The sequence below is a fragment of the Salmo salar genome, chromosome ssa17 (assembly GCF_905237065.1).
Source record: "Salmo salar chromosome ssa17, Ssal_v3.1, whole genome shotgun sequence".
In the NCBI taxonomy this organism is placed as follows: Eukaryota; Metazoa; Chordata; class Actinopteri; order Salmoniformes; family Salmonidae; genus Salmo; species Salmo salar.
This window is the reverse complement of record NC_059458.1, coordinates 74,806,284-74,950,462: the sequence shown is the minus strand read 5'-3', so window position 1 is coordinate 74,950,462 and position 144,179 is coordinate 74,806,284. Positions and strand designations below refer to the sequence as shown.

At 41.9% G+C, this 144,179-nt stretch overlaps 3 protein-coding genes and 1 long non-coding RNA gene across 8 annotated transcripts; 1 reads left to right on the top strand and 3 right to left on the bottom strand.

The window, feature by feature from the left end:
* Nucleotides 1-11,258: 11,258 nt before the first annotated feature.
* Nucleotides 11,259-17,726, bottom strand: LOC106597166 (N-acylneuraminate cytidylyltransferase-like). The gene is made up of 12 exons (XM_045698659.1): nt 17,416-17,726; nt 16,115-16,270; nt 15,231-15,361; nt 14,781-14,875; nt 14,664-14,696; nt 14,476-14,508; nt 14,098-14,130; nt 13,972-14,004; nt 13,844-13,876; nt 13,580-13,622; nt 11,486-11,566; nt 11,259-11,276 (listed from the first exon to the last, which is right to left on the bottom strand). Exons 2-12 carry the CDS (start codon nt 16,194-16,196, stop codon nt 11,259-11,261), a joined length of 615 nt encoding a protein of 204 aa, XP_045554615.1. The 5' UTR covers nt 16,197-16,270; nt 17,416-17,726.
* Nucleotides 17,727-38,391: 20,665 nt separating this feature from the next.
* Nucleotides 38,392-66,666, bottom strand: LOC123728272 (uncharacterized). Of its 2 annotated transcripts, XR_006760181.1 has the most exons (6): nt 66,311-66,666; nt 50,773-50,876; nt 47,262-47,354; nt 46,935-47,122; nt 46,729-46,807; nt 38,392-40,080 (listed from the first exon to the last, which is right to left on the bottom strand). It is a non-coding gene; the product is annotated as an uncharacterized lncRNA (long non-coding RNA). The 2 variants fall into 2 exon arrangements; XR_006760180.1 differs by having other exon boundaries at nt 46,729-47,122.
* Nucleotides 62,623-64,128, bottom strand: LOC123728269 (GTPase IMAP family member 9). The gene is made up of 2 exons (XM_045700145.1): nt 63,841-64,128; nt 62,623-63,732 (listed from the first exon to the last, which is right to left on the bottom strand). The coding sequence occupies exons 1-2, from the start codon at nt 63,896-63,898 to the stop codon at nt 63,116-63,118; spliced, it is 675 nt and encodes a 224-aa protein (XP_045556101.1). The 5' UTR covers nt 63,899-64,128; the 3' UTR covers nt 62,623-63,115.
* LOC123728268 (GTPase IMAP family member 8) lies at nt 63,922-96,988 on the top strand. Of its 4 annotated transcripts, XM_045700144.1 has the most exons (8): nt 63,922-64,165; nt 64,303-64,353; nt 77,608-77,654; nt 78,979-79,003; nt 79,204-79,245; nt 80,954-81,079; nt 83,000-83,083; nt 95,675-96,988. In XM_045700144.1, the coding sequence occupies exons 2-7, from the start codon at nt 64,344-64,346 to the stop codon at nt 83,035-83,037; spliced, it is 288 nt and encodes a 95-aa protein (XP_045556100.1). In that variant the 5' UTR covers nt 63,922-64,165; nt 64,303-64,343; the 3' UTR covers nt 83,038-83,083; nt 95,675-96,988. The 4 variants fall into 4 exon arrangements, with proteins under 4 accessions (XP_045556100.1, XP_045556097.1, XP_045556099.1 ...); XM_045700141.1 differs by lacking the exon at nt 83,000-83,083 and having other exon boundaries at nt 63,923-64,165; XM_045700142.1 differs by lacking the exon at nt 83,000-83,083 and having other exon boundaries at nt 64,062-64,082.
* Nucleotides 96,989-144,179: the final 47,191 nt, after the last annotated feature.

Below are 144,179 nucleotides of genomic sequence, written 5' to 3'. Positions count from 1 at the left end.
ATTTCAGCGTCTAACACCCAGAGTACATTAAAATCCTCTAATCACTCCCGCCTTTCACTCTCACATCAATCGCTTTTGCCTTTCACTCTCACATCAATCGTTTCATCATTTAATGCTAACATACTGGTGTATCACTCATTTCATCATGTAATGCAGACATACAGGTGTATTGCTCATTTCATCGTGTAATGCAGGCATACAGGTGTATTACTCATTTCACTATGTAATGCAGACATACAGGTGCTATCACTCATTCATCCTTTAATGTAATCATACAGGTGCTATTCCCCAAAACAATGAATAAAGCGCACTGACCTTGTTATTTGCAGCTGAGGTTTTAATGTTGGTAAAATCTCGTCACCGCCTCTGTCGCATACCAGTTTGCCACCGGCCTGTAAAGAACCCTCAGCAAGGGGCCAGGTCTTTGATCTACGGATATTTCATCCGCCCGTGCACGGTTTCAGTGTCTCCCTGGACCGCCAGAGGCAGGTATTGAGATCCGAGCTCGAAGGACCAATTGATAATGGAATTTTGTATCTTACTGATTATAATTAACAATCAATAAGCCTTGACTAATCCCCAGGGTTTGTAAGACACTGGGTTAATAATTAGGCAAGGACTCAGCTTTCTGCAAAAGGTTCATACGGCTTTATTCAGAGAACGTTCTGAGGTCCAAATAACAAAGACGTTCATTTTATCCTCTCTCTCTGCTTACGTACACACTCCACATCAACCGTAGATAACCTATGCACACACATACGCACAGACAGTAGGTGAACAGTATCTCTTCCTTGCCCTCCTACCACTGTTCCAGCACTGCCTGTTCCTTTCCCCATAGATTAGGAGAACCTTGAAGGCTTCTCCCGGTATCTCACACACCCATGTCTAGACTTGATGGGACTAACGTTCAGTACATTGACTTACAGTTTATTATCCATGCTACATAACTACTAATTCATAATGGATTATTGATTCATTTACCTTCATTAGATAATTCTCTTATCATCCATGCCCCAACGAATTGAGGCTATTCTGAGGGCAAAAGGGGGTGTAACTCAATATTTGGAAGGAGTAACTAATGTTTTGTACACTCGGTGCATATTGAATATGAATGACCATATAGAAATGGTAGATTATTTATTTGACAGGGACAATGCACGTCAATCAACATTTCTGTCAATGTGCCAGATTTTGCCAGCTGGATAAAAAAATGTTTTAGTATCAAACAGTTCACAAAAAAAATAGTCCCCAGATGGGCAAAAAAATAAAGTAAAAATAATGAAAAATAATAATTGTGAAAAACACTCAATTTAAACAATCAAATAGAATTTATTCCAAACATTATATTTATCTAAAAATAATAATGTCAGTGACCATGTGTATATTTACATTACCGTTCAAAAATTTGTGGTCACTTAGATACCTCCTTGTTTTTGAAAGAAAAGCTAATTTTTTGCCCATTTAAAATAACATCAAATTGATCAGAAATACAGTGTAGACATTGTTAATGTTGTAAATGACTATTGTAGCTGGAAACGGCTGTCACGTCCTGACCCCTGTAAGATGTCATTTTCTATAGTAGAGTAGGTCAGGGCGTGACAGGGGGTGTTTTGGGTGGTTTTCTATGTTTTCTATTTCTGTGTTTAATTTCTAGTTTTTCTATTTCTATGGGTTTTTTTTTGTTGGTTGATCTCCAGTTGGAGGCAGCTGGTCCTCGTTACCTCTAATTGGAGATCATATTTAAGTAGGGTTTTTTTCCACCTGTGTTTGTGGGCAGTTATTTTCTGTTTAGTCTCTGTACCTGACAGAACTGTATTCTGATCGTTTGCCGTTTGTTATTTTGTCTTTAGTGTTTTTGAGTTAACCTGTCTGGAACACCTGGGACGTCAGCGTCCCACTCTACTCAACAGCCAGTGGCAGTGCGTGGCGCGAGATACAAAACCCTTAAAAATGCTATAACTTAAATTTCTCAAACATATGACTATTTTACACCATTTGAAAGATAAGACTCTCCTTGATGTAACCACGTTGTCCGATTTCAAAAAGGCTTTACAGCGAAAGCAAAACATTAGATTATGTCAGGAGAGTACCCAGCCAGAAATAATCACACAGCCATTTTCAAACCAAGCATTTATGTCACAAAAAGCAAAACCACAGCTAAATGCAGCACTAACCTTTGATCTTCATCAGATGACACTCCTAGGACATTATGTTATACAATACATGCATGTTTTGTTCAATCAAGTTCATATTTATATCAAAAACCAGCTTTTTACATTAGCATGTGATGGTCAGAACTAGCGTTCCCACCGAAAACTTCCGGTGAATTTACTAAATTACTATGCATAAACCGTCTCAAAATACATAACAATTATTTTAAGAATTATAGATACAGACCTCCTTTATGCAACCGCTATGTCAGATTTTAAAATAGCTTTTCGGCAAATGCACATTTTGCAATATTCTGAGTACATAGCTTAGCCATCACGGCTAGCTATTCAAACACCGGGGCTCACAAAACTCATAATTACTATTACAAAAATTGGATTACCTTTGCTGTTCTTCGTCAGAATGCACTCCCAGGACTTCTACTTCAACAACAAATGTTGTTTTGGTCCCAAATAATCCATAGTTATATTCAAATATCCTCCGTTTTCTTCGTGCACACAGGTGACTATCCGAAGGGTGATGCGCGGACGCATTTCGTGACAAAAAAGTTCAAAATGTTCCTTTACCGTACTTAGAAGCATGTCAAACGCTGTTTAAAATCCATTTTTATGCGATTTTCCTCATAAAATAGCGATAATATTCCAACCAGACGATGTTGTGTTCATTCAAACAGGTGAAGAAAAAAATGGAGTACTCGCGTGCCCGCGCATTTCTGTCTCTGAGCCACTAGGCTGACCACTCACAGAGAGAGCTCCTGTGATCTGCCCAGAGACAGCAGACGCTCCATTTCACTTTCTGGCGCCTTCTGAGAGCCAATGGAAGGCTTAGAAAGTGTCACGTAACAGCAGAGATACTGTATTTTCGATAGAGAGGCAAGAGAAGCACCAGGAATTGTCAGACAGGTCACTTCCTGTTTGGAATCTTCTCAGGTTTTTCCCTGCCATATGAGTTCCGTTATACTCACAGACACCATTCAAACAGTTTTAGAAACTTTAGAGTGTTTTCTATCCACATATACTAATTATATGCATATTCTCGTTTCTGGAAAAGAGTAGTAACCAGTTTAAATGGGGTACGTTTTTTATCCGGCCGTGAAAATACTGCCCCCTATCCCAGACAGGTTAATAAATATCATAATGAGCACTCAACACGCTGCGCTTTGGTCCCCTCTCTACAACAGCCGTTACAACGGCAGATTTTTTATGGAATATGTCCATAGGCGTACAGAGGCCCATTATCAGCAACCATCACTCCTGTGTTCCAATGGCACGTTGTGTTAGCTAATCCAAGTTTATAATTTTAAAAGGCTAATTGATCATTAGAAAACCCTTTTGCAGTTATGTTAGCACAGCTGAATGTTAGCACAACTGTTCTGATTAAAGAAGCAATAAAATTGGCCTTCTTTAGGCTAGTTGAATATCTGGAGCGTCAGCATTTGTGGGTTCGACTACAGGCTCAAAATGTCCAGAAACAAATAACTTTCTTCTGAAACTCATCATTCTATTCTTGTTCTGAGAAATAAAGGCTATTCCATGGGAGAAATTGCCAAGAAACTGAAGATCTCGTACAACGCTGTGTACTACTCCCTTCACAGAACAGCGCAATCTGGCTCTAACCAGAATAGAAAGAGGAGTGGGAGGTCCCGGTGCACAACTGAGCAAGAGGACAAGTACATTAGTGTCTAGTTTGAGAATCAGACGCCTCACAAGTCCTGAGCCTGTAATAAAAAAAAGAATTGAATCCACAATTACATAATATGCAATTGACTATTGAATTTGTTATTTATAAATTATTACTATAACACAAATGAAACCTAGAGTTCAGTTTATATAGCCATGGGGTGAATGAAAAATGTTTTATATGTATTAGGTTAAGATCTTGGATTACATGTAAAAAAAAAAAACAACTCAATGCTGTACTAAATCAAAATATGTATTTGTATTATAACCTCTGAAGAACATGTCTACAACTCACAAGTATTATTAAAAATGTGTAAGAAATTGAAATACACATTTTGATAAGTCAATAGTTAATTGCATATTATGTAATTGTGGATTCAATTGTTTTTCATTATTTAGCCTATTTTCTCTTGAAATATATGGTCTATCCACTAGAAACTCATGGACAATATGGATACGTACAGTATATAAAGATTAACAAATAAATATAGAGATTTTTTTTTACGTTTTTCATGTATAAATTACTATTTTCTCTAGATGACCTTTATTTTCTCTCATTTCAAGAACTACAGACAATTACACTAACTTTGTGTCACGGGTACTTAGAGCAGGAGGAAGGAGTAGAGTCAAATGCAGGAGATATCGTCCAGTAGCTCGAAGTTTATTCACACCCAAACACTAGGTGATCAAAAGGCACTGGGAGTGCACAATACCCAAAAGGGAAACAGGTAATCCACAAAGGGAAAATCACGCACCGGGCGCAGCCCGGCGAGAAAATAAATCCTTCAATATAAAAACGATAGAGAAGACACGGCCACAGCGTAAACCCACTGACAAACAAACAATCCCGCACAACACACAACCCCAAAGGAACAAACTAAATACCCCCCCACTAATGACAGAAATGACAACAGGTGCGGACCTAGACAGACAAAACACAATGAACACAGAAACACAGATCGGCGGCAGCTAGTAGACCGGCGACGACGACCGCCGAGCGCCGCCTGGCCGAGGAGGGGCACCATTTTATGTGGATACTGTGACACTTTGGTAAATTGCATGCAAAGTATTTTTATTCTCAGTCGCAGAATGGACCACGTATCATACGTGGTCCATTCTGCGGACTGAGAATAAAAAAATACTTTGCACAACACATGCATTTTAGATTATATTAAAAATGTGTAAGAAATTGAAATACATAATATATGTACCCATTCTCAATTTTCACAAGAGATATATTCTGAACTTTTAAACAAAATTGTAAACTCTTTACACATACTTACTCTACTTTCCCATAACAAAATACAGTGTCAGTGTCAGTGTATGCATCCTTAGATGGTGTGGGGAATGTGTTACAGTGAGGGGAAAAACATATTTGATCCCCTGCTGATTTTGTACATTTGCCCACTGACAAAGAAATGATCAGTCTATAATTTTAATGGTAGGTTTATTTGAACAGTGAGAGACAGAATAACAACAAAATAATCCAGAAAAACGCATGTCAAAAATGTTATAAATTGATTTGCATTTTAATGAGGGAAATAAGTATTTGACCCCCTCTCAATCAGAAAGATTTCTGGCTCCCAGGTGTCTTTTATACAGGTAATGAGCTGAGATTAGGACCACACTCTTCTCAGCTTGTTACCTGTATAAAAGACACCTGTCCACAGAAGCAATCAATCAATCAGATTCCAAACTCTCCACCATGGCCAAGACCAAAGAGCTCTCCAAGGGTGTCAGGGACAAGATTGTAGACCTACACAAGGCTGGAATGGGCTACAAGACCATCGCCAAGCAGCTTGGTGAGAAGGTGACAACAGTTGGTGCGATTATTCGCAAATGGAAGAAACACAAAAGAACTGTCAATCTCCCTCGGCCTGGGGTTCCATGCAAGATCTCACCTCGTGGAGTTGCAATGATCATGAGAACGGTGAGGAATCAGCCCAGAACTACACGGGAGGATCTTGTCAATGATCTCAATGCAGCTGGGACCATAGTCACCAAGAAAACAATTGGTAACACACTACGCCGGGAAGGACTGAAATCCTGTAGCGCCCGCAAGGTCCCCCTGCTCAAGAAAGCACATATACATGCCCGTCTGAAGTTTGCCAATGAACATCTGAATGATTTAGAGGACAACTGGGTGAAAGTGTTGTGGTCAGATGAGACCAAAATGGAGCTCTTTGGCATCAACTCAACTCGCCGTGTTTGGAGGAGGAGGAATGCTGCCTATGACCCCAAGAACACCATCCCCACTGTCAAACATGGAGGTGGAAACATTATGCCTTGGGGGTGTTTTTCTGCTAAGGGGACAGGACAACTTCACAGGGGCGATGGACGGGGCCATGTACCGTCAAATCTTGGGTGAGAACCTCCTTCCCTCAGCCAGGGTATTGAAAATGGGTCGTGGATGGGTATTCCAGCATGACAATGACCCAAAACACACGGCCAAGGCAACAAAGGAGTGGCTCAAGAAGAAGCACATTAACCTGTTATGGCTAGGGGGCAGTATTTTCACGGCCGGATAAAAAACGTACCCGATTTAATCTGATTATTACTCCTGCCCAGAAACTAGAATATGCATATAATTATTAGCTATAGATAGAAAACACTCCAAAGTTTCTAAAACTGTTTGAATGGTGTCTGTGAGTATAACAGAACTCAGTTGGCAGGCCAAAACCTGAGAAGATTCCATGCAGGAAGTGCCCTGTCTGACAATTTCTTGGCCTTCTTGATTATCTCTATCCATTACAGGGGATCTCTGCTGTTACGTGACACTTCCTACGGCTCCCATGGGCTCTCAGAAGGTGGCAAAAAGCTGAATCGTGGCTTTGCAGGCTCTGGCTGAAAAAAAGTAGCGCGTTTGGATAGTGGCTGGTCACAGTACTGTGAGACTCAGGCTCGTGCCCGAGTCGACCCCATGCTTTATTTTCTTTCGTCTGTTTACCTAAACGCAGATTCCCGGTCGGAATATTATCGCTTTTTTACGAGAAAAATGGCATAAAAATGTATTTTAAACAGCGGTTGACATGCTTCGAAGTACGGTAATGGAATATTTAGAAATCTTTTGTCACGAAATGCGCCATGCTCGTGACCCTTATTTACACTTCGGATAGTGTCTTGAACGCACGAACAAAACGCCGCTATTTGGATATAACAATGGATTATTTTGAACCAAACCAACATTTGTTATTGAAGTAGCAGTCCTGGGAGTGCATTCTGACGAAGAACACCAAAGGTAATCAAACTTTTCTAATAGTAAATCTGACTTTGGTCAGGGCTAAACTTGGTGGGTGTCTAAATAGCTAGCCGTGATGGCTGGGCTATCTACTCAGAATATTGCAAAATGTGCTTTCACCGAAAAGCTATTTTAAAATTGGTCACCTCGATTGCACAAAGGAGTTCTGTATCTATACTGCTCAAAATAATAAAGGGAACACTTAAACAACACATCCTAGATCTGAATGAAGTAAATAATCTTATTAAATACTTTTTTCTTTACATAGTTGAATGTGCTGACAACAAAATCACACAAAAATAATCAATGGAAATCCAATTTATCAACCCATGGAGGTCTGGATTTGGAGTCACACTGAAAATTATAGTGGAAAACCACACTACAGGCTAATCCAACTTTGATGTAATGTCCTTAAAACAAGTCAAAATGAGGCTCAGTAGTGTGTGTGGCCTCCACGTGCCTGTATGACCTCCCTACAACGCCTGGGCATGCTCCTGATGAGGTGGCGGATGGTCTCCTGAGGGATCTCCTCCCAGACCTGGACTAAAGCATCCACCAACTCCTGGACAGTCTGTGGTGCAACGTGGCGCTGGTGGATGGAGCGAGACATGATGTCCCAGATGTGCTCAATTGGATTCAGGTCTGGGGAACAGGCGGGCCAGTCCATAGCATCAATGCCTTCCTCTGGCAAGAACTGCTGACACACTCCAGTCGGGCCCTCATACCACCCTCATGGAGTCTGTTTCTGACTGTTTGAGCAGACACATGCACATTTGTGGCCTGCTGGAGGTCATTTTGCAGGGCTCTGGCAGTGCTTCTCCTGCTCCTCCTTGCACAAAGGCGGAGGTAGCGGTCCTGCTGCTGGGTTGGCCTCCTCCATGTCTCCTGATGTACTGGCCTGTCTCCTGGTAGCACCTCCATGCTCTGGACACTACGCTGACAGACACAGCAAACCTTCTTGCCACAGCTCGCATTGATGTGCCATCCTGGATGAGCTGCACTACCTGAGCCACTTGTGTGGGTTGTAGACTCTGTCTCATGCTACCACTAGAGTGAAAGCACCGCCAGCATTCAAAAGTGACCAAAACATCAGCCAGGAAGCATAGGAACTGAGAAGTGGTCTTTGGTCCCCACCTGCAGAACCAGTCCTTTATTGGGGGTGTCTTGCTAATTGCCTATAATTTCCACCTGTTGTCTATTCCATTTGCACAACAGCATGTGAAATTTATTGTCAATCAGTGTTGCTTCCTAAGTGGACAGTTTGATTTCACAGAAGTGTAATTGACTTGGAGTTACATTGTGTTGTTTAAGTGTTCCCTTTATTTTTTTGAGCAGTGTATAATTCTTAAAATAATTGTTATGTTTTTTGTGAACGTTTATCGTGAGTAATTTGTAAATTCACCGGAGGTTTGCTAGTTCTGAACGTCACATGCTAATGTAAAAAGCTGGTTTTTGATATAAATATGAACTTGATTGAACAAAACATGCATGTATTGTATAACATAATGTCCTAGGTGTGTCATCTGATGAAGATCATCAAAGGTTAGTGCTGCATTTAGCTGTGGTTTTGTTTTTTGTGACATTATATGCTAGCTTGAAAAATGGGAGTCTGATTATTTCTGGCTGGGTACTCTGCTGACATAATCTAATGTTTTGCTTTCGCTGTAAAGCCTTTTTGAAATCGGACAGTGTGGTTAGATAAAGGAGAGTCTTGTCTTTAAAATGCTGTGAAATAGTCATATGTTTGAAAAATGGAAGTTTTTGTATTTTTTAGGAATTTGTAATTCGCGCCACGCCTATCATTGGATATTGGAGCAGGTGTTCCGCTAGCGGAACATCTAGATGTAAGAGGTTAAGGTCCAGGAGTGGCCTTGATATGTTCTTTTGACGAACATATCAAGACTGTTTCAAGGGCAGCTTTTTTCCATCTACGTAACATTGCAAAAATCAGAAACTTTCTGTCCACAAACGATGCAGAAAAATTAATCCATGCTTTTGTTACTTCTAGGTTGGACTACTGCAATGCTCTACTTTCCGGCTACCCGGATAAAGCACTAAATAAACTTCAGTTAGTGCTAAATACGGCTGCTAGAATCCTGACTAGAACCCCAAAATTTGATCATATTACTCCAGTGTTAGCCTCCCTACACTGGCTTCCTGTTAAGGCAAGGGCTGATTTCAAGGTTTTACTGCTAACCTACAAAGCATTACATGGGCTTGCTGCTACCTATCTTTCCGATTTGGTCCTGCCGTACATACCTACACGTACGCTACGGTCACAAGACGCAGGCCTCCTAATTGTCCCTAGAATTTCTAAGCAAACAGCTGGAGGCAGGGCTTTCTCCTATAGAGCTCAATTTTTATGGAATAGTCTGCCTACCCATGTGAGAGATGCAGACTCGGTCTCAACCTTTAAGTCTTTACTGAAGACTTATCTCTTCAGTGGGTCCTATGATTGAGTGTAGTCTGGCCAGGAGTGTGAAGGTGAACGGAAAGGCTCTGGAGCAACGAACCGCCCTTGCTGTCTCTGCCTGGCCGGTTCCCCTCTCTCCACTGGGATTATCTGCCTCTAACCCTATTACAGGGGCTGAGTCACTGGCTTATTTGTGTTCTTCCATGCCGTCCCTAGGAGGGGTGCGTCACTTGAGTGGGTTGAGTCACTGACGTGGTCTTCCTGTCTGGGATGGCGCCCCCCCTTGGGTTGTGCCGTGGCGGAGATCTTTGTGGGCTATACTCGGCCTTGTCTCAGGACGGTAAGTTGGTGGTTGAAGATATCCCTCTAGTGGTGTGGGGGCTGTGCTTTGGCAAAGCGGGTGGGGTTATATCCTTCCTGTTTGGCCCTGTCCGGGGGTATCGTCGGATGGGGCCACAGTGTCTCCTGACCCCTCCTGTCTCAGCCTCCAGTATTTATGCTGCATTAGTTTATGTGTTGGGGGGCTAGGGTCAGTCTGTTATATCTGGAGTATTTCTCCTGTCTTATCCGGTGTCCTGTGTGAATTTAAGTATGCTCTCTCTAATTCTCTCCTTCTCTCTCTTGGAGAACCTGAGTCCTAGGACCATGCCTCAGGACTACCTGACATGATGACTCCTTGCTGTCCCCAGTTCACCTGGCCGTGCTGCTGCTCCAGTTTCAACTGTTCTGCCTGCGGCTATGGAACCCTGACCTGTTCACCGGACATGCTACCTGTCCCAGACCTGCTGTTTTCAACTCTCTAGAGACAGCAGGAGCGGTAGAGATACTCTCAATGATCGGCTATGAAAAGCCAACTGACATTTACTCTTGAGGTGCTGACTTGTTACACCCTCGACAGCTGTGAATATTATTATTTGACCATGCTGGTCATTTATGAACATTTGAACATCTTGGCCATGTGCTGTTATAATCTCCACCCGGCACAGCCAGAAGAGGACTGGCCACCCCTCATAGCCTGGTTCCTCTCTAGGTTTCTTCCTAGGTTTTGGCCTTTCTAGGGAGTTTTTCCTAGCCACTGTGCTTCTACACCTGCATTGCTTGCTGTTTGGGGTTTTAGGCTGGGTTTCTGTACAGCACTTTGAGATATCAGCTGATGTAAGAAGGGCTATATAAATAAATGTGATTTTGATTTGGCCTAGCCAGTCTCCAGACCTTAATCCCATAGGAAATCGGTGGAGGGTGCTGAAGGTTCGAGTTGCCAAACGTCAGCCTCGAAACCTTAATGACTTGGAGAAGATCTGCAAAGAGGAGTGGGACAAAATCCCTCCTGAGATGTGTGCAAACCTGGTGGCCAACTACAAGAAACGTCTGACCTCTGTGATTGCCAATAAGGGTTTTGCCACCAAGTACTAAGTCATGTTTTGCAGAGGGGTCAAATACTTATTTCCCTCATTAAAATCCCTTTTTTGCATCAGCAGTTGTCCCAAAGTGTTTTACAGTTACCCAGTCTAAAAATCTAAGACCCATCAATGCATATGCCAAAGCACAGCATCTAGGAAACACTCCCTAGAAGTCAGAAACCTAGGATTAAAACTAGAGAGGAACCATGCTCCAAGGGTTGTGCTGAGTGGACATTTAAGAGTACATGTGCCCCTTATTGTTATTCAAGATGTTCCAACCTTCGTAGATGACCAACAGGGTCATATAATAACCAGGGTGGCTGTAGAGTGGGAAAAAGATCAACAATCAGGAGTCAATGTCATGTCTTTTTCATAGCCTGAGCGAGAAAGAGAGCAAGAGGGGATCTATTACATAAAGTTATCACAGCTATTGTTTACAAACAGTATGAATAAAAACAATGGCTACTGTTCAATGGATAAATAGCCTTCATTTAAAAAAAAAACATACATGTCAAGGAAAACAATTAAGACATATCATTCTTAAATAATATCTATATACATATATCACATTGAATATTCAACTCACCTTCAAAAAGCTCCATGAGGAAGGAAGGATTCCCAGATTATATTTTAGCTGTTCTGTCTTCATGCTGTTCTGGGCTGATGGCTGTTGGAGAGGGGAGCGGCAGTTGAGTGAGCTCAGGCATTTGATGGCCCTGCCTCTGGGAGCCTGTCCGCTTGTGACATAATGAGAGTGAAAGAGGGCCTAGCTGTTAGACTTCTATTTGAAGAGGTTTTTGACCATTCAGGGATCTACAATCAAACAGTCCTGAAATCATAAAAATATTGATGTCTACACTAAAGAATGTGAATTTGGTCATACATTTTTTTTTTTGACAAGTTATATGCATGAAAATAAAAATGCTTAAAAGATGTGACATTTTGTAGAGATCTTTGAACACTATAGGGCCTCCTAGGCCTTGTTATGTATACATGTCTATAAAGATAGGTTGGTATAAGACATCTGCTCCATTTTTGGGTCCCATGTTGACAAGATTTTGGGGAATCACTGGAGGGGAATATTGACCAACTGAGCATCTCAGTGTACATCTCAATAATCACAATAGGCATTTTGTTACACTTCCGTCTTCTGTGATGTATTTAAAGTGGCATATTGGGGTGCAAAATCAACAATGAATACATTTAAACTATATCTGACATGTTACTGTTGTCTTCTTTTTTAAGTCCATAAACATGTGTATGAGGTGTACACTTTTGTTTCACAGCAGATTTGTTGAAGACTACCACTCTGTGTGCCCCTGATTTAGCCCAGTGCGTTAAAAGGTTATTAAAGGGGGTGTAATGGATATGTTTAAGTCATAAGTAAAGGGCCCATCTTAAAGAGTACAATTACCCTTTCAAAAAGAGGATGGCGTGATTGATTGTAATTCCTTTCTTAGAGAAAAAGGCCTTGGGTATTATCTATTGTAAACCAACACCACCATCCGTCTCTAAATCCCCATCGTCAAGATGTCACCGGTTCAGACACTGTCTCTTCCCCCCTTGATCTCCAGCGCCTTCCAGGTTTCGTATGTTTTCTTTTCCATTATATATCAACCTTCTTGCCTTTAGGCCCATGTTATGCCTTGAAGACAGAAGCGCCCATTGACGCAAATGTTCACGATGTTGGAAAAGAGTTTCCACATGTTTCATCATTTCAAGGACTTTAAGGTAATCTCCCCACCTAAAGCTAAAGACAGGCACAAAATAGTTGACATCTGTGCAGGCTTTTGAAAATACATACGAATTAAGTGATTTGGTGGCATTTAAACTATTGAATTCGGCACAACCTAAAATTGCCACTTTGGAGTCCGGACTATATGCCACTGAAGAGGTTCTTATGGCTTTCAAATCATTTCGCCCGCAGACTTCCTCTTCCAATGCGTACCCTGGGAGGGATGTTCCACGGAAGGCCTGTTCGATCTGACATAGAGCCAGCCGTATCTTAAGCCATTCTCTCATCCACAACGCATGAGAAAAACTCCCTGTTTTTGGTTGAAAGGGGTGTTGAGGCAGCCGTTTGTGAAAATCTTCACCGTTGAATCGTCCGGTTGGAGAATGTAACCCATATGTCCATCACTGATATCCACACCATTAAAACAATCAGGGGCCTCACAAAGAATGGCTTCGATGGTTTTGTCATTGTGTTCATGACACGAAGGACACAATACACCGACAATTAGTCTAGGAGACATGTTTTATTTCTTTCTCCTTTAGAGTCTTCTGTGGTTTATCTCTCGAGGTTTCTTGTCTCTCATAGTGTTCACAACTCTTTACTTATACTGACCAATACCTACCCCCCCCCTACCCCCCGGAAATTACTGCTTCATATACAAGATCACTAAACACTAAACAAGCTCACTACAACATTGCCCTACTCTTTCAAATGTTCAAACACATTCCACAGTTCAACAAGGTCACTACACATCAATCACCAGGACAGCTTTATTGCAAACACATGCTTTACCCTAAACAGATGCACTTTCAGGTTACATAAGCACTCACTCGATAGCGTGAGAACATCAGGACCGGATGTACATAAATGGGCATAACCACGTGACACATCAAATAGGTCATCAATCACTTTCTGACACAAACCGTCTACTGTATTCTCTCTCACAGAGAAATACATCTCAGGCTTGTCCAGGCCAAAGTAACCAAACCTGGAGAGAAACAACACACACAGGGAAATACACCTCAGGCTTGTCCAGACCAAAGTAACCAAACCTGGAGAGAAACAACACACAGGGAAATACACCTCAGGCTTGTCCAGACCAAAGTAACCAAACCTGGAGAGAAACAACACACACAGGGAAATACACCTCAGGCTTGTCCAGACCAAAGTAACCAAACCTGGAGAGAAACAACACACACAGGGAAATACATCTCAGGCTTGTCCAGACCAAAGTAACCAAACCTGGAGAGAAACAACACACACAGGGAAATACATCTCAGGCTTGTCCAGACCAAAGTAACCAAACCTGGAGAGAAACAACACACACAGGGAAATACATCTCAGGCTTGTCCAGACCAAAGTAACCAAACCTGGAGAGAAACAACACACAGGGAAATACACCTCAGGCTTGTCCAGACCAAAGTAACCAAACCTGGAGAGGTACAACACACACAGGGAAATACATCTCAGGCTTGTCCAGACCAAAGTAACCAAACCTGGAGAGGTACAACACACACAGGGAAATACACCTCAGGCTTGTCCAGACCAAAGTAACCAAACCTGGAGAGAAACAACACATAGGGAAATACACCTCAGGCTTGTCCAGACCAAAGTAACCAAACCTGGAGAGAAACAACACACAGGGAAATACACCTCAGGCTTGTCCAGACCAAAGTAACCAAACCTGGAGAGAAACAACACACACAGGGAAATACACCTCAGGCTTGTCCAGACCAAAGTAACCAAACCTGGAGAGAAACAACACACACAGGGAAATACACCTCAGGCTTGTCCAGACCAAAGTAACCAAACCTGGAGAGAAACAACACACAGGGAAATACATCTCAGGCTTGTCCAGACCAAAGTAACCAAACCTGGAGAGAAACAACACACAGGGAAATACACCTCAGGCTTGTCCAGACCAAAGTAACCAAACCTGGAGAGGAACAACACACACAGGGAAATACACCTCAGGCTTGTCCAGACCAAAGTAACCAAACCTGGAGAGGAACAACACACAGGGAAATACATCTCAGGCTTGTCCAGACCAAAGTAACCAAACCTGGAGAGGAACAACACACACAGGGAAATACATTTGGACAACCACTCCTCTGTGTTACAGCAGTGGTCAGTGATTTCAGACTACCTCAGTACTCTCTGTTCTGCCACGGGCCAGTCGATATCCACATCAATATCCACACTGTACTCTGGCAGCATCTCATAGTAAGCCCACTTCCCCCCCTGAGAAGGACAACAACACAAAGGGCATTTCTATTAGCAGTCACAACACCAGTTGACAATAGAATATCTAGTAGTATCACAGATCAGTCCATCTCTCAGTGTGTATGTTGTTTCTAGTCAGGCTCAGATCCACTGAATGAATACACTTTATTGATCCCCTGAGGGGAATAGGGTTCACCACCAGCAACAGACATACACATCAGGGCCTGTTAGGGCTGCTGATCTAGGGTCAGGTCCTCCCTGTCCATATAGACGTATTCATAATGATTGAAAAGGGAAACCTGATCCTAGACTAGTACTCCTATCCTGAAACGCTTTGTGACTATGGGCCCTGATGGGGTATTGTGCCAGTTACCTGCAGGCCTCTCTCTGTCGTCGCTCTGGTATAAATGTAGAAAGATCCGTTCTCACACAGCTCTCCATCCCAGTCCTGTCTCCGGGGCCTGTTAGACGGGTCTAAGTTCAGAGGCTGGGTGGCTACACTACCTGAACAGGAGAGAGAACACATAATCAATGTTATAGGTCATAACTAGAAACCAGACTACTTCCTGGTCAGGAGAAAAACTCACCCCTCATCTCTCTATTGTGATACACAGTGATTGGTGGTGGATGGAGTTACGTCCATGTAATGTGCTTGTGAAAGGCACTGTATTCACATTTACATGTTAGTCATTTAGCAGACGCTCTTATAAACACAATTCATTATCATTGAGCATTAGCATCTTACAACAAGGTATGATGGGTAGGAATTTTCAAACACGAAAACATCAAGGGCACTAGAGTTTTCCTGCCTCTGGTCACATGGTCAGGCCAAACTCCTGACCCTACTTATAAAGTGAGGGACAGTTTTTCCTCAGGCAGTGTAGTGGAAAATGTTATATGCTGTACACATTGTGTTCTTTCTCAAGGTTGGCATGTTCTGTAAACTGTCTGACAATGAGAATTGTTGTTTTGTGTCATTAAGTTGTGATGTGCTTATGGTTTGTTCACAGGGTGCGGGTCAAGCAGAAGAGGAACTAGATACAAGATAATAGCCTCTCTCACCCTGATACTCATTCCTTGTATCTGTGTCTGCTTAGTCATGCTTAGGAAACTTGTGCAGCAGTTTAAAGGACAAGTGAAGGGACTGACCCTTCAGATCTCCTGACAGACCTGTACATTAAGTTTGTTGGAACCTCTCCAGTTAACTAACTGATAATAAGTGTACGGTCCTAAACATAACACATGGCTATACCGTACCTCCTTTCTTCACCTCCTGCCAGCGGAAGTGGTGTTGTCGGACCACAGAGAAGACGGACGTGAAGCCCTGCTTAGTGATCATCTCCAGGGCCTCCTTCAGGTGGAAGGGGTGCAGGCAGGGAGACGTGGCCTGGATGTGACAGATCACATCCACCTCTGGAGGAGGACAACACAACACAAAATATATTTGATTTATCCATTATTTAATCAGGTAGCCACATATGATATGACATGAATAAATCTACATGGTTACTGTTGACATCTGTATCTATGGAGTAGGTCCCACTTCATTTGGATAGCCCCCTATTCATGGATTGACTATAGCCGCTCTCACTCTATCAACAATCTACCACCTGAAACTCTGTTAATACCAGACGTGCTTCTACATCTGCATTGCTTACTCTTTTGGGTTTTAGGCTGGGTTTCTGTATAAGCACTTTGTGACATCTGCTGATGTAAAAAGGGCTTTATAAATTAATGTGATTGATTGACTGATTGATATGCAACACTTTCCTAGGGTTGGGATTAGGGTTATGGTATTAGAAATTGAAGTAAAAGAAAACAGCATGTGAGCATTATCATGTGATCATGTGAGCAAGATCAGGGGTGCACAACTCAGGGCCTCCAGCTCCACACTCCAGCTGTTGTTGTTTCTCCCTGCTAGACAATAACTGTCACTGATTGGCTGGAGAGTGGTGAGTCAGACCACACACCTGGTTTCCTAGCCAGGTGTTCTCAGGCTCTGATTAAAAGGCAGGAAGGCAAACCAGCCGCAGGCACTGCAGCCCTGGAGGTCGAATGTTTCAAGTGTCTCACAGTTGGAGTGCTGATTTTGGATTTGTTTTGCCTCATAGATCACAATGAATAAGACTACATGGACAGGGGGGACCTGATCCTAGATCAGTATTCCTACTCTGAGAAGCTTGATACATGCCGTCCCAGAGCCTTAGTCAAGCTAGTGGCTAAACAATTTCTGCATATATTCCATTAACGGCTGACATCTATAACAAAGCGCTGCCAAAGAGTCCTAACAAAGATAGTGAAGCGTCAAAGAGGGTGTGGTTCTGTCACAATAAGTTATAACCAACGTTGATACTTCCCTGTTGCTATGTCATAGAGTGAATCTCAATTTTATTTATTTGATTCTTCATGCCTCTCTCCTTGGCTCCTTCTCAAAGCACATTGGAGCAGAAGATCTGAGGTTCCTCCACTCAGATCTCCTCCTCTAATGTGTTTTGAGAAGAAGGCAAGGAGAGAGGACATGAGGAATCAAGGAAATACAATTGAGATTGTCCCCCTACCTGGGTTTCATCAGGCGAATTCCTGGATGGTGTCGAGCTGGAGCAGTCTTTGGACACCTCTGGGCTCCTGCAGTGAACCTGAGCTCCCCATGCCTTCGCTACCTTCTCAATGTCATCATGGTCAGTTGATACCCACACACTGGGAGAAAGAACGGAAGAAGTTGATTCCTCAGGCTTTGTAACAAGTAGGCTACATCAGTGCAATCCAGTCTTGTGTGGCCAAGCCCAAACCAGGGGGTTCATTCAGAGACAGTACACTAACTTTCAAACATCCTAGCTCTTGACAAACTCTCTCAATAAGAATCTGACATGGGTTTAAATATTTACACAACAAAGAGTTAATAATGAACAGTTATGACCAGGATTGAAAGTAGATGTAATTTCTTCCTGGTATGGAACCTCCTATGTATGAGCCTAACAGGACCGGGTCTGGACGTTCTGCTGCCCTAGGCAAGACAAAAAATTGCCACCCCCATCCTATCCCCGAAACTAAACTCAGCAAGAAAAGAAACGTCCTCTCATTGTCAACTGTGTTTATTTTCAGCAAACTTAACATGTGTAAATATTTGTATGAACATAAGATTCAACAACTGAGACATAAACTGAACAAATTCCACAGACATGTGACTAACAGAAATGTAATAATGTGTCCCTGAACGAAAGGGGGGTCAAAATCAAAAGAAACAGTCAGTATCTGGTGTGGCCACCAGCTGCATTAAGTACTGCAGTGCAACTCCTCCTCATGGACTGCACCAGATTTGCCAGTTCTTGCTGTGCGATGTTACCCCACTCTTCCACCAAGGCACCTGCATGTTCCCGGACATTTCTGGGGGGAATGGCCCTAGCCCTCACCCTCCGATCCAACAGGTCCCAGATGTGCTCAATGGGATAGAGATCTGGGCTGTTCGCTGGCCATGGCAGAAGGCCGACATTCCTGTCTTGCAGGAAATCACGCACAGAACGAGCAGTATGGCTGGTGGCATTGTCATGCTGGAGGGTCATGTCAGGATGAGCCTGCAGGAAGGGTACCACACGAGGGAGGAGGATGTCTTCCCTGTAACGCACAGCGTTGAGATTGCCTGCAATGACAACGAGCTCAGTCCAATGATGCTATGACACACCGCCCCAGACCATGATGGACCCTCCACCTTCAAATCTATCCCGCAACGAGTACAGGCCTCGGTGTAACACTCATTCCTTCGACGATAAACACAAATCCGACCATCACCCCTGGTGAGACAAAACCGCGACTTGTCAGTGAAGAGCACTTTTGCCAGTCCTGTCTGGTCCAGCGACGGTGGGTTTGTGCCCATAGGCGACGTTGTTGCCGGTGATGTCTGGTGAGGACCTGCCTTACAATAGGTCTACAAGCCCTCAGTCGAGCCTCTCTTAGCCTATTGCGGACAGTCTGAGCACTGATGGAGGGATTGTGCGTTCCTGGTGTAACTCGGGCAGTTGTTGTTGCCATCCTGTACCTATCCCGCAGGTGTGATGTTCGGATGCACCGATCCTGTGCAGGTGTTGTTACACGTGGTCTGCCACTGCGAGGACGATCAGCTGTCCGTCCTGTCTCCCTGTAGCGCTGTCTTAGGCATCTCACAGTACGGACATTGCAATTTATTGCCCTGGCCACATCTGCAGTCCTCATACCTCCTTGCAGCATGCCTAAGGCACATTCACGCAGATGAGCAGGGAGCCTAGGAATCTTTCTTTTGGTGTTTTTCAGAGTCAGTAGAAAGGCCTCTTTAGTGTCCTAGGTTTTCATAACTGTGGCCTTAATTGCCTACCATCTGTAAGATGTTAGTGTCTTAAAACCTCTTACATCTAGACGTTCCGCTAGCGGAACACCTACTCCAATATCCAATGATAGGCGTGGCGCGAATTACAAATTCCTCAAAAATCCTAAAACTTCAATTTTTCTAACATATGACTATTTTACACCATTTTAAAGACAAGACTCTCCTTTATCTAACCACACTGTCCGATTTCAAAAAGGCTTTACAGCGAAAGCAAAACATTAGATTATGTCAGCAGAGTACCCAGCCAGAAATAATCAGACACCCATTTTTCAAGCTAGCATATAATGTCACAAAAAACAAAACCACAGCTAAATGCAGCACTAACCTTTGATGATCTTCATCAGATGACACGCCTAGGACATTATGTTATACAATACATGCATGTTTTGTTCAATCAAGTTCATATTTACATCAAAAAACAGCTTTTTACATTAGCATGTGACGTTCAGAACTAGCATTCCCACCGAACACTTCCGGTGAATTTACTAAATTACTCACGATAAACGTTCACAAAAAGCATAACAATTATTTTAAGAATTATAGATACAGAACTCCTTTATGCAATCGAGGTGTCCGATTTTAAAATAGCTTTTCGGTGAAAGCACATTTTGCAATATTCTGAGTAGATAGCACGCCATCACAGGCTAGCTATTTTGACACCCACCAAGTTTGACCCTCACCAAACTCAGATTTACTATAAGAAAAATGTGATTACCTTTGCTGTTCTTCATCAGAATGCACTCCCAGGACCCCTACTTCAATAACAAATGTTGGTTTGGTTCAAAATAATCCATAGTTATATCCAAATAGCGGCGTTTTGTTCGTGCGTTCAAGACACTATCCAAGGGTGACGAAGGGTTACGCGCCCGACGCATTTCGTGACAAAACATTTCTAAATATTCCATTACCCTACTTCGAAGCATGTCAACCGCTGTTTAAAATCAATTTGTATGCTATTTTTCTCGTAAAAAAGCGATAATATTCCGACCGGGAGTCGTTGTTTTCGTTGAAAGACGAAAGAATAAAAAACATGGAGTCGCCTCGTGCACGCGCCTCCAGTCTCTGTTCTCTGATCGACCACTATCAAAATGCGCTAATATTTTTCAGCCAGGGCCTGCAAAGACATCATTCAGCTTTTTGCCGCCTTCTGAGAGCCTATGGGAGCCGTAGGAAGTGTCACGTAACAGCAGAGATCCCCTGTTTTGGATAGAGATGATCAAGAAGGCCAAGAAATGGTCAGACAGGGTACTTCCTGTACAGAATCTTCTCAGGTTTTGGCCTGCCAAATGAGTTCTGTTATACTCACAGACACCATTCAAACAGTTTTAGAAACTTTGGAGTGTTTTCTATCCAAAGCTAATAATTATATGCATATTCTAGTTTCTGGGCAGGAGTAATAATCAGATTAAATCGGGTATGTTTTTTATCCTGCCGTGAAAATACTGCCCCCTATCCATAACAGGTTAACGACCCTTCCACAGGTGCATGTTCATTAATTGTTTATGGTTCATTGAACAAGCATGTTTAAACCCTTTACAATGAAGATCTGTGAAGTTATTTTGATTTTTACGAATTATCTTTGAAAGACAGGGTCCTGAAAAACGGACGTTTATTTTTTTGCTGAGTTTAGAATGGTGTATTTCAGGGGTCGGCAATACGTTTTCTCAGCTAATAGTCGGTAGAATAGAACATAATAGCGGCCCCATTCATGTCTACACTACAAATTAAACAATGTTTAAGACATCTGGTTACTAGGCTAAAAATCAGTTCAATGTCAATAACATACCCTAATATGTTCTAGCTGATTACACTGATGTGCGCTGATTGGGGAAAAACAGCTTCGAAAAGGTTCTGAAAAAGTTTCAAAAGAAAGGTGGATAATAAATATAGAGGTTTCAGGGAAGAATGGACAGAGAAATAGATATTCTTACCATATTTCAATGTCAAATCAGAGGTTCTTGTTTGCAAATCATGAAATATTAGACATCCTTATGAATCTAAGCATGGCAGTTTCAAAAGTTACCTTTCCACCCAGACAGAGGCTCGACCGATGTAGAAAAATGTAAGCTTAAACAGCTGGCTACTCAACATAATTGCTTCCGTAAAAGCTGCCTGGATTTAAACATATTCTCTTTTCAGAAAGTGAAAAGCTCAATTAATAGGAATAGAATAGCAAAGTCAATTTTTTGTATCGTCGAAGGTCTCGGCTCAGCTTAAGGATGTCATAGACTAATCAATATATCCCCCATATGCATCAATCACGTCTTTTGAGGTCATTTTAAAGCTTGTTCTAGCATAAGGCATCACGGAGTTAAGTATTATTATAGAACTTTTATATTATCTGAATACTTTTTATTAATTTATAAAAAATATAAAGCTAACTTTTTGCCATTTTCTTTAACAATGGGTATTGCATACCCTCACTCAATTTGAGCCCTGGTTTTAACCAAATCCAACAAGCCCTTCCCAGACACTGAGGTATTTAAGGAGTGCATGGTGACAGTATTGGAGGATTTGGCTATACCGATAAATCTACGGACAGCATAATTGCGTCTGTCAAACAGATAGGCCTACCTTTTTTTGTGTATATATATATATAAACATAGGCAAGGTTGATCACCGCATCTTGCTCTATAAGGATGACATCATCTTGTTCGTCTCACGCCCTGAAGAGTCACTTCCACCGCTGTTGGAGCTCATCGAATCATTTGGAGAAATCTCTGGGTACACCATAAACTGGGATAAAAGCGAATTCATGCCTCTTAAAGGTGACTTAAACCCAGAGTTCCTTAAACATATACCTTTTAAAGTCACAGGAGTCAAAGGGGTGACAAGAGGTTGGCATCCTCAAGGACCCTAAATTGATTTATAAATTGAACTACCTCAACATGATAGAGAAGTTGAAGCGCAATATTGAGATCTGGAGAGTGTTGCCTCTATCTATGATAGGCCGTGTTATTAAAATGGTTACACTCCCCAGATTCCTGTATCTCTTTCAGAATCTGCCTATATTTTTAAGTAAAGCTTTTTTCAAATCCTTGGATTCTATTAACTTGCCTTTTGTGTGGGAATACAAAGTTCACCGCATCTATAAAAAAAAAAACATAATCAAGCCCAAAGAATTAGGGCCTGCCAAATTTTCAGCATTATTATTGGGCAGCAAATGCTAGAGCACTGGTTTATTGGCAGGATGCATACACTGGCGTGGTGGATCCCTCCACCCCTTCATGGCTCGCTATTGAACAAGATATACACAACACCTCTCTTCCAGCACTTCTCTTTTCATCAACTAAATCCCCTACATGTATTACTGGCAATAACTTTATGCAAAAAAAATCATAAAACATTTGGTATCAAATAAGAAAAACATTTCGTCTCCCGGAGACCTCTGTTTGTACTCCTATTTGCCATAACCATGCTTTCCCACCTCACTAACTGATGTAACCGATGTGAAATGGCTAGTTAGTTAGCGGTGGTGCGCGCTAATAGCATTTCAATCAGTGACGTCACTCGCTCTGAGACTTGAAGTAGGGTTTCCCCTTACGTTGCAAGAGCCACGGTTTTTGTGGCGCGATGGGTAACGATGCTTCGTGGGGTGTCAGTTGTTGATGTGTGCAAGGGTCCCTGGTTCGAGCCCGGGTTGGGCGAAGAGAGGGACGGAACCTACACTGACAACACTTTTTTATGCTGGAAGAGAAAGGGCATTACTACTATTGTAGACCTTTACATCAATAATATTTTTGCCACATTCGCACAGTTGAGGGAAATTTACGATCTCCCCACATCTAACTTGTTCCGATATCTAAAGATAAGAAACTACGTTCGCTTAAATATACCACATTTTGAGGCAATTACACCTGCCCGCGAATTGTATATTTTCATGAACCTCACCCCTGGCTCCAAGAGTTTGATCTCCAGATTTGTAGATCACTTTACAGCATATTACTCTGTATCCACACAACATTTGAAGGAGACCTGGGAGGAAGACCTTGGTATGGAGATTACTGATGACCGTTAAGCTGAGATATTCACTTGTGCTCAATAAACTCCTTACACCAATTTATTCAATACAAAGTGATTCACAGACTAGACTATTCTTGTAACAAATTATACTCGTTCTACCCCAAATTGCAGAGGGTACCCTGGGTCACCTTTTTTGGTCATGCCCCAAATTGGTCATGCCTCAAATTGCACACATTCTGGCAGGATATTTTTAAGTGTTTCTCAGAAGTATACAGCTGTAACCTCAAACCAGCCCCGGACACCGCAGTTTTAGGCAGGTCACAGCATCGAACGACTTTAACCCACTGGGAACAGAAGACTGTACAATATGGCATGGTTATTGCAAAAATAAACATTTTAAGCCTTTGGAATAAGGAGACAGTACCTGTTTTAAAACCACCAGTCACCAGCTTGCTACATATAGAAAGGATTCGGCATGATATCTCTGGCAGATCTAATACATTTGTTAGGATATGGCAGTTCTTTATCGCGTATCTTTCACATGATAATGGGAAACACAACACACAACCAACCCTCATCCACAGTAATTATTTTTATTATTTTAAAAAATTCAGTTGAGGGGTGGGGGGTATTCTCAATGTATTGTTTGCTGTCATTATCTGTACGGTTGTAAAACTGAAAATTCATAAATAATATACACTGCTCAAAAAAATAAAGGGAACACTTAAACAACACAATGTAACTCCAAGTCAATCACACTTCTGTGAAATCAAACTGTCCACTTAGGAAGCAACACTGATTGACAATACATTTCACATGCTGTTGTGCAACTGGAATAGACAACAGGTGGAAATTATAGGCAATTAGCAAGACACCCCCAATAAAGGAGTGGTTCGGCAGGTGGTGACCACAGACCACATCTCAGTTCTTATGCTTCCTGGCTGATGTTTTGGTCACTTTTGAATTCTGGCGGTGCATTCACTCTAGTGGTAGCATGAGACGCAGTCTACAACCCACACAAGTGGCTCAGGTAGTGCAGCTCATCCAGGATGGCACATCAATGCAAGCTGTGGCAAGAAGGTTTGCTGTGTCTGTCAGCGTAGTGTCCAGAGCATGGAGGCGCTACCAGGAGACAGGCCAGTACATCAGGAGATGTGGAGGCCGTAGGAGGGCAACAACCCAGCAGCAGGACCACTACCTCCACCTTTGTGCAAGGAGGAGCAGGAGGAGCACTGCCAGAGCCCTGCAAAATGACCTCCAGCAGGCCACAAATGTGCATGTGTCTGCTCAAACAGTCAGAAACAGACTCCATGAGGGTGGTATGAGGGCCCGACGTCCACAGGTGGGGGTTGTGCTTACAGCCCAACACCGTGCAGGACGTTTGGCATTTGCCAGAGAACACCAAGATTGGCAAATTCGCCACTGGCGCCCTGTGCTCTTCACAGATGAAAGCAGGTTCACACTGAGCACATGTGACAGCCGTGACAGAGTCTGGAGACGCCGTGGAGAACGTTCTGCTGCCTGCAACATCCTCCAGCATGACCGGTTTGGCAGTGGGTCAGTCATGGTGTGGGGTGGCATTTCTTTGGGGGGCCGCACAGCCCTCCATGTGCTCGCCAGAGGTAGCCTGACTGCCATTAGGTACCGAGATGAGATCCTCAGACCCCTTGTGAGACCATATGCTGGTGCGGTTGGCCCTGGGTTCCTCCAAATGCAAACAATGCTAGACCTCATGTGGCTGGAGTGTGTCAGCAGTTCCTGCAAGAGGAAGGCATTGATGCTATGGACTGGCCTGCCCGTTCCCCAGACCTGAATCCAATTGAGCACATCTGGGACATCATGTCTCGCTCCATCCACCAACGCCACGTTGCACCACAGACTGTTCAGGAGTTGGCGGATGCTTTAGTCCAGGTCTGGGAGGAGATCCCTCAGGAGACCATCCGCCACCTCATCAGGAGCATGCCCAGGCGTTGTAGGGAGGTCATACAGGCACGTGGAGGCCACACACACTACTGAGCCTCATTTTGACTTGTTTTAAGGACATTACATCAAAGTTGGATGAGCCTGTAGTGTGGTTTTCCACTTTCATTTTGAGTGACTCCAAATCCAGACCTCCATGGGTTGATAAATTGGATTTCCATTGATTATTTTTGTGTGATTTTGTTGTCAGCACATTCAACTATGTAAAGAAAAAAGTATTTAATAAGATTATTTCATTCATTCAGATCTAGGATGTGTTGTTTTAGTGTTCCCTTTATTTTTTTGAGCAGTATATATATATATATATATATATATATATATAAATAAAATAGCTCCTCTATTAGTAAGGGGAGGCAGGGGGAAACTGTCTGATTAAATAGCTCCTCTATTAGTAAGGAGAGACAGGGGGAAACTGTCTGATTAAATAGCTCCTCTATTAGTAAGGGGAGACAGGGGGAAACTGTCTGATTAAATAGCTCCTCTATTAGTAAGGAGAGACAGGGAGAAACTGTCTGATTAAATAGCTCCTCTATTAGTAAGGGGAGACAGGGGGAAACTGTCTGATTAAATAGAGTATCTATTAGTAAGGAGAGACAGGGAGAAACTGTCTGATTAAATAGCTCCTCTATTAGTAAGGGGAGACAGGGGGAAACTGTCTGATTAAATAGCTCCTCTATTAGTAAGGAGAGACAGGGAGAAACTGTCTGATTAAATAGCTCCTCTATTAGTAAGGAGAGACAGGGAGAAACTGTCTGATTAAATAGAGTATCTATTAGTAAGGAGAGACAGGGAGAAACTGTCTGATTAAATAGAGTATCTATTAGTAAGGAGAGACAAGGAGAAACTGTCTGATTAAATAGAGTATCTATTAGTAAGGAGAGACAGGGGGAAACTGTCTGATTAAATAGAGTATCTATTAGTAAGGAGAGACAGGGAGAAACTGTCTGATTAAATAGAGTATCTATTAGTAAGGGGAGACAATGAGAAACTGTCTGATGAAATAGCTCCTCTATTAGTAAGGAGAGACAGGGGGAAACTGTCTGATTAAATAGCTCCTCTATCAGTAAGGGGAGACAGGGGGAAACTGTCTGATTAAATAGCTCCTCTATTACTAAGGAGAGACAGGGAGAAACTGTCTGATTAAATAGCTCCTCTATTAGTAAGGAGAGACAGGGAGAAACTGTCTGATTAAATAGAGTATCTATTAGTAAGGAGAGACAGGGAGAAACTGTCTGATTAAATAGAGTATCTATTAGTAAGGAGAGACAAGGAGAAACTGTCTGATTAAATAGAGTATCTATTAGTAAGGAGAGACAGGGGGAAACTGTCTGATTAAATAGAGTATCTATTAGTAAGGAGAGACAGGGAGAAACTGTCTGATTAAATAGAGTATCTATTAGTAAGGGGAGACAATGAGAAACTGTCTGATGAAATAGCTCCTCTATTAGTAAGGAGAGACAGGGGGAAACTGTCTGATTAAATAGCTCCTCTATCAGTAAGGGGAGACAGGGGGAAACTGTCTGATTAAATAGCTCCTCTATCAGTAAGGGGAGACAGGGGGAAACTGTCTGATTAAATAGCACAGAATAGTCAACAATATAATTGTATGCTGTAGCATTAAGATTTCCCTTCACTGGAACTAAGGGGCCTAGTCCGAACCATGAAAAACACCCCCAGACCATTATTCCTCCTCCACCAAACTTTACAGTTGGCACTATGCATTCGGGCAGGTAGCAGATTTGTCCGTCGGACTCCCAGTTGGTGAAGCGTGATTCATCACTCCAGAGAATGCGTTTCCACTGCTCCAGAGTCCAATGGCGGCGAGGTTTATACCACTCCAGCTGTCGCTTGGCATTGCTTATGGTGAGCTCAGGCTTGTGTCTGGCTGCTCGGCCATGGAAACCCAATTCATGAAGCTCCCCACTAACAGTTCTTGTGCTGATGTTGCTTCCAGAGACAGTTTGGCACTCAGTAGTAAGTGTTGCAACCAAGGTCAGACGTTTTTACGTGCTACGCGCTTAAGCACTCGGCGGTCCCGTTCCTTGAGCTTGTGTGGCCTACCACTTCGCAGCTGAGCCGTTGTTGCACCTAGATGTTTCCACTTCACAATAACAGCACTTACAGTTGACCGAGGCAGCTCTAGAAGGGCAGAAATTTTATCAACTGACTTGTTGTAAAGGTGGCATCCTATGACGATGCCACGTTGAAAGTGACTGAGCTCTTCAGTAAGGCCATACTACTGCCAATGTTTGTCTGTGGAGATTGCATGGCTGTGTGCTCGAACGGGTGTGGCTGAAATAGCCAAATCCACTCATTTGAATGGGTGTCTAAAAAGGATACACTATTGTTATGTTTCACAATTTTTATGAAATTCACTGAGGAGGATGGTCCTCCAGTTTCCTCCTCTGAGGAGCCTCCACTGACTCTGTTAGTACCATACCATGGTTCATCGCATTCTCTGGGAATAAAATACCATAAAATAGAGTAGAGGCTGGTGGGAGAAGCTATAGGAGGACAGGCTCTTTGTAATGGCTGAAATTGAATAAATGGAACGATATCACACATATTGAAACCATGTTTGACTCCGTTCCATTAATTCCATTCCAGCCATTACAATGTGCCCGTCCTCCTATAGCTCCCCCCACCAGCCTCCACTGATCAAACACCCTCATATGATATCAGTTGAGGAATCTCTTACTTTCAGTTCCTCCTTGCTCATGAATATGCGCATGGGGTCAAGGACACTCAGTCCTCAGTTGATTTCCAAAGTAAAACATTAACATATCTTATGACCGGAAATCTATAAACTGGAGAAATTACACTTCTGACATCACATAAACTCATTGTCTGAGAGTCGTAATTCTCTTTTCATGGCTGCACCGTTCTGACCATTGGGAACAATAAGGGTTGTATTCTGTCACAACTGCGTTGTCATAAACTACAGTATATTGTACTCTTTTCACAGCTCATTGTGTGTGAATGTTGTAGACCAGGGCTGCCCAACCCTCTTCCTGGAGATCTACTGTCCTGTAGGTTTTCAGTCCAACCCTAATTTAGCATATCTGATTCTGCTAGTTAAGGTCTTGTTGAGCAACTAATTAGTAGAATCAGGTGTGTTAACCTCTCTGGTATCATTGGGACGCTAGCGTCCCACCTCGACAACAGCCAGTGAAATTGCAGGGCGCCAAATTCAAACAGAAATCCCATAATTAAAATTCCTCAAACATACAAGTATTATACACCATTTTAAAGATAAACGTCTTGTTAATCCAGCCGCTGTGTCAGATTTCAAAAAGGCTTTACGGCAAAAGCACAGCATGCGATTATGTTAGGACAGAGCCTAGCCACAAAACACCATACAGACATTTTCCAGTCAAGGAGAGGACTCACAAAAGTCAGAAATAGCGATTAAATTAATCACTTACCTTTGATGATCTTCATCCGATGGCACTCCCAGGACTCCATGTTACACAATAAATGTTCATTTTGTTCGATAATGTCCCTCTTCATGTCCAAAAACCTCAGTTTTGTTCGCGCGTTTAGTTCAGTAATCCAAAGGCACAAAGCGCGCTCTCAACATCCAGATGAAAAGTCAAAAAAGTACAATAACAGTTCGTAGAAACATGTCAAACGATGTTTGTCAAACGGCCTCCCTGTTGCTCAGTTGGTAGAGCATGGTGTTTGCAACACCAGGGTTGTGGGTTCGATTCCCACGGGGGGCCAGCACGGGGGAAAAAAAATAAAAAATGTATGAAATGAATTGAAATGTATGCATTCACTACTGTAAGTCGCTCTGGATAAGAGCTAAATGACGTAAATGTAAATGTTTAAAATCAATCCTCAGGTTGTTTTTGTAATAAATAATCAATAATATTCAACCGAACAAAAGCTTCGTCAATAGAAAAGGAGAAACAAGAAAGGCGCGCTCCCGATCACACGCTGGACTCATGTCTGGAAATTTCCACTGTCCACTCATTGAAAGTGCTGTATCTCCCTCATTTTTCAGAGTAAAAGCCTGAAACAATGGCTAAAGACTGGCCACATGTAGAAGAAGCTATAGAGATTGTGAACTGGGTCCTAAGTCTTTGTATGGTGGATAGGCTTTCAATGGAAAAACAGCCTTTCAAAATAATAGTACTTCCAGGATGGATTTTCCTCAGGTTTCCACCTGCCATATCAGTTCTTTTATACTCACAGACATTATTTTAACAGTTTTGGAAACTGTAGAGTGTTTTCTATCCAAATCTACCAATTATATGCATATCCTAGCTTCTGGGCCTGAGTAGCAGGCAGTTTAATTTGGGCACGCTTTTCATCCAAAATTCCGAATGCTGCCCCCTACCCTAGTGAAGTTAAATTAGGGTTGGACTGAAAACCCACAGGACGATAGATCTCCAAGAAGAGGGTTGGGCAGCCCTGTGTAGACTGTGGCCTTCTCTTTGAGGGTTTGCATAAATTAAGGACTGTGGCTTTAAGGGCTCATGTAATAGACTACACAAATCAATACCTTGTGGGTCATCTAATGTTCTAGTCTTAACACAAACATCTAACACCTCACTGTTGTACTTTTCTTTCTGTCGCTAACACTTACATTTGTCTTTTCTTAGCACTGAATTAGCTGATAGCTGTTTTATTGAGGAACATTTGACTTGCAATGACTGTCATATGTGGTTGTCTTACCTATCTTAGTTGAATGCACTGACTTTAATTCGCTTTGGATAGTGTCTGCTAAATTGTGTATGTAAACAAAGTCCCCTCATCAGTTCAGAATGTTCTCCTTAACTTTTAGTCTTTACGTGTGGACAACAACACTTACGTTTCTTTAACGGTGATTGTTAGCCTAAATATGAGCGGTTTTCCCCCATTAAGATTTTGAACGTCTGCCTATCCCAGGCCTTAGTTTCAGTCTCTCCCTGTTGACGAAGACGCACTGGGATCAAACACTCAGTCTCCCGTTGTATTTAGCATTTTGATAAATAACTTAACCATGCCGAAATGGATATTCAGTGTCTGCTTCTTAATTTTGGAGAAACATTTTGTCCTGTTTTTGTTATGGTTATACACCCCTAAAAGCAACAGGAAACAAATGTATTTTCTTTCAGATTTCAAAGCCGGAGGCTTGATGGGGTTATCGTGGAAATTCTTACACAGGGACACTCAAAGTCAATCTTAAATGAATCATTGTTTATTGTCAGCGCGCGAAAGGTTCAAAACAACTCAATGCACGATAAGTCAATCAGGAGCTCCACCTGGGCAAACCCAGCAGTTGTCTTATATACATCTATACACAGACAAGTTATATTTGCATGATTTAGCATAATTAATCAATCATTACCGTTTTATTTCATTCATGTGACCGACCAATACTGGTTCATAACATGTGACAGACCAACACCTCATGAGGCTTCTTTCTATCTAAACTGAGACCTTGAAACTGAGATATCTTTTGTTTGTTCTCAAAACAACGGTCTGGGCGTACAGCGAAATTGGAGATACTGATTGTGAAGATTTGCACAGTCAACCACTTGCATGAACATAGAAATTGGTTATTAGAACAACACATGAATAGACCACAGAAATTATATATAAGAATAGCAAAAACATTAAAATTTCCCTTACAGGGTGTTTTTGGTCTAGGGCTGAGTGCTCTTGTAGCTTTACATTTACATTTTAGTCATTAAGCAGACTCTCTTATCCAGAGTGACTTACAGTTAGTGCAGTCCTCTTAAGGTAGCTAGGTGAGACAACTACATATCACAATCATAGTAAGTAATACTTTCTCAATAAAGCAGTCAGTGCTAGAAAGACAAGATAAGTGTGAGTGTTAGTGCAAGAAAGGCACGAGTGGTTAGTTTGGGCGGGGGGTGATGATGGATTTTCTGACGTTTTCAGAAGATGGGCAGGGACTCCGCTGTCCTGACGTTAGGGGAAGGTTTGTCCCACCGTTGGGGTGCCAGGATAGAGAAGTGCTTTGACTGGGATGAGCGGGAGCTGCCCTCCCGTAGGGGGGCCAGAGGTGGCAGAACGGAGTGCTCGGGTTGGCGTGTAGGGTTTGAGCATAGCCTGAAGATAGGAAGGGGGAGCTCTGATATAATGGAAATAGAGAATATATAATAGAAATATGACAGCATCATGTCAGAGAGTGATTCCGAGGTAACAACAACTAATGTATAACAACAACTAAGGATATGCTTATTGCTTACTCTGAGGCACACAATGTGACCTTACACACTTTTTACATTTCTAAATAAGTAACCCAGCAGCTTCTAATCACATCTAATCAGCTAGTGTTTCCAATCTGATACTCTACACTCACATTGAGATAACCCGGAGTTTACCATGGTTGATTTCATTCTCTGGTCATGAAAGACCCATGTAATCTATTAACAAAGATATGAGCCTTGATTCAAACATTCAAAGTCCAAGGTTATTCAAAGGTCACCGTTGTTATCCTCTATGGGCTAGGCGGGACGAATTCGTCCCACCTACGTAACAGCCAGTTGAAGCCTGTGGCGCGATTTTCAAATACCTTAAAAATCTATTACTTAAATTTCTCAAACATATGACTATTTTACAGCTATTTAAAGACAAGACTCTCGTTAATCTAACCACACTGTCCGATTTCAAAAAGGCTTTACAACGAAAGCAAAACATTAGATTATGTCAGCAGAGTACCAAGCCAGAAATAATCAGACACCCATTTTTCAAGCTAGCATATAATGTCACAAAAACCCAGAAGACAGCTAAATGCAGCACTAACCTTTGATGATCTTCATCAGATGACACACCTAGGACATTATGTTATACAATACATGCATGTTTTGTTCAATCAAGTTCATATTTATATCAAAAAACAGCTTTTTTACATTAGCATGTGACGTTCAGAACTAGCATACCCCCGCAAACTTCCGGCGAATTTACTAACAATTTACTAAATTACTCACGATAAACGTTCACAAAAAGCATAACAATTATTTTAAGAATTATACATACATTACTCCTCTATGCACTCGATATGTCCGATTTTAAAATAGCTTTTCGGTGAAAGCACATTTTGCAATATTCTAAGTACATAGCCCGGCATCACAGGGCTAGCTATTTAGACACCCAGCAGGTTTAGCACTCACCAATATCAGATTTACTATAAGAAAAATGGTCTTACCTTTCCTGTTCTTCGTCAGAATGCACTCCCAGGACTTCTACTTCAATAACAAATGTAGGTTTGGTCCAAAATAATCCATAGTTATGTTCCAACAGCGACGTTTTGTTCGTGCGTCCCAGACACTATCCCAATGGTAAATAACGGTCGTGCGCGTTTCGTGACAAAAGATTTCTAAATATTTCATTACCGTACTTCGAAGCATGTCAACCGCTGTTTAAAATCAATTTTTATGCCATTTTTCTCGTAAAAAAGCGATAATATTCCGATCGGGAATCTGCAATTAGATAAACAGCCGAAGGAAAATATATCACTGGGTCGAATCGGGCACGCGCCTAATTCCATTGTCCTCTGATGGGCCACTTGGCAAAGGCGATTATGTGTTTCAGCCTGAGGCTGCCTCGTCATCATTCAGGTTTTTCCCGGGCTCTGAGAGCCTATTGGAGCCCTAGGAAATGTCACGTTACAGCTAAGATCCTGACTCTTCAATAAACAGAAGCAAGAACAACAACACCTTGTCAGACAGGCCACTTCCTGCATGAAACCTAGTCAGGTTTTTGCCTGCCAAATGAGTTCTGTTATACTCACAGACACCATTCAAACAGTTTTAGAAACTTTAGGGTGTTTTCTATCCATATGTAATAAGTATATGCATATTCTAGTTACTGGGTAGGAGTGGTAACCAGATTAAATCGGGTACGTTTTTTATCCGGACGTGAAAATACTGCCCCCTATCCCAAACAGGTTAAACTTCTATAATGAAGATGAACTATCTATAAACAGGCCTATTATTCAAGAGATATATTAATTTGTTAATATAAACAAGCTTCTTGTCCAGGGGTGTACTTGTACATCAAGCTGCCTCATGCTACTGAAACAGGAGATTCATATGGGCAGTTCTGTCTTGAAGAAGAAAAAAAAATGAAAAAAAAATGGATTTCTTGTTTTTGATGTACCCTTAGAATGTAACCTTAGGATATGGAAAATCCTCTTAGTTCATGAGCCAGACTCCTACATTTATGCCGTCGGGCTCACTTGGGCCGATGATGTCTCAAAGTGATTTTATTTTGGGTCTATGTCCCAAGAGTTGGAAAATGTGTGATAGCAGTGCAGCAATGGTAGCTTTCTATGTGTTATCACTCTTTCTTTAATCCCTTCCTCCCATTCATTTTCCCATTGGAATTTTACTATGACAAACAATGTTAGTATAGAACAAGTTATTTCTCTCTTATACCCTTTAATCATATATTATTGGAAAGCTTAGATTCACAGTTATCAGACATGTTCAGAAAGTTCAGGTCAACAGAACTAGGGTACATATCAGAATTACCTATATAAATGGCTTTAAAATAGAAACACTGACACATTTTAGACTTTGTTGGACAAGTGGTTCTGAAAGGTTATGAAATTACCTTTAAAATAATATATAATATATTCCACTTTGAAAGCATCAGCTACAACTATTGCTTAAAAATCACCCATATTGTGCCATTGACATTAGAAGGTTGGAAGTTCAGCCTTAGAATTCTATGTAATGGGGAAAGCTATGTTTTTGGAATGTGACTTTGTTGATAGAGGCACCAAATTGCACAATCACAGCAAGGCTTAAGAATTCACTCATTAATCCCACAGAAGTCTTTTTCTAATATGGCTGCCAAACAACTCAATGGGTTCTTATTGGACAATTTTGCATGACCATACCTGTATGAAATATAATTGTAGTATGCCAAACAATATCTTAAAGTGTTCAGAGTGATGTAAAATACACAACCACATAAGCCAGGTGTGCCAGATATACAGATATAGACATTATGAACACCTGCTCTTTCCATTACATAGACTGACCAGGTGAAACCAGGTGAAAGCTGTGATCCCTTATTGATGTCACTTGTTAAATCCACTTCAAATCAGTATAGATGAAGAGGAAGAGACAGGTTAAAGAAGGATTTTTAAGCCTTGAGACAATTGAAACATAGATTGTGTATGTGTGCAATTCAGAGGTAAGAATGTGCCCAAACAGCTGTCCGAATCGCTGATTTCTGAAGATAAGATCAATATTTGCAATATTTCATCTTCAAACATGTACATGTGAAAATGCATAGATGTGGCTGATTAAATTTAAATAAAATGTGATCCTATAACATGATGCTGCCACCACAATACTTGAAAATACAAAGGGATCAACAACATTGCATTCACTCCATATTACTGGCCAGTATGACAAAGTGAAAAGAAAGAGGCCTGTGTTAAAACATCCTCTCCAACTCATCCATTCTGTTTGCAACAAGGCTGTTAAGTAATACTGCAAGACAACACAGCAAATAACTTAACTTTTTGGCCAAAATTAAAAACTACAGGGTTGGGTCAAATCCAATACAACACAGTACAGAATGAAACCCTCTCTATTTTCAAGTATTGTGCTGGTAGCATAATGTTATGGGTATGATTGTCATCGTCAGGATCAAAAGAAATATGAAAGGAGTAAAGCCCAGGTAACAAGTTAAAGGAAAACCCACCTCGGTCTTCTGAAAACCTAACTCTGGGATAGGGTTTTATTTTTCTGTGGGACAATTACATATATTTTTATGCAAAAGACACACCAGAATGGCTTTCTAAGAGGTGTTGAGTGTATGGAGGAGTCTGGTCTCAGTCATGACATAAATCTGCTTAAAGAAATCTGAGACAAAGTAAAAAAAAAAAAATCAAAAAGAAATCGCTGTCCATCAATGATCCCCAACCAAATGTACAGAGCCTGAGCACCAAGTATTAACTTAGGGGGGGGTGGAGACTTATCCAATTATGATTTCTTTATTTTTCTTATTTTATAAAACTTCATTTCACTGTGAAAATGTGAAGTAGATTAATCCCTTTTTAGATGTAATTTTAAGGCAGCAAAATTTGAAAAAAGTTCAAGGGGTATAGACTTTCTATAGGCATTGTACTGTATATGGTTAAAGGGTATAAGTGAGCAAGAACTTGTTGTATACTAACATTGTTTGTCATATGGTAGAATCCCAATGGGAAAATGTATGGGATGGAGGGATGAAAGAAAGTGTTAACACATCGCAGTGCAGCAATGGCCACTTTCTATCACACATTTTCCAAATCTAGGGACAACGACCTTCCAAAAAATCACTATGAGGCATCGTTGGTCCAAGTGAGTCCGACCAACCTCCCCTGGCTCATGGACTATATGAACCGTATTTGATGTTATGTTTCCTATTCAATTCAGACCTAAACAGACCTAACACATTTGACCTTCCAAAAGGTGTAATGGCAACCCTTCTTGACCATCAGAAATCAAGAAATCATATGTGAGGCCGTTACAGAAACTACAGTACCAGTCAAAAGTTTGGACACACCTACTTTTTTGGTTACCACATGATTAATGAGGTAGTCACCTTAACTTCTCTAGGGTAGGGGGCAGTATTTTGACGTCCGGATGAAAGGCGTGCCCAAATTAAACTGCCTGCTACTCAGGGTCAGAAGGTAGGATATGCATATTATTAGATATGGATAGAAACACTCTGAAGTTTCTAAAACTGTTTGAATGATGTCTGTGAGTATAACAGAACTCATATGGCAGGCAAAAACCTGAGACAAATCCAACCAGGAAGTGGGAAATCTGAGGGTTGTAGTTTTTTCAAGTGATTGCATATTGCCTATACAGTGACTTAGGGTTCATTTTGCACTGCCTAAGGCTTCCACTAGAAGTCAACAGTCTTTAGAACGTTGTTTCAGGCTTCTACAGTGAACAGAGAGCAAACAAGAGTCAGATGACTGAGAGAATGACATGAGTTCATTCTCTCAGTCATCTGAGAGGTGGCTGAGAGGTGGCTATGTTCCATTACATTTTTGAAGACATTGGAATCGTCCGGTTGGAATATTATTGAAGATTTATGTTAAAAAGGCCCTAAAGATTGATGCTATACATCGTTTGACATGTTTCTACGAACGTAAATATAACTTTTTTTGACTTTTCGTCGTGAAATTTTCGGCGCGCTTCCTACATTTGGAGTAGCTTACTGAACGCGCTAACAAGGAGGTATTTGGACATAAATTATTAACTTTATTGAACAAAACAACATTTATTGTGGACCTGGGATTCCTGGGAGTGCATTCTGATGAAGATCATCAAAGGTAAGTTAATATTTATAATGCTATTTATGATTTTAGATGATTCCAAAATGGCGGGTATCTGTATCGCCTGATGTTGTTTTCTGAGCGCCGTACTCAGATTATTGCAAAGTGTGCTTTCCCCGTGAAGCTTTTTTGAAATCTGTCACAGAGGTTGCATTAAGGAGATGTTTATCTATAATTCTTTGAATAACAGTTTAATATTTTATCAACGTTTATGATGAGTATTTCTATAAATTGATGTGCTCATTCACCGGAAGTTTTTGGAGGAAAAACATTTCTGAACATTACGGGCCAATGTAAAATGGGTTTTTTGGATACAAATATGAACTTTATCGAGCAAAACATACACAATACATGTAACATGAAGTCCTATGAGTGCCATCTGATGAAGATCAAAGGTTAGTGCTTAATTTTAGCGGTATTTCTGGTTTTTGTGACTCCTCTCCTTGCTTGGAAAATGGCTGTGTGGTTTTTCTTGTCAAGGTGATGTGCTAACATAATTTAATGCCATGCTTTCGCCGTAAAGCCTTTTTGAAATCGGACAATGTGGTTGGATTAAGGAGAATCTTATCTTTAAAATGGGATATAATAGTTGTATGTTTGAGAAATTTGAATTATGAGATTTTAGTTGTTTTGAATTTGGCGCCCTGCTATTTCACTGGCTGTTGAATAGTGTGTCCCGCAGGTGGGACGGTCACGTCCCACATACCCCAGAGAGGTTAAATGCATTTCAATTAACAGATGTGCCTTGTTAAAAGTTAATTTGTGGAATTTCTATCCTTCTTAATGCGTTTGAGGTAATCAGTTATGTTGTGACATTGTAGGGGTGGTATACAGATGATAGCCCTATTTGGTAAAAGACCCAAGTCCATATTATGGCAAGAACAGCTCAAATAGAGAAAGAGAAATGACATTCCATCATTACTTTAAGACAATCCAGAAAATGTCAAGAACTTTGAAAGTTTCTTCAAGTGCAGTTGCAAAAACCATCAAGCGCCATGATGAAACTGGCTCTCATGATGACCGCCGCAGGAAAGGAAGACCCAGAGTTACCTCTGATGCAGAGGATAAGTTCCTTAGAGTTAACTGCACCTCAGCTTTCAGCCCAAATAAATGTTTCACGGAGTTCAAGTGACAGACACATCTCAACATCAACTGTTCAGAGGAAACTGCGTGAATCAGGCCTTCATGGTCAAATTACTGCAAAGAAACCACTATTAAAGGACACCAATAAGAAGATACTTTTTTGGGCGAAGAAACACGAGCAATACAAATTTGACCGGTGGAAATCTGTTCTTTGGTCTGATGAGTCCAAATTTGCGATTTTTGGTTCCAACCGCTATGTCTTTGTGACACGCAGAGTAGGTGAACGGATGATCTCTGCATGTGTGGTTCCCACCATGAAGGACGAGGTGTGATGGTGTGGGGTTTCTTTGCTGTGATTTATTTAGAATTCAAGGCACATAACCAGCATGGCTACGACAGCATTCCGCAGCGATGCGCCATCCCATCAGGTTTGCGCTTAGTGGGACTATAATTCGTTTTTCAACAGGACAATGACCCAACACATCTCCAGGCTGTGTAATGGCTATTTGACCAAGAAGGAGAGTGATGGCGCGCTGCATCAGATGACCTGGCCTCCACAATCACCCGACCTCAAACCAATTAAGATGGTTTGGGATGAGTTGGACCGCAGAGTGAAGGAAAAGCAGTCAACAAGTGTTCAGCATATGTGGGAACTCCTTCAAGACTGTTGGAAAAGCATTCCAGATGAAGCTGGTTGAGAGAATGCCAAGAGTGTGCAAAGCTGTCATCAAGGTAAAGGGTGGGTACTTTGAACAATCGCAAATATAAAATATATTTTGATTTGCCTAACACTTTTTTGGTTACTTCATGATTCCATACGTGTTATTTCATAGTTTATGTCTTCACTATTATTCTACAATGTAGAAAATAGCCAAAATAAAGAAAAACCCTTGAATGAGTAAGTGTGTCCAAACATTTGACTGGTACTGTACATAATAGCAGCATTTTGCATAACCAGCAACCTAAAACCTGGATAAATTAGATTGCCTTCTTGAAAATGCATTTTAGAAGTAGTTTAAGCTATAAACAGTTTATTATCTAAGTTGATAACCTATCTCAGAGAATACATTTCACTGTCATCGCAGCAGCTTTACAATCATTGTGATCAGGATAGTTTTAAAAATGTGTATTTTTTTATTTTAACCTTTATTTAACTAGGCTACTGCATTTATATCCTATTGATCGAGATAATATCAAGTGTTTTCTGAACACTGAAAATATAGGGTTATGTTAAAGATATTATTCTGTTATGTCTGTAACTGATAGTTCTTCAGTCATGTCAGCAACGTAACAGTCAACCTATTAACTAGTGTATAATACTGCAATAGGGAAATGGTTAGAGATTCTGTTATCTTTGGGGCATCATCAGTTCTTTAGTCATGGCAGAGACTTTATAATCATTGGGGGAAAAGTAAGGGTTTTGATCAGGTTGCTCTTGTCATGGTCATAACTGTATTGTCCTCATTTTACCTTTTCTATATTGAACTGATTGAGTGTGCACATGCACAGCTATAATATTCCTGTAAGATGCAGTTATATTAATATCATTCTTTATATACAGTTATTTATACTTAAATCTCACCTGTAGGAGATTTGAACCAACCAAATATAAGATCTCCTCTGTCCTTTATAAGGGGTTAAAGTTCTCTGTAACTACGACAGATTTCCATCATATGGAATGCAGATTTTTATTGACCTTTTTTTTTTTTTTTAAAGGACTGGAATTGGTCAAACTCACAGTTTAATACGTGTATAAATTGATTGTCTTTCCCTAAAAGCATGATGGTCATGATTTTTTGTACATGAAAGGGGAGGTTAACTTGGCTCCAGACAATCAATCTGAGATGCTTCCCAACTGAAACAGATTGGTACAGTTCGTGCATATATGATTACAACGTGTGACATTTTTGTTCGCTTTGGAGTTCGGTTAGGGTTTTGTTGCACACCTAATAATGAACAAATACATGTAATCAATTTTAGAATAAGGCTGTCACATAACAAAATGTGGAAAAGGGTAAGGGGTCTGAATACTTTCTGGATGCACTATATATACTGTATAATGAATTTGAAGGGCAGAAGTGATAAAATACTAACGCATTAGAACTCTCACTCAAGACTTCAGTCATAAGTTATACTAAAATCCAAACTGGTTCCCTAGCAGATTGGTAAGAATGTCTCACCCCATGTTCAAAAATGTCCTTTTCCCCTTTATTCAGATTACAACCTCTCACTTTCAGTTATTTGAAAATGAAATCTCCAAAATATCGCTATTTTTAAAACAAGCCATAGAAAGTTGGTTGCTATTTCTGTTTAATCCACCAGAAAAAAGACAGAACAAACACTACAACAAATATTATGGTTAAACTGAAATACACTAAATAATAAAACTAATATTTTTGGTATAATCTTTGTAAATGATACCATAAATCGGACTGGTGGAGTTATATCACACATGCAGCTAACAAATGTAAGTGCATTACCGCAAAAATGGAAGAGGCAAGTGGAAGGGGGAGAAAGTAAGGAACTTGTCTGTCGGCCCTGCAATAAAGACAAAAATTGGTTAAAGAAAATTGTGATGAATAAAAAGTATACCAATTTCATTTAAGGACCAAAAAATGTACAGCTGTGCCATATAGATTGCAAAATGGTTGGGAAGAGATTTTTGGTGCACCAATTCCATGGCACATGGTTTATGAACTGATACACAAAACAACGCTGGATTAAAAAAAATAGAGTTTTTCAATTTAAATGATTATACAAAATTCATCCAGCAAACAGAATGTTCTATTTATGGGGACACAACCATCCCAGCTCTAAAGATTGTGCTACGAAAAGACAAAATCATTAGATGATTTGTTTTGGTACTGTCCATATACAGTGAGGGAAAAAAGTATTTGATCCCCTGCTGATTTTGTACGTTTGCCCACTGACAAAGAAATGATCAGTCTATAATTTTAATGGTAGGTTTATTTGAACAGTGAGAGACAGAATAACAACAACAAAATCCAGAAAAACGCATGTCAAAAATGTTATAAATTGATTTGCATTTTAATGAGGGAAATAAGTATTTGACCCCTCTGCAAAACATGACTTAGTACTTGGTGGCAAAACCCTTGTTGGCAATCACGGAGGTCAGACGTTTCTTGTAGTTGGCCACCAGGTTTGCACATATCTCAGGAGGGATTTTGTCCCACTCCTCTTTGCAGATCTTCTCCAAGTCATTAAGGTTTCGAGGCTGACGTTTGGCAACTCGAACCTTCAGCTCCCTCCACAGATTTTCTATGGGATTAAGGTCTGGAGACTGGCTAGGCCACTCCAGGACCTTAATGTGCTTCTTCTTGAGCCACTCCTTTGTTGCCTTGGCCGTGTGTTTTGGGTAATTGTCATGCTGGAATACCGATCCACGACCCATTTTCAATGCCCTGGATGAGGAAAGGAGGTTCTCACCCAAGATTTGACGGTGCATGGCCCCGTCCATCGTCCCTTGGATGCGGTGAAGTTGTCCTGTCCCCTTAGCAGAAAACCCCCCCCAAAGCATGATGTTTCCACCTCCATGTTTGACGGTGGGGATGGTGTTCTTGGGGTCACAGGCAGCTTTCCTCCTCCTCCAAACACGGCAAGTTGAGTTGATGCCAAAGAGCTCCATTTTGGTCTCATCTGACCACAACACTTTCACCTAGTTGTCCTCTGAATCATTCAGATGTTCATTGGCAAACTTCAGACGGGCATGTATATGTGCTTCTTGAGCAGGGGGACCTTGCAGGCGCTGCAGGATTTCAGTCCTTCACGGCGTAGTGTGTTACCAATTGTTTTCTTGGTGACTATGGTCCCAGCTGCATTGAGATCATTGACAAGATCCTCCCGTGTAGTTCTGGGCTGATTCCTCACCGTTCTCATGATCATTGCAACTCCACGAGGTGAGATCTTGCATGGAGCCCCAGGCCGAGGGAGATTGACAGTTCTTTTGTGTTTCTTCCATTTGCGAATAATCGCACCAACTGTTGTCACCTTCTCACCAAGCTGCTTGGCGATGGTCTTGTAGCCCATTCCAGCCTTGTGTAGGTCTACAATCTTGTCCCTGACATCCTTGGAGAGCTCTTTGGTCTTGGCCATGCTGGAGAGTTTGGAATCTGATTGATTGATTGCTTCTGTGGACAGGTGTCTTTTATACAGGTAACAAACTGAGATTAGGAGCACTCCCTTTAAGAGTGTGCTCCTAATCTCAGCTCGTTACCTGTATAAAAGACACCTGGGAGCCAGAAATCTTTCTGATTGAGAGGGGTCAAATACTTATTTCCCTCATTAAAATGCAAATCAATCTATAACATTTTTGACATGCGTTTAAAAAAAAAAAAAATGAATTCTGTCTCTCACTGTTCAAATAAACCTACCATTAAAATTATAGACTGATAATTTCTTTGTCAGTGGGCAAACGTACAAAATCAGCAGGGGATCAAATACTTATTTCCCTCACTGTATAGCTTGTTTTTGGTCGCAGGTTCAGGAATGGCAGAAGAATTGCAACATTTACCTGGAGTTAACTCTGCAAATAGCACTGCTTGGTAATTTAAAAAGTCATAGTCAATCAATAATATAATAATAAATATATTTATAATATCTTTAATGTATCTTAAATCTACAATCTGCAGAAACTGTGAGACTAGAAAGTGTCACGGATCCCCCTGGTATTGCTGCTCATTCCGTTCACCAGCTCCAGAGGTCTACGTCACGGGTCTCATTACGCACAACTGGTTCCCATTCCCCCTGATTAGTATGTTATATATGTGCCCTCTGTTCACCATTGTCCTTGTCGGTTATTGTTACCATGTCCGTTGGTCCTGTGAGTACCTGTGTTCTTGTATCGGCTTCCATGCTGCGTGTATTTGTGCACTTGTTTTACTCGTCCCGTGTATTATTTACAGGTTTACACCTCGCTCTTTGTTTGGGTGGAGAAAATGAAAATGTAAAATAATGTAAAATAAAACCTGCTATTACGTATTCCTGCGCCTGGAAAGGCCGAGCTGGCGACCATCATAGAGACAGTCCAGCATCACAAGGACTGTCTCTCCAGACTGGACAGCTTGCTGGCAACCATCCTGCACTTGGAGGGGAATGTGCAGTCCCTCCAGTCTCCAGCACCAGCACCAGCCCCCACACCACGACCTGCCTCCGTCCCATCTGAGCCGGCCCGCGGAACACCCCTGTCCCTCCCGGAGCGCTTTGACGGCACACCAGCGAGATGCAAGGGATTCCTTCTGCAATGCGACCTGTACCTCGCTTGCTACGCCAAGGCTGTCTCCGGGAGAGACAGGGTTTCCACCGTCATCTCGGCACTGACCGGATGGGCCCTGGACTGGGGGGGCCGCGGTCTGGGAAACAGGCGGACCCGAGGTCGAGTCCTACGAGCGCTTCACCCTCCCCTTCCGCTCATTGTTTGATCATCCTCTGGAGGGCCGAGAAGGGGTGAGCGCCTACTCCGACTACGCCAGGGATCTAGGACCGCCTCGGAGTTCACCCTGGAGTTCCAGACCATCGGGGCCTCTACCGGATGAAACGAGTCGGCTCTGGTCACCCTGTTCCGCAGCGGACTGCGGGAGGAGGTACAGATGGAGTTAGCCTGCCGTGATGACAACCTGTCACTCGACCACCTCATCAGCATGGCGATTTGTTTGGACAAACTCCTGCGGTCCCAAAGAAGACCTGTGCAGAATCCGGACCCTATGGCTGCACCGGCTCCTTTGCCAGTCGATGGAGGTGGGCTCTGCACGTTTACCCGAAGCAGAGCCTGGGGAAAGGGGCCATTTCTCCCCGACCTGCCCTCTATCCACAAAAAGGAGAGGAGGTGACAAGCCAGGGAATTCTCTTACTCCAACCCAGGTAGGATGCAAGATCTCTCCTCCTTTTCTGTCAACTCAACTAGTATGTTTACCCATTAAATTCCCTGTATACCGTACCCCTCACTCCCGTTAGATTGATTCCGGAGCTTATTGATAGAGCAACCATGTGCACAAAAGTAATGTGCAAACTTCCTACGTTTTTATCACTCAGTAAATAAGATGTTAAAGAAGGTGAAAAGGAGACTGGAGTAAGACTAACTTTTCTGATTATTTCAAACTACAACCAAAGTAAATATATAAAATAATGATTGAGTTTTTTAAATTTTATTTGATATTTAACTCCAACAGGATTTTCTACTTACATTTGTTGTTGTTGTCAGTTTTAAAATGCATATTGGTGTTACAAGCCAAAAAACTGACAGTTAGTATTGATACTTAGCACACTTCTTTATGTCAAAGTGTTTATCATATTAAAAGTTTTTTTATGTTTTCAGTTTTGTTAATGAGTACAGTTCATTTTTTTACCCCCTAGAGTCGATTGACGCACCGGTGTGCCAATCTAAGTTACATAACAAAAAAATCCCCATCAAAATTAGTTGAAACCAGAGATATGCGCAATCTACCGCATTTTCGCATTTGCGGTGAAAGGTGGCAGAGCTAGAGCGGTGTTTTTCCAAACATGAGACTTCCTGAAAATATGTCTTAACAAAAAGGTCTTTAGCATCCGAACGGTTTGACCTACAAACTATAATCTATGGAAAGGTGAGTCTCTCATGAAAACGATAGTGTTCTCCATTTTGCTCTACGGCCCCCACAAGTGCCCAGCACCACATCTGAAGTTAGTACCTTCAATGTGCCAGCTTCTATTTGGTAGCGTCTGAATGGTTTGACCTACAAAACGAATGGGATCCCACTGTGGAAAGGGGTGTCATGGTTCCATCTGTCACCAGAGGGCGGCAGAGACCGTCCTAGAGACATTAACGACACTCAGGTGTGTCCTGTTTACTCATTATGATTTCCATGTTTCTGTTGTCCTTGGCAGAAGCGTGAATTGTTTACTGTGTGCGTTCCTTTCCTGAGTGAGTTTGAGACTTTGTGTTTGTTGTTTTTCTAGTGTACTGTGATCCTGCAGCTACCGTTTCTCAGTAAAGTATTTATGTTTATCCTTAAACACTGATTTATTGTCTGGTCTCTTCTCTGCACCTGGGTCAAACCTCACAGAGTCACAGGTGGAGGTCGATGCCTCGGACGTCGGAGTGGGGTCTGTCCTGTCCCAGCGTTTGGCCCAAGACCAAAAGCTGCATCCCTGCGCTTTTCTCTCCCATCTCAATATCACGGAAAGGAATTACGGCATGGGTAACCGAGAACTACTCGCGGTGAAGATGGCGTTGGAAGAGTGGAGGCACTGGTTAGATGGGGCGGAACACCCATTCACAGTATGGACAGATCACAAGAAGAACCTGGAATATCTCCGCACCGCCAAGCACCTCAACTCCAGGCAAGCTCGATGAGCCCTGCTATTCACTTGATTCAACTTCACCATCTCCTACCGACTGGGGTCCAAGAATGTGAACCCGGACGCGCTTTCACACCTCTATAGCCACGCTGCTACACCATCGGACCCCGAGACCATCCTCCCTACCTCTTGTCTCACGGCTGCACTCATCTGGGGTATAGAGGACCAGGTCTGGAATCTGCCCATTCCCCGGTTCCGGAATGGGCTCATTCCTACCGACTGGCCTGCCATCCTGGCTCCCTTTGTACGATGACATTTTCAGTGGCCCACCTTGGTCCCTGACGGATCCGCGTTCATCGCCGCCTCCACCGTGTGTGCTCAGAATAAGATTCTGCACCCTCATTGGGGCATCGACCAGCCTGTCCTCCGGTTTTCAGCGCCAATCAGGACCTGGAGACGACTCTTCGTTGCCTCATCTCGCCAAACCCACCACCTGGAGCCAGCAACTCATGTGGGTGGAATATGCCTGCCACACCCTTCCCTGCTCTGCCACTGGTGTCTCACCATTTGAGTGTTCCATGGGTTGTCAGTCTCCACTCTTCCCTGAGCAAGAGGTCAGCATACCCTTGGTCCAGGTGTTCCTCTGCCGCTGTTGTCATACCTGGAAGAGCTCAGTCCGCCCTCCTCAAGACCACCTCCAGGTATCGGCGACAGGAGGACCCCTGCTCCCCGCTATCGTCTCAGGCAGAGGGTATGGCGGTCCACTCGGGATCTGCCCCTCCGGGTGGAGTCCTGAAAACTTTCCCCCTGTTTTATCGTCCCTTTCCCCATTTCTAAGGTACTTAGCCCCTCTGCTGTTCACCTCCTGTTCAAATCAAATTGTATTGGTCATATACGCGTGTTTAGCAGATGTTATTGCGGGTGTAGCGAAATGCTTGTGCTTCTAGCTCCGACAGTGCAGAAATATCTAACAAGTAATATCCAAGTTTCACAACATATACCCAAAATACACATAAATCTAAGTAAGGAATGGATTAAGAATATATACATCTACACTACCGTTCAAAAGTTTGGGGTCATTTAGAAATGTCCTTGTTTATGAAAGAAAAGCTATTTTGTTTTGTCCATTAAAATAACATCAAATTGATCAGAAATACAGTGTAGACATTGTTAATGTTGTAAATGACTATTGTAGCTGGAAACGGCAGATTTTTTATGAAATATCTACATAGGCGTACAGAGGCCCATTATCAGCAACCATCACTCCTGTGTTCCAATGGCACGTTGTGTTAGCTAATCCAAGTTTATCATTTTAAATGGTTAATTGATCATTAGAAAACCCTTTTGCAATTGTTAGCACAGCTGAAAACTGTTCTGATTAAAGAAGCAATAAAACTGGCCTTCTTTAGGCTAGTTGAGTATCTGGAGCATCAGCATTTGTGGGTTCGATTACAGGCTTAAAATGTCCATAAACAAAACTTTCTTCTGAAACTCGCCAGTCTATTCTTGTTCTGAGAAATTAAGGCTATTCCATGGGAGAAATTTCCAAGAAACTGAAGATCTCGTACAACACTGTGTACTACTCCCTTCACAGAACAGCGCAATCTGGTTCTAACCAGAATAGAAAGAGGAGTGGGTGCACAACTGAGCAAGAGGACAAGTACATTAGTGTCTAGTTTGACAAACAGACGCCTCACAAGTCCTCAATTGGCAGCTTCATTAAATAGTACCTGCAAACCACCATTCTCAACGTCAACGGTGAAGAGGCAACTCCGGGACGCTGGCCTTCTAGGTAGTGGTGGAAGGGTTAATAATAAAACATTTCAAAAAGTAAAGGTTGCTTTGAACCAAAAAAATTGAAAAAAAAAAAAAAAAGTTTGTTTTGTATGATACCTATCAAGGACGAGACTGGCGAGGCCACCTCCAAGGCGATGAACGACATCTTCAAGACCCACGGTTCTCCTGAGGTAATCTTGAGTGACCGAGTTTGTGAGCGAACAAGGTACGGATGTTGTAGGTTATATTCTGTCACCAATGGTTTGTTTAATTTTTATATATTTTTTTCATGGTACATAAAAATACATATTTCAATATCTTACATTGTCAACAGATATCGCTTTCCTACCCCTTCCTCCGGGTTTGGAGGAACGGACCAACCAGACCCTCAACTGCCATGGGCAAGTCCACTGACGGGTACCAGGAACGGTGGGAGAACAACCTGAAGGTAATTCTCTTTGCACACAACAGCAGCGTCCAGGCCTCCACCGAGTACGGATGTGAGCTGCAGCTGTTGACCGAGGAAAACAATGCAATTCTAAATACAATTCTTCAATATACTGTAGTCTTTCAAATTTGTGATTGACTTAGTGTTGTTGTTTGTCTATTGCTATTTTTGTATAACGTACTTTCAGATCACTGAAACCCACCTGATGTGGTGGAAGTTGTCGAACCAGGTCAGAATGCCTTCAAGGACCACCTCCAGGTAAAAATGATTGTCAGCTGGTAATTTATTTTCTGGCCTTCCAAGAGATATGTAAGAAATGTATTTGTAATCTGAAATATAATTGTATTTATTCCTGTTATCAATCAAGGTGAGACTGAACATCGACAAGGAGCAGAAGAAACAGAAGGAGAGCCACCGGAGCAGAATCAAGAAGGGGATGAAGTGCTTCGACATCTGAAAGGAAGGTAAAGACCTGGGAAACCTCACTGCTCTTTCGCTCCTAACTGAGGTCACCATCTGTTAAGATGAATATAAAAAATATCAGACAATAACTATTTGCATTTGCACACAAAATAAACTGAAGCTAGTTTTAGTTTCCCTTATACTTGATAAAGATGGGCAATAAATACTGTATAAAATAAATAATCCAAATACTGAGCTACCTCTGAACAAAAATATAACATGTAAAGTGTTGGTCCCATGTTTCATGAGCTGAAATAAAAGATCCCAGAAATGTTCCATACTCACAAAAGTATTAATTCTCTCAAATGTGCAAAAAAATGTACAACCCTGTTAGTGAGCATTTCTCCTTTGCCAAGATAATCAATCCACTGGACAGGTGTGGCATATCAAGAAGCTGATTAAACTGCATGATCATTACAAAAGGTGCACCTGGGGACAACAAAAGGCCACTCTAAAATGTGCAGTTGTCACACAACACAATGCCACAGATGTCTCAAGTTTTGGAGGCGCATGCAATTGGCATGCTGACTGCAGGAATGTCCACCAGAGCTATTGCCAGAGAATTTAATGTTCATTTCTCTACCATAAGCCGCCTCCAACGTCATTTTAGAGAATTCGTCAGTACGTCCAATCGGCCTCACAACGCAGACCACGTGTATGGCGTTGTGTGGGCGAGCAGTTTGCTGATGTTAACGTTGTGAACAGAGTGCCCCATGGTGGCGGTGGGGTTATGGTATGAGCAGGCATAAGCTACAGACAACAAACACAATTGCATTTTATCAATGCCAATTTGAAGTCACAGAGATACTGTGAGATCCTGAGGCCCATTGTCGTGCCATTTATCCGCCGCCATCACCTCATGTTACAACATGATAATGCACAGCCCCATGTCTCAAGGATCTGTACACAATTCCTGGAAGCCAAAAATGTCCCAGTTCTTCCATGGACTGCATACTCACCAGACATGTCACCCATTGAGCATTGTTTGGGATGCACTTCATCGACATGTACGACAGTGTGTATCCCACTGGTGAGGCAAATGGTGGTCACGCCAGACACGGGCTGGTTTTCTAATCCACGCCCTTACTTTTTAAGGTAACTGTGACCTACAGATGCATATCTGTATTCCTAGTCATGTGAAATCCATATATTATCAGGACTCACGATAAGACCCAGACAGTTCGAATCACAGATGTTTATTACAAAACAGGGGGCAGGCAAACGACAGGTCAAGGGCAGGAAGAGGTCAGTAAGGTACAGAATGGCAGGCAGGGTCAGGGCAGGAGGAGAGCCACCGGAGTCAGAAATCTATAATGGTCAGAAATCCTGGAAACAGGAGACAAAGGGCTGTGAGACAGGGGTTTAATTCTAGATACATGGTAATTGGGATATATACGGAGAATGCGGTGCAACCCCACCCAAAACCCGTGGATAGATGGGAGCATTCGCGCGAAACAACCGCATTTAACCAGGGCAAAAAGACTGGGATTATGTAAGAATACAAACATTGTAGTTATTCTCTCTGCAAAGCAATCTAGCAGGCTAAACGTCGGTATAGGGACAAAGTTGAGTCCCAGTTCAAAGGCTCAGACACCAGATGTATGTGGCAGGGTCTACAGACAATCACTGATTATAAAAGGAAAACCAGCGGGGGACAAAGTTTTTTTTACAGATTTTTTTGCTACATATACATACATTTTGCATACACATTTGACATACATGGTACTTTTATATAAAGCAGTCACATAACAATAATACTTCACCACATAAGCTCTTTGATCCCAACCCTCAGCCCATCCCACCTATCACCACAGACCACCCTTGTTTGGTTTCCATGTGCCATATATTTTTCAATTGTGCTGTGATGTTTTACATACTTTTTTAACCTTTCTAATCCTATAGTAGCCACAGATTGTGAGCTAAAGATAAATCTTTCCTACAAGTATTATTATATTATTTATTGACTATGGCTTTCCAAATCGCCCAACACTTGCTATTTGTAAGGTTAATTTTAAGTGCATGTTGTGAATATTTTTTTTTAATATATATATTTTTTTTACCATTCCTGAACCTCTGACCAGAAACAAGCTACATAGGGCAATACCAGAACTATTGATTCTCTCTTCGCAGCAAAATCTATAGAGCTGAGATTGTTGTATGTCCCATATATCTAGCATTCTGTTGGTGGAAAGAATTGTATTTAATAATTTTAATTGAAAAACTAAGTGTTGAATCAAGTGTAGTTTTTTTGTACCAGTTCATACACCATATGCCATGGAATTGGTACAAAGCAAATCTATTCCCATTTATTTTGCAACCTGTATGGCGCAGCTGTAAACATTTTTGTCCTCTAATTAAGCTGGTATATTCTATTTATGCCAGTTCCTTTCAGCCAATTTGTATCTTTAATATATGGCAGGTAAACAAGTTCCCTACCTTCTCCCTTTTCCACTTGCCTCCTCAATTTGTGTGGTAGTGCTGCAATCAGTTGGTTGTAAATTTGTATTGAGCCGATATTCCCATATATTTTCAATAACTGCATATGTGACATAACTCCTCCGTTTCTATTTATAATATCATTAACAAATATAATAAAATGTTTAAACATTTTTTCCATAAAGAATGTTTTTTTATTAATCAGTATATTTCAGTTTAAGCATAACATTTGTTCTATCTTTTCTGGAGGATGAAACTGAAATTGTAACCATCTTTGTATGGCTTGTTTAAGAAAGGGCGATACTATAAACAAAATTAAATTTTCAGTTAGTCGGAAATGAGAAGTTGTAATCTGTATAAAGGCAATTTTTGAACAAAGGATGAGCCTTTCTTAATAATCTACTGGAGAACCATTTTGGGTTTAAAGTATAACTTATGTATGAGTGAAGCTTTTAGAGAGAGGTTTAAAGCTGTAATATTTAATAATTTTAGCCCCCCAAACTCATATTCATTATATAAATAGGCATGTTTAATTTTGTCTGGCTTAGCATTCCAAATAAAATAATATTTTTGCTCATATGATTTTAAAAAACGAGTCATCAGGAGTATGAAGTGCCATTAGGAAGTAAACTGTGATAGATCTTCAATGAGACTGTGCAAGAATCCAGATTGCGGACTTAAGAAAAAAAACTAGAGTCATCGGCATACATTGACACTTGTTTTTATCCACAGGATTTCTAACCCCTTAATGTTCTTGTTGGATCTAATTTTAATAGTTAGCACTTCAATGGCCATAATAAATAGATATTACTTACCTTAATGGGTATTGCCTCCACCCACTTGGTAAAGTGATCGGTCGCCGCCAGACACCAGCTGTTGCCATTCCTGGATTTCATGAAGGGTTCGATGAGGTCCACCCCTAACATTTAAAGTGTTAGAGAATATTACTTTATTCTTACCCGTATATCTGTGTCATACATTATGCTGATTTTCATATTTGTAAGGATACTGACACACACATTCTATAATATTGAACTCTGCTTTTTCTCAATTGTCGAAAAAGCTGAAAAATCCTTCTTTAACCTGTCTCCTCCTCTTAATCTACACTGATTGAATTGGATTTAACAAATGACATTGTGATGGAAAAGGGAGACTCGGTAATCTTCCTTATTTCCCCATGTGCATCTTCAACGATTCTCTTGTCGTTACTTCCTATGCACCATATGTATCTCCTACACATATATAATAACACGTGTTATTGTTAGTGGCTGCAGACCATGTAAACACTACTTATAAATGCCTACAGACAGCTGTCAGCGGGGCTTTCCATGGTGCCGTCACACCCTCACTCTAGTCTTCTCATAAGAATAGCCTTCTCTATATAAGACTATAGGTACCTTTTTTATGCGTTACGTGCCTTAATTGTATTTTTATCTTTTATTTTTATACAGATTCATTTAAAATTGACTCAATGAAATTCAGTTGTCGTCCCTCAATTGTTTGCGGATGATGTGTCTCCTCCTGGGCAGCTCACAGTAAGGGTCTGGGTGGGTCTCGTTGTCTTTTGGTCAGACAGGAATTTCCCTCACTCTACATAAAATGCACGACCGGTTTTCCTCACAGACACCCACTGGAAAGCTCTGCAGGCAAAATTCAGTCCCATTAATAGAAGTATAATCTTTATTATGATAGTACAACCTAGAATGAAGGGTTTGAAATTATGAAGTGTTGATTTCCCTTACTTTAACCTCACTAGGGTAGGGGGCACTATTTTCACCTCCGGATGAAAAGCGTGCCCAAAGTAAACTGCCTGCTACTCAGGCCCAGAAGCTAGGATATACATATAATTAGTAGATTTGGATAGAAAACACTCCAAAGCTTCTAAAACTGTTAAAATAATGTCTGAGTATAACAGAACTGAAATGGCAGGTGAAAACCTGAGGAAAATCCATCCAGGAAGTGCCATTATTTTGAAATGGCTGTTTTTCCAAAGAAAGCCTATCCACCATTTAAAGGGATCGGACCCAGATTCCGTTCCCTATGGCTTCCACTAGTTGTTGTTTCAGGCTTTTATTCTGAAAAATTAGGGAGAATGACAACTTTGAGTGAGTGGATAGTGGGATGTCCCCAGAGCTGTTTTCTGCGCACGACCGAGAGCTCGCCTTTCTTGTTTTTATTTTATATTGACGACGCTATTGTCTGGTTGAAATATTATCGATTATTTAGGCTAAAAACAACCTGAGGATTGATTATAAACATTGTTTGACATGTTTCTACGAACTTTACGGATACTATTTGGAATTTTCGTCTGCCTGTTGTGACCGCATTTGAGCCATTGGATTACTGAACAAAACGCGCCAGGTTTTTGGATATAAAGAGGGACTTTATCGAACAAAACTAACATTTATTGTGTAACTGGGAGTCTTGTGAGTGCAACCATACGAAGATCAAAGGTAAGTGATTAATTTTATTGCCATTTCTGACTTTCGTGACTAATCTACTTGGCTGGTAACTGTATGTAATGTTTTGTGTCCTGAGCGCTGTCCTCAGAAAATCGCATGGTTTGCTTTCGCCGTAAAGCCTTTTTGAAATCTGAAATGGCGGCTGGATTAACAAGTTAAGCTTTATTTTGATGTATAATACTTGTGATTTCATGAAAGTTAAATATTTATAGTAATTGAATTTGAATTTGGCGCTCTGCAATTTCACCGGTTGTGAATTCTCTTCAATTATAATCACTGTCGTGTATATCCCCCCCCAAGCAGACACATCAACGGCCCTGAAAGAACTTCATTGGACTCCATGTAAACTGGAAACCACATATCCTGAGGCTGCATTTATTGTAGCCGGGGATTTTAACAAGGCTAATCTGAAAACAAGGCTCCCCAAATTCTATCAGCATATCGGTTGTGCTACCAGGGCGGGCAAAACCCTAGACCACTGTTATTCTAACTTCCGCAACGCATATAAGGCCCTCCCCCGCCCTCCCTTTGGAAAAGCTGACCACGACTCCATTTTGTTGCTCCCAGCCTATAGACAGAAGCTAAAACAGGAAGCTCCCGCCCTCAGGTCTGTTCAACGCTGGTCCGACCAATCGGATTCCGCAAGCGTCCCACCCCTGGTACACCCTATCAACAACAGGTGAAATATCAAGAGCGCCAAATTTGAAAACAATTAAATGTCATAATTCAAATTTCTCAAACATACAACTATCTTACACCCTTTGAAAGATAAACATCTCCTTAATCTAACCACGTTGTCCGATTTCAAAAAGGCTTTACGGCGAAAGCATAAAGTTAGATTATGTTAGGACAGTACATTGAAAATAGCTGTGTGTAATGTTTTGTCAATGCAAAGACACGGGTCACCAAAAGCAGAAAACCAGCTAAAATTATGCACTAACCTTTGACAATCTCCATCAGATGACACTCCTAGGACATTATGTTAGACAATACATGCATTTTTTGTTCTATCAAGTTCATATTTATATCCAAAAACAGCGTTTTACTATGGCGTTGATGTTGAGGAAATCTTTTCCCTCCAATACCGCCAGTCAAATCAGCACAACAAATTAAATAATTACTATTCGAAAACATTGGTAAAATATTGTCATTCAAAGAATTGTAGATTTACATCTCTTGAACGCAACCGGATTGCCAGATTTAAAAATAACCTTACTGGGAAATCACACTTTGCAATAATCTGAGCACTGCGCCCAGAAAAATACGCTTTGCGATACAGACTAACCACCATGTTGGAGAGATCTAAAATACTATGTAAATAATCCAATAATCCATCCTTTGATTCTCTTCATCAGATGTCACTTCCAGGAATCCCAGGTCCATAACAAATGTAGTTTTGTTCGAAAAAGCTCATAATATATGTCCAAAAAGCTCCGTGTTGTTAGCACATGATCTAAGCCCGCCGGACTTGTCTTCATGAAAGAGGGGAGAAAAAATATTTACGTTCGTTCAAACATGTCAAACGTTGTATAGCATAAATCATTAGGGCCTTTTTCAACCAGAACATGAATAATATTCAAGGCGGACGATTGCATTCTCTTTTAAAACGTATTGGAACGAGAGTACCCAACATGAACTCGCGCGCCAGAGTCTTATCGGCCACCACCATTCCAAGGCTCTTGTTCGTTCAGTTCTCACAGTAGAAGACTCAAACCACTTTGTAAAGACTGGTGACATCTAGTGGAAGCCATAGGAAGTGCTCAACGATTAATAAGCCCCTGTGTGTTTCAATGGCATAGGCTTAAAGGTAATTCAACACATCAGGTATCCACTTCCTGTCAGAATTTGTCTCAGGGTTTTGACTGCCATATGAGTTCTGTTATACTTACAGACACCATTCAAACAGTTTTAGAAAATTCAGAGTGTTTTCTATCCAAACCTGAACAATAATATGCATATCCTAGCTTCTGAGTTGGTGTAGGAGGCAGTTAAAAATGGGCACATATTTTTTTCAAAATTCTCAATACTGCCCCCTATCCCCAACAGGTTTTAACAAGTGCATCAGTGATGTCGTACCAACAGCGTCTATTAAAACATTCCCCAACCAGAAACTGTGGATTGATGGCAGCATTCGCGCAAAACTGAATGAGCGAACCACTGCTTTTAATCAGGGCAAAGTGACCGGAAACATGACCGAATACAAACAGTGTAGCTATTCCCTCCGCAAGGCAATCAAACAAGCTAAGCATCAGTACAGAGAAAAAGCGGAGTCGCAACTCAACGGCTCAGACACGAGAGGTATGTGGCAGGGTCTACAGTCAATCACGGACTACAAAAGAAAAATCAGCCCCGTCGCGGATCACGATGCCTTGCTCCCAGACAGACTAAACAACTTTTTTGCTCGCTTTGAGGACAATACAGTGCCACTAACACGTCCCACTACCAAAACTTGCGGGCTCTCCTTCACTGCAGCCAACGTGAGTAAAACATTTAAACGTGTTAACCCCCGCAAGACTGCAGGCCCAGACGGCATCCCCGGCCACGTCCTCAGAGCATGCGCAGACCAGCTGGCTGGTGTGTTTACAGACATATTCAATCAATCCTTATCCCAGTCTGTTGTCCCCACATGCTTCAAGAGGGCCACCATTGTTCCTGTTCCCAAGAAAGTAAGGTAACTGAGCTAAATGACTACCGCCCTGTAGCACTCACTTTCGTCATCATGAAGTGCTTTGAGAGACTAGTCAAGGACCATATCACCTCCACCCTACCTGACACCCTAGACCCACTCCAATTCGCTTACCGACCCAATAGGTCCACAGACGACGCAATCGCCATCACACTGCACACTGCCCTAACCCATCTGGACAAGAGGAATACCTATGTAAGAATGCTGTTCATCGATTACAGCTCAGCATTTAACACCATAGTACCCTCCAAACTTGTCATTAAGTTTGAGACCCTGGGTCTCGACCCCGCCCTGTGCAACTGGGTCCTGGACTTCCTGACGGGCCGCCCCCCGGTGGTGAGGGTAGGTAACAACATCTCCACCCCGCTGATCCTCAACACTGGGTCCCCACAAGGGTGCGTTCTCAGCCCTCTCCTGTACTCCCTGTTCACCCACGACTGTGTGGCCATGCACGCATCCAACTCAATCATCAAGTTTGCAGACGACACTACAGTGGTAGGCTTGATTACCAACAACGACGAGACGGCCTACAGGGAGGAGGTGAGGGCCCTCGGAGTGTGGTGTCAGGAAAATAACCTCGCACTCAATGTCAACAAAACAAAGAGATGATCGTGGACTTCAGGAAACAGCAGAGGGAGCAGTCCCCTATCTACATTGACGAGACAGTAGTGGAGAGGGTGGAGAGTTAAGTTCCTTGGCGTACACATCACGGACAAACTGAAATGGTCCACCCACACAGACAGCGTGGTGAAGAAGGCGCAGCAGCGCCTCTTCAACCTCAGGAGGCTGAAGAAATTCGGCTTGTCACCAAAAACACTCACAAACTTTTACAGATGCACAATCGAGAGCATCCTGTCAGGCTGTATCACCGCCTGGTACGGCAGCTGCTCCGCCCATAACCGGAAGGCTCTCCAGAGGGTAGTGAGGTCTTCACAACGCATCACCAGGTGCAAACTACCTGCCCTCCAGGACACCTACACCACCCGATGTCACAGGAAGGCCAAAAAGATCATCAAGGACAGCAACCACCCGAGCCACTGCCTGTTCAACCCGCTAACATCCAGAAGGCGAGGTCAGTACAGATGCATCAAAGCTGGAACCGAGAGACTGAAAAACAGCTTCTATCTCAAGGCCATCAGACTGTTAACCTCTTACATCTAGACGTTCCGCTAGCGGAACACCTGCTCCAATATCCAATGATAGGCGTGGCGCGAATTACAAATTCCTCAAAAATACAAAAACTTCAATTTTTCAAACATATGACTATTTCACAGCATTTTAAAGACAAGACTCTTCTTTATCTAACCACACTGTGCGATTTCAAAAAGGCTTTACAGCGAAAGCAAAACATTAGATTATGTCAGCAGAGTACCAAGCCAGAAATAATCAGACACCCATTTTTCAAGCTAGCATATAATGTCACAAAAACCCAGAAGTCAGCTAAATGCAGCACTAACCTTTGATGATCTTCATCAGATGACACACCTAGGACATTATGTTATACAATACATGCATGTTTTGTTCAATCAAGTTCATATTTATATCAAAAAACAGCTTTTTACATTAGCATGTGACGTTCAGAACTAGCATACCCCCCGCAAACTTCCGGGGAATTTACTAACAATTTACTAAATTACTCACGATAAACGTTCACAAAAAGCATAACAATTATTTTAAGAATTATAGATACAGAACTCCTCTATGCACTCGATATGTCCGATTTTAAAATAGCTTTTTGGTGAAAGCACATTTTGCAATATTCTAAGTACATAGCCCAGCCATCACGGGCTAGCTATTTAGACACCCGGCAAGTTTAGCCTTCACCAAAATCAGATTTACTATTATAAAAGTTTGATTACCTTTTGTTGTCTTCGTCAGAATGCACTCCCAGGACTGCTACTTCAATAACAAATGTTGGTTTGGTCCAAAATAATCCATCGTTATATCCGAATAGCGGCGTTTTGTTCGTGCGTCCCAGACACTATCCGAAATGGTAAATCAGGGTCGTGCGCATGGCGCAATTCGTGACAAAAAATGTCTAAATATTCCATTACCGTACTTCGAAGCATGTCAACCGCTGTTTAAAATCAATTTTTATGCAATTTATCTCGTAAAAAAGCGATAATATTCCGACCGGGAATCTCCTTTTCGGCAAACAGAGGAAAAATCACAAAGACGGGGGCGGCCAGGGCACGCGCCTAAGCCCACAGTCCCTTGATCGGCCACTTGAGAAAGGCGATAATGTGTTTCAGCCTGGGGCTGGGATGACGACATTCAGGTTTTTCCCGGGCTCTGAGCGCCCATGGAAGACGTAGGAAGTGTCACGTTAGAGCAGAGATCCTTTGTAAAAGATAGAGATGGCAAAGAAGTTCAAGAAATGGTCAGACAGGCCACTTCCTGTAAAGGAATCTCTCAGGTTTTGACCTGCCATTTGAGTTCTGTTATACTCACAGACACCATTCAAACAGTTTTAGAAATGTTGGAGTGTTTTCTATCCAAAGCCAATAATTATATGAATATTCTAGTTACTGGGCAGGAGTAGTAACCAGATTAAATCGGGTACGTTTTTTATCCAGCCGTGAAAATACTGCCCCCTAGCCATAACAGGTTAAACAGCCATCACTAACATTGAGTGGCTGCTGCCAACATACTGACTCAACTCAAGACACTTTAATAATGGGAAAATTGATGTAATCAATTTACCACTTGCCACTTTAGATTATTTATATTAGATAATGTTTACATAACCTACATTATTCATCTCATATGTATATACTGTACGCTATACCATCTACTGCATCTTGCCATCTTGATGTATTAGATGTATCACTGGCCACTTTAAACAATGCCACTTTATATGTTTTCATAACCTACATTACTCATCTCATATGTATATACTGTACTCTATGCCATCCTGATGTAATGTATCACTAGCCACCTTAAACAATGCCGCTTTATATGTTTTCATACCCTACAATACTCATCTCATATGTATATACTGTACTCCATACCATCTATTACATCTTATCTACGCCGTTCGGCCATCACTCATTTATATATTTTTATCTACATACTCGTATTCATTCCTTTACACTTGTGTGTACAAGGTAGTTGTTGTGGAATTGGTAGATTACTTGTTAGATATTACTGCATGGTCGGAACTAGAAGCACAAGCATTTCGCTACACTTGCATTAACACCTGCTAACCATGTGTATGTGACAAATAAATTTGATTTGAACGTTTTAACATATTGAAGAATGCTCTAGCCTTAATGGCCATGTACTCTTATCTCCACTGGCACAGCCAGAAGAGGACTGGCCACCCCTCAGAGCCTGGTTCCTCTCTAGGTTTCTTCCTAGGTTCCGGGCTTTCTAGGGAGTTTTTCCTAGCCACCGTGACTCTCTATCTGCATTGCTTGCTCTTTTGGGGTTTTAGGCTTGATTTCTGTATAAGCACTTTGTGACATCTGCTGATGTAAAAAGGGCTTTATAACTATATTGAACAAATATATAAACACAACAATTTTTTTTTAAAGATTTCTTTGAGTTACAGTTCATATAAGGAAATCAGTCAATTTAAATAAATTCATTATGCCCTAGTCTGTAGATTTCACATGACTGGGAAGGGGTGCAGCCATGGGTGGTCCTTGGAGAGCATAGGCCCACCCACTGGGGTGCCAGGCCCAGCCAATCAGAATGATTGTTTTCCCCCACAAAAGGTCTTTATTACAGACAAATACTTATCTCTAAGTGCTTGTGATATAACTTAATACACAGCTATTTTCTTTAGAAGCTATTGATCCTCTGTAGATAAATTATGCTCTCTGGTGTAGAATGTAGAACAATTCTATTTATATCCATTCAGACAGGAGTAATATCATTTTTGGGGAAATCATTTTTTATAGCCTTATTTTGGTTAAATTATTTCAATTTCTCAGGGGAAGCTGCACCACCTCCAGCACCCCTACTTCCCATGGCTCTGCTTTATTAATAAATTGACCATGCCCAAAGGAATATAGTGTCTGCTTCTTAACTGTATTTACCCATTAACCAATTAGTTCCCTTTATGAACCATTAGAAAAGCTCATTTCTGGTTGAATCTGTGATTGAAGTGCACTACTCAGCAGAGTGACCTTACATATACGGCATGTTTATGAGGCACAAAGTTGGGGTAGCAAAAACGAATGGGGAAAAAAGCCCTATTGCGTCATGCCCAAGAACCTCCCTTAGCATATTGGCCATATTCAAAACATGGATGGTGTTAGAGGGGAAGGGTTGAGTGGAGCTGAAGGGTGGGACTGAAAACAACAAGAAGTAGAAGCCTAAGTGTTGCTGTCCATTAGTTTACTCCAATTAGGGGAGGGGTGGTGGGGTTAGGGGAAAATATTTAAGGAATATCCATATTTTTAAAAAGATATACAGTGCATTCGGAAAGTATTCAGACCTCTTCCCTTTTTCCCCATTTTGTTATGTTACAGCCTTGTTCTAAAATTGATTAAATAAAATGAATCTACACACAATACCCAATAATGACAAAGCGAAAACAGGGTTGTAGAAATTTTTGCAAATGTATTAAAAATAAAAACTGAAATGCTTTATTCACATAACTAGTCAGACCCTTTGCTATGAGATTCGGAATTGAGCTCAGGCGCACCCTGTTTCCATTGATCATCCTTGAGATGTTTCTACAACTTCATTGGAGTCCAATTCAATTCATTGCACATGATTTGGAAAGGCACACCTGTCTATATAAAGGTCCCACATGTGACAGTACATATCAGAGCAAAAACCAAGCCAGGATTGTGTCGAGGCACAGATCTGTTGAAGGGTACCAACACATTTCTGCAGCATTAAAGGTCTCCAAGAACACAGTGGCCTCCATCATTCTTAACTTCTATACGCAAGCGTCCCACCTACTCAACAGCCAGTGTAATCCCGTGGCGCGATATTCAAATACCTCAAAAATGCAAAAACTTCAATTTTTCAAACATATGACTATTTTACACCATTTTAAAGACAAGACTCTCGTTAATCTAACCACACTGTCTGATTTCAAAAAGGCTTTACAACGAAAGCAAAACATTAGATTATGTCAGCAGAGTACCAAGCCAGAAATAATCAGACACCCATTTTTCAAGCTAGCATATAATGTCACATAAACCCAAACCACAGCTAAATGCAGCACTAACCTTTGATGATCTTCATCAGATGACAACCCTAGGACATTATGTTATACAATACATGCATGTTTTGTTCAATCAAGTTCATATTTATATCAAAAAACAGCTTTTTACATTAGCATGTGACTAGCATTCCCACCGAACACTGCCGGTGAATTTACTAAATTACTCACGATAAACGTTCACAAAAAACATACATTATTTTAAGAATTATAGATACAGAACTCCTCTATGCACTCGATATGTCCGATTTTAAAATAGCTTTTCGGTGAAAGCACATTTTGCAATATTCTCAGTAGATAGCCCGGCATCACAGGGCTAGCTATTTAGACACCCAGCAAGTTTAGCACTCACCAAAGTCAGATTTACTATAAGAAAAATGTTATTACCTTTGCTGTTCTTCGTCAGAATGCACTCCCAGGACTTCTACTTCAATAACAAATGTTGGTTTGGTCCCAAATAATCCATTGTTATATCCAAATAGTGGCGTTTTGTTCGTGCGTTGAAGACACTATACAAAAGGGTAAATAAGGGTGACGAGCATGGCGCATTTCGTGACAAAATTCTAAATATTCCATTACCGTACTTCGAAGCATATCAACCGCTGTTTAAAATCAATTTTTATGCAATTTTTCTCGTAAAAAAGCGATAATATTCCGACCGGGAAAGCCTGTATACGTACAAAGAGAGAGAAAATAAATACATCTCGTGCCCTCGTGCACGAGCGTGAGTCTCAGAGTACTCTGACCAGCCACTATCCAAACGCGATAATGTGTTTCAGCCAGAGGCTGCCTCGATATCATTCAGCTTTTTCCCGGGTTCTGAGAGCCTATGGGAGCCGTAGGAAGTGTCACGTTACGGCAAAGATCCTCCGTCTTCAATAAAAAGAGCCAAGATGAACAACAACTTGTCAGAGAGGGCGCTTCCTGTTTGGAATCTTCTCAGGTTTGCGCCTGCCATATGAGTTCTGTTATACTCACAGACACCATTCAAACAGTTTTAGAAACTTTAGGGTGTTTTCTATCCAAAGCCAATAATTATATGCATATTCTAGTTACTGGGCAGGAGTAGTAACCAGATTAAATAGGGTAAGTTTTTTATCCGGCAATGTCAATACTGCCCCCTAGCCCTAACAGGTTAAATAGAAGTTTGGAACCACCAAAAATCTTCCTAGAGCTGGCCGCCCGATCAAACTGCGCAATTGGGGGAGAAGGACCTTGATCAGGGAGGTGACCAAGAACCTGAAGGTCACTCTGACAGAGTTCCAGAGTTCCTCTGTGGAGATGGGAGAACCTTCCAGAAGGACAACCATCCTCTGTGGAGATGGGAGAACCTTCCAGAAGGATAACCATCTCTGCAGCACTCCACAAATCAGACCTTTATGGTAGAGTGGCCAGACGGAAGCCACTCCTTAGTAAAAGGCCCATGACAGCCCGCTTGGAGTTTGCCAAAAGGCACCTAAATTACTCTCAGACCATGAGAAATAAATTCTCTGGTCTGATGAAACCAAGATTGAACTCTTTGGCCTGAATGCCAAGTGTCACATCTGGTGGAAACCTGGTACCATCCCTATGGTGAAGCATTGTGGTGGCAGCATCATGCTATGCAGATGTTTTTTAGCGGCAGGGACTGGGAGACGAGTCAGGATCGAGGGAAGGATTATTGAGCAAAGTACAGATAGAACCTTGATGAAAATCTGCTCCAGAGTGCTCAGGACCTTAGACTGGGGAGAAGGTTAACCTTCCAACAGGACAACGACCCTAAGCACACAGCCAAGACAACGCAGGAGTGGCTTCGGGACAAGTCTCTGAATGTCCTTGAGTGGCCCAGCCAGAGCCCGGACGTGAACATCTCTGGAGAGACCTGAAAATAGCTGTGCGACAATGCTCCACATCCAACCTGACAGAGCTTGAGAGGACCTGCAGAGAAGAATGGGAGAAACTCAGCAAATACAGGTGCACTAAGCTTGTAGCGTCATACCCAAGAAGACTCGAGGCTGTAATCGCTGCCAAAGGTACTTCAATAAAGTACTGATTAAAGGGTCTAATTATATTTTATGAATTTGCAAACATTTCTAAACCTGTTTTTCCTTTCACATTATGGGGTATTGTGTGTAGATTGAGGAGAAAAAACAACAGCAATTTAATCAATTTTAGAATAAGGCTGTAACGTAACAAAATGTGGGGGGAAGAAGAAAAAAAAAAATCGAGGGGTCTGAATACTTTCCGAATGCACTGAATACCAATTTGTCAATGCAATTCAGCATCGGAAAACAAGTAATCCTATCTTATACTATTAGGATAATGTGTCGCCTAAATATTAATCAACAAACCATAATAGTGATTGTCAAGCTTTATTGTTTTTCATCAGAATTTACAATCCTCACTATCAATTTCAAAAAATGTGTTGACAGGATTTCTTACAATAGATCAACATGTATTATGCAAAACAATGTTTTTCTTATACATTTTGTAGTTATGCTCCAATTCTATATGTTTATTCCTAACATACTTTGAATATTACTGCAACCTAAGAGCTCTATTAGTGAACATGTATGTCAGCAGATAATTTTTGTATCTTGTTTTGCTTGAATCCAATGCCTGGATGTCTTCAAATCTTATTTTTGTAAATGTCTGAAATACCCATAGTAGTAAAATGACTAAATTCAAGTCAACTATGGCATAATGGTTGGACTGGCAGCCATTGCGAGTGTACCCATAGCAGGAAGTAAAAGCAAGAAGTGCACCCTTCAATATGTGCTGTGATTTGTTGAGTCAACTTGTGTGATTTGTTGAGCCTTCCCCTCCCCCGGCTAAGTGTACCCATGAGTTTAACAGAGTGTACAAGCCCATTCTACTCTATGTTTTCTATGAAAGTACCCTCCTCCAGCTACTGCCACCATTTTATCAATCATAGTGACCAGATCAACAACTTGATTTCTATCAAACCTGCTTTTTGCATTGTCAAAAACAAGGAATCGGCCAGAACAGCGTTCTAGAATTGCTCGAACTTGCAGATTACCATCACGTACAAAGGTTTCAATTGTTTGACCCCCAAGTTTATCACCGTGAGTAAAGAGCACAATCATGAACTTGAAGACCTCTGGTCCAAAGAGCCTCTCCAGATCGTCCACAGTATTCTGATCCTCCTCTCTCCATGTCGTTGCCTCCACAACCAGCAAGAAAGCATGAGGACCAGGGGCTGACTCTTGAAGACACCTCACTATCTCTCTTTCGATATACTCTGGAGTCTTCCCAGTGTCTAACACTCCTGGTGTGTCCACCACATATATCCATCTATTATCATGAACTCTTTCTTTAACACAACTCTCAGTCACTGAGCTACCTATTGGAAGAGATGTAAAAAGTTTTTTTCCCAGAATGGTGTTTCCAGTGGCACTTTTACCCGCTCCAGTTTTTCCAATCATCACAATTCTAATGTCACGGCCTGCAAAATATAATACATTGTTATTGATCCAATCACTCAAAACCAGTAAACATATTTCCAGGATTGAAAAACTCAAATGTAAAGTTGGCGAAATCAATCAATTCTCACCTGCAGGCACAGCTCGAGGAGGAGGAGGAGGAGTTGCGGTAGATTTTTCAGCACCCATTTAGTCTTGATAAATTTGAAAATAAATTTGAAGAAAAACTCAAATGAATTTAGAGAAAATATTTTACGATTTTATATCCACCGAGCTCTCTAAGAACCGCCCACACAGCTGGTCTTACGTCTATAAAGTATATATAAGGAAGACGTAAAACGACTTTCCCTTTCAGATTTACACTGACCACATGGTAAGGACCTCCCTATGGACCTGAAAGCTACGGCCGTGATCATTTGAAAAGCGGAAGTGCTCCATTGACGTCTATAGAAAAAAGTACTAAAAATGTTCCTGACCTGTCAACGAATTGATGGACAGACCATTCAAAAAGTCATGATTTGAATGTTGGTGTGAGATGTATAACATTGTTGAACACCCAGTGTGAATAAGGTACATTTATTTTCTCCTTTCAGGTTTTCATATCTGTGGCATTTGCCAAAGCAAGAAGAGGAACATGTCAGAAAGTAAGTGTTACATTTTAAATGATTAAACCCAGGGTTGCTAAGGAAGGGAATATTCCCAGTAACTTTGAAAATAGTCATATTTTGGGCATTTTCTTAACATGTAAAAGACAGTTATACAATAGGATATTTTGAATATGAAAAATAGAATCACAAAGCTGTAAACATTATTATGAATATATTCCATTATTTTAATGAATACATTTGCTGTTAAAAATATTTTTAATAATGTTTTGGGGCCAAAGTGGTGTCAGTTGTAGAAAAAAGTTATGCTTTCTAATTACGTAGTTTTTTCATTAATTAGGCTATTTTCTCTTGAACCATATGGTCTATCCACTAGAAACTCATGGAAAATATGAACACAAGAATCTGAAAAAAATGGTCTTTGCCTATAATGTAAAATAAATAAATAAATAACATATATATATATATATATATATATATATATATATATATATATATACACACACACACACACCCACACACAGTATATGTATATGTATACGTATACATTCTCAAAGTTACTATAGATTTCTACCTTTTTTAAATTACTGGATGCAGAGACTAAAAATGGTATCCACAAGTTCATCTGACTGATTGACGAAATCTCGAACTATACCTGTAATATATATAATTAGGCCATAGTTCACTACATTGTCTGGAAATACATATTGATAACCAATTTCTTTGTCTCCCAAAATGTGTATGCAAAATGTTGCTCAAGTCAAGTGAAAGTGTCTGCTCTCGCTCCAACTTAGGCTAGACGTAGTTTGAAAGAGCCAATCAGCTAATATAGCCCAATAATACCGATAACCTGCCTGCAAATGATGGGGAATAACCAATAGCGCACTTCAGACAACCATAGTGAATGTACATCAAATGTTGCAATGTCAAAACGTTTTATATAATTTTGGCCTGACACAATCACTTTGCCTACTCTTAATTATTGCCTAATATGTTGTCATGCATAATCCTTTTTTTAAACAAATTATATCATTTTGATGAATGTGATTGGCATACACTGAGTGTACGAAACATTAAAGTGGAACTGAAATGCTCAAATCAACCTACAACATTGTTTACATGTCGATGTTAGGTAACCTTGTTGAACTTGATGTTATGAAAAATGCTTTTAGACTACATATGTTTTTTGAGCACCTAACACCAGCTTGGAGATACGTGGCTGCAGTCATACATTTTTACATTTTAGTCATTTCGCCGACGCTCTTATCCAGAGCGATTTACAGTAGAGTGCATACATTTTTATTACATTTTTACATACTGGCCCCCCGTGGGAAACGAACACGCAACCCTGGCGTTGCAAGCACCATGCTCAACCAACTGTGCTACAGTGGGACTGAAACAACGTCATGGTAATGGAAAGCGTCCGCATGCCTACTTTGATGAAGACTGAAGTGAATAAGCTAAAACTACCACTTTGAGATGGAACAACAATAAAATAGTAAGCAAAATGCATGATGTCCAAATAACAAAGCAGTTAACTAGCATCGAATAAGCCTGTATAGTCCATTCAAAAACCCACATGCTTTTGTGTTCATTCAGCGAGCAAGGTCTAGCTGTGTTAGGTTAAACATTATAGTCGTTTTGTGATGGGCATCGGATCGTACTCTCTGTGTTAGCCGAAGTAAGCAACCTAGCTAACAGCAAACAAGGTCAGTATGCTAACTGAGTGGTAGCATTAAAGTCACTTTCGCAGGCAGATCATGTACACTATGCATAAAACGGTATTCAATTTGGTTTGCAGTGAGGGATTTCAGATGTGCCAAACCTAGGAAAGGCTAATAGTTAGCTAGCTAGGCTAGAAACAGTTGGGTAGAAAAAGTTAGCTAGTTAATGTTCGGTGGCTGTTCTAAAAGTTAGCTACATAACGTTACATGTAGGGTTGTTTACAGTGTCCTCCAATCCTATTAAATACATTTCAGCTAGTTGTGAGACTTACCAAATGATGCTGCCAATATCCATACTGAAATTAATAATCCATATTAAAATCCTGCACTGTAGAAAGCTGTTATGCTAACATCACTTACTAGCAAAATGTCCACAAATGATAGCTGAGTTTGCAGTGATTGTGGGCTAGCTATGAAAGCCCATCTGGCATAATTTTTTTTTTGTCAATTTATCATTCATGCTATGTTACCTGGCTAACCGAATAGACTTTTTTTTTTTTTAAAACACTTATTTTCAAATGTTTCTATTGTTGTCGAAATGAAAACATTCTCAATGAGGCTACTAACATGCATTGTAATCTGGGCTGCCTGTCAAACGAACCATCAAGTGATGCCATTGACGACACGTTATCAACAGGGCGGCATGCAGTAGTAAAACGAGTCCAGCGCGCTAACGACTATGCCGCAAAAGCATGCTCGTGCGGCAGAGTCGATTTCCGCTCTTATAAACCTAGGGTCGTTACAATATCTAACCATGCAATGTAGCTATTTTGAATAATTTTGTAATTAATCAAACCATTGAAATATATTTTTGACGATTTCCAACGAACAAGCTAGCAATCGAAAAGTTTCAGCGTGTGTAGTTAAGTTAGCCTGCTAACGTCTTCATAGCTAGTAGCATGGAATCAGGATATTTTATTTCTTTTTCCAGGTAAATTGACTGAGAACACGTTCTCATTTGCAGCAACGACCTGGGGAATAGTTACAGGGGAGAGGAGGGGGATGAATGAGCCAATTGGAAACTGGGGATTATTAGGTGACCATGATGGTTTTGAGGGTCAGATTGGGAATTTAGCCAGGACACCTGGGTTAACACCCCTACTCTTACGATAAGTGACATGGGATCTTTAATGACCTCAGAGAGTCAGGACACCCGTTTAACGTCCCATCCAAAAGACAGCACCCTACACAGCGGCTTTGGGATATTTAGATTTTTAGACCAGAGGAAAGAGTGCCTCCTACTGTCCCTCCAACACCACTTCCAGCAGCATCTGGTCTCCCATCCAGGGACTGACCAGGACCAACCCTGCTTAGCTTCAGAAGCAAGCCAGTAGTGGGATGCAGAGTGGTATGCTGCTGGCAATGACCCAACTGTTGCTGAGATAATGGATGTTGAAACTTCCAAGGAGAAAAGAGGCATTGTTGAAACTCACTCATATGCTTGCAGTGTAAAAAAGGGGGGTGAATGCGATTCCTACCTGAATACCCCAACCAAGGAGCAACTTCCAAAGAAGCTGAGAAGTGAACCATCAATGAGCCAACTACAGGACAACATCGTCCGCATCCTCACGGCTAAAATCAAAGAGAGCGCAGATGACATCATGAATTTGGTGAAAAAGAACACTCTGAAGAAATCGATTGATTTCAATGCTGAGGAAGTAAAAACTCTGAAGCAGCAGAACGCAACATTGAAAATTCAGGTTGCAAAGCAGAAGAAACTCACTGAAATGGAGTCAAAGGTAAACGAGAATGACCGGTATAGTCGGAGATGGAATCTTCGAATTTATGGAATAGCAGAAAAATCTGACGAGAACATCAAAGCAAGAGTGAAGGACATTTGCAGGGCAATAGTCCTGGAGGAGGAGCGAAATGTTGTTGCAGGTTCTCTGGATGTAGTGCACGGCCTGAGTAGGCTGAGAGATGGGGAAAATAACCAGCCACCACGACCAGTGATCATGAGATTCATCTCCAGGACAGCGAGGGATATGACATGGAAAAGTGCAAAGAAAAATGACTTTAAAGAAGAACAACCTGAGGATCTGGCAGCATTTGACAAAGAAGCTCGGAATCGTCTGTGGCCGATGATTGAGAGAGCAAGTTAGGAAGGGAAAAGTGCATACTTTGCGGGAGCTAAGGCTTTTGTTAATGGAAGGTAAATTCAGGCTGACATCTAGCTTGTTGACTGCTGGACTTATCAAGTGAGTTGTGCAGGACTGAGTTTTATTTGCATCTGATAAAACTTTATATTTCTTGAGGAATGAGCATTGTTTGTGTGAGCCAAACTTTTTATATATATATATATATATATATTTATTTTTTTATGGCAGGGAAATTCGCACTGACACTTAATGTTAGCTTGATGGCTATTCGTTTTTACCAATCTATGGTACAATATTATTTGCAATTGTATATAAAAATACACTGCTCAAAAAAATAAAGGGAACTCTAAAATAACACATCCTAGATCTGAATGAATTAAATAATCTTATTAAATACTTTTTTCTTTACATAGTTGAATGTGCTGACAACAAAATCACACAAAAATAATCAATGGAAATCCAATTTATCAACCCATGGAGGTCTGGATTTGGAGTCACACTCAAAATTAAAGTGGAAAACCACACTACAGCCTGATCCAACTTTGATGTAATGTCCTTAAAACAAGTCAAAATGAGGCTCAGTAGTGTGTGTGGCCTCCACATGCCTGTATGACCTCCCTACAACGCCTGGGCATGCTCCTGATGAGGTGGCGGATGGTCTCCTGAGGGATCTCCTCCCAGACCTGGACTAAAGCATCCGCCAACTCCTGGACAGTCTGTGGTGCAACGTGGCGTTGGTGGATGGAGCGAGACATGATGTCCCAGATGTGCTCAATTGGATTCAGGTCTGGGGAACGGGCGGGCCAGTCCATAGCATCAATGCCTTCCTCTTGCAGGAACTGCTGACACACTCCAGCCACATGAGGTCTAGCATTGTCTTGCATTAGGAGGAACCCAGGGCCAACTGCACCAGCATGTGGTCTCACAAGGGGTCTGAGGATCTCATCTCGGTACCTAATGGCAGTCAGGCTGCACATGGAGGGCTGTGCGGCCCCCCAAAGAAATGCCACCCCACACCATGACTGACCCACCGCCAAACCGGTCATGCTGGAGGATGTTGCAGGCAGCAGAACGTTCTCCACGGCGTCTCCAGACTCTGTCACGTCTGTCACATGTGCTCAGTGTGAACCTGCTTTCATCTGTGAAGAGCACAGGGCGCCAGTGGCGATTTTGCCAATCTTGGTGTTCTCTGGCAAATGCCAAACGTCCTGCACGGTGTTGGGCTGTAAGCACAACCCCCACCTGTGGACGTCGGGCCCTCATACCACCCTCATGGAGTCTGTTTCTGACCGTTTGAGCAGACACATGCACATTTGTGGCCTGCTGGAGGTCATTTTGCAGGGCTCTGGCAGTGCTCCTCCTGCTCCTCCTTGCACAAAGGCGGAGGTAGCGGTCCTGCTGCTGGGTTCTTGCCCTCCTACGGCCTCCTCCACATCTCCTGATGTACTGGCCTGTCTCCTGGTAGCGCCTCCATGCTCTGGACACTACGCTGACAGACACAGCAAACCTTCTTGCCACAGCTCGCATTGATGTGCCATCCTGGATGAGCTGCACTACCTGAGCCACTTGTGTGGGTTTTAAGACTCTTGTCTCATGCTACCACTAGAGTGAAAGCACCGCCAGCATTCAAAAGTGACCAAAACATCAGCCAGGAAGCATAGGAACTGAGAAGTGGTCTGTGGTCCCCACCTGCAGAACCACTCCTTTATTGGGGGTGTCTTGCTAATTGCCTATAGTTTCCACCTGTTGTCTATTCCATTTCCACAACAGCATGTGAAATTTATTGTCAATCAGTGTTGCTTCCTAAGTGGACAGTTTGATTTCACAGAAGTGTGATTGACTTGGAGTTACATTGTGTTGTTTAAGTGTTTCCTTTATTTTTTTGAGCAGTATATATATATATATATATATATAATTTATATATAATTTAGGTCAACCACTTGCGTGGTGCAAAGGACTGTTTTTATTTGCAACTAGTAAGAACTTTTCTTTTTGTGAGAACCCGATTCATGTGAACGTATACAAGTTTAATATTCTTCACATAGTCACTGATAGTAAATGTCCATTTCTGTTTTTTCTATTAATACTTTTTAATATTTTGAAAAGGAAATGTTTATTTTTGTATTGTAAGGGTAAGAGTGCCGACTTTTATTTCATTCAAGAAACTCATGCCTGTTCCACAGATACTGCGTTCTGGAAGTGTCAATGGGGGAATGATATTTGGTTTTCATTTGGTACTAATCGGTCAGCAGGTGTCGATATTTTAAAAGGCAACTTTAAGGGTCATATATTGAGTCATGAAGCAGATAATACAGGGAGATGGATTATACTATTGGTAGATGTCAACCACTTTCAATTCATTGTTGTAAATACTTATGCTTCCAATAAGTCAGAGACATTGAGAGGAAAATAAGGAAAATGATGTCTACATTTCCATTGGCTAAAGTAATATGGGGTGGCGATTTTAATACAGTATTACATGATAATCTAGATAGATGGCCTCCTAAGGATAGCAATTCAGTTTGTGAGATAAGGAATATATGTCTAAGGTTAGGTGTTCTAGATATTTGGAGACATAAGAACCCAGATAAGATTATGTTTACATGGAGTACCAAAGATTTATCTATACAATCCCGTATTGATTTCTGGCTGATATCTGAAGATATGGCTGACAAGGTTGATACAGTCTCAATTGAACCATCGGTTTTAACAGACCACAAAGGGATCTCAATAAAGATAAATATGCATGGTTTGTCAACAAAAAAGTTTGTAAAGGTTACTGGAAAATGAACAAGACTTTACTAGAGAATGAAGTATTTAAGAAGGAAGTAGCAGAAATTATTGATAAATACTGGAATTGTGCCTGTGTTATGAATACATTTGGAAGTTACTGGGAGCTAATGAAATTTGATATAAGGCTTTTGGCTATTTCAATGGGGAAAGAAATTACTCGTGCCAAGAGAGAAAGAATATGACATCATAAAGGGAATAATGGATTATACTAAAAAAACTGATCTAACTAATCAGGAATTACTGGAGCTATCATCATTGCAAATGCAGTTAGACTGTATCTACAAGGAAAAGGGCGGGGGAGCGTTTGTAAGATCAAGACGAAAATGGATGGGAGAGAAAAATACAAAATATTTCTTTAATTTAGAAAAAAGGGCAGGCGAAAAGACTTCCATATGTAAATTAATGATTAATAATACTCCCAATGAAAATCTAAAAGAAATCTCTCAGCATGTTGCCCAGTTTTATCAGAATCTGTATACATCAGCCCAGCCAACTTCCAATATGGATATTTTCTTAGACAATGTAGCAACCATTGCTAAGAAGATAGATAATGATTTCAGGGATTTTTGTGATGATGAGTTATCTGAAATTGAGATAAAAGACTATTAAAAACCTTAAGGACAATTGGGTCCTCAATTCTAGCGTGTTATGGATTGTAATAATACAATAAAATATATATATAGCTTTTCCATGACGCCAGATCATGTCTGTGCTCATAGGGGCGTACCGCTGACTAGTTAAACTTTAGAGGGAATACAATTATCTCAAAATTAAAGGTTAACATCACATTACATCATTTCCCAAATAATTTAATCTTTACTCATTCATTTTATACAAGAATTAGATGCAAACCCCATAATTGAGACATTTACACATTCAGAGATATAGTTCTGTGTGTTTCGTGTCCTTCATGAGGTCACAAAATGAAACACACTCAACATAACTGTCCCTTAAGTGTCCACGGACCATTCCCACACTCTCAAAAGTGGACATATTGTTTAAAACTCCCACTTTGGGGATTTAGGAGTTTGGCCAAGTGAAATCCCTTGTTCACTCTGTGGTTACTCTCTCTGCATGGAAAGGGGGAGAGAGTTTCCGCCAGAAATTTACGACCTGAGATAACAGAACCTGGGTGTAGGAGAGAGTGAGAGAGGGGGAAGCCACGATCTACACCCAGAAAGGGCCATGTCATGACACTGCCCATTTTTTGCTCAGTTTTGCAGGCCTTCTCATACAGCTGCAACTGTATATGCATTCGTAAATCAAGACCTTTCTTGAGTTGGGCTCTGGGATGGTGCAGCTGAGAATCTGAGTCCATGGTTGTTGTGGGGGAAAGGGGTTGAGTGTGTATGAGTGTGTGTATGTGTGTGTATCCCACAACCGTTGCGAGGGAGTAAAAGATGTTAGGGACAATATAGGATGAATCACAATAATTGTTTGCTAAAATAACAATTGATTGCCATAATGTAATTTTGGTAATGTCGAGACTGGTGAGAGGTAAAAATCCTTTGCATAAACTGATCAAGGTAGATGGATTATGTTAAATATGTTATTGGACCATAAACAGATATAGCTTATTAACCTATACGGTCCAAATAATGATGATCCAAGCTTCTTTGAAAATACACTGCTCAAAAAAATAAAGGGAACACTTAAACAACACAATGTAACTCCAAGTCAATCACACTTCTGTGAAATCAAACTGTCCACTTAGGAAGCAACACTGATTGACAATAAATTTCACATGCTGTTGTGCAAATGGAATAGACAACAGGTGGAAATTATAGGCAATTAGCAAGACACCCCCAATAAAGGAGTGGTTCTGCAGGTGGTGACCACAGACCACTTCTCAGTTCCTATGCTTCCTGGCTGATGTTTTGGTCACTTTTGAATGCTGGCGGTGCTTTCACTCTAGTGGTAGCATGAGACGGAGTCTACAACCCACACAAGTGGCTCAGGTAGTGCAGCTCATCCAGGATGGCACATCAATGCGAGCTGTGGCAAGAAGGTTTGCTGTGTCTGTCAGCGTAGTGTCCAGAGCATGGAGGCGCTACCAGGAGACAGGCCAGTACATCAGGAGACGTGGAGGAGGCCGTAGGAGGGCAACAACCCAGCAGCAGGACCGCTACCTCCGCCTTTGTGCAAGGAGGAGCAGGAGGAGCACTGCCAGAGCCCTGCAAAATGACCTCCAGCAGGCCACAAATGTGCATGTGTCTGCTCAAACGGTCAGAAACAGACTCCATGAGGGTGGTATGAGGGCCCGACCATCCACAGGTGGGGGTTGTGCTTACAGCCCAACACCGTGCAGGACGTTTGGCATTTGCCAGAGAACACCAAGATTGGCAAATTCGCCACTGGCGCCCTGTGCTCTTCAACAGATGAAAGCAGGTTCACACTGAGCACATGTGACAGACGTGACAGAGTCTGGAGACGCCGTAGAGAACGTTCTGCTGCCTGCAACATCCTCCAGCATGACCGGTTTGGCGGTGGGTCAGTCATGGTGTGGGGTGGCATTTTTTTGGGGGGCCGCACAGCCCTCCATGTGCTCGCCAGAGGTAGCCTGACTGCCATTAGGTACCGAGATGAGATCCTCAGACCCCTTGTGAGACCATATGCTGGTGCGGTTGGCCCTGGGTTCCTCCTAATGCAAGACAATGCTAGACCTCATGTGGCTGGAGTGTGTCAGCAGTTCCTGCAAGAGGAAGGCATTGATGCTATGGACTGGCCCGTTCCCCATTCCCCAGACCTGAATCCAATTGAGCATATCTGGGACATCATGTCTCGCTCCATCCACCAACGCCACGTTGCACCACAGACTGTCCAGGAGTTGGCGGATGCTTTAGTCCAGGTCTGGGAGGAGATCCCTCAGGAGACCATCCGCCACCTCATCAGGAGCATGCCCAGGCGTTGTAGGGAGGTCATACAGGCACGTGGAGGCCACACACACTACTGAGCCTCATTTTGACTTGTTTTAAGGACATTACATCAAAGTTGGATCAGCCTGTATTGTGGTTTTCCACTTTAATTTTGAGTGTGACTCCAAATCCAGACCTCCATGGGTTGATACATTGGATTTCCATTGATTATTTTTGTGTGATTTTGTTGTCAGCACATTCAACTATGTAAAGAAAAAAAGTATTTAATAAGATTATTTCATTCATTCAGATCTAGGATGTGTTATTTTAGTGTACATTAGAGTCTCTAGTTTGAGAAACAGACGCTTCACAAGTCCTCAACTGGCAGCTTCATTAAATAGTACCTGCAAAACACCAGTCTCAACGTTAACAGTGAAGAGGCAACTCCGGGATGCTGGCCTTCTAGGACTTCAAGACACCTGCTGGGAAGTCTTAACTGGTTAGGACAGCTCATGAGGTGTCCTAAATATGTCGAATAGGTGTGAATCTTATGACTAGAGAGGCTTCATGCATAGCTTAACCAATTTGAGATCTGAGACGTTTTGTGGGGGATACAGCCCTAGTTCTTGCGCGAATGGGTGGGAGGGGAGTAAGACAATAATCCAGCGCTGAGCAGACAGGTGGGGTATGAAAAGCTGCAGGACAGGGATGAAGAAATCAGTCCCGCGAGACACAGATCTCTAAATCAGAGTTAGATTATTAGTTGAATCCCCAAAAAGATTTGGGGTCCGTTTGGTTTCATATTGCCAAATGTCAATGAACTACAATGACTAAAGAAAACCACAAGTTCATGCAAGGAATTTGTGGTCGGACAAAAATGCTCACTTTACTTCCATCTACAGTGGTTCGTCTTTTAAATGTTGCAGCGTACTGCGGCACAGCTTGCATGGTGCCAAAGAATTCTATGGCACGTTATTTAACCTCTTGGGGCTAGGTGGGACGCTAGCGTGCCACCCGTGGTGCACTCCATCAACAGCAGGTGCATTTCAAGAGCGGCAAATTTGAATCCAAATAAATGTCAAAATTCAAATTTTTCAAAAATACAACTATGTTACACCATTTGAAAGATAAACATCTCCTTAATCTAACCACGTTTTACGATTTCAAAAAGGTTTTACGGCGAAAGCATAAATTTAGAGTATGTTAGGACAGTACATTTACAAGAGTTGTGTGTAATGTTTTGTCAAGTCAAAGACAGGGTCACCAAAACCATAAAACCAGCTAAAATGATACACTAACCTTGAACAATCTCCATCAGATGACACTCCTAGGACATTATGTTAGACAATGCATGCATTTTTAGTTCTATCAAGTTGATATTTATATCCAAAAACAGCGTTTTACTATGGCATTGATGTTGAGGAAATCGTTTCCCTCCAATAACCGGCAGTCAAGTCAGCGTCACAAATTAAATAATTAAAATTAGAAAACATTGGTAAAATATTATATTGTCATTTAAAGAATTATAGATTTACATCTTTTGAACGCAATCAACTTGCCAGATTTAAAAATAACCTTACTGGGAAATCACACTTTGCAATAATCTGAGCACTGTGCCCAGAAAAATACGCGTTGCGATACAGACTAGACGTCATGTTGGGGAGATCTAAAATCGAAAATACTATGTAAATAATCCATTACCTTTGATTCTCTTCATCAGATGTCACTTCCAGGTATCACAGGTCCATAACGAATGTAGTTTTGTTCAAAAAAGCTCATCATTTATGTCCAAAAATCTCCGTCTCGTTAGCACATGATGTAAGCCAGCCGGACTTCTCGTCATGAACGAGGGGAAAAAATATATTTCCGTTCGTTCAAACATGTCAAACGTTGTATAGCATAAATCATTAGGGCCTTTTTTAACCAGAACATGAATAATATTCAAGGTGGACGAATGCATAGTCTTTTATAACGTATTGGAACGAGGGTACCCAACATGAAGTAGCGCGCCAGGTGTCTAATGGGACATCACCGTTCCATGGCTCTTGTTCGGTCAGATCTCCCTCCAGAAGACTCAAAACACTTTGTAAAGGCTGGTGACATCTAGTGGAAGCAATAGGAAGTGCCAAAATATTCCTAAACCCCTGTGTTTTTCAATGGGATAGGTTTAAAGTCAATACAACACATCAGGTATCCACTTCCTGTCAGAAAATGTCTCAGGGTTTTGCCTGCCAAATGAGTTCTGTTATACTCACAGACACCATTCAAACAGTTTTGGAAACTTTAGAGTGTTTTCTATCCATATATAATAAGTATATGCATATTCTAGTTACTGGGTAGGATTAGTAACCAGATTAAATCGGGTACATTTTTTTTATCCAGACGTGCAAATGCTGCCCCCTAGACCCAACAGGTTAAGTGCCAACCACTGATACCATTAATGCTATTTAGTGCTGGTTTGACCACCAGAGGGCATCTTTGAGAAGCATTTGATAGCCTTCAATAGTGGCTGTACTAGAGAATTTAAAACCTTTTTTTGTAAGAACATAGTATATGGGACTGATTTTAAGAAATGTTGCTGAATTACTTTGAATCATATTAGGGTGTTTCTATTCCAAGAAGTCCTAACGGAAACAAAGAGGGTTTTTCATTTGGAAAATATGGTGCTGTACAACGTGACGGTCGGGAGAAGGCTACAGTACTGGGCTATTTAGCGAAAGAATCCCCGTGTAGTGCGGGCACGCAGGAGACCGGGGTTCAATTCCCCGACGAGGAGGAAGGAGTAGGCTGTCCTTGTAAATAACAATTTGTTCTTAACTGACTTGCCTAGTTAAATAAAGGTTACACTAAGAACATAACATTTATACACCCTAATTGTATAATTGTAGTCTAACCAATACCATAACGGAGATTCAGTGAGAAAAAATAAATCTCATTGATTTATCAAGACCAGTCCCCATGCTTGTCTCAGAGCAGCGCGAAACGGTGCTAAAATAGTTGTAGGCTATTGCTTCTAACTTGAGTATGCTCTTTAAATAAATAAGACCGCCACCACCTTTAACAGCACATTACTCAACACTAGTGAGACTCATGTCGCCTACGGTAGGCCTACAGTATATCGAAAAATATGACGTGACTCTCCACCAGTAATTACATATAGAGGATTGGAGGATTCCAAATTAAAACCAAAAGCTGCCTCGTGGGTCTCCTGGTGGTGGTCGGCACGGGTATCAACCCTGCATCTTTATTTGGTCCGTTTGGTTTCATGTCGCCAAATGTCATTTAACTACAATGACTAAAGAAAACCACGTGTTCATGCAAGGAATTTGTGATTGGACAAAAATGCTCACTTTACATCCATCTATGATCATCATGGAGCAACACTTGTGTGTCTTCCAACAACATGAAAGAGGAAACAATGCAATAGGCTCTGTAATAACTGTGTGCATTGAATAGTGGAGACTGGAGCGGCTGTCTCATCATGGGTTGGTTGTCACAGTACTTATCACAATAGAAGGTGCTGTTGTAATTTTCAGATTCAAATGTGTGACTTCTTTGCAAGAGGTCATCCCCCTGGTATATTCATGTCAGCATCTCAAAACATTGAGGTGAGGGAAATGTGTTTTTATAAGAAGTGATGGTAAAAAAAATATATGTTTTAATTATGGTAGTAGGCTATCATGAACAATTATGTTAGTTGAAAAGAGCTTAATTTCAAACTTATTTCTGAGTTGCTAGGTCTAGCCATGTGGAAATTAGCATCATAGTCAGTCTGTATGTGTCAAAGGTTTAATTACTAAACTTATTTCTTCCCCTTAACAGGTTCAAAGACCCCGGGCCTGACCAAAAGAGACACCAGAAAGCCAGAGGTAAGCACAAACTTGTATAATGTTTAATGTTTATAATGTTTATTTTAAATGGAAATGGGCAAAAAAGTGTGATGGGTCCGCACTCCTTGTTTCTTTAAAGAAAAGCATTTTTTTTGTCCATTAAAATAACATCAAATTGATCAGAAATACAGTGTAGACATTGTTAATGTTGTAAATGACTATCGTAGCTGGAAACGGCTAATTTTTAATGGAATATCTACATAGGCGTACAGAGGCCCATTATCAGCAACCATCACTCCTGTGTTCCAATTGCACATTGTGTTAGCTAATCCAAGTTTATAATTTTAAAAGGCTAATTGATCATTAGAAAACCATTTTGCAGTTATGTTAGCACAGCTGAAAACTGTTGTTCTGATTAAAGAAGCAATAAAACTGGCCTTCTTTAGACTAGTTGAGTATCTGGAGCATCAGCATTTGTGGGTTCGATTACAGGCTCAAAATGGCCAGAAACAAAGACCTTTCTTCAGAAACTCGTCACTCTATTCTTGTTCTGAGAAATGAAGGCTATTCTATGCAAGAAATTGCCAAGAAACTGAAGATCTCGTACAACGCTGTGTACTCCTCCCTTCACAGAACAGCGCAAACTGCCTCTAACCAGAATAGAAAGAGGAGTGGGAGGCCCCGGTGCACAACTGAGCAAGAGGACAAGTACATTAGAGTGTCTAGTTTGAGAAACAGATGCCTCACAAGTCCTCAACTGGCAGCTTCATTAAATAGTACCTGCAAAACACCAGTCTGAACGTCAACAGTGAAGAGGCAACTCCGGGATGCTGGCCTTCTAGACAGAGTTGCAAAGAAAAAGCCATATCTCAGACTGGCCAATAAAAATAAAAGATTAAGGTGGGCAAAAGAACACAGACACTGGATAGAGGAACTCTGCCTAGAAGGCCAGCACTGTTGACGTTGAGACTGGTGTTTCCATCTGGATTTGTATGCAACAAAAGTTCAACTTTCACCTTCTGCTAATATTTCTGTCAAGCCGTCTATGCATACAGTTTGATGCATACGTTCGGTAAATCCAACGTATGCACCACCTCTCGACCGCACTGCAACTGCCTCTGCAACGCAATGCTGCAAGGCAAATGCAGCTTTTCGTTGGAAATTAATGTAATTCTGGTGTACCAAAATGCAATGACGCTCTCGGTGTCATCGAAGCGTTAGGTGTCCGCTCGCTTGGGTAGGCTCAACATTATATCAATTTATGAGATATCTTGCCACAAAGGACATCAGGCTCGGTTGTCCATAAATGTTTTCATTTTAAATGAAAATATGACTTTAAAATAGTATTTTTACTTCTCTTTAGAAGGAAGATGATCTGCCTTGCACAGGTAAGTTCAAAATGACTTTGTGTCGTTGAAGTGGAAATTAGCAGAAAAGGGTGATCAACTGAATGTTCTAGGCTACTCAATGCGTTGTTATTGGTGCTGATGAATATTTAATCAAAAAGCATTAGTTTAGAATAGTAGTATGTAACTGGTACTATAGATTTCTCAAGGCTTACATGTGTTTTCTGACACACTGGTTTTAGATCCAACGCCAGAAGAAGCTGAGACGTGTGACCCTGACCCTAGTAAGTTGTAACTAACTAGTTGTACAGTACAGTATAATGTATAGATGTCTCAAGCCTTGTCATATGTTCTAATGTTTAGGTTTACCTCTAGGGGCCATACTTGTGAACATAAGCAATTATTTAAAGCTAAATTGGTTCTCCACCTTAAAATCAGCCACTGAAAAGCATCAATTTACTTGCATGTGACAGAACGCTAAATTGTAGATGGTTCCATCAGATAACATAGCACACGCAGTGGCGACCCATCATTCAGGGCAGAGCCCCACCTGTTTTGATCCCCAACTGTTTAGCCCAAAAATATTGTGAATGTTATTTTGGCATTAATTTGGGTCACATGTCAGTTTGCAAACAATGTCAAAAATACAAATCATTGAGTTAATAAACCTGCATACAAACACGTTCTCTTTTTTGCTTTCTTGAGTAAGGCAGCTTCAAAATGCAGTTGTTTCAGCCCAGCTCAGTGCTTTAGGTGGTGGTGCTACAGCCACTGGAAAATACGGAGCATAGGGGTTGGTAATGTTCTCTAGTTGTGCTGTGATGGCTCAGTGTTCTGTCACTCATCGGGACACTATGTCACCGCAAAAGCTATGGGGAGATCTCAAAAATTCAAGCCCCTTGGGTGCTGCCATAGAGTTGCATTAGAAGTGCCCATCAAAGAATGCTCAAGGTCATTGGCCATAGATAAAATGATGTAAAATCACGTTATGTCTACCGTAGCTTTGATTGGACTGAGCAGTTATCATCATGAATCACATTGACAATCATCATGAATCACATCGACAATCTACTGGCAAATCTTTTTCAACTCTTGTAATATGATGAGAAATTATAGATAAAACGTGTCAGTGCTCATTGGCCATTGGACATAAACATTACACAACAAGTTGGAAATGGCAAACTCAACAATGAGTGGTTTTAAAGGAATCAGTGGCTATCTGCAAGCGTTGCAAAGCAATCACTAGCCTGCTATTCAGTGGAGTGGGTGTGTGGTCCAAGTCTGGGTTTAAAGGGTCTCTTTTCCAAGATTTAAAGGATAAATATTCAACACCATGGGCCAGAAAAGGTTGAATACATTGGCCATGCTGTCAATCCAGCATGACTTCTGTTGCTGTCACGTCCTGACCATAGAAGCTTTTATTTTCTATGGTAGAGTAGGTCAGGGCGTGACGGGGTTGTGTCTAGTTTAGATTTTCTATGTTGTCATGTTCTTGTTTCTGTATTTCTATGTTGTTGTTTTTTGGGATGATCTCCAATTAGAGGCAGCTGGTCATCGTTGTCTCTAATTGGAGATCATACTTAAGTAGTTGTTTTTCCCACCTGGGTTTGTGGGAGATTGTATTTTGAGTTAGTGTATGTTGCACCTCTTCGTCACGGTTTGTTATTTTGTTTAGTAGTTTATTTGTATGTCTTGCATAGTTTCACAGTTTAATAAAGAAAATGTGGAATGATACACACGCTGCGCTTTGGTCCCATTCATCTTCAGACAGCCGTGACACTTGCGTTCAAAACAACTGGAAACTCGGAACTGGGAATTCTCAGACTTCAGTGAGTTCAAGACAACTGGGAACTCTTGGGGGGAAAAAATAGCTCCAACTGGGAAAATACGTTTTGAAGGGTGATCCAATTCCAAGTCAGGAACTCTGGCCTCTTTCTAGAGCTCCGACCTGAAGATCACTGATGTCATGATTCTACCTTGTTTTTTTCTGAGTTCCCAGTTGTCTTGAAAGCACCATAAATCCAGAGAATGCCAGACTGATGACAAAGTTTGATGACAAAACGTGCCCACAAGGACCGCCGCGCCACCTTCCTGTTCAATTGAGCACAGCACAACAAGGTGAGTCCAAAAATGATTTGTATGCTGCTGCATAAATGATGCAATATGCCAGGGAGATATGTATATTGTAGCTAAGAAAGTAATACTAAGTGTATGTTGTATAGTAAGCTGATAGTAGCCAATATGCCTCACCCTAATAATTTGGTCCCTTTCCCCCCTCATAACTTAACCTACTGTTCTGACTTGGTGGTGCACATGTAGCCTATTTTAGAGAAATGTAATCGAATATTGTAAGAGCTTTCATTCTCTGCTTATAAACCCCTTTTATTTATCCTATTGTTTTTGTTATATTAATGTGTTAACATACTGAATTGCAATTGGTTGCACTCTACCGTCATATCATACTGCGCTATGATTGGTTAAGACCAATCCAGGTCATGAGGTCATATTCAGTGGATCCTGGCCGGAGACACATGAACATGCCAGTTATAGCTAGCTAATAAAGAGCTGCGTTTTATAAAGATCCTGTCGTACTGCATTGGATTATTTTGTACATCTGAACATCAAATCAAATGGCAATACATGGTGTCAGAGTAAAAGGACTAAAAGATGGATTTTGCTGGAGTTCCTTCACCTCGAATGGACTGTTGGTCTACAAACGCACCCGATGCATGGCGTAAGTTCAACAGTATGGGGAGCTGATGTTCATGGATCCTCTGAAGGAAAGATGAGAGGACAAGTGCAGCTTCCTGCTCTTGTGGATAGGTGAAATATGGAGAGACATTTACAACATATGGACGCTTTCCAAGGCTGAATCAAAATGACTGAAAACATACTACGATCGTTTTGAATTATATGTTGTGCCAAAGACCAATACAATTTTCGCTAGGTACAAATTCCATGAGAAATTAAGGGGAGCTAGCGAATCATTTGAACAGTTTGTGACTGAGCTGCGTCTGCTTGTGAAAGACTGTGATTATGCAAACAAGGATGAGATGGTTAGGGGCCGTATTGTATTTGGAATACACTCACCGCGAGTGAGAAACTTTTGAATGTTGAGTCTGAGCTAACGCTGGACAAAGCTATCGACATAGCCAAATCACGCAACCTAGCACAAGCTCAGATGAAAACCATTTTGGGGGCGGCAGCATGAGTGCATCACGTGAACAAGCAGTCAGGCAGATATCTGTTTATTGATTCAGTTTCACAGAATAGTCAGATATCAGAGAGAGCAAGCCTTTGCTGACATTGAGATAGGAACACAAGGCACAGAGCTAAAGTTCAAACTAGACAATGGTGCAAAAGTAAACATTATTCCTCTGAATAAGTACAACAGCTTGGCGTCTGCGTGCGAGCTACAGCCCGCCACGCGCAGACTGACTGGTTATGGTGGTGAACAGCTCCCAGTAAAAGGCACATGCACTTTCAAATGCAAATACAAACAAAGTGACATTGTTGACACTCGAGCACCTGCAGTGCTAGGTCTTAAAGCATGTTTAGACATGGACCTCATAAAGCTAGTTTTATCAGTGACAGATCCCGTAGAGACAGAGAATGTCATGGAGGGGTTTACTGATGTTTTTACAGGAATAGGACTATTCCCATGAGAATGTACCATTCATCTTGACCCGGACGGAACCCCTGTGGTCTACCCACCGCCCGTCTGATGAAAGAGTTGGAGAGCATGGAGCAATCTGACATTGTCACCAAGGTTACAGAACTGACAGATTGGGTCAATGCGTTAGTGGGGGTGGAGAAACCACGCACAGGCAAGCTCAGAGTATGCCTCGACCCAAGATACTTGAACAAGGCTATCAAATGCCCCCATTATCCCTTACCTATCACGGTTCAAGCTAAGAACCAGATGTAGACATAGTAGGCAGAGAGGGGTAGTCCAAACGGCATCACCAGGTACTCATAGCGCCAGCTAGCCGTGTTAAAGGCTGTCTTCCACTCGTTTCCTTCCCGTATCCAAACCAGATGGTCGGCGTTCCGAAGGTCCAACTAGGAGAACATGACCGCCCCCTGGAGAGGCTCGGAAGCCGAGGAGATGATATGTAGCAGGTAATATTTTTTTAACAGTAATGTCATTAAAACCCAGGTAGTTGATACATGGATGCAGGGTCTTGTCCTTCTTCTCCACAAAGAAGAACCCTGCGCTGGCGGGAGAGGCAGGTGGATGCATAATCCCTGCAGCGAGAAAGTCCTCAATGTAACCTTCCATCACTTTGGTCTCTGGACCCGACAGGGAATAAAGTCGACCCCCGAGGCGGTGCAGTGCCCGGGAGAAAGTCGATAGCACAGTCGTAGGGATGTGGCGGTGGCAGAGTTGAAAACCTCCCGTACGTTCTGGTACTCCGTGGGAACAGCGGAGAGATCCGAGGCTTTACCCAAGCCCGCAGGGAGACGTCCTGGGGCAGGCTGCGCCAACCTCAAACATTGTGCATGGCAAAACTCCAAACCCATGATGGAACCCATAGCCCAGTCAATAAGGGGGTTGTGCCTCTGGAGCCATGAAAACCCAAAAACCATGGGTACATTAGGAGACTCCAGGAACAGAAACTGCACAGACTCACTGTGGTTGCCTGACACTCGCAGGTTGATATGAACCGTATTGTGGGAGACTCTGCCAATGGAGCGCCCATCCAGCGCTCTGACGTCCATCGGGATGGAAAGGGGTTGAGTGGAGATACCCAGCTCCGACACCAGGGTAGTGTCCATAAAGCTCTCGTCGGCCCCAGAGTCAATGAGCACCTGGATGGTTTTGGACTGGTCTCCACAGAATCTAGCCCTGCCCAGTTGCATGGGCTCCATACGAGGTGAGTCGACAGCCCTCAGTGATTTCCGAGGGAACTTAGGTGACACCGGATTCTCTCGGAAATGTAGACTTCGGGATTTCCGTGATTCCTCGGGGGCGAGGTGGAATTTGTGGACGGCAACAGGGAACAGACCCCAATTCCCTCCTACGTTCTGGTAGCCACCCATCGATCCAGATGGTCAATGCTATGAGGGGGGTTGAGGTCCATGGGTAGCTCCCGGACTGCGAGCTCATCTTTAATCACCTCCGATAATCCGTGAAGGAACCTGTCAAAAAGGGCTTCCGGGTTCCAGGCACTCTCATCCGCCAACGTGCGAAAATCCACCGCGTAGTCTGCCACACTACGGGAGTCTTGATGTAGTTGGAACAGCTTACAAGCAGCCTCTCTCCTGGACAATGGAGACTCAAACACTTTTCGTACCTCTGTCACAAACTCCTCCAGACTGAGGCAAACGGTGGACTGTTGCTCCCAGTCTATGTGATCAAAGCAATCCTGAAGCGTGGAAACAGATTGGTCGGACCAGCATTGAACAGACCTGAGCACGGGCGTTTCCTGTTTTAGTTTCTGTCTATAGGCTGGGAGAAACAAAATGGAGTCCTTGTCAGATTTGCCGAAAGGAGGGCGAAGGAGGGGTTTGTATGCGTCGCAGAAATTAGAGTAGCAATGGTCCAGGGTTTTACCAGCCCGGGTCGCGCATTCGATATGCTGATAACATTTAAGGAGCCTTGTTTTTAGATTAGCCTTGTTAAAATCCCCAGCTACAATAAATGCAGCCTCAGGATATGTGGTTTCCAGTTTACATAGAGTCCAATGAAGTTCTTTCAGGGCCGTCGAGGTGTCTGCTTGGGGGGGATATATACGACTGTGATTATAATCGAAGAGAATTCTCTTGGTAGATAATGCAGCGGCATTTGATCGTAAGGAATTTTCTAGGTCAGGTGAACAAAAGGACTTGAGTTCCTGTATGTTGTTATGATCACACCACGACTCGTTAATCATAAGGCATACAACCCCGCCCTTCTTCTTACCAGAGAGATGTTTGTTTCTGTCGGTGCGATGCATGAAGAAACCGGGTGGCTGTACCGACTCTGATAACATATCCCGAGTGAGCCATGTTTCCGTGAAACAAAGAATGTTACAATCTCTGATGTCTCTCTGGAAGGCAACCCTTGCTCGAATTTCATCTACCTTGTTGTCAAGAGACTGGACATTGGCGAGTAGTATACTCGGGAGCGGTAGACGATGTGCCCGTCTACGGAGCCTGACCAGAAGACCGCTCCGTCTGCCCCTTCTGCGGCGCCGTTGTTTTGGGTCGCCTACGGGGATCCAATCCATTGTCCTGGGTGGTGGTCCAAACAGAGGATCCGCTTCGGGAAGTCATATTCCTGGTCGTAATGTTGGTAAGTTGACGTTGCTCTTATATCCAAAAGTTCTTCCTGGCTGTATGCAATAAGACTTAAGATTTCCTGGGGTAACAGTGTAAGAAATAATACGTAAAAAAACAAAATACTGCATAGTTTCCTAAGAACGCGAAGCGTGCAGTAATATCTAACAAGTAATCTAACAATTCCCCGACAACTACCTAACACACAAATCTAAAGGGGTGAATGAGAATATGTACATATAAGTATATGGATGAGCAATGGCCGAGCGGCATAGGCAAGGTACAATAGATACAGTATATTTAAAATACAGTATATACACATGTGATATGAGGAATGTAAGATATGTAAACATTATTAAAGTGGCATTATTTAGAGTGGCATTGTATAAAGTGACTAGTGATCCATTTATTAAAGTGGCCAGTGATTAGGTCTCAATGTAGGCAGCAGCCTCTCTGAGTTGGTGATTGCTGTTTAGCAGTCTAATGGTCCCAGCTTTGATGCACCTGTACTGACCTCGCCTTCTGGATGATAGTGGGGTGAACAGGCAGTGGCTCGCTTGGTTGATGTCCTTGATGATCTTTTTGGCCTTCCTATGGCATCGGGTGTTGTAGGTGTCCAGGAGGGCGGGAAGTTTGCCCCCGGTAATGCTTTGGGAAGACCGCACCACCCTCTGGAGAGGTTTGCGGTTGTGGGCGGTGCAGTTTCCGTACCAGGCGGTGATACAGCCTGACAGGATGCTCTCGATTGTGCTTCTGTAAAAGTTTGTCAGAGTTTTGGGTGACAAGCCAAATTTCTTCAGCCTCCTGAGGTTGAAGAGGCTCTGTTGCACCTTCTTCACCACACTGTTTGTGTGGGTGGACCATTTCAGTTTGTCTGTGATGTGTACACCGAGAAACAAAAAACGTTCCACCTTCTCCACTGCTGTTCCTTCGATGTGGAAATGGGGGAGTGCTCCCTCTTCTGTTTCCTGAAGTCCACGATCATCTCCTTTATTTTGTTGATGTTGAGTGAGATGTTGTTTTCCTGACACCACACTCCGAGTGCCCTCACCTCCTCCCTGTAGGCTGTCTCGTCATTGTTGGTAATCAAGCCCACTACTGTTGTGTCGTCTGCAAACTTGATGATTGAGTTGGAGGTGTGCATGGCCACTCAGTCGTGGGTGAACAGGGAGTACAGGAGGGGGCTGAGCACGCACCCTTGTGGGGCCCCAGTGTTGAGTGTCAGCGAAGTGGAGATCTTGTTTCCTACCTTCACCACCTGGGGGGCGGCCCGTCAGAAAGTCCAGGACCCAAATGCACAGGGCAGGGATGAGACCCAGGGCCTCCAGCTTGATGATGAGCTTGGAGGATACTATGGTATTAACCTCTATGTGACCGGCGGGACGAATTCGTCCCACCTACGTAACATCCACTGCCAGCCTGTGGCGCGATTTTCAAAATCTTCAAAATCCTATTACTTCAATTTCTCAAACATATGACTATTTTACAGCCATTTAAAGATAAGACTCTCGTTAATCTAACCACACTGTCCGATTTCAAAAAGGCTTTACAACGAAAGCAAAACATTAGATTATGTCAGCAGAGTACCAAGCCAGAAATAATCAGACACCCATTTTTCAAGCCAGCATATAATGTCACCAAAACCCAGAAGACAGCTAAATGCAGCACTCACCTTTGATGATCTTCATCAGATGACAACCCTAGGACATTATGTTATACAATACATGCATGTTTTGTTCAATCAAGTTCATATTTATATCAAAAACCAGCTTTTTACATTAGCATGTGACGTTCAGAACTAGCATACCCCCGCAAACTTACGGGGAATTCGCTAACATTTTACTAAATTACTCACGATAAACGTTCACAAAAAGCATAACAATTATTTTAAGAATTATAGATACAGACCTCCTCTATGCACTCGATATGTCCGATTTTAAAATAGCTTTTTGGTGAAAGCACATTTTGCAATATTCTAAGTATATAGCCCAGGCATCACGGGCTCGCTTATTTAGACACCCGGCAAGTTTAGCACTCACCATAATCATATTTACTATTATAAAAATGTCATTACCTTTTGTTGTCTTCGTCAGAATGCACACCCAGGACGTCTACTTCAATAACAAATGTTGGTTTGGTCCAAAATAATCCATCGTTATATCCGAATAGCGGCGTTTTGTTCGTATGCGTTCCAGACACTATCCGAAATAGTAAAGAAGTGTCGCGCGCTTGGCGCAATTCCCGACAATAAAATTCAAAGTATTCAATTGCCGTACGTCGAAGCATGTCAACCGCTGTTTAAAATCAATTTTTACGTCATTTTTCTCGTAGAAAAGCGGTAAAATTCCGACAGGGAATCTCCTTTTCGGCAAACAGAGGAAAAAATCCCAAAGGCGGGGGCGGTCGGGGTCACGCGCATAAGCTAGTGTCTCTTGATGGGCCACTTGAGAAAGGCGATAATGTGTTTCAGCCTGGGGCTGGAATGACGACATTCTGTTTTTTCCCGGGCTATGAGCGCCTATGGACGACGTGGGAAGTGTCACGTTAGAGCAGAGATCCTTAGTAAATGATAGAGATGGCAAAGAAGTTCCAGAAATGGTCAGACAGGCCACTTCCTGTAAAGGAATCTCTCAGGTTTTGACCTGCCATTTGAGTTCTGTTATACTCACAGACACCATTCAAACAGTTTTAGAAAATTTAGGGTGTTTTCTATCCATATGTAATAAGTATATGCATATTCTAGTTACTGAGTAGGAGTGGTAACCAGATTAAATCGGGTATGTTTTTTATCCAGCCGTGTCAATGCTGCCCCCTAGCCCTAACAGGTTAAATGCTGAGCCGTAGTCAATGAACAGTATTCCTACTTAGGTATTCCTTTTGTCCAGATGGGATAGGGCAGTATGCAGTGTCATGGCGATTGCGTCGTCTGTGGACCTGTTGGGGCGGTATGCAAACTGAAGTGGGTCCTGATTTCCTGTAGACCCTACCACATACGTCTCGTGTCTGAGATGTTGAATTGCGACTCCACTTTGTCCCTGTACTGTCGTTTCGCTTGTTTGATTGCCATGCGAAGGGAATAACTACACTGTTTATATTCAGTCATATTCCCAGTCCTCTTTCCATGTTTAAATGCGGTGGATCGCGCTTTCAGTTTTGCGCGAATGCCACCATCCATCCACGGTATCTGGTTAGGGTAGGTTTTAATAATCACAGTGGGTACAGCATCTCCAATGCACTTCTTTATAAACGCACTCACCGAGTCAGCGTATAGGTCGATGTTGTTCTCTGAGGCTGACTGGAACATATTCCAGTCCGCGTGATCAAAACAATCTTGAAGCATGGCTTCCGATTGGTCGGACCAGCGTTGAATGGTTCTCGTCGGAGCATGATGATGTCGTGGTCGGATTTGCCGAAGGGAATGTACACAGCTGTGACTATAACTGACGAGAATTCTCTTGGTAGGTAAAATGGCTGGCAATTGATTGTAATTCTAGGTCGGGTGAGCAGAATGACTTGAGTTCCTGTATGTTATGATTACACCATGAGTCGTTAATCATGAAGCATACACCCCCGCCCTTCCTCTTCCCAGAGAGGTGTTTATTTCTGTCGGCGCGATGCATGGAGAAGCCCGGTGGCTGAACCGATTCAGACAACATATCCCGAGAGAGCCATGTTTCTGTGAAACAGAGAATGTTACAATCTCTGATCTCTCTCTGGAAGGCAAACCTTGCTCGAATTTCATCTACCTTGTTGTCAAGAGACAAGACATTGGCTAGTAGTATACTCGGGAGCTGTGGGCGATGTGTACGTCTACGGAGCCTGACCAGGTGGCCACTATCAGTTTCACACACATCCATGTGTTTTATGGGAAAAACCATAGCCTATATATCAGGGATGTCCCCCCCCCCCCCCTTTTGAAAGCCCTCAGTGTAACGGTCGTCGTAAGGAGTGGACCAAAATGCAGCGGGTATATTGATCATCTTCTTTATTTTATTAACCTGTTATGGATAGGGGGCAGTATTTTCACGGCCGGATAAAAAACGTACCCGATTTAATCTGATTATTACTCCTGCCCAGAAACTAGAATATGCATATAATTATTAGCTTTAGATAGAAAACACTCCAAAGTTTCTAAAACTGTCCAGTGTCTGTGAGTATAACAGAGACACAGTCCCGAGACTGTGAGTATAACAGAACTCATTTGGCAGGCCAAAACCTGAGAAGATTCCTTACAGGAAGTGCCGTCTCTGACCATTTCTTGGGCTTCTACACTCTCTTTATTGAAAACTGAGGATCTCTGCTGTAACGTGACACTTCCTACGGCTCCCATAGGCTCTCAGAAGGCGGCAAAAAGCTGAATGATGTCTTTGCAGGCCCTGGCTGAAAAACACTAGCACATTTAGATAGTGGTCGAACAGAGACTGGAGGCGCGTGCACGAGGCGACACCATGTTTTTATTATTTCGTCTTAGAGCGAAAACAACGACTCCCGGTCGGAATATTATCGCTTTTTTTACGAGAAAAATAGCATAAAAATTGATTTTAAACAGCGGTTGACATGCTTCGAAGTACGGTAATGGAATATTTAGAATTTTTTTGTCACGAAACGCGTCGGGCGCGTCACCCTTCGGATAGTGTCTTGAACGCACAAACAAAACGCCGCTATTTGGATATAACTATTGATTATTTTGAACCAAACCAACATTTGTTATTGAAGTAGAAGTCCTGGGAGTGCATTCTGACGAAGAACAGCAAAGGTAATCCAATTTTTCTTATAGTAAATCTTAGTTTGGTGAGGGTCAAACTTGGTGGGTGTCAAAATAGCTAGCCTGTGATGGCGAGCTATCTACTCAGAATATTGCGAAATGTGCTTTCACCGAAAAGCTATTTTAAAATCGGACACCTCGATTGCATAAAGGAGTTCTGTATCTATAATTCTTAAAATAATTGTTATGTTTTTTGTGAACGTTTATCGTGAGTAATTTAGTAAATTCACCGGAAGTGTTCGGTGGGAATGCTAGTTCTGAACGTCACATGCTAATGTAAAAAGCTGTTTTTTGATATAAATATGAACTTGATTGAACAAAACATGCATGTATTGTATAACATAATGTCCTAGGCATGTCATCTGATGAAGATCATCAAAGGTTAGTGCTGCATTTAGCTGTGGTTTTGTTTTTTGTGACATTATATGCTAGCTTGAAAAATGGGTGTCTGATTATTTCTGGCTGGGTACTCTGCTGACATAATCTAATGTTTTGCTTTCGCTGTAAAGCCTTTTTGAAATCGGACAGTGTGGTTAGATAAAGGAGAGTCTTGTCTTTAAAATGGTGTAAAATAGTCATATGTTTGAAAAATTGACGTTTTGGGATTTTTGAGGAATTTGTAATTCGCGCCACGCCTATCATTGGATAGTGGAGCAGGTGTTCCGCTAGCGGAACGTCTAGATGTAAGAGGTTAAAGAAAAACACTTTAAACAAAACAAACGACGAAAACAGTCCCGTAAGGTGCACAGACTATACAGGAAACAACCACCCACAAACACAAGTGAAAAACGAACACACTAAAATATGGCCTCCAATTAGAGACAACGACAACCAGCTGCCTCTAATTGGAGGTCATTGACAAAACTAACATAGAAATAGAAAACTAGAATAAACATAGAAATAGAACATAAATCAAAACCCCGAAACACACAAAACAAACACGCCCTGACCAAACTACAATAACAAATAACCCCTTTTACTGGTCAGGACGTGACACTCAGATCAATTCCTTGTTTTTCTGTCAGTGTTTCAACTTACTGTTGATAGTTACAATAGTAGAATACACAAGGTGCAATTTCAAACTTTGGTTGTGCATCAACAGATTTTCTCTTATGTCAGTCACTGATAGTCAGTCAATTACAGTAACATTTTGTCGTGTCTTTGGCTATGCCGGATTAAGTGATATGACATGCTAACCTATAAAATCCTTTCTCTGTAATTAATATTACCTGATTAAGCTAATCATGTAAATGTAATTAACTAGAAAGTTGGGGCACCACGGAAGAACGTTTATAGAGCCGTTATCTTCCGAATAAACTCTTAAAATACTTAGTAATACTTTACATCGGTAGCAGTCAATATTAACCCTTATCTTATTTTCAGTCTCATAATGAAAGTTGTAAATTCTTGGCTATCTTCACGAACCCTGGCTAACAAGTTGAATCAGCAATACCAAATTGGGTTTAATTATTTATTTACTAAATACCTAATCACACAGAATTACATATACACAGAATACAAATGATGTCATACAGAAAACGTCCTGGTGGACGGCACCTGTATGAAAGCTGGTTACACAAAGGAAAGGGGGTTGGGCTTGAATGAAAGAGCGGGAAGACTTAGGAACGAAGAAACAGCAGCTATGCTATCGTAAATACATTATCTTATGCATTCTAAATTACCGCCCATTTGTAAAAGGAAAATGCAATAAATATTTACTCTGAGCTGCGCTTCGGTAGATTGGTCGTAGATGCTGGCCGGGTTGGCCAACAGATCTTCCTGTCCTCGGAAGAATGTCTCTGGTGGTAAATTGGATACGTGGTGGTATCTTCGTCCGTCTGTTAGACTGGATCTGTCGTCCGTCCTTTCCTAGCCCCCGTCTACAGCGGCCGCTGCTAACTCAACGGCTAGGAAGTATCACTTCTGTAGTGAATAAGCTCAAAGTTCATACCATTCGCCACCAAAGCTCACGCCGAGGTTGGCTTAGTTCTGTACTTGACGTGTGTCCTTCTAACGTAGAGGCTGCAGACCTCACGTACTGGAACAACATGGTTATCTTTTCATCAAAGGCTTATATAGTGGAGAGGGGGAAGGAGGTGTTTCATCGTTTATAACCCCTGTCTCTTCACAGGGGTGGACCACTGATCAAGCTGGGCACTTTCCTTATGAAAACCCAATTCTCTCATTTGGAAGCTAAAATTACATTTAATCTCCTACCAAACAATTTCAATATCAAACATTTCAATTGCATAACAATTCCATGTTACTCTGATAACTAGAGGGTGTATACTTTCTCAGGTACAGTTTATGTCGTCCTGTCATCAGTCATAATGTCTCAGATGACAACCGAACTGACATACATACTCATTACGTTCCAAAGCATATTTCCAACTGGTTTTATTACCAAAATATGGTTCCTTTTCCCCATTTGTTTGATGTTCCCAGACTCTCTATATTTAACACAGGCTATTCAAGTCCTTCAGTAGGGTCAGAGAGGGGAAGGGAGAAAGGTATTTATGGGGGGGGGGGTCATAAACCTTACCCACAGGCCAACGTCATGACAATTTTTATATTACTTAGTTAGTTTAGCAATCTAAACTTATTATCATGGTCGAATTACCCCCCATTTGATTTTGTTAGTCAGTCTCACTCAGATATCATATAAGAAAACTGCCAACAATTCTCTCCACACTATGGCTAAATGTGTAGAATTGCACAAATTTAACAAAAACAATTGAAATGTCTCTTCACTGTCAAGAGGGGGGCCACTAAAATGTTTTGCTCGCTGTGTGTGTGTGTGTGTGTGTGTGTGTGTGTGTGTGTTTGTGTGTGGTTATGGATGTGGGTAAGCAGACCCGCGAGCCACTGCGGCCCCTCATGATGAGATCAGATTTTTGTGGCCTCGTAGTTGTGTAGAAATTATCCAACCATTATGTAGAAATTATGTTAAATAATATTAAACTATATTCATCAATCTGACTCCATTATTATATGAATGCTATAGGCCCATAATCGTATCCAGTTGGTATAGCCAAGGTTGTGGGCCTTGCGTCACCACTTGGAATACTATAAGATGCATGTGTCTAGGTTTATCGTTAAGCAATTATTAAGATGCTAAGGAACAAGGAGCTAATATCTTGCAATCAATGTCCTAGTATTAAATGATTGAGTTAACCTTAGCTCAGACATGCACAGAGACCAAGAATATGAATATTGTGTAATTAACAACTACCAATAGACCTAAGTTATGGGCATATAGTCAATCAAATAATTATTCTGTAAAACGAGGAATGCATTTGCTCAATTAATTAATATAATTTATTTGTCACAAAAGAATTGACACTCAAAACAATTCAAGTGTACATGAAATACATGATACATAACAGAATAACACACAGTAAATTACTATCCCGAATAGGCTAAGACTTAACGTGGTTACCTGTGTCTGATACACACAGGAGCTTGGTAGCAAGTTCTCAAAGTGTGAGCGAGTTCACTGCCCTTTTAACCTACTTCAAGCAGGAGAACACCCCGAACCTGAATTAACATCTCTTAGCACTGTGCTAGGGAAAAATAAAGACAGGTAAACACACCCAGATTCTAATCTGATCCTCTCAATTTGAATGTTCTGACCAGACAGGGATGTGCCTGATAACCAGTCAACCCAACATACAATTTCAATCCACTCACTTTAAAATACATCAACCAGAAAACATACAATGCAATAAGACATCAAAATATGCAGATCTTTACCAGTTCTTGAAACAAACCAAGCACAACAATTTAATTCACACAGTAACATTAATTTAGTCAATTCAAGTTTTCATCAGTCATCACACCTCTCCAGGCTTCAGTGACCCCAAGACTTCTCTTCCCCCAGACTGCCACGGCGAAAGTGTGACTCTCTCCTGTGAGATGCAAATAAAGCCATCCATTCAGACAACGCTAAATTGAATCAACACACTAGGCTGGCATCAGCAAGTCATCTTCTCTCATTCTTTCACTACAGCCTCACCCCCTTCCAAGTTTGCCACCCCTGCTATACATGGTCCATATTATCAGGCAGGTGTGCTATTAGCAATAAGCACTGGATATCATAAGGTGAATGCACCAATTTGTAAGTCGCTCTGGATAAGAGCGTCTGCTAAATGACTAAAATGTAAAATGTAAAATGCATTATCATCTGTAGCACAACTGATACAGCATAATGGCTAAATAAATAGGCAGATTAGCTAGATCCCAAACTTTAAACATGATTAGCAACATATTGATGACTTGAATATCCCCAAAAACTTGTAGGCCTACATGTTACAATTGACCTGTGTTACATTTAGCCATGGTCTCCCCTATGCAGTCACAGCAAATTACGCACTTAACTAAGCTGATGTAATCCGTTTTAGTATAATTAAATGAGGTAGCGATGGAAAGCTGGAATCCCCCTCTTTTTAACACAGGCCATCAAAACTGCTTTCAAAAGTGTTTTTCCCGCGATTGCTTTAAGAAATGTTATGCATTGACTGCTAATTAGAACGCATGGTTCTCTCCCTGTTGCACTCACAACGTGAATGCGTCTCGAAAGGAATATTTATTTCTCAAATGGAACGCACAATGACAAGCTGGCTAGGTAAATAGGTAAATTATTCTACAATGGGGTTGTCTGATTTTGCTGTGTAAGAAGCCTTATATACAGTGGGGTCTGAAATTGACATCCTTGATAAAGATGAGACATAATTATAGTTTAAAAAAAAAACTTTATTTAACTAGGCAAGTCACTTAAGAACAAATTCTTATTTACAATGATGGCCTACGACCTAACCCTACCCCGGCCGACGCTGGGCCAATTGTGCGCAGCCCTATGGGACTCCCAATCACGGGCGGTTGTGACACAGCCTTGAATCGGACCAAGGTCTGTAGTGACGCATCTACCACTGAGATGCAGTGCCTTAGACCGCTGCGCCACTCAGGAGCAATGACTGTATAAAATAAATAATTCAAATACTGAGCTATATTGTATGAAAGAAAATGGGAAATTATATAATTTTATATTAACACAATTTCTCAGAGAAAGCGATTTTGTTTAACAAGTAATAAAAAAAAATCCCCAAAAGGTATGATTCAAAATTATTGACACCTCTAAAGATTCTTGTAAATAAAGTCAAAAGTTTAGTATTTGGTCCCATATTCTTAGCACACAATGACTACATCAAGTTTTTGGCATTTGCAGTTAGTTTTGGTTGTGTTTCAGATTGTTTTGTGCCCAATAGAAATGAATGGTAAATAATGTATTATCATTTTGCTGTTACTTTTATTGTAAATAGGAATATAACATGTTTCTAAACCCCTCTACATTAATGTGGATAATCCTAAACCTCATGATTACGGATAATCCTGAATGCATTGTGAATAATCATTAGTGAGAAAGTTGCAGAGGGTCAAAGATCAAACCCCCAAGACATGCTAACCTCCCCTGTCATTGGTAATGGCGAGAGGTTAGCATGACTTGGGGGTATGATCTTTGACCATCTAACTTTCTCACTCATCATTTTTCACGATTCATTCACAGTGATCCTTAATCATTCATTACACTGCCAAAGTTGATGTAAAGAAGTAACATTTGATGTGAATGGGTCTATATACTGTATGAATTTTATGTAAGATGTAGCCTAAGTTGTACCACTGTTTTATAGATGCGATGGTGCTGGATGAACCGCAGGACAGCCAAGGACCAAGACAGAAGAACCATCAAATCAGCCGCAGCAAAACTTTGAACATTGTGTTACTGGGACAGGCAGGCGCTGGGAAGAGCGCAAGTGGAAACACAATCATGGAGGGAAATCCTGTTTTTAAATCATATCGAAGTTCTGTACCTGTTACAAACAAGTATCAGGCAGAACAGAGGCAGATGTCAGGGACAGATGTGAGGGTCATTGATACCCCAGACTTCTTCTATCACAATGTTGACACACAATCAGACGCACATTTTACAAAATGCAAAGATTACTTGAGTGATGAGTATGTGTGCTTGTTGGTGATTAAAATTGGCAGATTCACGAAGGGTAAGAGAGAGATATTAAACCAGTTGGAAGATGCCTTTGATAGTAAAATCAGAGAGAAAACTATTGTCCTCTTTACTCATGGAGAGGACCTGAAAAATATGAACATAGAGATGTTTATCCAGTCAGACCATCATCTTGAACAGATAGTTGAGCTCTGTGGGAACAGGTACCATGTGTTCAGAAACACTGACCCAGACGGTCATCAGGTGATGGAGCTGATGGAGAAGATCTGCAAAGTTAAAGGCCTTGAGCAGTGTTTCCCAGAGTTAAATGAGGCTGGGAGAAAACAATCTAATAAGACCCAAGACTCCCAACCAAAGGTAAATGAATCTAAAAGTTGCATATTACAGTAACTTTGATTATGTTAACAAAGATGAATTACATGTCACCAATGATTGTTTTAGGTCACTTTTGTGTGTCCTTGTGACTAAAAGCTCCAAGTTTGAATATTTCCAAAGTTTTGTATTGGTGATACATTTTTACTGTGCTGTGTATTATACTGTCTTTCCATTTATTGAATATACATCACCATGCATTTCTAGTGTTGTATAACGCTACTGACAGACATACAGATTTAATTTTCAGGGTTCCGAGGTAAAACAGATTAACATTATCCTGCCAAGATCATTTAAAAAAATGTAATTTCATGTAATGTAATGCATATACTGTAATGCAAATAGGCAAATTTTAATCAATAGCTCAATCTTTACTTGTTTTTTTAAAATGAGGTTTGCTTATCATATGAATTATGCTTTTTGACTACAGGAATTCATTCATATTGACATCTTTAGTCACACAAGAATTCCAGTACATTTATTTACGTAAGTAAATGTGTTAATTCATATTAAGTTGTTTGTTGATGATCAGGTTTGATAACCCTGAGAACTTGGAAGCACTGACCTTGATCTCTACACATAAGCATGCAAATAAAATTATCTGAAAATATACTGTTAATGTTTATGCATTTGCTTTGTGTAATAGCAGCAGTCTTGGAAGCTAAGAAGTAACATTGTCTATATAATAATAATAATAATAATAATAATAATAATAATAATGGAGGGGATTCATACAGCGATTTTCCAGGTGCTCCAAATGTTTCTGCTGGGGGAACTGCATCTCACCAACCTTGGTCTAGGAAGGGTTATATTTATATTTATATATTTCAGGGAAAACAAACTCCTTGAACAATTTATTCATCAAATCAATAGAAAATCAAACCACAGGTTTCAGTGCAGTGCTCAGGTTGTGGTGGTGCTCATCCATCTTACATGAGGAGTACCAGCATCTAAATATAAAAAGTACCGGCACCCAAAAAAACCTACCAGCACCTTTTTCAATCCCCTTCAAGCACTGGTTCATGCCATATTCAAATGCTAGTCAGAACTAGGAATCCCTGAAATTTCCGACATGCCAACTGGTTGAATGCGGCACGTGTATAACTACAACCAGTTAGAAAGTTGAGTTTCCTAGTTCAGGTAGTGAGGTCAGTACCGGTGCATCAACGCTGGAACCGAGAGACTGAAAAACACGTATCTCAAGGCCATCAGACTGTTAAACAGCCATCACTAGCCAGCCTCCACCCAGTAACCTGCCCTGAAAATAGTCACTGTCACTAGCCGACTACCACCTGGTTACTCATCACAGCACCTTAGAGGCTGCTGCCCTATGTACATAGACATGAAATCTCTGGTCACTTTAATAATGGAACACTGGTCACTTTAATAATGTTTACATACTGTTTTATCAATTTCATATGTACAGTTGAAGTCGGAAGTTAACATACACTTAGGTTGGAGTCATTAAAACTCATTTTTCAACCAACCAATTTCTTGTTAACAAACTACAGTTTTGGCAAGTCGGTTAGGACATCTACTTTGTCCATGACACAAGTAATTTTTCAAACAATTGTTTACAGACAGATTATTTAACTTGAACTCACTGTATCACAATTCCAGTGGGTCAGAAGTTTACATACACTAAGTTGACTGTGCCTTTAAACAGCTTGGAAAATTCCAGAAAATGACGTAATGGCTTTAGAAGCTCCTGATAGGCTAATTGACATCATTTGAGTCAATTGGAGGTGTACCTATGGATGAATTTCAAGGCCTACCTTTAAACTCAGTGCCTCTTTGCTTGAAATCATGGGAAAATCAAAATAAATAAATCTGGTTTATCCTTGGGAGCAATTTCCAAACGCCTGAAGGTATCACGTTCATCTGTACAAACAATAGTACGCAAGTATAAACACCATGGGACCACGCAGCCATCACACCGCTCAGGAAAGAGACGCGTTCTTTCTCCTAAAGATGAACATACTTTGTGCCGAAAAGTGCAAATCAATCCCAGAATAACAGCAAAGGACCTTGTGAAGATGCTGGAGGAAACAGGTACAAAAGTATCTATATCCACAGTAAAACGAGTCCTGCTGCAGCAGGGACTGGTGCACTTCACAAAATAGCTGGCATCATGAGGCAGGAAAATTATGTGGATATATTGAAGCAACATCTCAAGACATCAGTCAGGAAGTTAAAGCTTGGTTACAAATGGGTCTTCCAAATGGACAATGGCCCAAAGCATACTTTCAAAGTTGTGGCAAAATGGCTTAAGGACAACAAAGTCAGGGTATTGGAGTGGCCATCACAAAGCCCTGACCTCAATTCCATAGAAAATTTGTGGGCAGAACTGAAAAAGCGTGTGCGAGCAAGGAGGCCTACAAACCTGATTCAGTTACACCAGCTCTGTCAGGAGGAATGGGCCAACATTCACCCAACTTATTGTGGGAAGCTTTTGGAAGGCTACTGAAACATTTGACCCAAGTTAAACAATTTAAAGGCAATGCTACCAAATACTAATTGAGTGTATGTAAACTTCTGACCCACTGGGAATGTGATGAAAGAAATAAAAACTGAAATAAATCATTCTCTCTACTATTATTCTGACATTTCACATTCTTCAAATAAAGTGGTAATCCTAACGGACCTAAAACAGGGAATTTTTACTAGGATTAAATGTCAGGAACTGTCAAAAACTGAGTTTAAATGTATTTGGCTAAGGTGTATGTAAACTGCCAACTTCAACTGTATATTGTCATGGCTTTCGTAAGGATCGGACCAATACGCAGCGTGATCGTAGTTCCACATCTTTCATTAAATAGTGAAACTAATGCTATAAACAATAAACTTGGAATACAAAATAAGAAAGCTGTGACGCAGAGCAGGCATACACTATTCACAAAATGTATCACTCAACTTAAATATGGCCTCCAATTAGAGACAAAGACAACCAGCTGTCTCTAATTGGAGGTCATGCCAAACAAAACTAATCTAGAAATACAAAAACAGACAAACGCCCCCTGTCACGCCCTGACCTACTCTACCATAGAAAATAACAACTACTATGGTCAGGACGTGACAGTACCCCCCCCCAAAGGTGCGGACTCTGACCGCACCTACAAAAAAATTAAAATAAACAACAACCCCCCCCCCCACAAAAAAACACAACACAAAGGGAGGGTAGGGTGGGTGACAAATGTCTATGGCGGCGGCTCTGGTTCCGGGCGTAGTATCCCCACCGCCCGCTGATCCCTCTGCTTCTGTATGTCCGGAGGAACCAGACCATGCATCATCGTCGGAAGCTTCGGACCGCCAACCGCCGCTGAAGACTCTGGGCTAAAGGCCGCCGCTGAAGGCTCTGGGCTGCAGACTGCCGCTGAAGGCTCTGGGCTGCAGACCGCCGCTGAAGGCTCTGGGCTAGGGATGCGCACTGGAGGTTCGATGCGTGGGACTGGCATAGGTGGCGCCAGACTGGTAACACGCACCTCAGGTTGAGTGCGGGGAGCAGGAACAGGACACCCCGGACTGGGCAGGCGCACTGGAGGCCTGATGTGTGGGACTGGCATAGGAGGCGCCAGACTAGTAACACGCACCTCAGGGCGAGTGCGGGGATCAGGCACAGGACGTACAGGGCTATGGAGGTGCACTGGAGGGAGAGTGCGAGGAGCAGGCACAGGACGTACTGGGCTATGGAGGCGCACTGGAGGGAGAGTGCGAGGAGCAGGAATCGGTCTCACCGGACTGGGGAGACGCACTAAGGGTCGAGTGCTCACTGCAGGCACTGGCTGTACCGGGTTATGGCTGCGCACTGAAAGGAGAGTGCGAGGAGCAGGCACAGTACGTACTGGACTATGGAGGCGCACTGGAGGGAGAGTGCGAGGAGCAGGCACAGGACGTACTGGACCGCGGATGCGCACTGGAGGCGCATCCGCAGACCACGTGTATGGCGTTGCTTGGGCGAGCGGTTTGCTGATGTCATCGTGGTGAACAGAGTGCCCCATGGTGGCGGTGGTATTATGGTATGGGCAGGCATAAGCTACGAACAACAAACACAATTGCATTTTATTGATGGCAATTTGAATGCACAAAAATACCGTGACGAGATCTTGAGGCCCATTGTGAGGCCCATTTTTTTACGGTATCTGTGACTAACAGATGCATATCTGTACTCTCAGTCATGTGAAATCCATAGATTAGGGCCTAATGAATTTATTTCAACTAAGTGATTTCCTCATATCAACGGTAACTTAGTAAAATCAATGAAATAGTTGCATGTTGGGTTTATATTTTTGTTCAGTATATATATATATATATATATATATATATATAGTACCAGTCAAAAGTTTGGACACACTTCAAGGGTTTTTCTTTATTTTTACTATTTTCTACATTGTAGAATAATAGTGAAGACATCAAAACTATGAAATAACACATATGGAATCATTTAGTAACCAAAAAGGTTTAAACAAATCAAAATATATTTGATTTTAGATTATTCAAAGTAGCCACCCTTTGCCTTGATGACAGCTTTCCACACTCTTGGCATTCTCTCAACAAGCTTCACCTGGAATGCTTTTCCAACAGTCTTGGAGTTCCCACATATGCTGAGCACTTGTTGGCTGCTTTTCCTTCACTCTGCGGTCCAACTCATCCCAAACCATCTCAATTGGGTTGAGGTCGGGTGATTGTGGAGGCCAGGTCATCTGATGCCGCACTCCATCACTCTCCTTCTTGGTCATGTAGTCCTTTCATAGCCCGGAGGTGTGTTGGGTCATTGTCCTGTTGAAAAAAAAATGATAGTCAGACTAAGCGCAAACCAGATGGGATGGCGTATCGCTGCAGAATGCTGTGGTAGCCATGCTGGTTAAGTGTGCCTTGAATTCTAAATAAATCACAGACAGCGTCACCAGCAGAGCACCATCACACCTCCTCCTCCATTCTTCACAGTGGGAACCACACAGGCGGAGATCATCCGTTCACCTACTCTGCGTCTCACAAAGACACAGCGGTTGGAACCAACATTTTTCTATTTGGACTCATCAGACCAAAGAAAAGATTTCCACCGATCTAATGTCCATTGCTCATGTTTCTTGGCCCAAGCAAGTCTCTTATTCTTATTGGTGTCCTTTAGTAGTGGTTTCTTTGCAACAATTCGACCATGAAGGCCTGATTCACGCAGTCTCCTCTGAACAGTTGATGTTGAGATGTGTCTGTTACTTGAACTCTGTGAAGCATTTATTTGGGCTGCAATCTGAGTTGCAGTTAACTCTAATGAACGTATCCTCTGCAGCAGAGGTAACTCTGGGTCTTCCTTTCTTGTGGCTTTCCTCATGATAGCCAGTTTTGTCATAGCGCTTGATGGTTTTTGCAACTGCACTTGAAGAATTTTGAAGTATTGTCTATAAATCTTTTTGAATGTAGCAGGACATTGATTTGAGTTGCTAAGATATTTTTTTGGGTTGTGTTGTTTACTACTGTACTGTATTGTCCTGCAGTTTGTTTTTTAAATGGTATATAATGTACTCCTAAATGAAAATAAAACAACAATGATACTGTTGCATGGCGTCATATCCTGATGGGAACAGTTGACATACACCCTACCACCAGAGGACAGCCTAACGCCTCAAATAACAGTTGAAGGGCCTTGGTTTGTAGGGACCCCTGAATCCCTCCCAAATAACACCTTATTCCCTATATAGTGCACTACTTTTGACCTGGGCCCATAAAGCTCTGGTCAGAAGTAGTGCATTATGTAGGGAATATGGTGGAATTTGGAACGTCGTACTTGAGTATGTTCATTAGATCAGGCATTATGCATTATGAATGCAGTAGTCATTTTCCAGGAACAGACAGCAAAGGGCGGTAGAGACAACAAAATAAAGTTAGACTAAGGAAGAGAAAGGTGAGAGGGAAAGACAGGTCAGGATTTCATAGCCTTACCCAAACTCAGAGAAGGACTCAATTAGACATGATTGACTCAGTCAGGTCATATTTATCAACATATGAGTTGTACTAGATTTGATAGATGGTGAAAGGCAAGGCGTGTTCATTATACTGCTGAATAGAGTATAACTTATGAAGTCAGGTAGGACTGGTTAAGTGGAGGCCTAGATGTACTTCTTAGCATTAGGAGCCTTTCAACTGTTCTAGCTATGGATGCGCTATTGACTGTGTTCAGAAACATTCACTTTGTTCTGGTTGTAACTAGGTAAGTATTTTATGACTGTAGACTGTCACCATGGTAACCCAGTTTCATCTTAAATAGATTATATATTTGTTGTTGATTTATTAAGGACTCAGTTGTGTGATTGTGAGGGCTCATATATTAAATAATCAGAAGGACTGATAATGTAACACAAAATTACTTTTTGTCTGTGATTGATTAGTGTTTGTTATGTCGTATGAGGCTCCAATGACATCCCTGTAATTCATGTTTGTCCTGCCACAGTGGGGACAGGGAAGTGACAGTGAAGTGTTGTCAATGAGTTGCCATGATGGTCCATCTGTCATTTATAACACTGGTCCCAGATCAGAACAGCAGAACAGCATGGGGCTTGGGTTGATATTTTAGTTTATTTGGGGAGAGGAGGGGTGGGAATAACAAAAATATGATATTGCCATATGTAAAGTGTAATAACTTAGTCTGACTATACCAGTTCACACCCTAAAAGAAGACAATGTTCACATGTAGTCAGTCCATGAAGAGGTATTACGATTATGTGGACAGCTATTCTGCTGTACAATTACAAACTGCAGCAACTACACACTTGGTAAACATTGAGTTAACCTCTATGGGATCTGTATCCCCCCGCGGAACAGTTGAGCTAACGTAGGCTAATGTGATTAGCATGAGGTTGTAAGTACAAACAAAAAAAATCCCAGGACATAGACATATCTGATATGGGCTTAAATTCTTGTTAATCTAACTGCACTGTCCAATTTACAGTAGCTATTACAGTGAAAGAATACCATGCTATTGTTTGAGGAGAGTGCACAATTCTGAACTTGAAAATGTATTAATCAACCAATTAGGCACATTTGGGCAGTCTTGATACAACCTTTGGAACAGATATGCAACGGTTCATTGGATCAGTCTAAAACTTTGCACATACACTGCTGCCATCTAGTGGCCAAAATCTAAATTGCGCCTGGGGTGGAATAATACATTATCGTCTTTCTCTTGCATTTCAAAGATGATGGTCCAACAAAAACAAAAACAAAAATCTAAGTTTTTTTCTTTGTATTATCTTTTACCAGATCTAATGTGTTGTATTCTCCTACATTAATTTCACATTTCCACAAACTTCAAAGTGTTTCCTTTCAAATGGTATCAAGAATATGCATATCCTTGTTTCAGGTCCTGAGCTACAGGCGGTTAGATTTGGGTATGTCATATTAGGCGAAAATTGAAAAAAAGGGTCGGATCCTTGACTGAAATCAGGCTTTATTGTATCTGCTTTATCTTGTGTCAAAATGTCCTGGTTCAATTATCTTCCGTTTCAGAGAAAATTTTGCGTCAAATTTGCAGTAACTACAAAATCCAAGGAAAAACCAAGGCAAACAGCAGTAAGTGAAGTTACCAAGTCAAGTTATCAAGTGAAGTTACTGGACTCTGGCTTTGTTCCATCGTGTTTGACCGAAGTTAAAGCAGTTTTCCCTGGTATTCTCTCGGGTTCCGAGTTCAAGCCATCCCGATCAAGACACACACCCTCACACACACACCATGAGACAGCCAGGGATCCAGTTATCACCACAATAATCATGGCACAATCCTGCAGGAAAAATTATGGTTGAACTCACGTTGAACAACAAATACCCAGATGACGGTAAGAAAGATAACAAATGACAGCATTTTAATGATAGTTATACAAAGTAAAATATTTCTTTATAGTATTAACACTCTCTGTGATGAAATAGATCTTACCGTATGGTGAACAAATGCTTGAAAGTTACTACAATACAACATTCAAAACATGAAAACATGAAACACAGGTAGAACTCTCAAATTGTTTCCATCAAACCAGAAAAACAACAAGAAAGTTTGACCAACACATTTAGATTTTAAATAGTGCACTTCGCTTTTGCATTACCCATATAGTTGTTTAAGGTCATACAAAAGGCACAGGGCAGTTTCAGCATTTTAGGGTTCATAGGGCAGATCAGTGGTCATGGTTGATATGCAAAAAACATGACTTCATAATGAGATAAAACAATGCATTATCACTTATCAACCTACAACATATTTGGCTGGACAACAAAATAATCTTTATTTCACTTTTCTAAAATTCACTGTTTGTGTTCACTGCTCTTTGTCTTTGTAGGGCAGTTCAGGTGGCTGCCCTGCCCTTAGTCTGCCTCCTGTCCCTCATATCAACATGTTTACACCGTCCTGAAACCAATGGCACTATACGTTGCTTAAACCTGTTCTGCCAGTTCATGTCCTTAAAGAAAACGTTCCAATGTGGATAGCCAAAAAGATAAGATACACTACATGACCAAAAGTATGTGGACACCTGCTAGTCGAACATCTCATTCCAAAAACATGGGTATTAATATGGAGTTGGTCACCCCTTTGCTGCTATAACAGCCTTTCCACTAGATGTTGGTACATTGCAGTGGGGACTTGCGTCCACTTAGCCACAAGAGCATTAGTGAGGTCGGGCACTGATGTTGGGTGATTAGGTCTGGCTCGCAGTCAGCGTTCCAATTCATCCCAAAGGTGTTTGATGGGGTTGAGGACAGGGTTCTGTACAGGCCAGTCAAGTTCTTCTGCACCAATCTATACAAACCATTTCTGTATGGGCCTCGCATTCTGCATGGAGGCATTGTCATGCTGGAACAGGAAAGGGCCTTCCCCAAACTGTTGCCACATAGTTGGAAGCAGAGAATCGTTTATAATATCATTGTATGCTGTAGCGCTAAGATTTCCCTTCACTGGAACTAAGGGGACTAGCCCGAACCATGAAAAACAGCCCCAGATCATCTTTCCTCCTCCACCAAACTTTACAGTTGGCACTATGTATTGGGACAGGTAGTGTTCTCCTGGCATCTGCAAAACCCAGATTTGTCCGTCGGACTGCCAGATGTTGAAGCATCATTCATCACTACAGAGAACGCGTTTTCACTGCTCCATAGTCCAATGGTGGCTAGCTTTACACCCCTCCAGCCGACGCTTGACATTATGCATGGTGATCTAAGGCTTGTATGCTGCTGCTCGGCCATGGAAACCCACTTCATGAAGCAGCCGATGATTCTTGTGCTGACGTTGCTTCCAGAGACAGTTTGGAACTCAGTAATGAGTGTTGCAACTGAGGACATACGATGTTTATGCACTACACGCTTCAGCACTCGGCGGTCCCGTTCTGTGAATTTATGTGGCATACCACTTCGCGGCTGAGCCGTTGTTGCTCTTAGACGTTTCCTCTTCAGAATAACAGCACTTACAGTTGACCTGGGCAGCTCTAACAGGGCAGAAATTTGACGATCTGACTTGTTGGAAAGGTGGCATCCTATGACGTTGCCACATTGAAAGTCACTGGGCTCTTCAGTATGGCCATTCTACTGCCAATGTTTGTCTGTGGAGATTGCATGTCTGTGTGCTCGATTTTATACACCTGTCAGCAACGAGTGTGGCTGAAATAGCCAAATCCACTAATATGAAGGGGTGTATATATAATTTAAGTCGGAAATCTACATACACTTATGTTGGAGTCATTAAAACTTGTTTTTCAACCACTCCACAAATTTCGTGTTAACAAACTATAGTTTTGGCAAGTCAGTGAGGACATCTACTTTGAGCATGACACAAGTAATTTTTCCAGCAATTGCTTACAGACAGATGATTTAACTTATAATTCACTGTATCACAATTCCAGTGGGTCAGAAGTTTACATACACTAAGTTGACTGTGCCTTTAAACAGCTTGGAAAATTCCAGAAAATGATGTCATGGCTTTAGAAGCTTCTGTTAGGATAATTTACATAATTTGAGTCAATTGGAGGTGTACCTGCGGATGTATTTCAAGGCCTACATTCAAACTCAGTAACTCTTTGCTTGACATCATGGGAAAATCAAAAGAAATCAGCCAAGACCTAAAAAAAAAAAATGGTAGACCTCCACCAGTCTGGTTCATCCTTGGGAGCAATTTCCAAACGCCTGAAGGTACCACGTTCATTTGTACAAACAATAGTACGCAAGTATAAACACAACAGGACCACACAGCCGTCATACCGCTCAGGAAGGAGATGCGTTCTGTCTCCTAGAGATAAACTTACTTTGGTGTGAAAGTGCAAATCAATTCCAGAACAACAGCAAAGGACCTTGTGAAGATGCTGTAGGAAACAGGTACAAAAGTATCTACATCCACAGTAAAACGAGTCCTATATCGACATAACCTGAAAGGCCGCTCAGCAAGGAAGAAGCCACTGCTCCAAAACCGCCATAAAAAAAAGCCAGACTATGGTTTGCGACTGCACATGGGGACAAAGATCGTACTTTTTGGAGAAATGTCCTCTGGTCTGATGAAACAGAAATGCAACTGTTTGGCCATAATGACCATCGTTATGTTTGGAGGGAAAAGGGGGAGGCTTGCAAGCCAAAGAACACCATCCCAACCGTGAAGCACGGGGGTGGCAGCATCATGTTGTGGGGATGCTTTGCTGCATGAGGGACTGGTGCACTTCACAAAATAGATGGCATCATGAGGCAGGAAAATTATGTGGATATATTGAAGCAACATCTCAAGACATCAGTCAGGAAGTTAAAGCTTGGTCGCAAATGGGTCTTCCAAATGGACAATGGCCCCAAGCATACTTCCAAAGTTGTGGCAAAATGTCTTAAGGACAACAAAGTCAAGGTATTGGAATGGCCATCACAAAGCCCTGACCCCCATCCTGTAGAAAATTTGTGGGCAGAACTGAAAAAGCGTGTGCGAGCAGGGAGGCCTGCAAACCTGACTCAGTTACACCAGCTCTGTCAGGAGGAATGGGCCAACATTCACCCAATTTATTGTGGGAAGCTTGTGGAAGGCTACCCGAAACGTTTGACCCAAGTTAAACAATTTAAAGGCAATGCTTCCAAATACTAATTGAGTGTATGTTAACTTCTGACCCACTGGGAATGTGATGAAAGAAATAAAAGCTGAAATGAATCATTCTCTCTACTATTATTCAGACATTTCACATTCTTCAAATAAAGTGGTGATCCTAACTGACCTAAAACAGGGAATTTTTATGAGTATTAAATGTCAGGAATTGTGAAAAACGTAGTTTAAATGTATTTGGCTAAGGTGCATGTAAACTTCCGACTTCAACTGTATAATTTAGTTTACACATTCATTATTCAGGACAGGGTTACTATCAAAGAGATATGTCATATATCTGGTTAGTCCATAACTTGTTTCCTACTTGTAGCAGGGCACATTTACAGGAATGCTTTTCTCTAACCACAAGTCACATGATTTCATGAGAAAATGTTTTTGCAGTGGGGTGTGTAACACAAGTCAAGGTGTCCTTGGATGAATGTCAACAAGGGCATAACAGGCAATTTTAAAATAACAGTTTTAATAAAATCTGATCACACCAATTCATGCCCTTACTAAGTGAAGTTACAGTACTCTGGCTTCATGTTATTATGTTGTGACTGCGGTTTGCCTTGGTATTCTATCGGGCTCTGAGTTCAAGCCATCCTGATCATGACACACACCCTCACACACACACCATGAGACAGCCAGTGATCCAGTTATCATCACAATAAACACGGCACAATCCTGCAGGAAAAATTATGGTTGAACTCACATTGAACCACAAATACCCAGATGATGGTAAGAAAGATAACAAATAAAATACTGTTGGAATGTAGTTAGAACTCTTAAACTGTCTCCGTCAGACAAACAACAGGAAGTTGTTGGATCAACACTTTTTGATTTTAAATAGCGCACTATGCTTTGGCATTACCCATACACAGTACCAGTCAAAAGTTGTTAAACAAATCAAAATATATTCATATTTGAGATTCTTCAAAGTAGCCACCCTTTGCCTTGATGACAGCTTTGCACACTCTTGGCATTCTCTCAACCAGCTTCACCTGGAATGCTTTTCCAACAATCTTGAAGGAGTTCTCGCATATGCTGAGCAGTTGTTGGCTGCTTTTCCTTCACTCTGCTGTGAACTCATCCCAAACCTCATTTGGGTTGAGGTCGGGTGATTGTAGAGGCTAGGTCATCTGATGCAGCACTCCATCCATCTCCTTCTTGGTCAAATAGCCCTTACACAGCCTGGAGGTGTGTTGGGTCATTGTCCTGTGGAAAAACAAATGATAGTCCCACTAAGCGCAAACCAGATAGTATGACGTATCGCTGCAGAATGCCAGCAAAGCAACCCCACACCATCACACCTCCTCCTCCATGCTTCATGGTGGAAACTGCACATGCAGAGATCATCCATTCACCTATTCTGCATCTCACAAAGACACAGCGGTTGGAACCAAAACTCTCAAATTTGGACTTATTAGACCAAAGGACAGATTTCCACCGGTCTAATGTCCATTGCTCGTGTTTTTTGGCCCAAGCAAGTCTTCTTCTTATTGGGGTCCTTTAGTAGTGGTGTCGTTGCAGCAATTCGATCTCCTCTGAACAGTTGATGTTGAGATGTGTCTGTTACTTGAACTCTGTGAAGCATATTTGGGCTGCAATTTCTGAGGCTGGTAACTCTAATGAACTTATCCTCTGCAGCAGAGGTAACTCTTGGTCTTCCTTTCCTGTGGCGGTCCTTATGAGAGCCAGTTTCATCATAGCTTGATGGTTTTTGCGACTCCACTTATGAAGAAAATTTTCCAGATTGACTGACCTTCATGTCTTAAAGTAACAATGGACAGTCATTTCTCTTTGCTTATTTGAGCTGTTCTTGCCATAATATGGACTTGGTCTTTTGCCAAATAGGGCTATTTTCTGTATACCATCCCTACCTTGTCACAACACAACTGATTGGCTCAAACGCATTAAGAAGTAATGACATTCCACAAATTAACTTTTAAGAAGCCACACCTGTTAATTGAAATGCATTCCAGGTGACTACCTCATGAAGCTGGTTGAGAGAATGCCAAGAGCGTGCAAAGCTGTCAAGGCAAAGGGTGGCTACTTTGAAAAATCTCAAATATATTTTGATTTGCTTAACAGTTTTTTGATAACTACATGATTCCATATATGTTTTTTCATGGTGTTGATGTCTTCAATAGTATTCTACAATGTAGAAAATAGTAAAAAATAAAGCAAAACCCTGGAATGAGTAGGTGTGTCCAAACTTTTGACTGGTACTATAGTTGTTTAAGGTCATACAAAGGCTGAGTGCAGTATCAACATTTTACGGGTCATAGGACATGTCGGTGGTCATGGTTGATATGCATAAAACATGACTTCATAATAAGATACAACGCATTATCACTTATCTACCTACAACATATTTGGCTGGACAGCAAAATAAACTTTAAAGACATTTTTCTCAGATTCACTGTATGTGTAAACTGTTCTTTGCCTTTGTAGGTTAGGTCAGGTGGCTGCCCTGCCGTTCCCTTTAGTCTGCCTCCTGTCCCTCATATCAACATGTGTACTCCTTCCTGATAACAATGGCACTGTACTTTGCCTAAACCTGTTGTGCCAGTTCATGTCTTTAAAGATTATAAAAAAATAAAAGGATGGAAAATGACATCGTTATGATAGTTATACAAACCCTTACCCAAAAAACAGGCTTCTGGCAAACAGGAAGTGGATGGCTGCAAACTTTCTACTTTTAAACTCGGACAAAACAGAGATGCTTGTTCTAGGTCCCAAGAAACAAAGAGATCTTCTGTTGAATCTGACAATTAATCTGGATGGTTGTACAGTCGTCTCAAATAAAACTGTGAAGGACCTCGGCGTTACTCTGGACCCTGATCTCTCTTTTGAAGAACATATCAAGACTGTTTCAAGGACAGCTTTTTTCCATCTACGTAACATTACAAAAATCAGAAACTTTCTGTCCAAAAATGACGCAGAAAAATGAATCCATGCTTTTGTTACTTCTAGGCTGGACTACTGCAATGCTCTACTTTCCGGCTACCCGGATAAAGCACTAAACAGACTTCAGTTAGTGCTAAATACGGCTGCTAGAATCCTGACTAGAACCCAAAAAATTTATCATATTACTCCAGTGCTAGCCTCCCTACATTGGCTTCCTGTTAAGGCAAGGGCTGATTTCAAGGTTTTACTGCTAACCTACAAAGCATTACATGGGCTTGCTCCTACCTATCTTTCCGATTTGGTCCTGCCGTACATACCTACACGTACGCTACGGTCACAAGACGCAGGCCTCCTAATTGTCCCTAGAATTTCTAAGCAAACGGCTGGAGGTAGGGCTTTCTCCTATAGAGCTCCATTTTTATGGAATGGTCTGCCTACCCATGTGAGAGAAGCAGACTCAGTCTCAACCTTTAAGTCTTTACTGAAGACTTATCTCTTCAGTAGGTCCTATGATTAAGTATAGTCTGGCCCAGGAGTGTGAAGGTGAACGGAAAGGCTGGAGCAACGAACCGCCCTTGCTGTCTCTGCCTTGCCGGTTCCCCTCTTTCCACTGGGATTCTCTGTCTCTAACCCTTTTACAGGGGCTAAGTCACTGACTTACTGGTGTTCTTCCATGCCGTCCATGGGAGAGGTGCGTCACTTGAGTGGGTTGAGTCACTGACGTGGTCTTCCTGTCTGGGTTGGCGCCCCCCCCTTGGGTTGTGCCATGGCGGAGATCTTTGTGGGCTATACTCGGCCTTGTCTTCGGACGGTAAGTTGGTGGTTGTAGACATCCCTCTAGTGGTGTGGGGGCTGTACTTTGGCAAAGTGGGTGGGGTTATATCCTGCCTGTTTGGCCCTGTCCGGGGGTATCATCGGATGGGGCCACAGTGTCTTCTGATCCCTCCTGTCTCAGCCTCCAGTACTTATGCTGCAGTAGTTTATGTGTCGGGGGGCTAGGGTCAGTCTGTTACATCTGGAGCATTCTCTTGTCTTATCCGATGTCCTGTGTGAATGTAAATATACTCTCTCTAATTCTCTCTTTCTTTCTTTCTCTCGGAGGACCTGAGCCCTAGGACCATGCCTCAGGACTACCTGGCATGATGACTCCTTGCTGTCCCCAGTCCACCTGGCCATGCTGCTGCTCCAGTTTCAACTGTTCTGCCTGCGGCTACGGAACCCTGACCTGTTCACCGGACGTGCTTGTTGCACCCTCGACAACTACTATGATTATTATTATTTGACCATGCTGGTCATTTATGAACATTTTAACATCTTGACCATGTTCTGTTATAATATCCACCCGGCACAGCCAGAAGAGGACTGGCCACCCCTCATAGCCTGGTTCCTCTCTAGGTTTCTTCCTAGGTTTTTGGCCTTTCTAGGGAGTTTTTCCTAGGGAGTTTTTCCTAGCCACCGTGCTTCTTTCACATGCATTGCTTGCTGTTTGGGGTTTTAGGCTGGGTTTCTGTACAGCACTTTGAGATTTCAGCTGATGTACAAAGGGTTATATAAATACATTTGATTTGATTTGATTTGATTTGAAACAGTTGTGGCAAACGTTTGGCCAATTCGTCACAAATTTGCCGCTAGCTCATATTTTCACATACATACGATTGTGAAAAATTGTTGCAGGTTAATTTGCAGCAACTTGTGAACTTCTGGCAAACAATTCTAGGAAACTTGTGGTTTACGTTCTGTTCGCTGCAAACTCAGTATGAATATGCAAATTAGATCAGGTTTTTGGATAATGTTGGTTAAACATTGAAATGTATCTACATAAACCAAATCATATAACTTTAAATTAACTTACTTCAGAGAAAAAAACTAAACATAAATGTAGAAAAATACTAAACATCATGTAGGCCTATTCAATGTCTTTAATAGATAAAAATACATCCAGTACAACTTGAAATCATCATGGTAATGAAGAAAATAGCAAAGACTGGATATTTCACAAATGAATTGTTTAATCTTTTTATGTAGCTACAACGTTTACATGAGAGAAATGTGAACACTATTGGAATGTTGACCTTATGATGTTTAAAGGGACATGTGATAACTGAGCAATAGATTAACCAATTGTAGTTTAAAAGATAACACAATTTTAATAATTACAACAAACTCAAATTAAACCCAGTTCAGAACTATTGCCTTTTTGAGTGAACTTTGGAAATGGAGGCCCCGTGGAAGTCCTTCATCCAAAATTGTTTGAATCCATGCACAGACAAATCAGAAAACAAAATTAAAATGAGCAAACTATATTTTGGTATCTTAAAAAGATAGAAATTGTGTTATGCCTAATAAGGCAATACATATTATTTTTCCAAAATGAATTATTGCTACTCTAAAAAAAATGCTGGGTTAAAAACAACTCAATTTGGGTAATTGACAGCCCAGCGCTGCGTCAATATTAGACAAACACAGCATTGGGTTAATTCAACCCATTGGGTTTGGGTTGTGCTTCTAACCCAGCACTGTGGGTTGAGCGCTTAACCCAACTGTTGGGTAAATCAGACTATATTGCTGAGTTAAAACAACCCAGTGTGTTGGGTTGTGACAAACTCAGCACTTTGGATTGAGGGGTTGACCCAGCAGCTGGGTAATTTATGTTATCCTTGGGTTATTTTCAGGGTCATCCTAATTTCAATTTTGCTTGCATATTTTTTCCTTCTCTACAATCCCACACCCTCCTACATACAATCAAGATACAATGTTGAATTCCAAAAAATGTGGTTTGTCTTAAGTGGTATTAACACCGATCTGTCTATCGGACAGTGCTAGAGATAATCAATAGATATTCACATTCACTGACACACTTTGGCTATCTTAGCTGATAGCACACACACACCATGCTGTTTTGCTATACAATAATGGTCTACATTTGGGTCGAGATAAAACATTACACAGAACATGTGTAAAATATTACATTTGAAAGTCACTCTACTAAGGACATGGAGTAATTACATTTTACTTAACTGCATTTCATTCACAAAGCACTTTACAAAATTCCCAAAATGTAACATTTGTATTTAAAATAAATTGTGATAGAATATAAGCGTACCAGAACACACTTCAGTAGTTGAACTAAAGGCAGACGAGCCACATATAGTGCAGTCGCAAAGTATTTTCCACATTTTGTTATGTTACAGCCTTATTCTGAAAAACATAAATTCTTTCTTTCTTTTTTTCTCATCAATCTACACACAATACCCCATAATGAAAAAGGAAACACAGGATTAGGTATTTTTTCAAATGTATTAAAAATAAAAACAGAAATATCACATTTACATAAGTATTCAGACCCTTTACTCAGTACTTTGTTGAAGCACCTTTGGCAGTGATTACAGCATCGAGTCATCTTGGGTATGATGCTACAAGCTTGGCAGACTTGTATATGGGGAGTTTCTCCCATTTTTCTCTGCAGATCCTCTCAAGCTCTGTCAGGTTGTATGGGGAGCGTGGCTGCACAGTTTTTTTCAGGTCTCTCCAGAGATGTTCGATTGGGTTCAAGTCTGGTCTCTGGCTGGTCTACTGAGACTTGTCCCGAAGCCACTCCAGCATTGTTGTAGCTCTGTGCTTATGGTCATTCTCCTGTTGGAAGGTGAACCTTCACCCCAGTCTGAAGTCCTGAGTGCTCTGGAGCAGGTTTTCATCAAGGATCTCTGTATGTCGTCTTTCCCTCGATCCTAAATAGTCACCCTGTCCCTGCCGCTGAAAAACATCCCCAAAGCATGATGCTGTCACCACCATGCTTCACTGTTGGGATGGTGCCAGGTTTCCTCCAGACGTGATGCTTGCATTCAGGCCAAAGAGCTCAATCTTGGTTTCATCAGACCAGAGCATCTTGTTTCTCATGGTCTGAGAGTCTTTAGGTGCTTTTTGGCAAACTGCAAGTGGGCTGTCATGTGCCTTTTACTGAGGAGTGGCTTCCGTCTGTCCACTCTACCGTAAAGGCCTGATTGGTAGAGTGCTGCCCCGCCTGCTCAGTTTGGCTGGGCGGCCAGCTCTCGGAAGAGTCTTGGTGGTTCCAATCTTCATTTAAGAATGATGGAGGCCTCTGTGTTCTTGGGGAGCTTCAATGCTGCAGACATTTTTTGGTACTCTTTCACAGATCTGTGCCTCGACATAATCCTGTCTCGGAGCTCTATGAACAATTCCGTCGACCTCATGGCTTGGTTTTGCTCTGACATGCAGTGTCAACTGTGGCACCTTATATAGACAGCTGTGTGCCTTTACAAATCATCTCCAATCAATTCAATTTACCGCAGGTGGACTCCAATCAAGTTGTAGAAACATATAAAGGATGATCAATGGAACAGGATGTACCTGAGCTCAATTTCGAGTCTCATAGCAAAGGGTCTGAATACTTATGTAAATAAGGTATCTGTTTTTTTATTTAATACATTTGCAAGAATTTCTAAAAACTTGGTTTTTGCTTTGTCATTATGGGGTATTGTGTGTAGATTGCTGAGGATTTTTTTTATTTTATCCATTTTAGAATAAGGCTGCAACGTAACAAAATGTGAAAAAAGTCAAGGGGTCTGAATTTGTTTCGAAGGCACTGCTTCTGCTCTGTAGGCAAGCAGCAGGCCCGAATGCATAAAAAACTAACTAAAAGTAAATTTAACAGAGCTATAAATAGTGCCTTAAGAACATATTAGCATTAAAATAAGACGCTCATGGCTCATCAACCCATCTATTGATCTATTATTTCACAGGAAAACATCTTCCTGTTCTTCTTCCTGTCACTTCTCACGCTACATACAAGAACAGATACTAATCCACTATTCTTCATTGGAAAAAAGACATGCTCGCAACGGTCTTACTGCAGGGGATTCTGTTCCTAGCAGCTGATACAGTGGTCTGTAGGAATTCCCATACTGGGGCACAGTGAAAAGGTTGATATCAAACACATAACAGGACTTGAAGCATACATCAGTGCCCCAAGCAGTATACCTTGTTCCAATGCTTGTCCACTAATGAGTGTAAACAACAGTGAGCAGTCCCCAAGAGCCAACACAAATGGGTGGGGTCTGGTCACCTTCGCTTGGTGCAGGTACTCAGCATTGTTGGTCCCAACCGGTTAGAGAAATAATTCGATTTTAGAATATGAGGACTTGTGTAAAGCATGAAGGCACATTGACAATGCATCACACAATTTATTTTGTATATATTTTATAGCCATTTACATCAATCAACACACAATCCCTGTTTGAAGCCAACATCTTCCGTTTTTAGGGCTGGTGCTCATTTACACAACACTAACCACATTTCTAGCCAACCAGTACATGCGGATGAATTACCTGCTGCATGAAAAAAGTCATGACCAGGTTGATGGAAAGATGAAATGCTGGTACAGTTTTATAAATGCCTATGGACAATGTTCATCCAACATGGTGGGATCTTTTTGTGTCATTAAAATTAATTATGTGAGAAACAGCGGTGGAAACTCCTTCATGTGTAAATATTGGTATAATAACCGTCATATCGAAGTAAACTTGGAGTCACACAATGATATGTTGTGTGGTCCTCCCACTATGACTCAGGAAAGAATGCAGTTTATTAGGCTACAGGTTAAATAAATGATGATATACGAATTTGTTCTGAACTGACTTGCCGAGTTAAATAAAGGTTACATTTTAAAAAATTCGAACATTTAAAAATATACTTATACACAGGATGGTGAATGTGCAAGGTGATGGCCAATAAATATTGAGGGTTGTCACGTCCTGACCATAGAGAGCTCTTATTTTTCTACGGTAGAGTTGGTCAGGGCGTGACCGGGGGGTTTTGTCTAGTTTAAATTTTCTGTTGTGTTCTAGTTTCTTTTTTCTATGTTTTTGTATGATTCCCAATTAGAGGCAGCTGGTCATCATTGTCTCTAATTGGGGATCATATTTAAGTAGTTGTTTTTCCCACCTGTGGTTGTGGGAGATTATTTTGAGTTAGTGCATGTTGCACCGCTGTCGTCACGGTGTTGTTTTTGTTTATAGTATGTCTTGCATAGTTTCACATATTAATAAAGATGTGGAACAACACGCACGCTGCGCTTTGGTCTCCTTCCTACGACAAACGTGACAAGGGTCTTATTCTGATGAAATGATCGATGCTTGGCTGCCGTTTGAAAAATAGTATCACTCTTATCCATTATAATCTCAATGTAGATAGCCTACCCCCACTGAATGTGTGGGCACATGTGCCAAGACCAGAGTGGGCACATTTGCTATAACGCAATAGTTTGTGACAAAATCAGTAGAGTTGAAAACACATTCAATCTTTTTTTTTCTGTGGGGTCATCAATGCACTTATTGATGAAGCCATGACTGATGTGGTGTACTCCTCAATGCCATCAGAAGAATCCCGGAACATATTCCAGTCTGTGTTAGCAAAACAGTCCTGTAGCTTAGCATCTGCTTCATCTGACCACTTTTTGTATCGACCGAGTCACTGGTGCTTCCTGCTTTAGTTTTTGCTTGTCAGTAGGAATCAGGAGGATAGAGTTATGGTCAGATTTGCCAAATGGAGGACAAAGGAGAGCTTTGTACACATCTCTGTGTGTGCAGTAAAGGTGGTCTAGAGTTTTTTCCCTCTGGCTGCACATTTAACATGCTGGTAGAAATGAGGTAAAATGGATTTAAGTTTCCCTGCATTAAAGTCTCCGGCCACCACGAGTGGCGCTTCTGGATGAAGGTTTTCCTGTTTGCTTATTGCTGTATGCAGCTATTGAGTGTGGTCTTAGTGCCAGTATCGGTTTGTGGTAATAAATAAACAGCTACGAAGAATATACAGTTGAAGTCGGAACTTTAATACACTTAGGTTGGAGTCATTAAAACTCGTTTTTCAACCACTCCACAAATTTCTTGTTAACAAACTATACTTTTGGCAAGTCGGTTAGGACATCTACTTTGTGCATGACACAAGTAATTTTTCCAACAATTGTTAACAGACAGATTATTTCACTTATAATTCACTGTATCACAATTCCAGTGGGTCAGACGTTTACATACACTAAGTTGACTGTGCCTTTAAACAGCTTGGAAAAATCAAGAAAATGATATCATGGCTTTAGAAGCTTCTGAAAGGCTAATTGACATAATTTGTGTCAATTGGAGGTGTACCTGTGGAAGTATTTCAAGGCCTACCTTCAAACTCAGTAACTCTTTGCTTGACATCATGGGGAAATCAAAAGAAATCAGCCAAGACCTCAGAAAAAAATTGTAGACCTCCACAAGTCTGGTTCATCCTCCGGAGAAATTTCCAAACGCGTGAAGGTACCACGTTCATCTGTACAAACAGTAGTACACAAGTATAAACAGCCGTCATACCGCTCAGGAAGGAGATGCATTCTGTCTCCTAGACTTAATGTGAAAAGTGCAAATCCATCCCAGAACAACAGCAAAGGACCTTGTGAAGATGCTGGAGGAAACAGGTACAAAAGTATCTACACTGCTCAAAAAAATAAAGGGAACCCTAAAATAACACATCCTAGATCTGAATGAATGAAATAATCTTATTAAATACTTTTTTCTTTACATAGTTGAATGTGCTGACAACAAAATCACACAAAAATAATAAATGGAAATCCAATTTATCAACCCATGGAGGTCTGGATTTGGAGTCACACTCAAAATTAAAGTGGAAAACCACACTACAGGCTGATCCAACTTTGATGTAATGTCCTTAAAACAAGTCAAAATGAGGCTCAGTAGTGTGTGTGGCCTCCACGTGCCTGTATGACCTCCCTACAACGCATGGGCATGCTCCTGATGAGGTGGCGGACAGTCTGTGGTGCAACGTGGCGTTGGTGGATGGAGCGAGACATGATGACCCAGATGTCCCAGATGTGCTCAACTGGATTCAGGTCTGGGGAACGGGCGGGCCAGTCCATAGCATCAATGCCTTCCTCTTGCAGGAACTGCTGACACACTCCAGCCACATGAGGTCTAGCATTGTCTTGCATTAGGAGGAACCCAGGGCCAACAGCACCAGCATATGGTCTCACAAGGGGTCTGAGGATCTCATCTCGGTACCTAATGGCAGTCAGGCTACCTCTGGCGAGCACATGGAGGGCTGTGCGGCCCCCCAAAGAAATGCCACCCCACACCATGACTGACCCACCGCCAAACCGGTCATGCTGGAGGATGTTGCAGGCAGCAGAACGTTCTCCACGGCGTCTCCAGACTCTGTCACGTCTGTCACATGTGCTCAGTGTGAACCTGCTTTCATCTGTGAAGAGCACAGGGCGCCAGTGGCGATTTTGCCAATCTTGGTGTTCTCTGGCAAATGCCAAACGTCCTGCACGGTGTTGGGCTGTAAGCACAACCCCCACCTGTGGACGTCGGGCCCTCATACCACCCTCATGGAGTCTGTTTCTGACCATTTGAGCAGACACATGCACATTTGTGGCCTGCTGGAGGTCATTTTGCAGGGCTCTGGCAATGCTCCTCCTGCTCCTCCTTGCACAAAGGCAGAGTTAGCGGTCCTGCTGCTGGGTTGTTGCCCTCCTACGGCCTCCTCCACGTCTCCTGATGTACTGGCCTGTCTCCTGGTAGCGCCTCCATGCTCTGGACACTACGCTGACAGACACAGCAAACCTTCTTGCCACAGCTCGCATTGATGTGCCATCCTGGATGAGCTGCACTACCTGAGCCACTTGTGTGGGTTGTAGACTCCGTCTCATGCTACCACTAGAGTGAAAGCACCGCCAGCATTCAAAAGTGACCAAAACATCAGTCAGGAAGCATAGGAACTGAGAAGTGGTCTGTGGTCACCACCTGCAGAACCACTCCTTTATTGGGGGTGTCTTGCTAATTTCCTATAATTTCCACCTGTTGTCTATTCCATTTGCACAACAGCATGTGAAATGTATTGTCAATCAGTGTTGCTTCCTAAGTGGACAGTTTGATTTCACAGAAGTGTGATTGACTTGGAGTTACATTGTGTTGTTTAAGTGTTCCCTTTATTTTTTTGAGCAGGGTATATCCACAGTAAAACGAGTCCTATATCGACATAACCTGAAAGGCTGCTCAGCAATGAAGAAGCCACTGCTCCAAAACCGCCATAAAAAAAAGCCAGACTATGGTGTGCAACTGCACATGGGGACAAAGTTCGTACTTTTTGGAGAATTGTCCTCTGGTCTGATGGAACAAAAATATAACTATTTGGCCATAATGACCATCGTTATGTTTTGATGAAGAAGGGGGAGGCTTGCAAGCCGAAGAACACCATCCCTATCGTGATGCACGGAGGTGGCAGCATCATGTTTTGGGGGTGCTTTGCTGCAGGAGGGACTGCTGCACTTCACAAAATAGATTGCATCATGAGGTAGGAAAAGTATGTGGATATATTGAAGCAACATCTCAAGACATCAGTCAGGAAGTTAAAACTTGGTTGCAAATGTGTCTTCCAAATGGACAATGACCCCAAGCATACTTCCAAAGTTGTGGCAAAATGGCTTCATGACAACAAAGTCAAGGTATTGGAGTGGCCATCACAAAGCCCTGATCTTTATCCTACAGAAAATGTGTGGGCAGAACTGAAAAAGTGTTTGCGAGCAAGGAGGCCTGCAAACCTGACTTGGTTACACCAGCTCTGTCAGGAGGAATGGCCCAAAATTCACACAACTTACTGTGGGAAGCTTGTGGAAGGCTACCCGAAACATTTGACGCAAGTTAAACAATTTAAAGGCGATGCTACTTTATACTACTGGAGTGTATGTAAACTTCTGACCCACTGGGAATGTGATGAAATAAATAAAAGCTGAAATGAATCATTCTCTCTAATATTATTCTGATATTTCACATTCTTAAAATAAAGTGGTGATCCTAACTGACCCAAGACAGGGAATTCTTACTAGGATTAAATGTCAGGAATTGTGAAAAACTGAGTTTAAATGTATTTGGTTAAGGTGTATGTAAACTTTTGACTTCGACTGTATGTGCCCTCTCTTCACCATTGTCTTTTCGATAATTGTTCCATTGTCCGTTGGTCGTGTGAGTACCTGTGCTGTGTTTGTTTTGGCTATCGTGCTGCGTGTTGTGCGCATGTGTTTTCGGGTCTCGTCCCTCGTCCCGTAATTTGCTTTCTAATGATCATGATCTTTTCCTCAAAGAAGTTCATAAATTTATTACTGCTGAAGTGATAGTCATCCTCTCTTGGGGAATGCTGCTTTTTAGTTAGCTTTGCGACAGTATCAAAAATAATTTTCGGATTGTTCTTATTTTCCTCAATTAAGTTGGAAAAATAGGATGATCGAGCAGCAGTGAGGGCTCTTCGATACTGCACGGTACTGTCTTTCCAAGCTAGTCGGAAGACTTCCAGTTTGGTGTGGCGCCATTTCCGTTCCAATTGTCTAGAAGCTTGCTTCAGATCTCGTGTATTTTCTGTATACCAGGGAGCTAGTTTCTTATGAAAAATGTTTTTAGTTTTTAGGGGTGGAACAGCATCTAGGGTATTGCGCAAAGTTAAATTGAGTTCCTCAGTTAGGTGGTTAACTGATTTTTGTCCTTTGATGTCCTTGGGTAGGCAGAGGGAGTCTGGAAGGGCATCAAGGAATCTTTGGGTTGTCTGAGAATTTATAGCACGACTTTTGATGCTCCTTGGTTGGGGTCTGAGCAGATTATTTGTTGCGATTGCAAACGTAATAAAATGGTGGTCCGATAGTCCAGGATTATGAGGAAAAACATTAAGATCCAGAACATTTATTACACGGAACAAAACTAGGTCCAGAGTATGTCTGTGGAAGTGAGTAGGTCCAGAGACATGTTGGACAAAACCCACTGAGTCGATGATGGCTCCGAAAGCCTTTTGGAGTGGGTCTGTGGACTTTTCCATGTGAATATTAAAGTCACCAAAAATTAGAATATTATCTGCTGTGACTACAATGTCCGATAGGAATTCAGGGAACTCGGTGAGGAACGCTGTATATGGCCCAGGAGGCCTGTATACAGTAGCTATAAAAAGTGATTGAGTAGGCTGCATAGATTTCATGACTAGAAGCTCAAAAGACGAAAAAGTCTTTTTTTTTTTTGTAAATTGAAATTTGCTATCGTAAATGTTAGCAACACCTCCGCCTTTGCGGGATGCACGAGGGATATGGTCACTAGTGTAACCAGGAGGTGAGGCCTCATTTAACACAGTAAATTCATCAGGCTTAAGCCATGTTTCAGTCAGGCCAATCACATCAAGATTATGATCAGTGATTAGTTCATTGACTATAACTGCCTTTGAAGTGAGGGATCTAACATTAAGTAGCCCTATTTTGAGATGTGAGATATCACAATCTTTTTCAATAATGGCAGGAATGGAGGAGGTCTTTATTCAAGTGAGATTGCTAAGGCGAACACCGCCATGTTTAGTTTTGCCCAACCTAGGTCGAGGCACAGACACGGTCTCAATGGGGATAGCTGAGCTGACTACAATGACTGTGCTAGTGGCAGACTCCACTAAGCTGGCAGGCTGGCTAACAGCCTGCTGCCTGGCCTGCACCTTATTTAATTGTGGAGCTAGATGAGTTAGAGCCCTGTTTATGTTTGTAGATAAGATGAGAGCACCCCTCCAGCTAGGATGGAGTCCGTCACTCCTCAACAGGCCAGGCTTGGTCCTGTTTCTGGGTGAGTCCCAGAAAGAGGGCCAATTATCTACAAATTCTATCTTTTGGGAGGGGCAGAAAACAGTTTTCAACCAGCGATTGAGTTGTGAGACTCTGCTGTAGAGCTCATCACTCCCCCTAACTGGGAGGGGGCCAGAGACAATTACTTGATGCCAACACATCTTTCTATCTGATTTACATGCTGAAGCTATGTTGCGCTTGGTGACCTCTGACTGTTTCATCCTAACATCGTTGGTGCCGACGTGGATAACAATATCTCTATACTCTCTACACTCGCCAGTTTTAGCTTTAGCCGGCACCATCTTCAGATTAGCCTTAACGTCGGTAGCCCTGCCCCCTGGTAAACAGTGTATGATCGCTGGATGATTCGTTTTAAGTCCAATACTGCGGGTAATGGAGTCGCCAATGACTTGGGTTTTCAATTTGTCAGAGCTAACTGTGGGAAGCTTCGGCGTCTCAGACCCCGGAACGGGAGGAGTAGAGACCAGAGAAGACTCGGCCTCTGACTCCGACTCGCTGCTTAATGGGGAGAACCGGTTGAAAGTTTGTCGGCTGAATGAGCGACACTGGTTGAGCATTCCTACAGCATTTCCCTCCAGAAGCCATGAGAAAGTTGTCCGGCTGCGGGGACCGTGCGAGGGGATTTATACTAATGTTACTATCTGTACTTACTGGTGGCACAGACGCTGTTTCATCCTTTCCTACACTGAAATTACTCTTGCCTAACGATTGCGTCTGAAGCTGGGCTTGCAGCCTTAAGGCGATCGTTCTCCTGTATATTATGAGTACAACGACTGCAATTAGAAGGCATCATGTTAATGTTACTTAGCTTCGGCTGTTGGAGGTCCTGACGAACCATGTCCAGATAAAACATCCGGAGAGAAAAAGTTGAATGAAAAAGAGTTGAGTGAGGGAAAAACAAAAAATATAAACAGTAATTAAAAAGTTCAAAAACCGTAAAGTTGTCAGGTAGCAAAGTAAGGTTGGCAACAAAATCGCACAGCAGCACTTAAACAAGTCTGCAAGTTGTGACCGGAAAGTTGACCCTTCTTTTTCAAGACCTCTGCAATCCGCCCTGGCATGCTGTCAATTAACTTCTGGGCCACATCCTGACTGATGGCAGCCCATTGTTGCATAATCAATGCTTGGAGTTTGTCAGAATTTGTGGGTTTTTGTTTGTCCACCCGCCTCTTGAGGATTGACCACAAGTTCTCAATAGGATTAAGGTCTGGGGAGTTTCCTGGCCATGGACACAAAATATTTATGTTTTGTTCCCCGAGCAACTTAGTTATCACTTTTGCCTTATGGCAAGGTGCTCCATCATGCTGGAAAAGGCATTGTTCGTCACCAAACTGTTCCTGGATAGTTGGGAGAAGTTGCTCTCGGAGGATGTGTTGGTACCATTCTTTATTCATGGCTGTGTTCTTAGGCAAAATTGTGAGTGAGCCCACTCCCTTGGCTGAGAAGCAACCCCACACATGAATGGTCTCAGGATGCTTTACTGTTGGCATGACACAGGACTGATGGTAGCGCTCCCCTTGTCTTCTCCGGACAAGCTTTTTTCCGGATGCCCCAAACAATCGGAAAAGGGATTCATCAGAGAAAATGACTTTACCCCAGTCCTCAGCAGTCCAATCCCTGTACCTTTTGCAGAATGTCAGTCTGTCCCTGATGTTTTTCATGGAGAGAAGTGGCTTCTTTGCTGCCCTTCTTGACACCAGGCCATCCTCCAAAAGTCTTTGCCTCACTGTGTGTGCTGATGCACTATCACCTGCCTACTGCCATTCCTGAGCAAGCTCTGTACTGGTGGTGCCCCGATCCCGCAGCTGAATCAACTTTAGGAGATGATCCTGGCGCTTGCTGGACTTTCTTGGGCGCCCTGAAGCCTTCTTCACAACAATTGAACCGCTCTCCTTGAAGTTCTTGATGATCCGATAAATTATTGATTTAGGTGCAGTCTTACTGGCAGCAATATCCTTGCCTGTGAAGCCCTTTTTGTGCAAAGCAATAATGACGGCACGTGTTTTCATGGTTACCATGGTTGACAGAGGAAGAACAATGATTCCAAGCACCACCCTCCTTTTGAAGCTGCCAGTCTGTTATTCGAACTCAATCAGCATGACAGAGTGATCTCCAGCCTTGTCCTCGTCAACACTCACACCTGTGTTAACGAGAGAATCACTGACATGATGTCAGCTGGTCCTTTTGTGACAGGGCTGAAATGCAGTGGAAATGAATTTTGGGGATTCAGTTCATTTGCATGGCAAAGAGGGACTTTGCAATTAATTGCAATTCATCTGATCACTCTTCATAACATTCTGGAGTATATGCAAATTGCCATCATACAAACTGAGGCAGCAGACTTTGTGAAAATTAATATTTGTGTCATTCTCAAAACCTTTGGCCACGAACCTTTGGCCACATGATATAGAAGGCGGATCATCATACATGATAGAGAGACCTGAGTCATACATGATAGAGAGAGCTGAGTCATACATGATAGATAGAGCTGGGTCATATATGATAGAGACAGCTGGTCATATATGATAGAGAGAGCTGAGTCATACATGATAGAGAGAGCTGGTTCATACATGATAGAGAGCTGATTCAGGATTTTCTCCTTTACTTTTTATTTTTATTTTACCTTATTTTACTAGGTCAGTTGACTGAGAACACATTCTCCTTACAGCAACAACCGGGGGAATAGTTACAGTGGAGAGGAGAGGAGGAGGGATCAATGAGACAATTGGAAGATGTTTTAGTCTCTGTTGACAAAGATGCATCTAGAGTCAAACATTCAAAGTCAAAGATCACTTTGGGTTTCTTTACATGCTGTCTAACATCATGTACATAATAGACTGGCACCGGAGGAGATGGCTGCCGTTTTAAGGGTCCCTAACTAATTGTGCTATTGTGTGTGTTTTTTCACGTTATTTGTAACTTATTTTGTACATAATGTTTCTGCCACCGTCACTTATGACCGAAAAGAGCTTCTGGAAATCAGGAAAGCGATTACTCACCACTTAATGTACAAAGATTTTTTCTTTAACGAGTCGGACGCAAAGGATATTCTTCAGACACACGAAAAGTGAGTAATCTGCCTTTACCATCAGTCCTATTAGCCAACATACAGTCATTGGATAATAAATTAGACGAAGCACGTTCAAGAATATATTACCACCGGGACATTAAAAACGAATATCTTACGTTTCACAGAGTCGTGGCTGAACGGCAACATGGATAACATACAGCTGGCGGGATATACGCTGCACCGGCAGGATAGAACAGCGGACTCTGGTAAGACAAGTGGGAACGGTCTGTGTATATTTATAAACAACAGCTTGTGCACGAAATCTAATATTAAGGAAGTCTAGAGATTTTGCTTGACTGAAGCAGAGTATCTCATGATAAACTGTAGATCACACTATTTACCAAGAGAGTTTTCAACTACACTGCTCAAAAAAAAGGGAACACTAAAATAATACATCCTAGATCTGAATGAATGAAATAATTTTATTAAGTACTTTTTTCTTTACATAGTTGAATGTGCTGACAACAAAATCACACAAAAATAATCAATGGAAATCCAATTTATCAACCCATGGAGGTCTGGATTTGGAGTCACACTCAAAATTAAAGTGGAAAACCACACTACAGGCTGATCCAACTTTGATGTAATGTCCTTAAAACAAGTCAAAATGAGGCTCAGTAGTGTTTGTGGCCTCCACGTGCCTGTATGACCTCCCTACAATGCCTCGGCATGCTCCTGATGAGGTGGCGGATGGTCTCCTGAGGGATCTCCTCCCAGACCTGGACTAAAGCATCCGCCAACTTCTGGACAGTCTGTGGTGCAACGTGGCGTTGGTGGATGGAGCGAGACATGATGTCCCAGATGTGCTCAATTGGATTCAGGTCTGGGGAACGGGGGGCCAGTCCATAGCATCAATGCCTTCCTTTTGCAGGAACTGCTGACACACTCCAGCCACATGAGGTCTAGCATTGTCTTGCATTAGGAGGAACCCAGGGCCAACCGCACCAGCATATGGTCTCACAAGGGGTCTGAGGATCTCATCTCGGTACCTAATGGCAGTCAGGCTACCTCTGGCGAGTACATGGAGGGCTGTGCGGCCCCCCAAAGACATGCCACCCCACACTATGACTGACCCACCGCCAAACCGGTCATGCTGGAGGATGTTGCAGGCAGCAGAACGTTCTCCACGGCGTCTCCAGACTGTCACGTCTGTCACATGTGCTCAGTGTGAACCTGCTTTCATCTATGAAGAGCACAGGGCGCCAGTGGCGAATTTGCCAATCTTGGTGTTCTCTGGCAAATGCCAAACGTCCTGCACCGTGTTGGGCTGTAAGCACAACCCCCACCTGTGGACGTCGGCCCTCATACCACCCTCATGGAGTCTGTTTCTGACCGTTTGAGCAGACACATGCACATTTGTGGCCTGCTGGAGGTCATTTTGCAGGGCTCTGGCAGTGCTCCTCCTGCTCCTCCTTGCACAAAGGCGGAGGTAGCGGTCCTGCTGCTGGGTTCTTGCCCTCCTACGGCCTCCTCCACGTCTCCTGATGTACTGGCCTGTCTCCTGGTAGCGCCTCCATGCTCTGGACACTACGCTAACAGACACAGCAAACCTTCTTGCCACAGCTCGCATTGATGTGCCATCCTGGATGAGCTGCTCTACCTGAGCCACTTGTGTGGGTTGTAGACTCCGTCTCATGCTACCACTAGAGTGAAAGCACCGCCAGCATTCAAAAGTGACCAAAACATCAGCCAGGAAGCATAGGAACTGAGAAGTGGTCTGTGGTCCCCACCTGCAGAACCACTCCTTTATTGGGGGTTTCTTGCTAATTGTCTATAATTTCCACCTGTTGTCTATTCCATTTGCACAACAGCATGTGAAATTGATTGACAATCAGTGTTGCTTCCTAAGTGGACAGTTTGATTTCACAGAAGTGTGATTGACTTGGAGTTTCATTGTGTTGTTTAACCTCTTACATCTAGACGTTCCGCTAGCGGAACACCTGCTCCAATATCCAATGATAGGCGTGGCGCGAATTACAAATTTCATTCAAGCCCAACCCCCTTTCCTTTGTGTAACCAGCTTTCATACAGGTGCCGTCCACCAGGACGTTTTCTGTATGACATCATTTGTATTCTGTGTATATGTAATTCTGTGTGATTAGGTATTTAGTAAATAAATAATTAAACCCAATTTGGTATTGCTGATTCAACTTGTTAGCCAGGGTTCGTGAAGATAGCCAAGAATTTACAACTTTCATTATGAGACTGAAAATAAGATAAGGGTTAATATTGACTGCTACCGATGTAAAGTATTACTAAGTATTTTAAGAGTTTATTCGGAAGATAACGGCTCTATAAACGTTCTTCCGTGGTGCCCCAACTTTCTAGTTAATTACATTTACATGATTAGCTTAATCAGGTAATATTAATTACAGAGAAAGGATTTTATAGGTTAGCATGTCATATCACTTAATCCGGCATAGCCAAAGACACGACAAAATGTTACTGTAATTGACTGACTATCAGTGACTGACATAAGAGAAAATCTGTTGATGCACAACCAAAGTTTGAAATTGCACCTTGTGTATTCTACTATTGTAACTATCAACAGTAAGTTGAAACACTGACAGAAAAACAAGGAATTGATCTGAGTGTCACGTCCTGACCAGTAAAAGGGGTTATTTGTTATTGTAGTTTGGTCAGGGCGTGTTTGTTTTGTGTGTTTCGGGGTTTTGATTTATGTTCTATTTCTATGTTTATTCTAGTTTTCTATTTCTATGTTAGTTTTGTCAATGACCTCCAATTAGAGGCAGCTGGTTGTCGTTGTCTCTAATTGGAGGCCATATTTTAGTGTGTTCGTTTTTCACTTGTGTTTGTGGGTGGTTGTTTCCTGTATAGTCTGTGCACCTTACGGGACTGTTTTCGTCGTTTGTTTTGTTTAAAGTGTTTTTCTTTAACCTCTTACATCTAGACGTTCCGCTAGCGGAACACCTGCTCCACTATCCAATGATAGGCGTGGCGCGAATTACAAATTCCTCAAAAATCCCAAAACGTCAATTTTTCAAACATATGACTATTTTCCAGCATTTTAAAGACAAGACTCTCCTTTATCTAACCACACTGTCCGATTTCAAAAAGGCTTTACAGCGAAAGCAAAACATTAGATTATGTCAGCAGAGTACCCAGCCAGAAATAATCAGACACCCATTTTTCAAGCTAGCATATAATGTCACAAAAAACAAAACCACAGCTAAATGCAGCACTAACCTTTGATGATCTTCATTAGATGACACACCTAGGACATTATGTTATACAATACATGCATGTTTTGTTCAATCAAGTTCATATTTATATCAAAAACCAGCTTTTTACATTAGCATGTGACGTTCAGAACTAGCATACCCCCCGCAAACCTCCGGTGAATTTACTAAATTACTCACGATAAACGTTCACAAAAAACATAACAATTATTTTAAGAATTATAGATACAGAACTCCTTTGTGCAATCGAGGTGTCCGATTTTAAAATAGCTTTTCGGTGAAAGCACATTTTGCAATATTCTGAGTAGATAGCCCAGCCATCACGGCTAGCTATTTAGACACCCACCAAGGTTAGCCCTGACCAAACTCCGATTTACTATTAGAAAAGTTTGATTACCTTTGGTGTTCTTCGTCAGAATGCACTCCCAGGACTGCTACTTCAATAACAAATGTTGGTTTGGTTCAAAATAATCCATTGTTATATCCACATAGCTGCGTTTTGTTTGTGCGTTCAAGACACTATCCGAAGTGTAAATAAGGGTCACGAGCATGGCGCATTTCGTGACAAAAGATTTCTAAATATTCCATTACCGTACTTCGAAGCATGTCAACCGCTGTTTAAAATCAATTTTTATGCCATTTTTCTCGTAAAAAAGCAATAATATTCCGACCGGGAATCTGGTTTAGGTAAAAAGACGAAAGAAAATAAAGCATGGGGTCGACTCGGGCACGAGCCTGAGTCTCACAGTACTTTGACCAGCCACTATCCAAACGCGCTACTTTTTTTCAGCCAGAGCCTGCAAAGCCACGATTCAGCTTTTTGCCGCCTTCTGAGAGCCCATGGGAGCCGTAGGAAGTGTCACGTAACAGCAGAGGTCCCCTGTAATGGATAGAGATAATCAAGAAGGGCAAGAAATTGTCAGACAGGGAACTTCCTGCATGGAATCTTCTCAGGTTTTGGCCTGCCAAATGAGTTCTGTTATACTCACTGACACCATTCAAACAGTTTTAGAAACTTTGGAGTGTTTTCTATCCAAAGCTAATAATTATATGCATATTCTAGTTTCTGGGCAGGAGTAATAATCAGATTAAATCGGGTACGTTTTTTATCCGGACGTGAAAATACTGCCCCCTAGCCATAACAGGTTAATCATTAGCGTATCAAAATAACTGTCATATGTTGAATGAACTGACATTAATTTGTATTACATTGTTTGTATTCATTATGCAATGAAATGAAACCTGTTATTGTGAACATACAGTATTTTAGGCTAGCCAACTTTATACACTATACTGCATGTTTATAAACATGAAACTATTCATAGTATAGAGAGTGTAATTGCTTATCCAACAATTGAAAAACATTGTCTGGACAAACTCATATCAGTAAGTCATAATTGATGTTTAATTCCCCCCTCCCCCCCAAAAAAATTATACAGCAATCAATATGTTCAGAGCCCACATTTCAAATGTCTTGATCGTTCCTCTTATTTTTTCATCTGGTAGAGGACATCACAATCCAATGAATCATCAAATCAATCCCTGCAATGTTGTGAACATCGTGCTACTGGGACAGACATGCACTGGGAAGAATGCTAGTGGCAGCACAATCCTGGGAAAACAAATTTTTCAATCAGAAACAAGTTTTGTACCAGTTACTAGAGAGTGTCAAGTAGAGGAGAAGCAGATGTCAGGGACAGAGGTTAGGGTCATTGATACCCCTGTCTTCTATGATGAAGATGTTGATGAATCAGTTAGGGAAGAACAGATTAACTTCTGCAAAGACCTGTCAGTCTGGGTCTTGTGTGAACTTACTGGTTATTCAGGTTGGCCGATTCACAGACAGTGACAGAGAGGTATTCGATCAATTGAAAAGTACTTTTGGCAGTGACATCCTAGAGAAAAGTATTGTTTTCTTTACTCATGGAGAGTACCTACAAAATCTGAGTATAGGAACATACCTCAAACAGGCCGTTCGTCCTCTTCAACAGATAATTATGCTTTGTGAGAACAGGTACATTGTGTTTAATAAATACTAGCACAGACCGTCAGCAAGTGATAGAGCTGATGGAAAAAATCTGCTTAATTCCAGGTTATAATCGAATGTTCCCTGATTTACAGGAGATGGAACAAAAGAAAGAAAGTTCAAGATGGTCATCTGTTTTTTTGTTCAGGTGATAGCTCGTAGTCATGGTAGGTCTCCAGTAGCTGATCTTGGTTTGTCACTTGACATGAGTCCACTCTGAGGTTGGTTCCTGGCAACAGTTAATCCACGTGTCTCCTCCAGATGATGTTTTCCAGTGTGTGAACTGTGTAGGACACATGCCATGTTTGTCCAACCACTGTGGCTGGTATCCACTTTGGACCTTTGCAGTAGTTCCGAGCAAGAACTCTCTCTCCAGCTATGAAGCTTCTGTCTTTTGCTTTGCTCCGTCTCTCCACCTGTGCTCTCTGTTGTGTCTGTACAACCTGTTTCGTGTTTGGAGGTCTCAGGAGGTCGAGTCGGGTGCGAAGCTGTCTTTTCATCATGGCTGACGCGGGTGCCACTTTGGTTGTAGCGTGGGGAGTGTTTCTGTAGGTTAACAGGAAGGTGTTTAGACACCTATTGAGGGGGCCGTTCCCTTGTGATGATTTTAAAGCTTGCTTCATCGTTTGGACAAACCTTTCAGCGAGGCCGTTCGTTGCAGGGTGATACGGCGCTGACTTGATGTGCTGAATTCCATTTGCTTCCATGAATGACCGGAACTCTTCAGACACCAGTTGGGGGCCATTATCACTAACGAGTTGCGATGGCAAGCCGAAGCGACTGAAGATTGACCGTAGCTCTTCGATGGTTCTCTCCGCTGAGGCGCTCTTCATCACTGTGACCTCAGGCCATTTGCTGTGTGCGTCAACTACGACTAAGAACATACGATCCTCCAGTGGGCCTGCATAGTCTATGTGAACTCGCTGCCAGGGCTCCTCTGGGAAGTCCCATGGGTGTAGTGGCGCAGCTGAGGCATGTTCCTCATCTTTTGACATGCAGAACATGACTTGACCTTGTCTTCGATAGCTGCGTCCAGACCTGGCCACCAAAAGTAGCTGCGTGCCATCTCCTTCATTCGCACCATGCCACAGTGCCCTGAATGGAGTTCTTCAAGCACCTGCCTTCTCAGTGACGGCGGTATGATGACTCAAAAAACGCATAGCAAGCATCCAAACTGAACTGTGAGCTTGTTTCTCCTCACTAGGTAAGGTTGTAGGCTGTCCGACATCTCTCCTTCTTTTCCACGAGTGACAATGTCCACGACCTCAGACATCAATGGATCAGTGTGGGTGAACTTTTTCACTTGGACAGATGTAACTGGGGTGTTCGTCACTTCGTTGAAGTAGAAGATTTCAGCCTGGGAGTGCTCAGTGTGTGCGACAGGTAAGGGAAGCCTTGAGAGGCCGTCTGCATTGCACTGCTGCTCAGACCTTCTGTACTTGATATCGTACTGGTGAGCAGATAACAATAACGCCCATCGCTGCATGCGGCTGGCTGCAAGCGACGGAATGCCGGTGTGGGGACCAAAGATGGAGGTGAGGGGTCTATGGTCCGTCAGCAGTGTGAATTGTCAGCCAAACAGAAACTGATGAAATTTCTTAACTCCAAACACAATGGCGAGTGCTTCACGCTCTATCTGTGCATAATTGCTCTCGGCTTTACTTAAGGTCCGTGATGCGAAAGCAATTGGCCTTTCTTCACCTGATGGCATGACATGTGAGACAACTGCACCAACGCCATAAGGCGATGCATCACATGTCAACTGTAATGGCAAGTTGGGGTTGAAGTGGGTTAGGGCCTCTGACTGAGCTAAGCCTGTTTTCGCTTTCTTGAAGGCCTCCTCACATCTGTCTGTTGTCATGACGTTGGCCTCTTTTGGTACAGGGAGGACAGTTGACCCCTCCCTTTTGCACACAATCCACCCTGTGTGTAAAGGGTCGTAAAAACTCTAAAATTCCAGGAGAGTCTCTGGCCACATGGCCCATCGAAAGACACAGGAAATTCTTCCAACTCATAGAATTGGAGAGCCAAGCGACATTTTGTGTTCTGGAGAAGGTATGGAAGATTGGTGAAGAATCCAGCTACGAACTGTTCCGCTTGGTACCATTTTGTGATACTCAGAAGAGACAATATAGCCATATTACCATAAAACTGTTTATATAATAGACTTAGTTTAAGACTTGCCTCATATGGGTGTATGGAATGTATTAATAAGGATAAAGCTTTTGTAAGACATTGAGATGCTATGTACTGATGTAATGTGATAGAATTGTATTTCTGTAACCAAATCTAACTCAGTCATAAGCACGCCCCAGGGACACATACAGGACCAGGCGTCATTTGACCAGCCTGTTCGATGGGCACTATAAAACACTCCCTGATTTACATTTCTCCAGACCCGGCCTACACTCCGTTGGCACATAGGTTCTACCATCTAATTCCTCTACTGAAAGTGAACCATACCACGTGGTTAACTTTTAGACTATTGATACCGACAGAATAAGAACAAGTCTTTGATATTAATTATTAGTCTGCAACTAAGTAAATTATATCATCGAACGCGAAGACCAACGAATCCACCATTCTATGACGACATTAATGAATGTCGCTCTGAAAGATTCATTCTAACCGAGAGAGAGAGAGAGAGAACGCGGACAAAACTTCCCAACAGAACCAAACTCTCCAACAAAGAACGACGACACACTGAGCGTAAATATATATTGATTGCAATTGTTCCCGAATGAGTGAGCCTTCAATTGTCAATTGTAATATTAATGAACTCTGTGTAACTTCTGAGCCTGACCGTTTATGATCCATTGTTCAACAGGCCGACCTGCCTGTTTAGCCAGTAGGGCACATTCCGATACCAATCCTTTGTGACGATAATTACTGTTTGTATGTTTTTCTGTTAATTACTTAGGGTAGTAAATAAATGATTTTAAGACAATTGATGTATGGATGATTTTAGTAAAGACTGGGTTCGTGCAGATACAACAATTTACAACGTTTTGGAATTAGACTGGACTAGAGGTAAATACACCATTTGAACTAGAAGATAATCGACCTATACTATAATAGAATATAATATTATAGTACAGGAAAGTTATATTAGGAAAAGTATAGCTTTGTAATCTGAATATTCTCCTTGGTGCCCCGATCTCCTAGTTAATTACAATTAAATGATTAATCAGTTTAATCGCGTGATAATAATTACAGGGAGCTAATTGATAAACATATCTTCCGGTTAATGGTACCCCCAAAGACGCGATATTGGTGCCCCCGTGTGAGGACTCAAACTAAAACGCACGTTGGGCCATTTTGATAATACATTTGGAGCCCCCGTGCGAGGAATCTAAGATAGAATTGGACTTTGCTGTGAAATTCTATATATCAATTGTGCAAACAGAATTGTACAAACAGCCTGCTATGTAAACAAAGTGATTGTGCATTTTCCATTGAGAGAAGCTATTTAGAGTAGCTCCGGTCTTATGTCGATAGCAGGGAGGGATAAATTCCAGATTTAGTCCGTTAGGCCAAACGGTACTATTTCTGTCGGTAAATATTAACTTCTAGAGTAAGGTTAGAAATTAGAAGTTAACTGTCCGGGAACCGAGCCGAATAATTTGCCTACCGCACTAAGACTGTTGCCAGACCATATGCGTATTTGTAGTTAAGTACCGTGTCGCTCCGGTCAACATAAACGCTAGCAGAATATGCTGAATGGGGTTAAGGTGAGACGTCACTAGAAAACCCACCCTTTCCATAAGTGAAAGGATCCTATTTGGGTGCTTGGAAGGATCCTCCTGAACCAAGTAGCAATAGCTTAGCATTACGGGTAAGCTAACAGAGAGGGAACATTTTACCCTCCACCGTAACACGTTTAAAATTTCTCCGCTAGCGCGACGGAAGTCCGACCTTTGTACTTCCGTTTAATGTCAGCATTCTGCACCCTGGTGGTGAAGAATTGCCAGTACATCTCTAGGGGAAATTCAAACATGGAGCACGGTAACATATCCAGACAATCACAATTGACTGGATATGACGTCTCATTCAATTTAACTAACAAGTGAAATTGCCAGATTTACCTTTTCAAGTGGATCTTTCAAATAATATCCAAAATTGATTGGGCGTCTACAATGAGACATGATTAACTTTTTCCAAACTTAACTTAGATGAAGCAATGCTCTCAGGTTAATTGAAAGTTAATTCCCAGATAGCCTATACAGGTTTGATATATCATAAATAGATTAATCAGTAAAATCTGCTTTAGCAAAGCACATTCACCAAACCCACTACTGACAATGGAGATTGTATGGATTATCGTCTCATTCAATTTATTTAGTTAAATTGTCGAACATACCTTTCTAGGTTCTTCCAATTAAATGAGACAACTTGAACTTTGCATATTAACCTTGATGAAGCAACCTCTCAGGTAATTCAAAGTTAATTCCCAGATAGCCTATACAGGTTTGATATATCATAAATAGATTAATCAGTAAAATCTGCTTTAGCAAAGCACATTCACCAAACCCATTACTGACGGGGGTGAATCCCATGTGGCTTCAGCCCCAGGGAGGAGCGTACCCTAGTGGTGAAGGGTCCCAACATTTGAACTACGGTTTACACTTATGATATCCAATCAATGGAGATTGTATGGATTATCGTCTCATTCAATTTAATAAGTTAAATTGTCGAACATACCTTTCTAGGTTCTTCCAATTGAATGAGACAACTTAAACTTTGCATATTAACCTGGATGAAGCAACCTCTCAGGTAATTCAAGTTTAATACCCAGATAGCCTACCCAGGTAGGACTAATCATTGGCATTGATTAATTCAATTTGCTTTTGCAAATTCATTCACGTCCAACTTCCACAGTACTGTACAGTACTGATGGTTCATTAACGTCTATAAATAGATTAAAATCGTCTTTGCAGTTTTCCACATTCCAAAACCACATTTTGGAAAATTAGGAAAAACAATTTTTTCCTTTCAAATGTTCTAATAATGTGCAGGCTATCAGAGGGGGTGGTCCCCACTCGCCCGCTAATTAGTGAACCTCCACCCGTAAATGGATTGATCTCTGACCTCAGCAGCGATAACAACCCTAATTATGCCATTAGTGGAAAAGCAGACAACAATGTTTTCCAAAATCAACCATCGGGCACAGGCCTCGTAAAGGTTCTCTCCAGTCTAGCTCTGATGTCTTGCCATCTGAGATTGCCATCTGTCCAATAGCGCAGTGCACAGCTGAAGCACGAGCAGGTAACGGTAGACATAAAGGGACAGGTGGAGAGAACCGGGAAACCAATCACAAATGCAGAAAAGGGAAAAATTCTGCTAGCTATGGAACTGCGTTCGAAAACTGAACAATTAAATGTAATTGCAAAAACGTACGACGATGAACAAGCACAAGCTCTTCAACAAAATCGTTTTCTACAGGAACAAAATCATATGCTACAGGAACAACTCGATTTAGCCAAAACTAAATACGATGATGTCCACGCCAAACTAGATAAATCTGAAGAGTTATCTACAAACAGGAGCGCTCAACTTGACAACATGCATGCTGTTTTGTTGAATGTTACTCAAAATAACACGGTGTTCCTCAAAGCGCTGCAGACCAAAGACGATCAGTTAATGAACTTAATGACAAAGTTGGATGATAAATCAGCAGAACTTATTGAAGTTGCTGACCAAATGAATGATGAGAGAACTCAGGTGATGAGGTTGGAAATATTGATTTCTAAGCAGCAGAGGAAATCTCATCACTGAATCTCTCGCTCCGTACTCAAGACCTCTATCTGCAAACCATGACAGATAAGTTTGAGACCGAAAGGAGCAGGTGTGACACTCACGTGTCCAAAATCAGTACTCTAAGCGCTCAAGTGGACTCTGCAATGCAGCAGAATTCCACCCTTAGGTACCATCTGGAGGAAATCCAGAATGGTCACGCTCTACAGCGCGACTTCCCATCCAAGCAACCGGAGCCCTGTACTCACAGGAGTGAAGACAATAGGTTTCAGACCTTGCCTCCCTCATGTGTCCCTCAGTCTTCTCCTCTTGGCCCTTCGGCACTGAGTAATATGGCGCCTCTTGGCCAACAACAACAAGGCTTGGCTTCTTCTCTTGGCCTTTCGGCCCCAATCTCTCCACAGGATGAAGCCAACCCTCTCCGCCCGCTTGGCGCGGAATACCTTGACAAACTCGTCAAGAATTTCCCCACCTTTGACCCCGTTCCAGGTCAGCCAAACGATACTGAGACGTTCCTAGCTGACATAGAGGACGCGTTGGGTGGCTACCCGAACGCTACGGGTTCTGACAGGGTTTACCTGTTGAAGCGAACGTCGAATAGACACGTGACGAGGTTCATTCGTCTACAACAGCAACACGTGCTAAATGACTATGCTAAACTTGCCACAGCTTTGAAATTAGAATTCAGTGGTTCTGCGACTCGCAAACACGATAGCTCACTGGCTAACACCGTCAAACAAGCTCGGAACGAACACCCACAATCTTACTATCATAGGCTTCGTTCAGCTTACTTTGGCCTACTCACTGAAACAGGAATGGAAGAGCTGTTACCATTCAAACAAATGTTTCTGTCAAACATGTATCCCACCTTCATTACCTACTTGGGCCCTGCAGCCCACGTTGGCTTGCCTATCTTACAACTCAGAGAGCTTGCAAGCACAGCTTTTGAGGCATCAAAAGTTCACAACGCTAAGAGCGCTGACCACTCAGTTTTGAAGTCTAACCAGGAGCACTCACTCCAGTTAGAGGGTGCATTATCAGGTATTGGAGCGTCGAGAGATGACGCACAACAACAGTTTCTACCACGAAACCATGATTCCAATAACCTCCGCGGTCGAAATAACTGTAAAGTACGTAGCCATCAACATGACTACCGCTACAATCGACCCGTTCGCTACGTTCCTGCACCCAACCCACAAAAAGTATCAGAGCACAAGGGTAACAAAGGGTTGAAGGACGATCAAAACGTAGACCAATGTTCTCCAGAAGTCCCACTACGGGAAGAACTTAAGCGAGAACAATTTGAGAAAAGGGTAAAAGATAAGTCACAAGGACTAGACGGGGAATTACCGGACACCAGGTCCGCAGGAATTAACACCCATAGCATGGACGTTAAAGTTCAAATTTCTCCCGCTCTCATTCAAGACCCTATCCAGGGCCCGCTTGATCAAGAAACAAGCCCCCGGGCTCTGTCCATAGACTCTGATACAAAAGTTGCGAAGAAAAAGGTCAAACGCTTCGTTAAAGCCAAGCCCACTCAAAATCGGAAAAGTCAATCTGCTTCCATCTTGAACAGACGTCGTTGCGAACGACCACTCCACTTTGTGGGGAATATGTCCACTAACCACGAATCTAAACGGCCATACCTGGAAACAGTCCTGGAGGACTGCTTAGCTTGTCATGCGCTAATTGATTCGGGTGCGACAATATCACTCATCTCTCAAACATTGTTTGATGATCTCAAAAGGGCTTTGAAACCAACTAAACGTTGGTTAAAAGTGGAACGATGCGACACTAAACTTCGAGGGGTCACTCAGACTACCTCGCCTCTCACATTGAGAGTCATGCTGAAACTACACTTCCAGGACGTATCGCTCGTTCACCCTGTGTATGTTACCAGCCTCGAAACTGTAACCTTGCTACTTGGAGCAGACTTGATGGATCGGTTACTCCCATTGATGGATTGGAAAACCAACCAGGTATGGTCACAGGCCACAGTGCCTTCTCCACTGACCACACCGTCTCCCCCTAACGCTAGCTGCAACGCAGTCCTTCACAAGGGGTATCTGTCGAAAGCACCCCTTGAGGAAAAGACGTTTAGAAACCTCTTGGTACAAAATCCGATCCACGGAGATAGTACGATATCTCGACACATTCCATCAGCCAACCTGATTGACCATTCTTTTCATGATTTCGAGCCAGCTGTCTCTGTGAATAAGCAACTTCCCTCCTCCTTGCAGTCATGTAATACGGTAGTTGAGATGAACTTTTCTTTCCCTTTGGACACTTCCGCAAGCACTGCGGCCATCCCAGCAAGAAAAACATTGATGCGCAGAGTATACTCTGCTTCCGATGATACACCTTCCGCTTTGTTGGGGACTGTCACCCCTTACAATGACACTAATGGCGTCAGTCCAGCAACTGACCCGATGACTCCCACTGGTGAAACACTTTGCGATATCACAGACCGATATCCTCGTCTCAGTTCGCAGGTAATGAAGAGGTGGCCACACGCGGACGCGGTGGTGACTGACATGCCTCGACAGCCACTGAGCGTTTTGAAGCACAAACACCAGGAGATTTGGTTGAAAGGTTACAGCCACTCTCATAAAAACGCGGCCGCTGACAACTCGTACATAGGGTCCGACCTTTTCATTTGCGTATCGGACACCAACACCACCCGCTGGTGGGGGGGTCCCGAGGCACAAAGGGGGGGAATAGTAGCCCAGACCCATGGTGAGCCTCATCGAGGCCGGTGGGGGGGGTCGAGACTACGGACAACACCGTACGAGGCCGCCAGAGCATAAATCAAATCTAGTTGTAAACTCTCCTATGAGAACAGTGAGGAGCAGACAGGCCCCTAGACGGGGATTATCTTAGAAGACATCTAAGATAGTACTGAGGTGTACCACACTGGTCGTAAAGGAAGTCCAGTGGACTTGTCCACCTCCAAAACAAATGGCAACAATAATCATTCTTTGCCATGCGTAGGTTCAACTACAATACAACTAGTAAAATGCTCCAATCATGTGTTCCGGTAGATAATATTTCAGAATAAATCGGTAGGTTAACTGGTCCCCTTGAGTACCAGTACCAATACCAGCTACAATCAGTAAGAAGGTTAGAGACTTAACAAATCAAATTACCATTGACAACAGCGACATAGGAGTCACTCAGAGTGCAACACGTGGAGGGGAATCTCCAGTGCACTCTTCCAATGGTTAACACACATGTCACTAATAAATAGGACCCTCCATTCAGGAGTAAAATTATTAGAAGTCATGAACCATGATCACACCACGTATGACTGGTCCAATACTTAAAGAGTACTTCCGTCGTGAGGTTAGCTCCTCCGTGGATAACATAGCTATGAAATAGACTTCATACCTATCGCCACTACAATAGTGGAAGACAGTGACTTGTAGAAAACTACTACAGACTCCCTTGACACCAATTCTGACTGACCTCCAGGCATTGACCTGAAAATTACCTGACTACGTCAGACTCATTCTGAACAAGTTGTAATCTGCCCGGATACTTGGTTTTCTTCCCTTGATATGCGCGCTTGTGTAAGCATAAACGCACATGCACAACGGAACATCCAATTAGGATTTATGCTAGGACCACTTAAGGGCCCAAGCAATATACCAGCCTTAGTAAAGTTGAACATTTACTTCTAGGCCTTTGACTCTACAGCACTCACCAGTTTTCTTCCCAGAAGTCCGTAGGCCATACCTGTAGACTGCCCAAAACTAGTGCATTACAGCTGTAGACTTATCATAGAGTTATCAACTTAGGATAGCGCCTAAGCAACACACCAAGTAGGAAAACCCTAGATATGGCATTAGAGACAATGCCATGATAATCATTTTGCCAGAACATTGGACGTATATAGAATACAGTCCAATTAGATGATTTTTTTGTGTGAACTATATTTTGTATATTTTTGTTTTGTTTATGCTTTCATTCCTTTTCGGTTCAGTTCCTTTGACATTTAGGAAGTGATAGAGCCATAAACAAAGTCCCCATACAACCATCACTTAGTGCCACAACGCCGCTCATTGGGGAATGAATGTAATTATATATATTTCATGAGTGTGTGTGCGTTGTTAAAATCTGCCTAAGTTACTGCCCAGATCTTCCAGTCTGGACGACGGGTCCGGAACGGCGACCCCAAATCCGGACACCCACAGCCTATCCTTGTGGCGGCATGCCCGCTGTCAGAGAGACTACCAAGGTAAACCACCAGAGGGGGGGACCGCAACGGCGATCACCAACCAGGACATCCCCTGGCCCTTCCTGGGGTACTTTACAGCTTCCAGGGAACCTACCAAGGTACACCAATTGAGGAGACCGCAACGGCGATCACCAACCGGACATCAACTGCCCATCCTTGTGGTGGACGGCTCCGCTTTCAGAGAGCCTACCAAGTTCAACCACCAGAGAGGACTGCAACGATGATCTACCAATGGGACATCACGTGGTCATGATTTTATGTTGATTTGTAACTTGCAGGATAAACAAGATCCAAACCACCAGGGGGGGTATGTCATGACGTTGGCCTCTTTTGGTACAGGGAGGACAGTTGACCCCTCCCTTTTGCACACAATCCACCCTGTGTGTAAAGGGTCGTAAAAACTCAAAAATTCCAGGAGAGTCTCTGGCCACATGGCCCATCGAGAGACACAGGAAATTCTTCCAACTCATAGAATTGGAGAGCCAAGCGACATTTTGTGTTCTGGAGAAGGTATGGAAGATTGGTGAAAAATCCAGCTACGAACTGATCCGCTTGGTACCATTTTGTGATACTCAGAAGAGACAATATAGCCATATTACCATAAAACTGTTTATATAATAGACTCAGTTTAAGACTTGCCTCAAATGGGTGTATGGAATGTATTAATAAGGATAAAGCTTTTGTAAGACATTGAGATGCTATGTACTGATGTAATGTGATAGAATTGTATTTCTGTAACCAAATCTAACTCAGTCATAGGCACGCCCCAGGGACACATACAGGACCAGGCGTCATTTGACCAGCCTGTTCGATGGGCACTATAAAACACTCCCTGATTTACATTTCTCCAGACCAGGCCTACACTCCGTTGGCACATAGGTTCTACCATCTAATTCCTCTACTGAAAGTGAACCATACCACGTGGTTAACTTTTAGACTATTGATACCGACAGAATAAGAACAAGTCTTTGATATTAATTATTAGTCTGCAGCTAAGTAAATTATATCATCGAACGCAAAGACCAACAAAACCACCATTCTATGACGACATTAATGAATGTCGCTCTGAAAGATCCATTCTAACCGAGAGAGAGAGAGAACGCAGACAAAACTTCCCAACAGAACCGAACTCTCCAACAAAGAACGATGACACACTGAGCGTAAATATATATTGATTGCAATTGTTCCCGAATGAGTGAGCCTTCAATTGTCAATTGTAATATTAATGAACTCTGTGTAACTTCTGAGCCTGACCGTTTATGATCCATTGTTCAACAGGCCGACCTGCCTGTTTAGCCAGTAGGGCACATTCCGATACCAATCCTTTGTGACGATAATTACTGTTTGTATGTTTTTCTGTTAATTACTTAGGGTAGTAAATAAATGATTTTAAGACAATTGATGTATGGATGATTTTAGTAAAGACTGGGTTCGTGCAGATACAACAATTTACGACGTTTTGGAATGAGACTGGACTAGAGGTAAATACACCATTTGAACTAGAAGATAATCGACCTATACTATAATAGAATATAATATTATAGTACAGGAAAGTTATATTAGGAAAAGTATAGCTTTGTAATCTGAATATTCTCCTTGGTGCCCCGATCTCCTAGTTAATTACAATTAAACGATTAATCAGTTTAATCGCGTGATAATAATTACAGGGAGCTAATTGATAAACATATCTTCCGTTTAATGGTACCCCCAAAGACACGACACTGTCCACTTCCACTTTTTGGTTTTGTTCAAAAGCTGGTCTAAATGGAACTAGTAATGTTAGGTTTGTGGGTTTTAATCCCGCTGGGGCCACTAAAATGAAATTGTATGCACTCACTGTTGTAAGTCACTTTGGGTAAGTGTCTGCTAAATGGCAAAACCATAATGTATACAAATATTAATTAAGCATCCCCAATGGTTGTTTTTAAATTCACATGATTATTAGGTCTTTAAAAACCATGAAAGATTATTGCCTGCGATAACAGATCTAAAATGTAAACCCTACTGGGTTAGCTCAATTTGCTACAGAATAACATTTTATGTTGAAATGATTTGTAAATATGTGCTAAGGCTGGTTTATACTAAGTCTATCGGCATGTCTGTAGAAAATTGTTGCAGTGACGTCATTAACATTCTATTGTAGGCCGACATCCAACTTGTCATTGTCGCTATGAAAAAGTATAAACACAATGGGATATCATGAGCATTCTATTGTAACACGACAGTGAAGGACATTCACATTCTATCGTTGGCAAAAACTAGCAAACATGGAGGAGGAAGCTGCTTTGCTCCTAATATGTTTAAGTGCTGCTCTTCTCCTTAATAGCAGAGGAGAAGCTATATCAGGGAAATCAACAGTAGGAGACAACAACGTGGGTAGGCTAGCCCAGATAGCAAAATTAGTCCCGGGGAAGCTGTGGGCCACATACTTTGTGTTTTTCTGGCCCCATACATGCCTGGGTCCCCGGCCCAAAGCTGTCATACATACTGCATCACCATCAGATTACAAAGGTCTGGCACAGCTCTAGCCCACATACTGTAAAATTATGAATTCTAAAAGGTATGGCCCACAACTAGTGAAACATTTTTGTAAAATAAAAAGGTGCGGACCAAGTCTGGCCCACATACTGCACACATATACGGCTGAGTTTACGCCTAGGTCCCCGGTCCAGAGGTGGGCCAGATGCAGGCTGCCACATGGACCTTATATGGGGCTACATTAAACCAGCTAAACCAGGATTAAAGCAGCTATACTCCCCAAATTACATTGAGATACTTAGCTATTAAGTGCTGTATTTAAACAAAAGAGAATATAAACAAAACAGAAGAGCAGTTGCAGATAAATTAAATCAAAACATCTGGTTTATTACAAGGTGCAACAGAGAACATAGAACAACCGCCCACAAAACCCATTCATTCAGAAAATGCTAAAACCTGGGCATTAGAATACAATGACCTGGCAAACAAAAACAAAGCATGGACTGCAGTCATACCTTGTCCATAGACAGTTTACAGGGTAAGGATATTTGGGTGAACTATCGATTTAATGACTGTTTCCCCTTCCCATTGGAAGCCCACTGGTGTTGATTTTTGCACTGTTTTATTGTATAAACAATGTATGAGCCCAGTGTAAGTAGGACCACTGACTTTGAACGTGACTGTTATTCAGAACATTCTATTTCTACAGTTTAACAGAGCACACCATTAGCTAAACAAATAACAATTCATAAATTATAACAGTTCCTGAGAATTCTACCTGGTCTTGATAGGGTCACTGTATATTTCCTGAGCTGTTGGAAGGAGAGACAGGGAAGACGTGTCTATAATGGGCGTCGGATGAACACATCCTCAATATCTCTCCCTTCACCAGCTGGTACTGAAGCATGAGTGAGTTACGTATTGAGTTACGTATTGATGGTGCCACGTTGAAAGTTACTGAGCTCTTCAGTAAGGCCATTCTCAGTGGTGATTGTAGCATGTAAATCTTGGTGGGGCAAACTACCCAAACAATATTTAGATGCATGCCAGCAAAGTCACTACACAACACAACACAACACTAAACAATACATTAAATTGTAGTGTGTCTAGGGTTTCTGGGATAATGGTTTTGATGTGAGCTATGACCAGCCTTTCAAAGCATTTCATGGCTACAGACGTGAGTGCTACGGGTCGGTAGTCATTTAGGCAGGTTACCTTAGTGTTCTTGGGCACAGGGACTATGGTAGTTTGCCCGAAAACATTTTGGTATTATAGAAAATGTCAGTAAAGGCACTTGCCAGTTGGTCAGCGCATGCTCAGAGTACACATCCTGGTAATCCGTCTGGCCCTGCGGCCTTGTGAATGTTGACCT

What these genes read in the sequence shown, in the direction of transcription:
- LOC123728269 (XM_045700145.1), bottom strand. Translation starts at nt 63,898, where the DNA reads ATGGGTGCTGAAAAATCTACCGCAACTCCTCCTCCTCCTCCTCGAGCT. An exon ending in TCCTCGAGCTGTGCCTGCAG is followed by an intron (nt 63,733 to 63,840) that starts GTGAGAATTGAT and finishes TATATTTTGCAG; the next exon opens with GCCGTGACATTAGAATTGTG.
- LOC106597166 (XM_045698659.1), bottom strand. Translation starts at nt 16,196, where the DNA reads ATGATCACTAAGCAGGGCTTCACGTCCGTCTTCTCTGTGGTCCGACAA. An exon ending in GCAGAACAGAGAGTACTGAG is followed by an intron (nt 14,697 to 14,780) that starts GTAGTCTGAAAT and finishes GTTCCTCTCCAG; the next exon opens with GTTTGGTTACTTTGGTCTGG. An exon ending in AGCCTGAGATGTATTTCTCT is followed by an intron (nt 11,567 to 13,579) that starts GTGAGAGAGAAT and finishes CCTCTCCAACAG; the next exon opens with CCATCAGCCCAGAACAGCAT.
- LOC123728268 (XM_045700141.1), top strand. An exon ending in GAGACACCAGAAAGCCAGAG is followed by an intron (nt 77,655 to 78,978) that starts GTAAGCACAAAC and finishes ACTTCTCTTTAG; the next exon opens with AAGGAAGATGATCTGCCTTG. An exon ending in GACGTGTGACCCTGACCCTA is followed by an intron (nt 79,246 to 80,953) that starts GTAAGTTGTAAC and finishes TTTTTTTCTGAG; the next exon opens with TTCCCAGTTGTCTTGAAAGC.